Here is a 144,179-nt window from a genome sequence, read left to right on the forward strand (position 1 = left end):
TGGTAACACCCACACCGCGACTTAAATCCTAATGCTAAACAGGTTATACCAGAGGGCCTCTCTATCAGGATACAAATTGTATAGATAAAACACTATTACTTAGTATACAACTCGTTATATAGAACTATAGATTAGAACCTCATATAAATAGCCTATAAATTGCAGTTTTCTAAAACATATATTCATATTCTTAAAACATTGGCAGAGCTCAAAATCGAATAAAAACACAGATGTATCAAGGTCTCATATCCTATTAATAGTATTGGACTAAAAAAATATGTAAATATAACACACCCTAAATACATATAAAAAATATATATATATATATATATATACACAAAAATGTATTTATAAAAGTATAAATATAACCATACATGCATACATGTATATACACACATTATATACCCACTGAGCATAAATAAATCAATATACAAACGGCATTAGCAATGAAATACAATATACCTGTCATAATAGTAATATAATACATGTGTATTAATAACATGTGGTGTAATCGAAGTCCCAGAGGGCCATAGTGGTGGAAGTAACCACTAGAAGCCCTATGAGTACATTCTAAATGTGTAGATATGCAACAAAGTGTAAGCTAAAAAATGTATTTAAAAATAATAAGATAACAATTAAATTAAAACTTAATTAAAAGCTGCCATATCAATGTTGGCATTGAGCCCGCAGGGAGACAAACTTTGGAGTTTCCATATCCAAAAGGTTTCCCTTTGTCTCAAATATAGAAACCTATTTCTGCCCCACTTAGGTAGGATCTGTTCTAATGGAAATATGGAAAAGCAATCAGATGATGCAGAATGGCAATGACTAGCATGTTTGGGGACACTGTGGTTTTGTATATTGTTCTCTATATTTCTTTTATGTTCCCCCCACCTCTTTTTTAGGGGCCTGGAGGTCCTCCCCACGTATTGGACCCCACAAACACACTCCAACAGATAAATGACAAAGGGAGAATCACACGTAAAATGTGAATTTATATTGAATTTTTCTTTGTTGGTAAATGAAATAAATTCAGTTCTATTTGGATTTGTAAAAGCACACAGGCCACAATACGCCCGATTACATTTAAAAAAACCTGGTTTGCCTAGAATTGTAGAATCTCTTTTTCCAAAACTACATCCCTTAGCTTTGTTTTTCGACTGATGTACTTTCATAACTACTTTGCTGGGAGCCAGCTTGTTTTTTAGGGTAGGAGCTCTTCTGAAAGTACACACTGGTTGTTTACTCAACGTGCTTGTAAGAAATGGATCGTTCTCCAGGATGTACCAATATTTTTGCAAAATGCCTTTAATTTTGTTATGATTGTTGTTATATTGTGTAACAAATCTAACCCCAGTGTTATTTTGATTCATAGGAGTTTTTGACTTCTCTTCTTTATTGGTCTCCTTATTTACCCCTGTGTATTTAATAAAAAAATCCTCTCTGCATTTTTTTCTGGCTTCAAGAAAACTGGTCTCAATTAAACTACTAGGGAAATTCTTCTCTAAAAATCTTTCCTTTAAAAGGTTGGCCTGTATATCAAAAGTTTTCAAATCAGTGCAGTTTCTGCGCAACCTACAGAACTGGTTGTAAGGTATATTCTTTTTCCAGGGTAAATGGTGGTTGCTTTTAAAGTTTAGATAGCTATTAGCATCCACTGATTTGAAAAAAGTTTTGGTAGAAATATTACCTAGGTTATCCCATTCCAGTATTAAATCCAGAAAGTCAATACTCATTTCATCTATTTTGGATGTAAAATGCAAACCCATATCATTATCATTTAATCTTTTGACAAAATTCTGGGCCTCTAGATGGGTGCCTTCCCAGATGAACAAGAGGTCATCAATGAAACGGCCATAGAAGACCAGATTTGCCACCGAGCTAGAGGAATAGATGTATCTGTCCTCAAACAGGCCCATAAATAAATTGGCAAAGCTTGGGGCAAATCTGGTCCCCATGGCCGTTCCCTTGATCTGCAAGAAAAATTTCTCTTGATAGACGAAATAATTATTCTTCAAAACAAACAATATACACTCTAAAAGGAATTCCCTTTGTTTGTCTGGCATATAGATGTCTTGTTTCAAATAGTATTCAATGGCTTTGATGCCTAGATCATGAGCTATATTTGAATACAAAGCCGAGACATCACAAGTTAGCCATAAGAGTTTCCTATTTGCCCTCTTAATTTTAGAAATCTTATAAATCAGATCCGGGGTGTCTTGAATATATGAAGTTAAGGTGACTACTGATTTTATTAGGAATTGGTCCACATATTCAGATAGATTACATGTGAGATTGCCAATGCCCGAAATGATAGGCCTCCCAGGAGGATCCACCAAATTTTTGTGGATCTTTGGGAGGTGATAATAGTATGCCAAATTCGGAGTATTTGGGATTAAAAAATCCCTTTCTTTCTTAGCTAGAATACCTTCCAACCAACCACGGTCTACCATTTTAACCAGACTGGCCAGGAATTTATTGGTGGGATTAAAAGTAAGAATTTTGTAATACTGTTGATCAAACAAAATCCTATCTGCTTCCCTGATATAATCTACACGATTCTGTATAATTATTCCTCCGCCCTTATCGGCTTCTCTGATTACTATGTTATTGTTGGAAGCTAGTCTGGATAGAGCTTTGGTTTCATAGACATTCAAATTGGAATCTTTGATTTTTTCTCCTGGTAATTTTCCAAAGTCTTCCAATACTAATTTCTGAAATAATTCAATATTTAAACCTGCATTGGGTGGATTGAAGTTTGATTTGGGGATTAAATTTGAATGTATATAATCTTCAAAAAGATCAGCACAGAGAGTATCTGGATCAAAATATACAATATCCATAGAAGGACGTTCACTCATATCATTTGTCAGAATTGGTTTGTGGCCTGAATCTTTTAATTTCTTTTCACAGAAATAACGCTGTAAAGACAATTTGCGAACAAATTTGTTCAGGTCCACAAACAAATCAAACAAATTATGTTGATTTGATGGACAAAACGATAAACCCCTATTTAAAACGCAAATTTCTTCATTAGAGAGAACGTGGTCAGATAGATTGTATATATTTTTACTCATGCGTTTAAGTTTCTCTTTTTTGGAAGTCTTACCTCTCCCTCTGCTGCCACATTGGCGTATGATCTTTTTCTTGGTGTAGTAGTAACCAATTTTTCCCCCTCTTGAGCCCTCTCTAGTTGTTTTAATCTGATTGGTGCATGTCTGAGATGTGGCGGGGTGTACATTTGTTTTTTGATGTACTGAAAAACCTGAGATTTATTGATCAGTCTATTGTCATCTCTTTGGTAACTACTATTATAATCAATTTCATTTTGTTGGAATCTAGGATTACCCCCATGGTTCCTTTGTTGGAAACCAGGGCTTCTATAATCTCTCTCTTCCTCTCTGTTGTGTTGTTGGGTGTTGTGGTGATATTGATTATATCTGTGTGTGTGTGGACTGTTATTAAAGTTCTCTCTTTCCCAATTTGAGGTAGAAGATTGACTGTATTCCCTAAAGTTAGAATTAAAAGGGGTATTATTTGTGTTTCTGAAACTCAAATTTTTCTTTTTATCCTTAGGTTTCTTGTAATTGACTTTTACCCATGGTTTATCTTGTGGTGTATCTGTTACCGGTAAACCACTGTCAGGTTCACTTTCTAAAGTTTCCTTCTGGAGGTCATACACTTTGCCTTCTAGGTAATCTTTCTCATCCCTGGCTAGTTTTTTAATTTTAGTGTGTATAATTTTCTTTTGAAATGTATCTGATCTTTCTTGTACTTCTTTTATGTGTTTTACATAGTCAGTATTAGATTCATGTTTGATTAAGGTATTCTGAATTTCCTCGATTTCTAAACTCAATTAATAGATCTATAAGTTTCAGCGAACACTCTGTCAGAGTAGCTTGCCATTTTTCAGTCAAATCTGCATCTTGTTTAAAGGAACATAATTTGGAAATTCTAAGACCTCTAGGGATCTGGCCTCTCTCTTTATATTTTTTGAGTGTGTCAATGTCCCACCAATGTCTATGTTCGTTTTTTAAGGCATCCTCTAGTTTGTGGAATAATTGTACCATGGAAAGATCGTCTATGGTTTCATCTGATATATCTTGTATATTCTCATGGTTACTGAGGGCTTAGTATTCCACAAACTAGAGGATGCCTTAAAAAACGAACATAGACATTGGTGGGACATTGACACAGAGTGTTCGCTGAAACTTATAGATCTATTAATTGAGTTTAGAACAATTCTATTGAATAAAACGGAGTTAGAAATCGAGGAAATTCAGAATACCTTAATCAAACATGAATCTAATACTGACTATGTAAAACACATAAAAGAAGTACAAGAAAGATCAGATACATTTCAAAAGAAAATTATACACACTAAAATTAAAAAACTAGCCAGGGATGAGAAAGATTACCTAGAAGGCAAAGTGTATGACCTCCAGAAGGAAACTTTAGAAAGTGAACCTGACAGTGGTTTACCGGTAACAGATACACCACAAGATAAACCATGGGTAAACGTCAATTACAAGAAACCTAAGGATAAAAAGAAAAATTTGAGTTTCAGAAACACAAATAATACCCCTTTTAATTCTAACTTTAGGGAATACAGACAATCTTCTACCTCAAATTGGGAAAGAGAGAACTTTAATAACAGTCCACACACACACAGATATAATCAATATCACCACAACACCCAACAACACAACAGAGAGGAAGAGAGAGATTATAGAAGCCCTGGTTTCCAACAAAGGAACCATGGGGGTAATCCTAGATTCCAACAAAATGAAATTGATTATAATAGTAGTTACCAAAGAGATGACAATAGACTGATCAATAAATCTCAGGTTTTTCAGTACAACCAAAAACAAATGTACACCCCGCCACATCTCAGACATGCACCAATCAGATTAAAACAACTAGAGAGGGCTCAAGAGGGAGAAAAATTGGTTACTACTACACCAAGAAAAAGATCATATGCCAACGTGGCAGCAGAGGGAGAGGTAAGACTTCCAAAAAAGAGAAACTTAAACGCATGAGTAAAAATATATACAATCTATCTGACCACGTTCTCTCTAATGAAGAAATTTGCGTTTTAAATAGGGGTTTATCGTTTTGTCCATCAAATCAACATAATTTGTTTGATTTGTTTGTGGACCTGAACAAATTTGTTCGCAAATTGTCTTTACAGCGTTATTTCTGTGAAAAGAAATTAAAAGATTCAGGCCACAAACCAATTCTGACAAATGATATGAGTGAACGTCCTTCTATGGATATTGTATATTTTGATCCAGATACTCTCTGTGCTGATCTTTTTGAAGATTATATACATTCAAATTTAATCCCCAAATCAAACTTCAATCCACCCAATGCAGGTTTAAATATTGAATTATTTCAGAAATTAGTATTGGAAGACTTTGGAAAATTACCAGGAGATAAAATCAAAGATTCCAATTTGAATGTCTATGAAACCAAAGCTCTATCCAGACTAGCTTCCAACAATAACATAGTAATCAGAGAAGCCGATAAGGGCGGAGGAATAATTATACAGAATCGTGTAGATTATATCAGGGAAGCAGATAGGATTTTGTTTGATCAACAGTATTACAAAATTCTTACTTTTAATCCCACCAATAAATTCCTGGCCAGTCTGGTTAAAATGGTAGACCGTGGTTGGTTGGAAGGTATTCTAACTAAGAAAGAAAGGGATTTTTTAATCCCAAATACTCCGAATTTGGCATACTATTATCACCTCCCAAAGATCCACAAAAATTTGGTGGATCCTCCTGGGAGGCCTATCATTTCGGGCATTGGCAATCTCACATGTAATCTATCTGAATATGTGGACCAATTCCTAAAAAAATCAGTAGTCACCTTAACTTCATATATTCAAGACACCCCGGATCTGATTTATAAGATTTCTAAAATTAAGAGGGCAAATAGGAAACTCTTATGGCTAACTTGTGATGTCTCGGCTTTGTATTCAAATATAGCTCATGATCTAGGCATCAAAGCCATTGAATAATATTTGAAACAAGACATCTATATGCCAGACAAACAAAGGGAATTCCTTTTAGAGTGTATATTGTTTGTTTTGAAGAATAATTATTTCGTCTATCAAGAGAAATTTTTCTTGCAGATCAAGGGAACGGCCATGGGGACCAGATTCGCCCCGAGCTTTGCCAATTTATTTATGGGCCTGTTTGAGGACAGATACATCTATTCCTCTAGCTCGGTGGCGAATCTGGTCTTCTATGGCCGTTTCATTGATGACCTCTTGTTCATCTGGGAAGGCACCCATCTAGAGGCCCAGAATTTTGTCAAAAGATTAAATGATAATGATATGGGTTTGCATTTTACATCCAAAATAGATGAAATGAGTATTGACTTTCTGGATTTAATACTGGAATGGGATAACCTAGGTAATATTTCTACCAAAACTTTTTTCAAATCAGTGGATGCTAATAGCTATCTAAACTTTAAAAGCAACCACCATTTACCCTGGAAAAAGAATATACCTTACAACCAGTTCTGTAGGTTGCGCAGAAACTGCACTGATTTGAAAACTTTTGATATACAGGCCAACCTTTTAAAGGAAAGATTTTTAGAGAAGAATTTCCCTAGTAGTTTAATTGAGACCAGTTTTCTTGAAGCCAGAAAAAAATGCAGAGAGGATTTTTTTATTAAATACACAGGGGTAAATAAGGAGACCAATAAAGAAGAGAAGTCAAAAACTCCTATGAATCAAAATAACACTGGGGTTAGATTTGTTACACAATATAACAACAATCATAACAAAATTAAAGGCATTTTGCAAAAATATTGGTACATCCTGGAGAACGATCCATTTCTTACAAGCACGTTGAGTAAACAACCAGTGTGTACTTTCAGAAGAGCTCCTACCCTAAAAAACAAGCTGGCTCCCAGCAAAGTAGTTATGAAAGTACATCAGTCGAAAAACAAAGCTAAGGGATATAGTTTTGGAAATAGAGATTCTACAATTCTAGGCAAACCAGTTTTTTTTAAATGTAATCGGGCGCATTGTGGCCTGTGTGCTTTTACAAATCCAAATAGAACTGAATTTATTTCATTTACCACCAAAGAAAAATTCAATATAAATTCACATTTTACGTGTGATTCTCCCTTTGTCATTTATCTGTTGGAGTGTGTTTGTGGGGTCCAATACGTGGGGAGGACCTCCAGGCCCCTAAAAAAGAGGTGGGGGGAACATAAAAGAAATATAGAGAACAATATACAAAACCACAGTGTCCCCAAACATGCTAGTCATTGCCATTCTGCATCATCTGATTGCTTTTCCATATTTCCATTAGAACAGATCCTACCTAAGTGGGGCAGAAATAGGTTTCTATATTTGAGACAAAGGGAAACCTTTTGGATATGGAAACTCCAAAGTTTGTCTCCCTGCGGGCTCAATGCCAACATTGATATGGCAGCTTTTAATTAAGTTTTAATTTAATTGTTATCTTATTATTTTTAAATACATTTTTTAGCTTACACTTTGTTGCATATCTACACATTTAGAATGTACTCATAGGGCTTCTAGTGGTTACTTCCACCACTATGGCCCTCTGGGACTTCGATTACACCACATGTTATTAATACACATGTATTATATTACTATTATGACAGGTATATTGTATTTCATTGCTAATGCCGTTTGTATATTGATTTATTTATGCTCAGTGGGTATATAATGTGTGTATATACATGTATGCATGTATGGTTATATTTATACTTTTATAAATACCTTTTTGTGTATATATATATATATATATTTTTTATATGTATTTAGGGTGTGTTATATTTACATATTTTTTTAGTCCAATACTATTAATAGGATATGAGACCTTGATACATCTGTGTTTTTATTCGATTTTGAGCTCTGCCAATGTTTTAAGAATATGAATATATGTTTTAGAAAACTGCAATTTATAGGCTATTTATATGAGGTTCTAATCTATAGTTCTATATAACGAGTTGTATACTAAGTAATAGTGTTTTATCTATACAATTTGTATCCTGATAGAGAAGCCCTCTGGTTTAACCTGTTTAGCTTTAGGATTTAAGTCGCGGTGTGGGTGTTACCACTAAGAGTGACCGAACGGCTAAGAATTTATTTTTACCCTGTGTATACATATATATACGTATTCAATTTATTAATATATCTCTCAATACCCTTGTTATATTCCTTACATATTTCAAGATACATATATTTTTTGATATGCTCAGATAGTCGAGCGTTTTACTGCCTGATTATGGTTGGTTTCCCATCAATAGCAGCTTTTACTTGGCTACGCTATTGATTTGATTATACACAGAGGCTTGAACATTACTGCTTTTATCATTGGATATTCAGCTACCAATGGAAGCTCTATCAGTGGTCACACCTCCACGCATGCGCTGTTCACTTTAGAGGACGCCGAGAATGCGGCAATAAAAGTTTGTGGTTTAAATTATTATGTATATTGCACCTGAGGAAACGGTCAGGAGAGACCGAGAAACATTGTGCTATTGTACCCCAAATAAAGTCTGTTTGCTTTTACAAGACTTTTGCCACGAACTATCTTTTATTCATTCATTTACTCATTTAACCTATCCATCTGATACATTGTATCTACAACAATAGTGGATAATACAGGACGAGCCGGCTCTGTGAAACTGCTGCTGGATGCTGGTTTCTTTTGTCATCGCCGCTCTCACATCCCAGAGGACTTTTGAGATCCACCAGTGTGAGTTAGCTGGACGACTCCATAACAGTCCAGAAGGCGGTTGTGACACTTCTCAAGTGTCTTACAGCTTGTAAGTATGGTCTTACTTGTTTTATTGGCGTGTTTTATACATCTGATTGTGCACTATGGTGGCGCCTTCTTTTTTTATCATTCACCTCAGTATCAACAGGCGCTGGGTGATCTTTCTGTTAATTCTGAAAAAACAATGCACTGTTCCAAATTATTAGGCACAGTAAGTTTCAAAACACTTTATAGGTTGTAAAGAACTGAAAATTGTCATTTGTTGTGTTTGCAGCATATTTACTGAAATAAAAAGCTATTTCAATCAAACTTTGAACAACATTTTAACTTTTTAAACATTTTAACAGGTCACGTTACATTTTAACATAGGACCCCCTTATTTGATAGCAGCTTCACAAGTCTTGCGTCCATTGAACTTGTGAGTTTTTGGACAGTTTCTGCTTAAATTTGTTTGCAAGATGTCAGAATAGCCTCCCAGAGCTGCTGTTTAGATGTAAACTGCCTCCCACCCTCATAGATCTTTTGCTTGAGGATGCTCCAAAGGTTCTCAATAGGATTGAGGTCAGGGGAGAATGGAGGCCACACCATGACTTTCTCTCCTTTTATCCCCATAGCAGCCATTGATGCAGAGGTATTCTTTGCAGCATGAGATGGTGCATTGTCATGCATGAAGATGATTTTATTACAGAAAGCATGGTTCTTCCTTCTCTACCAGGGAAGGAAGTGGTCAGTCAGGAACTCCACATACTTTGCAGAGGTCATCTATACACCTTCCGGGACCCTAAAGGGGCCGACCAGCTCTCTTCCCATGATTCCGGCCCAAAACATGACTCCACCACCGCTTTGCTGACATTGCAGCCTTGTTGGAACAGGGTTGCCGTCCACCAACCATCCACTACTCCATTCATCTGGACCATCCAGGGTTGCACGGCACTCATCAGTGAACAGTACTGTTTGAAAATTACTCTTCATGTATTTTTCTGCCCAATGCAGCCGTTTCTGCTTGTGAGCATTGGTTAGTGGTGGCAGAATGAAAGGTTTATGCATAGTTGCAAGACTCTGGAGGACTCTACACCTTGATGTCCGTGGGACTCCAGAGGCACCAGCAGCTTCAAATATCTGTTTGCTGCTATGTAATGGTATTTTAGCAGCTACTCTCTTGATCCGATGCATGGATCTGACAGAAATCTTCCTCAATGTGCCTTTATCTGCACAAACCCATCTGTGTTCCGAATCAGCCACAAATCTCTTAATAGTGCGATGATCACGCTTAAGTTTTCGTGAAATATCAAATGTTTTCATACCTCGTCCAAGGCATTGAACTATTTCACTCTTTTCGGCTGCAGAGAGATCCTTTTTCTTCCCCATATTGCTTGAAAATGGTGCTCTGATTAGTACTTTTTACTTTAATTGGGCTCACCTGGCAATCTAATTATCACAGGTGTTCGAGATTGTTTTCAGTGATCAAAAGAGCCCTGAGACACAATGCCATCCATGAGTTAAACTGAATAAATATTTGATTATTTGATCTTTGTGACACTGAAATAGAATTTGCATAATAATTTGGAACATGGTGTAATTATATATATATATATATATATATATATATATATATATATATATATATATATATATATATATATATATATATACTATATCTATATGTATATATATATATATATATATACATAAATATATTACAAAAAAAAATCATATATATGTAGAAATATTTATTTATGAATAAATAGAACATATTATGTTATTTGAAGAACATTGGAATGTAAAATATTCAGATTTTCATGTTGGATTAGTGCAAATGAGAATGTCAGGGTGCCAGAAATCAGACTGAGACGAGAAGTGCAAAAATAATCACACCTTTATTAATAGCAAAAAATAATAAAAAGTCCACAAGTCAAATAACAAGTCAGGAGTCAAAACCAGAGCTGGTAGTCAGACGAGCCGAGTCAGGAGCCAAAGCGAAAAGTCAGATGAGCCGGAATCAGGAACAAGGAAAACAGCAGAGTCAGGAACAAGCCAGGGATCAGGAACCAGGAAGGACGTCAGGCAGCCAGGTAATACACAGGAACTCTCACAAACAGGTCTGAGACAATGCAAAGGCAAAGCATACTGAATAGAGGCCCTTTAAATAATAAGTGATGACATCACAATTCTGAGACTGCATCCTGTCTCACATGGATGATGCACATCAGTCTGGCCATAAAAGGAAGTGCAGGAAATGAGCAGCATCCCCCACAATGCACCATAGTCAGGAAGAGAGGTAAGTAAAATGGCTGAGCACATGGCAAACACAACAGGGAAAAAACCCTGACAGTACCCTCCCCTCAACGACCCCTCCCCCGCGGGAGGACAAAAGGCTTATTGGGGAAACGGGCATGGAAGGCACGGAGGAGGGTGGGAGCATGAACATCAGAGGAGGGAACCCAAGAACGCTCCTCCGGACCGTAGCCCCTCCAGTGAACCAAATACTGTACACGGCCCCAGGACATACGAGAGAAAATAATGCTGCTGACCTCATACTCCTCATGGTTGTCAACAAAGATAGGACGGGGACAAGGCAACACAGTGGTAAACTGATTACAAACCAATGGTTTCAAGAGGGAGACATGAAAAACATTGGAGATGCGCATTGCAGGAGGAAGGTCAAGAGAGTAGGCCACAGGATTAACCCGTGGGAGTATTCAAAAAGGACCAACATAACGGGGAGCCAATTTATTGGAAGGCACACGAAGGTTCAAGTTGCGGGAGGACAGCCAAACTCTCTCACCAACCTGGTAGGAAGGTGTGGGCAGACACCTACGATCAGCCTGGAACTTTTGGCGCTGCATAGAACGATGAAGGCAATCCTGAATCTGCACCCACGTGGAATGGAGTTGCCGGAGATGCTCCTCCAAAGCCGGAATACCCTGAGACATGAATGAATCGGGCAACAAGGATGGTTGAAACCCATAATTCGCCATGAACGGGGATAACTTGGAGGAAGCATTAATAGCACTATTATGAGCAAACTCTGCCCAAGTTAACAGTTCAGACCAATTATTGTGGTGATCTGAGACATAGCAACGGAGGAACTGTTCCAGAGCTTGATTAGACCGTTCTGCAGCCCCATTGGATTGAGGGTGATATGCCGAGGAGAAGGAACGCCAAAATCTGGAGACAAACTGGCTACCCCGGTCCGACACTATCTTCTTGGGTAACTCATGTAAACGGAAGACCTCCCGGGCAGAAATTGAAGCAAGCTCCTGAGTGGTAGGCAACTTCATCAAGGGAATGCAATGTGACATTTTAGAAAAATGGTCAACCACCATAAGGATAACAGTATTGCCATTGGAAACAGGGAGCTCGACAATGAAGTCCATGGAAAGATGTGTCCAAGGACGCTCACCATTAGCAATAGGTTGAAGTAGACCCACAGGAAGACGTCGAGGAGTCTTATTCTGTGCACAAACTGAGCAGGAGGCAACATACGCAGCAACATCAGAACGAAGACCTGGCCCCCAGAATTGTCGAGTGACAGACCAAATCATTTGGTTCTTGCCTGGGTGACCTGCGACTTTAGGATAGTGGTAAGTGTGCAAAAGTTTAGTTTGAAGATTCTCAGGAACAAAACACTTACCACTAGGTTTCTAAGGAGGTGCATTGGTTTGTGCAGCCAGGATCTCCTCCCCCAAGGGAGAAGTCAAATTAGTACGTATGGTAGCCAAAATATGGTCAGGAGGTATAACAGGAGTAGGTACAGACTCCTCCTTGGATAGAGCCGAAAATTGTAGAGAGAGGGCATCAGCCCTAACATTCTTACTACCAGGCAGGTAGGAGACCACATAATTAAACCGAGACAAAAATAGCGCCCATCTTGCCTGTCGGGGAGACAAACGTTTTGCTTCAGATAGATAAGTTAAATTCTTGTGGTCAGTAAGAATGAGCACTGGCACGCTAGTACCCTCGAGAAGATGCCTCCATTCCTTAAGTGCCAAAATTATGGCCAGTAATTTCATGTCGCCAATTTCATAATTGCACTCCGCTGGAGACAATTTCTTAGAGAAGAAACCACACGGATGCAAGGAACCGTCAGGCGTAGGACGTTGAGACAAGAAGGCACCTACTCCAGTCTCAGATGCATCGACCTCAAGAACGAAAGGCAGGACAGGGTTAGGATGAGTCAGAACTGGAGCGGCAGCAAAGGCAGTCTTAAGACTATCAAAGGCCTTAATGGCAGTAGGTGACCAATGGAGTGGATCATTCTCTTTACGGGTCATGTCTGTGATAGGTTTGACCAAGGAAGAAAAGTTTTTAATAAACTTTCTATAACATTGAATAGACAGAAGACCAACTGGGCGAGGCCACTGCAGAACTGCAGATAACTTGTCAGGTTCCATGGAGAACCCTGCAACGGAGATAACATAACCTAGGAAGGTTACTTGAGTCTGATGGAACTCACATTTCTTGAGTTTACAAAACAGGCCGTTCTCATGTAGTCTCTGAAGAACCCGTGTAACATCAGAACGATGAGCCTCAAGTGTGGGTGAGTGCATGAGGATGTTGTCTAAGTACACCACAACACACTGTTGCAACATATCTCGTAGGACATCATTAATAAATTCCTGAAAAACAGCAGGAGCATTACATAGGCCAAAGGGCATTACAAAATACTCATAATGCCCGCTCCTGGTGTTAAATGCTGTTTTCCATTTGTGGCCCTCCTTAATCCTAATGAGATTGTACGCTTCTCTCAAATCAAGTTTAGTAAAGACCGTAGCTCCCTTGAGGCGGTCAAAGAGTTCCGTAATAAGCAGAATAGGGTAAGCATTCTTAATGGTAAGACGATTAAGACCCCTATAATCGATACATGGTCTTAACTCGCCACCCTTTTTCTTCACAAAGAAGAAGCCAGCCCCTGCAGGAGAGCAGGATTTGCGGATGATCCCCTGCGACAGAGCATCGGCAACATACTCCTCCATAGCACAATTCTCTGCAACAGACAGAGGGTACACCCAGCCCCGAGGAGGAATGGCTCCAGGTTGCAGGTCTATGGCACAATCGTAAGACTGGTGAGGAGGCAACGTACCGGCACAAACCTTGTCAAACACGTCTAGGAACTCTCGGTACTCCTCTGACAATTGAGATATTGAATAAGTGCACAAGACTTTAACTGGTTTCCGAAGACAAGTGGAAATACATTGCGGGGACCACGCCGAGACTGGGATTGTGCTTTTGGAGCCAGGGATAACCCAGAACAACCGGAAAATGTGGAGAGTTTATCAGCTGGAACTGGGGGGTTTCAAAATGGAGAGCACCAACAGCATGGACAGCAGAGCAGTTTTGTGAGTAACGAGTGCGGGCTGAAGGGGCCTGCCATCAATGGCCTCAATAGCAAGCGGAACTGACAGAGGCAAAACAGGAATGGAGTGCTTTGATACGAAAGCACTGTCTATGAAATAGCCCGCAGCAACGGAGTCAACAAGAGCCTGAGTGACTATGGAGGAGTCCACCCAGGAAAGGACAACCATGACCAAAGGTTTCTACTTAAGTGGTTCTGGGGACGAGGATAAACCACCCAAGGTCTTCCCCTGACAGGACCTTAGGTGTGAGTGTTTCCTGGCCGTGTAGGACAAGACTTCAAAAGGTGGCCCTGTAACCCACAATAGAGGCAGAGCCCCTTCCTCCTCCTAAAGGCCCTCTCTGCCGCGGAGAGACGCGTGAATCCCAGCTGCATCGGCTCAGCAGTACCTGGTGACTTGGGACCAGGAGACATGGGAGGAGAGGGAGGCATGGTTGGGAACGAACACATAGGAGACAACGGAACAGGAGGCTTCCGCAAGCACTCCTTGAAAGAGGGCCTCTCTCTGAGTCTGATGTCAATTAGGATAAAAAAAAAACACCAATGCCTCGAGATCCTCTGGTAAATCTCTGGCAGCAACTTCGTCTTTAATCGCATCAGAGAGCCCATGAAAGAAGGCGGCAACAAGGGCTTCATTGTTCCAACCTACCTCTGCGGCAAGCGTACGGAACTCAATAGCATACTGAGCAACAGATCTTATACCTTGCTGAATGGACATGAGTCGTTTAGCAGCAGAGGAGGAGCAAGCCTGAACATCAAATACCCTTCGAAAGGAGGCCACAAATTCAGGGTCATTTGAAATAACAGGTTTATTAGTCTCCCACAAGGGATTAGCCCAGGCAAGAGCTGTATCAGAGAGTAACGAGATGAGAAATCCCACCTTAGCTCTGTCAGAGGGAAACGCCTGAGGTAACATCTCAAAGTAAATGCCCACCTGGTTCAAAAACCCTCTGCACTAAATAGGATCGCCTCCATATCGCTGAGGTAGAGGTGCAGAACCGGACATGCTCCTGGTAGGCATAGCTGCAGCAGCGGAAACAGGAGCAGCCATAACTTGCGGGACACTTTGGTCCAAATTTGCAGTGCGAGTCAGCAGGGTTTGCAGGGCTAGTGCAAATTGATCCAAGCGGTGATCCAGTTCATCCATCCTGGAAATTATGGCAGGTACAGGTGGATTATTAGCACCATCAAGATTCATGGCCTTTGCGTAATGTCAGGGTGCCAGGAATCAGACTGAGACGAGAAGTGCAAAAATAATCACACCTTTATTAATAGCAAAAAATAATAAAAAGTCCACAAGTCAAATAACAAGCCAGGAGTCAAAACCAGATCTGGTAGTCAGACGAGCCGAGTCAGGAGCCAAAGCGAATAGTCAGACGAGCCAGAATCAGGAACAAGGAAAACAGCAGAGTCAGGAGCAAGCCAGGGATCAGGAACCAGGAAGGACGTCAGGCAGCAAGGTAATACACAGGAACTCTCACAAACAGGTCTGAGACAATGCAAAGGCAAAGCATACTGAACAGAGGCCCTTTAAATAATAAGTGATGACATCACAATTCTGAGACTGCATCCTGTCTCACATGGATGATGCACATCAGTCTGGCCATAAAAGGAAGTGCAGGAAATGAGCAGCATCCCCCACAATGCACCATAGTCAGGAAGAGAGGTGAGTAAAATGGCTGCCAGCAGCACATGGCAAACACAACAGGGAAAAAACCCTGACAGAGAATATGCAATCGGGTTTGTGGGGTGTTAGGTTTTTTCCACTTTTTTTCTCCATTGACTTTTTCGGGGGAATACGTGAACGTGCGCGTGATATTCTAACGTTGTCTTTTTCTGCTTGTCGGGTTAGCGCGAGAGGGAAAACAGTTTACCTTCAACTGCAATTAATACTCGAGCTGAAGCTTTCATTTGCGCTCCATTCGTAATTTGGCCCTAAATCCTATAAAAGTATTAATACAAAATATTTTTAGACAGAATTTATTAGCAAGCAATAGGCAATATATGGACTTGTCTCATATTAAAAATATGTGCATAAAAATAAAACATTAAAAATATATCCATTTCTGCGTCCAAATTTTGAATGCAATATAGTTTATGTGTCCAGTGTGTACAAGTCCCCAAAAAATAAGGGAGAGAAAAAATTATGATATGTGATAGTACAATTAGTGAATCCAAGAAAGAATTTGAGTGAATCCGGAAAAAAATGTGAATAAATAGTAAAAATGGAAAAAAAAGAAGTGCTGGTGTTCAAAAAGATCTTAAATCGTAATAAGTAAAACACCAGTAAAATGTCTGTGTAAAAAACATCTGTGCAGAAGGATTAATTACTCCCGGATGTTACCTACAACATAGAAATATACATTTTACCACATAGTCAGTAAAGATACTAACAAAAGTATACACTTACTGTACAATCACCCCACCAAATATTAGCACAAGTTCAAGGCAAAGAACAAAATAAAACTAGAGGTAAAATTACCTCAAATTCACTGCGTGACACTAAGGAGTATAAGTTAAAACATAACTTTTATTAAGAAATTATATTTATAAAATTAAAAATGGGAAAATAAAATTAAAAATAGTTACACCTGCCAAGACACTGATTTAAGTGTCTGTGTATATTTGTTATATTGTTATTATATCATGAAAAATGTTAACTCTTATTTATGATGATAAAATTATATATATTATATTAATCACATTCTATAATCGATTATATATCTATACCGACAGCTGTAATAATAGTATTCTTGTATTTCTTACTGTTACAACCTGTTTTTACATTTAAAAAGTCGCTGGCATAAATCTAGCTAGTGATTATATTGTGAAATCAATAAAATATTGCAAATTGCTAATGGCTGTATTTTGTGTAATACATTCCCCAAATAAATGGTTATTGCTGAGCAAACTTGTTTAAATCTATCAATATGAATCGCAATTGCAAAAATTAAATGTACGCAAATGGTGTGCTCCTGAAATAAATATAAAAGAGGATTGGATATAATTACACACAAGCACTCTTCCCTCAGATAGAGAATACAATTTTAAACAACTTTCCAATTTACTTCTAATATCTGCTTCATTGTTTTGGTATCCTTTGTTGAAGAAGCAGGAATCCACTACTGGGAGCTAGCTGAGCACATCAAGTGAGCCAATAACATGAAGAATATATGTGCAACCACCAATTAGCTCCTAAACCTACCTAGGTATCGTTTTCAACAAAAGGATACCAAGAGAGCAAAATTAGATATCAGAAGTAAATTGGAAAGTTGTTAAAAATCACATGCTTTGGGGCCGAATTATCAAGCTCCAAATGGAGCTTGATGCCCCTGTTTCCATGCGAGCCTTCAGGCTCACCGGAAACAGCAGTTATTAAGCACCGGTCTAAAGACCGCTGCTCCATAACTGATCTGCTGCCTCTGAGACTGCAGTCTGCAATCCACCTGATCCTATACGATCAGGTTGATTGACACCCCCTGCTAGTGACCGATTGGCCGTGAATCTGCAGGGGGCGGCATTGCACAAGCAGTTCTGGTGAACTGATTGTGCAATGTTAAATGCCGACAGCGTATGAAAGACAGCGTATGAAAGGAAAAAAATGGGGTTCACATCTCTTTAAGTGATTTAAAGAGATAGTAAACACCAACAATGCTATTGTTTAAAACGATAGATAATTCCATAAATTTACCATTCTCGAGTTTTGCATAACACTGTTATAGAAATATACTTGTTACCTCTGTAATTACCTTGTATCTAAGCTTCTACAGACTGCCTCATTATCTCAGATCTTTTGACAGACTTGCATTTCAGGCAATTAGTGCTGACTCTTAAATAACTTCATGTGCATGAGCACAACGTTATCTATATGAAACACATAACCTAAAACCCTCTAGCTGTGAAACACTGTCAAATGCATTCAAATCAGAGACAGTCTTCAAGGGCTTAGAAATTAGCATATGAGACTACCTAGTATTAGCCTTCAACTAAGAATAACAAGAGAACAAAGCTAATTTGATGATAAAAATAATTTAGAGAGCTGTTTAAAATGACATGCCCTATCTGAATCATGAAAGTTTAATTTGGACTTTACTATTCCTTTAATAAAAGTACAGAAAGAAAGCATGTTGTAAAGAAAAAGGCTCATAGACTGATAATTATAGAGTTATAAGAATCCTCATCTGACTCTCCGTTTTTCAGTCTTGTATATTGAGTTAGACCTCTCTGGTCTGGGAAGTCTCATAAGTACTGCAAGGTCTCTAAACAAAATTTTAGAATACAAACTTTAGCTTGAGAGCTGTTTTCTGTCCAGGGTTCTACACATGCAGAAGCAATAAATGTAGTGAATTACAATATAATGCTTAAAACAACAAAAAATAAAGTGTTTGATTAATGTCTCTGCATGCCTGTGAATTTTTGATAATCAGGCCCAAAGTTTCAGTTTGTATCTTGAGTGCTGAGGACTCTACTGTGTGCAACTTAATTTTGGTGTGTTAGGTGGTTTAAATATTTAACTTTTTAAAATTACCGAGATAATATTTATGTGATCATATAACAACATGTTTGAAAGAGGAGACTCTTTTCTTCTAATGAGAGGCCTTGCATGCGTTAATAATTATTTTGCTATTCTCTCTTTTTGTACTCTATAAACAGCATCTGTAAGAAAGTGCCCTCTTTCCATTGAGTGTAATCATGGCAGAGATTATAGTAGTCTTCAGTTTTATGTCATCTGTCACTTATATCATTACTCTAAGTCCTGTGACTATGGGTGAGCGATGAAGCGGCAGGTGTGGGTACACTGGCAGCCGTAGCCGCAAACCTGCACATAGGGTGCTCAGGCCATAGGGTAGCTCCTCACTGACACAACGCAGCATTGAAGTTCGGCAGTCCCCTGAGCAACTGAGCAGCCCTTTTTATGAATGAAATGCTCACCCTCAGGGTCTGAGGAAGGGACTAGAAAAGGTGCCCTAAACATTGCCTGTTCTAGTTTTTCCCTAGCCAGCTTACCGTTGCTGGTGGGGACCCTCCTGTAGCGGTCGAAACTCAAAGACTAAATTGAGGATTGTTCCTCTCATATTAGGCTCATGGAATGTGCGCACACTTTTGGACAAAGATGACACGGACAGACCTCAGAGGAGAACTGCTCTTATTGGGAAGGAAATTGCCAGGTATAATATCGATATTGCAGCCCTGAGTGAGACCCGGCTAGCTGTGGAAGGTAAACTTTGTGAAGAGTTTCTGGTTACACGTTCTTTTGGAATGACCAAGAAAGCAGTGATAACAGTTCTTGTTAGCAAGCTGGCTGGACTTCCTAAGGGGGTGAACAACAGGCTCATGACCATGAAATCCCCCCTTCTATCTGGAAAGAAGCACCTTACCATAATTAGTGCCTATGCCCCTACCATGACCAACCCAGATGAAATAAAGGTCAAGTTCTATGAGGAACTGTACTCCGTCATTGCCAATGTTCCAAAGGCAGATAAGCTTATCATTCTTGGAGACTTTAACAATTGCCTGGGATAGAGTCCTTGGAAAGCATGGAGTGGGCTACTGCAACAGCAATGGTCTCCTTTTGCTTCAGACCTGTGCAGAGCATGAGCTACTTATCACAAACACAATCTTCCACCTTCCTACCCATAAGAGGACATCATGGATGCACCCACACTCAAAACATTGGCATCTGATTGACTATGTCATTATCAAAAAGAGGGACAGGCAGGATGTCTGGGTGACCAAGGCTATGTGAGGCACAGACTGCTGAACAGATCACTGCCTCATTTTTACTAAGCTAAATATTCATATTCAACCCAAAGGAAGCCTACAAGGAAAGAAGGCTCCTAGGTGACTAAACACTAGTAAGCTGAAGATTGTTAACATTAAACTTCTTTTGTGGATACCCTGTATGAACGTCTGGAATTCACCCCTCATGGCAATCAAAATGTGGAAGCCGACTTGACTACACTCAGTGAACTGGTCTATAACACAGCCATAGAGATTCTAGGGCCTTTAACCAGAAAGCATAAAGACGTTTGATGAGAACTGCGATAAGATCAAGCAGTTATTGGAAGAGAAGCATCGCCTCCACCAAGCTTATCTTAGGAACCCAAAGTCCATATCAAAGAAAGATGCATTCATCAACATTTGGAGGTTAATACAGCAGAAACTCCATCAGATGCAAGACACTTGGCTCAGCAGAAAAGCTGATGAGATTCAAGAGTACTGTATGCTGATAAGCATGATATGAAGAATTTCTATGCTACCCTAAAAGAAGTGTACTGACCTATATCATCTGGATCACCCCCCTCCTCACATTGATCACTGAAAAGGATAAGGTTCATGAAAGGTGAGCTGAACATTTTGACAGTGTTTTGAATTGTCCTTTGTCCATTAATGATGAAGCCATTAATCGTATTCCATAAGTACTTACTAAAGAAGCACTGGATGATCCGCCTACTTTGTTATGAAAAAGATGAATGTGATCCATTGCCTCTCCAGTAGAAAAGCTCCTGGCTCTGATCTAATTCCAGATGAGGTCTACAAGGAAGGTGGCACTATTCTAACTGAAAGGCTCCATTAACTGTTCCTACTTATTCCCCAGGGGTTCAAAGATGCCTCCATCATTCACCTGTACAAGAGGAAAGGGAACCGGCAGGCCTGTGATAACTATAGAGGTATATCCCTACTCTCTATATTGCATGTAAGACATTTGCCAGGATCCTGTTAAACCACCTAACAGTGCACCTTGACCAGGGACTTTTGCCAGAAAGCCAGTGTTGATTCTGGAAAGAGTGTGGGGCCATTTATCTAGTGTTTGCTGCAAGACAATTACAAGAGAAGTGTCAGGAGTAAAACTCTGACCTGTTCTCCACCTATGTAGACCTGACTATGGCTTTCAATACAATTTGTAGGGAGAGTCTGTGGAAGATCATGGCCAAGTATGGCTGCCCAAAGAAGTTAATCTTCATGGTCAAACAACTCCATGAAAGCATGCAGGCACGGGTCCAAGATAACAAGGAGTTATCTGAGCTGTTCTCTGTTGGTGTGAAGCAGGGATGTGTCCTGGCACCTACACTCTTCAGCATCATGTTTTTTTCTATGCTAACTGACGCATTTAGAGACAGAGATGTTGGAATTGGCATCAGGTACAGCATTGACGGTCAACTGTTTAACTTAAGGAGGCTTTATGCAAAAACCAAGGTAATGACAGATATCATCAGAGACTTCCTGTTTGCTGACGACTGTGCCCTAAACGCTGGCTCAAAAATAGACATGCAATGCAGCGTAGACAAATTTTAAAATGCCTGCACAAACTTTGGTCTAACCATTAATACAAAGAAGACTGAAGTTCTGTATCAGCCACCCATTAAGAAGGCCCTTTGTTGAGCCTAACATCACCGTTGATGCCCAGAGACTATATGTTGTGAACAGATTCACATACCTTGGTACACCACCATAGATGATAAGGTAAATATCAGGATCTCTAGAGCCAGTCCAGCCTTTGGCAGATTACAAGCCAATGTCTTGAACAGAAGAGGCATCACCACCCAGACAAAGCTAAAAGTATACAGCACTGTTGTCCTCCCTACACAACTTTATGCTAGCAAAACCTAGACTGTGTATCAGCGCGATGCCAAGAAGCTGAACCATTTCCATACAACAAGCCTCAGAAAGATCCTGAACATACAGTGACAGGACAAGATTCCTGACACTGAGATACTTACCCAAGCAAACCTACCAAGCATATTTACCATCTTGATGCAGTCACAGTTACGCTGGACAGGGCATGTAGTCCGTATATCAGACTATCGACTTCCAAAGAGAATCTTTTATGGTGAGCTGCAGCAAGGTCAGCGATCCCAGAGGGGTAAAAAAAAGTGCTTTAAAGACACTCTTAAAGCCGCCCTTAAAGCATTTGACATCAATGTTGTTTCCTGGGAACAGAGCACAATGAACCGGACAGCATGTCGCTCCCTTGTGTCTAAAGGTGCTGAATCATTTGAGGGCAAAATGATGGCTGCAGCAGAACAAAAGAAGCAAGTCAGGAAACCTTGTGCTAGTAACCCAGTTGGAGATGTCCTCCTCACCTGCTGACCTATCTGTCATTGGACCTTCCGTTCAAGGATCGGCCTCATAAGTTATATGAGCACACATAGACAGAACCTTACCTAGCATTTCATGGATGACAAAGTGGCCCTCATTGAATAATCGGATGAACAACAACACATGTAGGTTACAAACGGTGTTAGTTATGCAGTTGTTTATTATCCACCTCAAGGGTTGTGAATCCAGACATATATCCAAACCAGGAAGGGACTCTGCCTTCTCTATTCTCTTCTGTAATCACTTCTAGAATTAAGTTACTTAACAATTTTTGTCATGTGTTTCTGCAACATCTATACAAGTGCACTCATGTGTTCTAATCAGTAACATTAAACTAGTAATGCACTATGACTCCCAGATCTGGAAATCAGAGCGAGTACGGGCAACATAGGATTATGGAGCCTACTTTGGGCTCCATTTAAGAAACTGCAAGAGCAGCTTCAAAGTATCTTCGGCTGGAGGCTCGCATGAGTGAGCCTGCAGTCGAGAGTTAAGAAGTCCGCAGCGAGCAGGGGGTGGCATTGCATACTTCACCTCATGTGCAATGATAAATGTGGGCAGCGTGTTGCAGCCCGTTAACCACAATGACGGGCAGACAGGGGTGGAGATGTTCGCCCCTGTCTGTCATGCCCATGTTAAATAGAGGCCATATGTAAACAATTACTCTGTTCATCAATCCTTTGATTTTGTCTAGTTTAAACACTAGTTTTAAATCTAATTGTGTTTATTATTCACTAATAATTCATGAGACAAATCTCACAAATCGTGTGCTCTCCTATTGAGCTGCTTGTCTGATTCAAGATGCATATTTATTTTAGTGAATAAGCTAGAAAAAATATGAATGGAAAAAGGTTTGCCTCCTTGGAGAGATTTTTTGAATACTTAGGGAATACGGATCACACTCTATTTATTATTTCAGAGGAACTGATCCTTATCTTCAAGGAAACATTGTAACATTTATTACTTAGCAAGTAAAATGCAATTGTGTGGAAAATCATAAAGCAGTTATTGGTAAATCTATTAAATAAAGTTACAATATGCACCAAGATAAATTACTTCACATGCTTGATTGCTTATTGGAATACAAGCTGTTGACATTTAGTTTAAAGGAAAACAAAACACTTTGTTTAGGTAAGAAATAAAAATCCCCTAGGGGTAAATTCTGATTAAGTAATAATGATGTAATGTATTTATTAAACAGTATATAAAATACATTTGAAAACTGCTAATGGTATAGACAATATATGACAATATATAAACTTACATATTAAGAAAAACTTAATAATTATGGTCTTTAGATAATTATGCAAAATGTAAGCATTCAAACATATTTCAACAATTTTGTGAACTAACAATAGCTGGACAAAGATTATCATTCATTTTAAACATCTTTCCAGTTTATTTTTGTTACCAAATTAGTTTCATTCTCTTGGTATCCTTTGTTAAAGAGTAGGCTCAGGAAGCAGCGATGCTCTAGAGGATACCTACCAATCACCAGCTAGCTCTCAGCAGTGCCCTGCTGCTCCTGAGCCTTCAATCATGAATGCTAAAGTGTGACTTTACTGTGCAATAGCATGTGAAAAATATGTTTTTTGCCTAAAAATGTTAAGTAAACTAGTAGTACCGCAGTATTGTAAGTAGAACTAACCCCTGCTGGCTGTTAAGGGCACTTCCTCTGCTTTGCTGGTTCACAGGGACATGCCTATACAAGTATAGCAAGCAAACAGTGGTTTATTCAGGACAAGATAGAAAACCCAAAGCTGCAATACATATTGATATACATGCCACCATTACTGCTGCCTCTTTTATTCTTATTCTGGTTGTTTTCTAGCTATCCAAAATGTAATATCTCTAAAACTGAGCCCCTGCTCTTAACCCTTTTATTCATTATCCTTACTCAAATCTCCATTTCTGATAAAAAAAAATGTCATCATCCCTTTAAGCCATTCAGTCCACTGCAATTTTATTTACACTTCATGTTCAATTCTTGGCTAAATGTTGCTATTTTTACCTCAAAACTACTTCCAAAATTCACAATTTTCCATATATCAACAATATTTGAATGAACTCACTTCTAATATACTGAGTTGACTACAACAAATCTGCCCTTGTTCAGCTTACAAGCTTTCATATGCTTATGTTTTAGTGCACTATTAATGGCTTAGCCACACTTATCTTCCTTACTCACCAGTGGCAGTTCCACAAAATAAATACTTCGCTCCTTGCAGGCTGCTGGCAACTAAGTGAAGGAGGTCTGTAAGCAGAGGAGTAGGTGTTCTTGGTCTGGGCTCAGAGATGGTAAAGGTCTACTTTATTTGTGGGTTGAAGTGGGTAGTCTGGAGTGGTGGCTAGACATGAACGGACAGAAGGAGCATGGAGGGGAAAATGTCACTCTCTTCCTCAAACCAACAGGGGTGCAAAGAAAAGACAGGGTGTTTCTGCGCCCCTATAGAATCGTTATTGCGCCCCTATAGAATTGTTGTCTCATTGGCAGTCCCTGCAAAATCTCCCCTTATTCTCCAGGATAAACATCAAATGTTGATATTAAAATTCAAAATCCTTACTTATACTGTTCCCTCCTAGATATATAACAGTGCAAAAGTATATGTATGTGTCCTCTGTGCATTAAAAAAACATAAAAAAAACTGTAAATAAAACATAACAGTAACATACAATTAGCATGGGCACATGAGCTTTAACCAGTGTCCACATTCAAACATCCCTCACCTCAGCTCACTTGGCTGTTACTCTGACATACTTTGGGTCCTACAATCCTGCTTAAATTGGAAAGTAAAAGTGGTTTGACTGATAAAATGTATTTTCCTTCAAAAACTTTGCCAAGTAGGACAGGCAACTTGTTATTGGGTTGGTCACAATCCTTAAGGAAAACTTATCAAAACAATTTATCTACAAAAACTCTCATAGACTTAATGGTGTCTATCTGTTGATAATAATTAGATATGTTTTTGTAAAGGATTGTAATCATCCCCTGTTATGTCCTGACCTGGCGCTGGGGAAAGTACAAACTAGGGGACCAATTTATCAATGTCTGTCCAACATCATGTCCGACAGACATTGCTGAAGGCTGACAGCATACGCCAGAACTGCTTGTGCAATGCCACCCCCTACAGATCCGTGGGTGTCAATCAGCCCGATCGTATAGGATCTGGCAGATTGAAGACCGCAGCCTCAGAGGCAGCAGATCAGTTATGGAGTAGCGGCCTTTAGACTGCATAACTGCTTCATAAAGCAGGAAACAGGGGCATCAAGCTCTATTCGGCACTTGATAATTCGGCCCCTAGGTCTCACTATAGTACTTGAAAAGATAATGCAGTAGAATAATAACAGTGTTTAACAGTGCACAATAACATATACTAAGCAGTGAATACAGGACAGTAAAACAAAGCAGTAATTAAACTTATAAATGCATTACTTATCTTCGGGTTTCGGATAAGGTATTAATATCATGCAACAGCACATATAGTCACCATTCAGTGGATACTGTATCTTCTCTCAGATATGTTACCTAGCAAACTCCTCAGTCAACTCTTAGCAATTCTATTAATTAAGCCTACAGGCTTTGCAGGCATGTCTAGCATTATGTCAATCTTTTTTTTTAAAATAGCAGGCATTTTAATTAGCTAAGAGTGTTTTTCACACCAAAGCCTAACACTATTTGTCTCGGAATGTTACATCCCCCTCTTTCTAGATAATCTCTGCTATGAGAATAGAAAGGCAGAATGAGTGTAAGGCAACAATCTTAAAGGCATACATGTGTTAAAGGCATATGATTTTATATATATATATATATATATATATATATATATATATATATATATATATATATATATTCCATTTTTACTTTTAACTTTTTTAAGGTGGTCTTATTTTTATATTGTATTTTTAAAATTATATCTTTTGGAGATGTCCAAAAATATCTTAACTGTACGACTTCCTTAGAGTAATATATATCTTATATGGGAGCCTTTTTTTTTTTAAATTTCTTTTTTATTGTTATATTTCAGCAGATTTATACATTTTCAAACAAATATGGGAGCCTTTTATTAGCCTTTTCCTTATGCATTATTTTATGTGGTCTTAATAAACGTGTTGAATATTTCTATAATATGCTTCTTACGTTTGTGCTATAAAAGCACCCTTTATGTAAATATTCTATTACAACTTTATTTCTGCAAGATACCCATCATAGGATTACATCAGTCAGTCAACGTTTAGGTCCTCACAGGGACCTTTGTCAAGACTGTATCCATAATATGGAGAGTACCCAGGCGGATTAACTATACAAGGAGTGCTTGGAACCCCAAAAATTATATATATATATATATATATATATATATATATATATATATATATATATATATATATATATACAGTATATATATATACAGGGAGTGCAGAATTATTAGGCAAATGAGTATTTTGACCACATCATCCTCTTTATGCATGTTGTCTTACTCCAAGCTGTATAGGCTCGAAAGCCTACTACCAATTAAGCATATTAGGTGATGTGCATCTCTGTAATGAAAAGGGGTGTGGTCTAATGACATCAACACCCTATATCAGGTGTGCATAATTATTAGGCAACTTCCTTTCCTTTGGCAAAATGGGTCAAAAGAAGGACTTGACAGGCTCAGAAAAGTCAAAAATAGTGAGATATCTTGCAGAGGGATACAGCACTCTTAAAATTGCAAAGCTTCTGAAGCGTGATCATCGAACAATCAAGCGTTTCATTCAAAATAGTCAACAGGGTCGCAAGAAGCGCGTGGAAAAACCAAGGCGCAAAATAACTGCCCATGAACTGAGAAAAGTCAAGCGTGCAGCTGCCAAGATGCCACTTGCCACCAGTTTGGCCATATTTCAGAGCTGCAACATCACTGGAGTGCCCAAAAGCACAAGGTGTGCAATACTCAGAGACATGGCCAAGGTAAGAAAGGCTGAAAGACGACCACCACTGAACAAGACACACAAGCTTAAATGTCAAGACTGGGCCAAGAAATATCTCAAGACTGATTTTTCTAAGGTTTTATGGACTGATGAAATGAGAGTGAGTCTTGATGGGCCAGATGGATGGGCCCGTGGCTGGATTGGTAAAGGGCAGAGAGCTCCAGTCTGACTCAGACGCCAGCAAGGTGGAGGTGGAGTACTGGTTTGGGCTGGTATCATCAAAGATGAGCTTGTGGGGCCTTTTCGGGTTGAGGATGGAGTCAAGCTCAACTCCCAGTCCTACTGCCAGTTTCTGGAAGACACCTTCTTCAAGCAGTGGTACAGGAAGAAGTCTGCATCCTTCAAGAAAAACATGATTTTCATGCAGGACAATGCTCCATCACACGCGTCCAAGTACTCCACAGCGTTGCTGGCAAGAAAGGGTATAAAAGAAGAAAATCTAATGACATGGCTTCCTTGTTCACCTGATCTGAACCCCATTGAGAACCTGTGGTCCATCATCAAATGTGAGATTTACAAGGAGGGAAAACAGTACACCTCTCTGAACAGTGTCTGGGAGGCTGTGGTTGCTGCTGCACGCAATGTTGATGGTGAACAGATCAAAACACTGACAGAATCCATGGATGGCAGGCTTTTGAGTGTCCTTGCAAAGAAAGGTGGCTATATTGGTCACTAATTTGTTTTTGTTTTGTTTTTGAATGTCAGAAATGTATATTTGTGAATGTTGAGATGTTATATTGGTTTCACTGGTAAAAATAAATAATTGAAATGGGTATATATTTGTTTTTTGTTAAGTTGCCTAATAATTATGCACAGTATTAGTCACCTGCACACACAGATATCCCCCTAAAATAGCTAAAACTAAAAACAAACTAAAAACTACTTCCAAAAATATTCAGCTTTGATATTAATGAGTTTTTTGGGTTCATTGAGAACATGGTTGTTGTTCAATAATAAAATTAATCCTCAAAAATACAACTTGCCTAATAATTCTGCACTCCCTATATATATATATATATATATATATATATATATATATATATATATATATATATATATATATATATATATATATGCACATTTTGAATATAAACTACTAAGACCATAACAGATTGATTAATTATATGTGAATGAAATCATTAAAAGGCTCCAATCCTTTACACCCCCTATATCCCATGATGGTGGGTGTTGTGTTATCTGGAGCCATCTACTCTATGTAGCCTGAGTAAAGTCTGGACAGGAAGCATGGGAAAGAAAAGTAGCAGTGAGAGTTGTTGAGGTACTTTTAATCATCACAATATAAAGCCTTATCTCCAAGATGCCACCACAGTGGTTAGTAGCACAGAATACTCAAAAGTAGAGAAGGAATACCAGACACCTGGATATAGCATCTCCTTTAAAAAGCTTGAATTGTTCTTGGGAATGGGGGTATAACATCTGAAATGCATTAAGCTATTTTAATTATGTTTTAATCAACATATTCAAGACTTTTTATTTTTGGTATGTTGTATGCTGAATATATGTTGACTTTTATATTCAGCACCCTGTGAGTACATTCCATTAGGTACTTTTGTTAAGGTAAAAAGGCTGCTCAATATGTTGGCTCTTTTCTTCTGAGGCTGTTCCTTGTGTTGGAGAAGTTGAAGCACAGGAGGTAGAAGACGATCTGCCATAACGGCACTGGATTTATGTTAACAAATGGCCAGATTACGAGTTTTGCGTTAGGAGCTATGCTGTGCTAACGAGCAGTTTTTTCTAACCGCTCACATACCTGCAGCGCTGGTATTACGGGTTTTTACAAACCTGGCGTTAACAGGCAAGAAGTGAGCGTTGAGCAAAATTAAGCTCCATACCGCACTCCAATACCAACGCTGCTTAAGTCAGCGGTGAGCTGGTCGTACGTGCTCGTGCACGATTTCCCCATAAGAATCAACAGGGAGAGCCGGCTGAGAAAAAGTCTAACACCTGCCAAAAAGCATTGTAAAGCTCAGTAATGCAGCCCCATTTATTTCTATGGGGAAATAAAAGTTATGTTTCAACCTAAAACCCTAACATAAACCCTGAGTCTAAACACCCCTAATCTTACACTTATTAACCCCTAATCTGCCGCCCCTGACCTCGTTGCCAAATACATTATATTTATTAGCCCCTAATCTACCGCTCCGGACATCGCCGCTACCTACATTATACTTATTAACCCTTAATCTGCTGCCCCCAACATTGCTGACACCTACATTATATTTATTAACCCCTAATCTCCCTCCCCCAATGTCGCCGCAACCTACCTACACTTATGAACGCCTAATCTGCCACCCCCAACGTCGCAGCCACTATAATAAACATATTAACCCCTAAACCGCCGCACTCCCGCCTCGCAAACATTAATCTGCCGTCCCTAACATTGGCGTCACCTACCTACATTTACTAACCCCTAATTTGCCGTCCCCAATGTCGCCGCCACTAAATTAAATTTATTAACCCCTAAACCTAAGTCTAACCCTAACACCCCCTAACTTAAATATAATTACAATAAATCTAAATAAATATTAATATTATTACCTAAATAATTCCTATTTCAAACTAAATACTTACCTGTAAAATAAACCCTAAGCTAGCTACAATATAACTAATAGTTACATTGTAGCTATCTTAGGGTTTATTTTTATTTTACAGGCAAGTTTGTATTAAATTTAATTAGGTAGAATAGTTACTAAATAGTTATTAACTATTTAATAACTACCTAGCTAAAATAAATACAAAACTACCTGTAAAATTAAACCTAACCTAAGTTACACTATCACCTAACACTACACTACAATTAAATAAATTACCTAAATTAAATACAATTAAATAAATTAAATACAATTAGCTAAAGTACAAAAAACCACTAAATTACAGAAAATAATAAACAAATTACAAGATATTTAAACTAATTACACCTAATCTAATAGCCCTATCAAAATAAACCCCCCTAAACTAAAATATCAATAGCCCTTAAAAGGGCCTTTTGTGGGGCATTGCACCAAAGTAATCAACTCTTTTACCTGTAAAAAAAATACAAACAACCCCACCAACAGTTAAACCCACTACCCACACAACCAACCCCCCAAATAAAACCCTAACTAAAAAAACCTAAGCTCCCCATTGCCCTGAAAATGGCATTTGGATGGGCATTGACCTTAAATGGGCAGTTAGCTCTTTTGCGGCCCAAAGCCCTAACCTAAAAATAAAACCCACCTAATACACCCTTAAAAAACCTAACACTAACCCCCTGAAGATCGACTTACTGTTCTGAAGACCAGACATCCATCCTCAAGGAAGCAGCAGAAGTCTTCATCCAACCGGGCCAAAGTCCTCAACGAAGCTGGGAGAAGTCTTCATCCAAGCCGGGCGAAGTGGTCCTCCAGACGGGCAGAAGTCTTCATCCAGACGGCATCTTCTATCTTCATCAATCCGACGCGGAGCGGGTCCATCTTCAAGACATCTGACGCGGAGCATCCTCTACATGCGGAGTCTTCTTACTGAATGATAGCTCCTTTAAATTATGTCATCCAATAGCATGCGAGTTCAATCCTATTGGCTGATTGGATCAGCCAATAGGATTTTTTATACCTTAATTCCGAATAGAATTCTATCAGCCAATCAGAATCTAAGGGATGCCATCTTGGATTATGTCATTTAAATGAACCGTCATTCAGTAAGAAGACTCCGGATGAAGAGGATGCTCTGCGTCGGATGTCTTGAAGATGGACCCGCTCCGCGTCGGATGAAGATGGAAGATGCCGTCTAGATGAAGACTTCTGCCCATCTGGAGGACCACTTCGCCCGGCTTGGATGAAGACTTTTCCCGGATTTGTTGAGGACTTCAGTCCAGTTGAAGACTTCTGCCGCTTCCTTGAGGATGGATGTCCGGTCTTCAGAACAGTAAGTCGATCTTCAGGGGGTTAGTGTTAGTTTTTTTTAAGGGTGTATTGGATGGGTTTATTTTTTTAGGTTAGGGCTTTGGGCTGCAATAGAGCTAAATGCCCTTTTAAGAGCAATGCCCATCCAAATGCCCTTTTCAGGGCAATGGGGAGCTTAGGTTTTTTTAGTTAGTATTTTATTTGGGGGTTGGTTGTGTGGGTGGTGGATTTTACTGTTGGGGGGGTTGCTTGTATTTTTTTTTACAGGTAAAAGAGCTTATTACTTTGGGGCAATGCCCCACTTTTAAGGGCTATTGATAGTTTAGTTTAGGCTAGGTTTTTTTTTTTTGATAGGGCTATTAGATAAGGTGTAATTAGTTTAAAGATCTATAATTTGTTTTTTATTTTCTGTAATTTAGTGTTTGTTTGTTTTTGTAATTTAGCTAATTTAATTTATTTTATTTTTTTTATAAATATTTTTTTATTGAAGTCATAAACCAATACAGAGTATAGGGTATGTCTCAAAACATTCACAAAACAATGTATACAGAGCATAATTAGGAGACAATGTATTCTAGTATCTCAAACATTTCCATAAAATGTGGGCTATCACATAAAGAGACTTCAGGTTTGTTTTAGAGTATAACAAATGTAATATAAGCAAAAGTGGTCCTCTCCTAGCTATATACAAAGAGAAATAAGGTATCTATTCAAATAAGGGTAAGACTAGGGAGGAGGTAACTCTATAGTTATATGGGGAAGGGGGATGCAGCGGGCAAGAGCCGCTCAGAATATAATAGGGGTGGGGTGGGGGGGGGAAGTGGAGGGCGGAGCCAGTTAGTATGTCTTCACCAGGAGCAAAATTTAGGTGGGTCTAGAGTATTATTACTTAATATAAACAAAATCACACGCATCGAAACCCTTGTACTCCTATAGAGGGAGCCTGAAAACATATAATATGTTATCAAGTGGAGGAGGGACGTTAGTGTAGTTGGAATCTGGGGGACCTGGGGAACCTCTGGGTGAGCCCCTCTCCTAGGGGAGTGCCACCTATAGGCGATGCGGGGAAAAGGAGAAGGGATATGACCCGCAGGCATTAAGTACCAGCGGGAAAGGGAGGAGAGAGGCTCAACTAAGACAACTATTATGTGCTAGTAATGTAAGCAGGAGCATAGATAAATTAGGGGTAACAGTCATATAGTCACAGATAATGATAGCCAGTAACAAATAATATAAATATAACACAACCTTAACCCCTTAACGACCGAGGACGTGCAGGGTACGTCCTCAAAAAAAAGGCAGTTAATGCCTGAGAACGTACCCTGCACGTCCTCGGTGTGGAAAGCAGCTGGAAGCGATCCTGCTCGCTTCCAGCTGCTTTCCGGTTATTGCAGTGATGCCTCGATATGGAGGCATCCTGCAATAACCTTTTTAAGCCATCCGGTGCAGAGAGAGCCACTCTGTGGCCCTCTCTGCACCGGAGATCGGTGGCTCCCTGCGTTGGTGGGTGGGAGCCGGACCGGGAGGCGGGTGGCGGCCATCGATGGCCCTGGTTATGTGCAGGGGGGGCGGGATCGTGGGCGGGGAGGGCGGGGGCGGGCGCGTGCACGGGGAGGGAGCGGGTGGGAACCGCTACACTACAGAAAATGTATTAATAAAAAATGTATAAATGTCTAAATATTTAAAAAAAAAAAAAGATCAGCAAGGTGGTGGGGGTTTGTCTGCGTGGGGGGGGAAGCTACACTACAGAAAAAAGCCAAACAAAAATAAAAAAAGCACTTTTTTTGCAAACTGGGTACTGGCAGACAGCTGCCAGTACCCAAGATGGCCCCCAATGAGGCAGAGGGGAGGGTTAGAGAGCGGTTTTGGGGGGGATCAGGGAGGTTTTTTTTTTTTTTTTAAAAAAACCCTTTTATTTTAGTACTGGCAGACTTTCTGCCAGTACTTAAGATGGCGGGGACAATTGTGGGGTGGGGGAGGGAAGGGAGCTGTTTGGGAGGGATCAGGGGGTGGGATGTGTCAGGTGGGAGGCTGATCTCTACACTAAAGCTAAAATTAACCCTGCAAGCTCCCTACAAACTCCCTAATTAACCCCTTCACTGCTAGCCATAATACACGTGTGAGGCGCAGCAGGATTTAGCGGCCTTCTAATTACCAGAAAGCAACGCCAAAGTCATATATGTCTGATATTTCTGAACAAAGGGGATCCCAGACAAGTATTTACAACCATTTGTGCCATAATTGCACAAGCTGTTTGTAAATTATTTCAGTGAGAAACCTACAATTGTGAAAAATTTAACTTTTTTTTCAATTTGATCGCATTTGGCGGTGAAATGGTGGCATGAAATATACCAAAATGTGCCTAGATCAATACATGGGGTTGTCTACTATACTACACTAAAGCTAAAATTAACCCTACAAGCTCCCTAAAAGCTCCCTAATTAACCCCTTAACTGCTGGGCATAATACACTTGTGGTGCGCAGTGGCATTTAGCGGCCTTCTAATTACCAAAAAGCAACGCCAAAGCCATATATGTCTGCTATTTCTGAACAAAGGGGATCCCAGAGACGAATTTACAACCATTTATGCCATAATTGCACAAGTTGTTTGTAAATAATTTCAGTGAGAAACCAAAAGTTTGTGAAAAAATTTGTGAAAAAGTGAACGATTTTTTGTATTTGATCGCATTTGGCGGTAAAATGGTGGTATGAAATATACCAAAATTGTCCTAGATCAATACTTTGGGATGTCTACTAAAAAAAAATATATACATGTCAAGGGATATTCAGGGATTCCTGAAAGATATTAGTGTTCTAATGTAACTAGCGCTAATTTTGGAAAAAAGTGGTTTGGAAATAGCAAAGTGCTACTTGTATTTATGGCCCTATAACTTGCAAAAAAAGCAAAGAACATGTAAACATTGGGTATTTCTAAACTCAGGACAAAATTTTGAAACTATTTAGCATGGGTGTTTTTTGGTGGTTGTAGATATGTAACAGATTTTGGGGGTCAAAGTTAGAAAAAGTGTGTTTTTTTCAATTTTTCCTCATATTTTATATTTTTTTTTTATAGTAAATGATAAGATATGATGAAAATAATGGTATCTTTAGAAAGTCCATTTAGTGGCGAGAAAAACGGTATATAATATGTGTGGGTACAGTAAATGAGTAAGAAGAAAATTACAGCTAAACACAAACACCGCAAAAATGTAAAAATAGCCTTGGTCCCAAACGGACAGAAAATGGAAAAGTGCTGTGGTCATTAAGGGGTTAAGGTAAAAAAAAAAAAAAAAAAGTCACATACACCAATATAAACAGCAATAACTATTGGACACAATATAGAACAGGTTTTGAACTTGTTACCCAGTTGCTGTTATTAATTTATGAACTAGTATGTTGCTGGCAGTAGAAATAACTCCCCTTAAGATGTCCCAGCTTATTGAACTGTATGTTAATAGTTTTAATATATGTACCAAGTTTACTAGGCAGTAAGAAAAATTACTGAGAGAGGGAACTAAATCTCTCCTAGTGCAACAGACTCTCCAGATGATATCTATGTGACACTAGAGATAAGTTAGTGAGGGCAAAGCAGCTATGTTCATGAATGGGCAAGAACATCTTTAACTACTCCTTTGAATTTGGATATAAAAGGCCTCAAAAAACATACACGAATATGCTAAGATAACAAGTAGTGATAGGCTAATGCAGAGTATAACACACAGAATATGATATAGTAAAACTTGTTAATAACATTATTATAGAATCGTGCTGAATCAGCTATCATCAGCACGAATATAAGATCACAACTACTTGGCTATATGTGTAACTTTAGAGACAAGCAGCCTTTATCAGTGTGACATTAATTCAACAAGCAGAGGCATATCAAAGCAAGAGAAAATTAGCTATAGCTGGCAGCATTGGCAGAAGCAGTCAACACAACATGTAACTTAAAGCTTCCATAACCTGGTGGGAGAGAGAAAGTGCTTGTCAGTTACAGATGTCTGCTAAGAGGTAATATGTATAATCTCTCGGTTAGAGTAAGTAAGTCGCACCTACCTGAAGCTAAATATGACAGTGAATATTACTAGATATTCGGCAAACAGCTGTATATTGGAATTCCTGATAAGTTGCGGTGCTATGTGCATATAACCCCTCTAGGTTAGTACTAGTAAGTTGGTCTTACATTAATCTAAATGCAGAGAAGAACATTGCTGGAACTACAGAATTATAAATACATTGGCTCTCAACCTACATATCACTCAAATGACAGTACAGCTGATATAACAATAGCTCTTGTGTGACCCCCTAAGGCCCACTAATATAAGGCTAACACCTGCAAACTATACGTATTAAGCCAAGCAAAGTCAGGGCTTTGTACATAACTACAGCAAAACAATGTATAAACACCAACTAACTTCACTTAATAAACCTACTGCACTTACTATAAAATGGGGCATCACATATATCAGGGTAGTTGGGATCAATACAGTTATAAGGGGATGTTCTCTATTTCTAAATTAGAAGCGTCGATTATTTAGTACATTTAGCATATTGACAACTGAAGGAGGAATGCCGCTAAGGGCTTAACATATAACAAACATAGCATATGAGTATTAGCTAGGCTGAATAACCCAAGAAAAGTTCCCCAGCTTCTTAGTGCGATAACTCGTCACTTAGAGAGTTAGCTGATGTAGAGTGAAAATCTGGTATTATCTGAAAGTGGGGGAAACTGTCTGAATGATGATAATAAACCTAACACCTTATTGGTCTGTCACTGTCTGGTGGACAGGGGAGCACTACCAGGTTCCTGATTTGTATTAGAGCATAGGTTACACTGATAAAAATGTGACAGATTTTACAGGATTCTGTCAGCAGTGAGCTATTCATTATAATAACTCAAGATTAGTGGTAAGAGAATCTCCCAGGGTCCCAAGATGACCTCCTCAGGATAAACAAATGTAAAGAGCACAGCTTAGTAGTCAAGTCCCTGTATTTCACTAAGGCACTAGAGTCTCCATAACACACAATAGCAGGAAGAAAGACAGTTATGGTTTTATGGGAAAACAGCAGGCTTGATAGTTTGGTAGAGTAGTGGCTTACAAAGACCTTCTGTGCCATCTTGGGCTTATTATCACATAAAAGTAAATTGCCTTTTAGATGTACGTGTAAGGGAGCATTGAGTACTTCAACATGGGCAATGAACCGGGGCTCCTCTTGATTCCCAATCTCACATGAGTAGCTTACCGGTTCATTCCCAGAGGGGATTTCCTTTGGCACATTCCATTGCTTGACTTCAAGCACTAGGGGATGAACTACTTCCCCCCTAGTAAGGCTGTCACAGCATGGGGCAGGATCTACCATAGGACGAAGCTCAACCCTGGCAAGGCCCTCTGTAGCCGCTGCAGTCAGTTCCCTCGGCGAGTCGGATCGTTCCTTATAAGTCGGCAGAAGAGCGCTTTCTATCTCGCCGCATGTTGGGGTCTTAGAATGTGTCATGCCGAACTTTATGGCACCTGACATGCTGGCAAATCCGACAGCCATTCTAGCTTCCATCTCTTTTAGGGCTGTTTGTATGGCGTTATAGAATTCCTCCTCTCCCGGTGCCATAGCGAAAGCGTGAGGGTGATGAGCGAATTAGGTTCCTTAGAAATATATACCGCTCACGCTAGGGGATCCTTTCCTCTGACAGGCTCAAATTGTAAAGCTTTTTCAGGATATTAGTATACGCTGTAAAGCATAAGAATGAGCCGCCATTTTATGCGCACTGAGTCACAACTCTCCGGGGAAGTAGACGCAATTTTCATGTAGCAAATGTCCCATCAGGTTCAACAACAATATCAGTATTAATGTGTTTACAATGTGGGCTCTTTCTCTCCAAGTTTGCTGAAATCAGTCTCTGTAAAAGCTATTAAATGTATATTAGCTGCAGGAGCTCCCTAATACACGTCTTGTCGTGTCGGTAGCTGGCTCCGCCCCCCGCTAATTTAATTTATTTAATTGTTTTTTATTTAGTTAATTTATTTAATTGTAGTGTAGTGTTAGGTGTTAATGTAACTTAGCTTAGGTTTTATTTTACAGGTCAATTTGAATTTATTTTAGCTAGGTAGTTATTAAATAGTTAATAACTATTTAATAACTATTCTACCTAGTTAAAATAAATACAAACTTGCCTGTAAAATAAAAATAAACCCTAAGCTAGTTACAATGTAACTATTAGTTATATTGTAGCTAGCTTAGGGTTTATTTTATAGGTAAGTATTTAGTTTTAAATAGGAATAATGTAGTTAATGATAGTAATTTTATTTAGATTTATTTAAATTATATTTAAGTTAGGGGTGTTAGGGTTAGACTTAGGTTTAGGGGTTAATAAATTTAATATAGTGGCGGCGATATTAGGGGTGGAAGATTAGGGGTTAATACGTATAATGTAGGTGGCGGCGATGTTAGGGGCAGCAGATTAGGGGGTTAATAATATTTAACTAGAGTTTGCGAGGCGGGAGTGCAGGGGTTAATATATTTATTCTATTGGCGGCGATGTCCGGAATGGCAGATTAGGGGTTAAAAAATGTATTATAGTGTTTGCGATGCGGGAGGGCCTTGGTTTAGGGGTTAATAGTTAGTTTATGGGTGTTAGTGTACTTTTTAGCACTTTTGTTATGAGTTTTATGCTATGGCGTTGTAGTGTAAAACTCATAACTACTGACTTTAGAATGCGTTACGGATCTTGGAGGTAGAGGGTGTACCGCTCACTTTTTGGCCTCCCAGGACAGACTCGTAATACCAGCGCTATGGAAGTCCCATAGAAAAAAGGGTTTATGAAGTTTACGTAAGTCGTTTTGTGGTAAGGCCAAAGAAGTGTGCAGTGCCCCTAAACCTGCAGGACTTGTTAACGCTGCTTTTTCAGCTTAACGCAAGACTCGTAATCTATCTGTTAGAATTTTAAACTTATGTTATACTTTAATTTATTTTTGTTGTGGTTATATTGTAACATTGTACAGTCTTGTGGTGCCAATATTTTCAGTCCATATCCAACACTTTTGTGTGTCACATTCTTACATGTCTTATCTGGATAAGGACCTGCCACTTACACTCAAGTAAAATGAATAGCAATATTTTCAACAATACTTTACAATTCTTAAAAAAAAACTCTCTAATTTATATGTATATTTTATGTATTTTAACATATAAGATCTTCATCTAACAAAAGGCTTTTTTATAAATCTTATAAAGGCATATCTTTATTCGTTCAAAGCTAATTATTTTATAGCTCAATGTGCTGCAAATATAATATGCTGATTTAAAATATGCATAAAACAATGATTTGGAAAAAAATGCTTTATTTACAAGATTCTTCCTTGCTGTTCTATTTAACTGCTAAGAGACATGCTCACATACTGGGTCTACACTAAACCGACCACTAGAGAATGGTTTAATTGCTTAATCATATAAATTACAGTCACTTAATCATTTTAATCACCATCAGCTAATTAGCTTAGAGTTATGGCCTCTAAGCTAACAGTTATGCAAATGTTTGCTCCATTGTAAGCCATTATCAGGCATATTTTCCAGATCTGGCTGACAATGAGTGATGATTGAATGAGGTAAAGAAGTACTGTTTTCATTATCATACTTAAGTTTTAGTAAATAAATCATTTTCACCTTCAGAAAAACACAAACAATTTTTAGAAGTTAAAATACATTTCTTAAAATTATATATTTCTAGTTTAAATTTCTTTCTATAAGAATTTGAACTCAAATTCTAAAAATTAATAGTTATAGAGATAAATGAAAACATCTCATTACATTTCTATATGGATCATCGACATTTTAGCTGGCTAAGCCATACATCTGAAATCTTTTATTAAGTAATTTATTTATTTATTATTTATTTTATTATTATTTTATTATTATTTATTATTATAATTATGTGCTGATACATGGTACATGCAGACGGTGTCAAAATATAATACTAACATATAAATAAATGAAATACACAACTAAACTGCTGTAATGTAGACAATAAATACACAATATCTATACAAATACATCCATAATGGGGATAGAGAATTTACACTTATACTGGATACATTTGTTAAAGAAATGTGAACCTGGATGTTTGTGTCTGAGAATTGGAACATTAATTAAATCTCACCAAGTCTAATCCGCCCAACAAATACATTTGGTCTTTCTGATAATCATGCACCTTTTTTCATAACTTCTTTACTTGGTTTAATTTCACTATATTAATTTTTCTGTTGGCAACCACTGTTTCCCACTGTATACTGAAATAGTATATATTTCTACCACTGTATACTGAAATAGTATAGATTTCTCCCACTGTATACTGAAATAGTATAGATTTCTCCCACTGTATACTGAAATAGTATATATTTCTACCACTGTATACTGAAATAGTATAGATTTCTCCCACTGTATACTGAAATAGTATAGATTTCTCCCACTGTATACTGAAATAGTATATATTTCTACCACTGTATACTGAAATAGTATATATTTCTCCCACTGTATTTTGAAATAGTATATATATTTTGTATACTGAAATAGTATATATTTCTCCCACTGTATACTGAAATAGTATAGATTTCTACCACTGTATATTGAAATAGTATATATTTCTACCACTGTATACTGAAATAGTATATATTTCTACCACTGTATACTGAAATAGTATATATTTCTACCACTGTATACTGAAATAGTATATATTTCTACCACTGTATACTGATATAGTATATATTTCTCCCACTGTATACTGAAATAGTATATATTTCTACCACTGTATACTGAAATAGTATATATTTCTACCACTGTATACTGAAATAGTATATATTTCTCCCACTGTATACTGAAATAGTATAGATTTCTACCACTGTATATTGAAATAGTATATATTTCTACCACTGTATACTGAAATAGTATATATTTCTCCCACTGTATACTGAAATAGTATATATTTTGTATACTGAAATAGTATATATTTCTCCCACTGTATACTGAAATAGTATATATTTCTACCACTGTATACTGAAATAGTATAGATTTCTCCCACTGTATACTGAAATAGTATAGATTTCTACCACTGTATACTGAAATAGTATAGATTTCTACCACTGTAAACTGAAATAGTATAGATTTCTACCACTGTATGCTGAAATAGTATTAATTTCTCCCACTGTATACTGAAATAGTATATATTTCTCCCACTGCATACTGATATAGTATATATTTCTCCCACTGTATACTGAAATAGTATATATTTCTCCCACTGCATACTGAAATAGTATATATTTCTCACACTGTATACTGAAATAGTATATATTTCTCCCACTGTATACTGATATAGTATATATTTCTCCCACTGTATACTGAAATAGTATATATTTCTCCCACTGCATACTGATATAGTATATATTTCTCCCACTGTATAGTGAAATAGTATATATTTCTCCCACTGTATAGTGAAATATTATATATTTCTCCCACTGTATATTAAAATAGTATATATTTCTACCAATGTATGCTGAAATAGTATATATTTCTACCTCTGTATACTGAAATAGTATATATTTTTCACACTGTATTCTGAAATAGTATATATTTTTCACACTGTATTCTGAAATAGTATATATTTCTCACACTGCATACTGAAATAGTATATATTTTGTATACTGAAATAGTATATATTTCTACCACTGTATACTGAAATAGTATAGATTTCTCACACTGTATATTGAAATAGTATAGATTTGTTTACACTGTATACTGAAATAGTATAGATTTGTTTACACTGTATACTGAAATAGTATAGATTTGTTTACACTGTATACTGAAATAGTATAGATTTCTCCCACTGTATACTGAAATAGTATAGATTTCTCCCACTGTATGCTGAAATAGTATAGATTTCTCCCACTGTATACTGAAATAGTATAGATTTCTCCCACTGTATACTGAAATAGTATAGATTTCTCCCACTGTATACTGAAATAGTATAGATTTCTCACACTGTATATTGAAATAGTATAGATTTGTTTACACTGTATACTGAAATAGTATAGATTTGTTTACACTGTATACTGAAATAGTATAGATTTGTTTACACTGTATACTGAAATAGTATAGATTTGTTTACACTGTATACTGAAATAGTATAGATTTCTCCCACTGTATACTGAAATAGTATAGATTTCTCCCACTGTATACTGAAATAGTATAGATTTCTCCCACTGTATACTGAAATAGTATAGATTTCTCCCACTGTATACTGAAATAGTATAGATTTCTCCCACTGTATACTGAAATAGTATAGATTTCTCCCACTGTATACTGAAACAGTATAGATTTCTCCCACTGTATACTGAAATAGTATAGATTTCTCCCACTGTATACTGAAATAGTATAGATTTCTCCCACTGTATACTGAAATAGTATAGATTTCTCCCACTGTATACTGAAATAGTATAGATTTCTCCCACTGTATACTGAAATAGTATATATTTCTCCCACTGTATACTGAAATAGTATAGATTTCTCCCACTGTATACTGAAATAGTATAGATTTCTCCCACTGTATACTGAGAGTGTATATATTTCCACCTTAAACAGACATATGGGCATATGTATCAAGCTCCAAATGGACTTTGATGCCCCGTGTTTCTGTCGAGCCTGCAGGCTTGCCAGAAACAGCAGTTATGAAGCAGCGGTCACAAAGACCGCTGCTCCATAACCTGTCTGCCTGCTCTGAGCAGGCGGACAGACATCGCCACAATATAACCCAATCGAGTATGATCGGGTTGATTGACACCCCCTGCTGGCGGCCTATTGGCCGCAAGTCTGCAGGAGGCGGCGTTGCTCGCCGTATTCAGCGAGGTCTGGCAGACCTGATCCGCAGTGTTGCATCAGGTCCACCAGACCTTGATACATATGCTCCATAAAGTGCAAAAAGAAAACCTCCAGTGAAAGAGCATTTTATAACTTCCCTATTGCTAAAATATAAATATGTGCCAATAAGTCAGCTCCAGAGCACAATGCGTTACTAGAACCCACTGAGCACATCTGGTGAGCCAATGACTAGAGGCATATGTGTGCAAACACAAATCCCCAGCTAGCTCCCAGCAACGCATTGCTCCTCCTGACCCAATCTATGTATGCTTTTCTCCAAAGGGTATTAAGAGAATAAATAAAATTTTATTATAAAAGTAAAGTCTATCTGAACCAAGAAAGATTAATTTTGACTTTAATTTCCCTTTAAATATTAAATTAATGCATGTTGTTAATGAAACTTTTAGGGGTTGATCACAATCTATCGTTTGATCATTATCATCGTGTTAACAGCTGCAGATTATAATTATCATCATTCATTTGTAGAATACTAACCGATTCTGCAGAGCTATAAACATAGGTATAATATGCAAAAGTAACATTTATAAGAATCAAACTGGTAGAGGCCAAGAGTTGCCAATTGTTACTTTACATCAGGGGTTTTCAAACCTGTCCCCAGGCCTCCCTAAGAGGCTAGATTGTCAGGATTATCTTGGGTGATAGCAGTTTAATAGCCATGTGCGGAATCTGTTGTCGCTCTACAAATAACTGATAATAATAATCAGCTGATTATTTCAATTGTGCTCCAGCTCAGATAACCTGACAATCTGGCCTATTAGGAAGAGGTCTTACATGAAGGTGATCTATAGAACAGCTGGGCTCATAGGCTTATGTGAAAAAGGGGGTTCAAGGGGATGACGATAAAAAATAACTAAGGTAATAAAAGGTTAACGTACTTTAAGAAGCACTTGAAATATTGAAAACTAGGGAAAAGTCTTGTGGAGGGAGGTAGAGAGTTCCATAAGTTTGGGGCCATTCTAAAGAAGTCCTGTAGATGGGAATGTGGGAGGTAATAATAGAGGCGGAGAGAAGATGGCCAAGAGCTATACAAAGGCAATGCGAGGGAGAGTATCTGGAGACAAGATCAGAGATATAGGGGAGCAGTGTTATTAAGGCCCATGAATGTTAGGGTCAGGATTTTGTGTTTTATTGTAGAGGCTATAGAAAGCCAGGGGGAGGGATTAGCAGAGAGGTTCAGCAGATGAAGAGCGACGTGACACAAATGACAAAGGATTTGAGGGTTTAAAGCAAGAGAGGGTAGTCAACAGTATTAAATGCTGCAGTCCGATAGAGAAGGATTAAAGGGACAGTAAACACCTTGAAATTCCATGACATTTCTGTTGTGTTACTATACAACAAATCAGCCAAGTATTGAGGGAGGAGAGTGCGTGAGATCACGTGAGAGAATGCAGGATCACGTGGACACATGCACACATACATCTCATCAAGTGGACAAGCTCCACAAACGCTGCAGCCAACTGGCCTGTTTGATGCCATCCAGAGGGTATTTGCTTGGAGCCTGCTGGGCAGGCAACAGCTGGAAAGGGTCTTGCAGTGCCCGCTTGCCCCCCTGATAGCACCAGTCATCTGTGCTAATAGCGGTGTAAAGGTTTGCAGTGTTTGCTGATTTCTAAGGACAAAAAATAACTAAAACCCAAAGGAACAACTCCAGCCCTGGCGATAAGGCGCGGGTAAGCTTGCTAAAGAGGGTATAATTCCTTGAAGTACCATTTTGATGCCTAGCATATATTTGCAAAGAAAGGAGGTAAGTCCTAAGTTTTGGTAACATAGTCTGGGAGTGTAGAGTACTGTGTCTGCTTATTGTTATCTGGAAGACTGCAATGTTTGGGCACTAATATGCCACTTCACATATGTTGAAATACTCTTTAGCTCAGTGAAGACACCAACTTAGGTGAAACAACTGAAAACCTATAAAGCCATTAAGTGGAACAAAAAGTTTGGAAAATATCACTAACCCTGACTACCAGGAGACTACAGGCCTGTAAAGGCTGAAAGTTTGTTTGGGAGGTTTTTTTTTCTTTTTTCAAAAGCTTTATTGATCATTCAAAAAGAATTACATTCAACTTATAACACGGGGGCCATAAGACCAGTAGGAAAATGGTGTCAAAACATTTCAGTCACAAAGGTAAAACTAAACATTTCATATCTAACCAATTTCTTTCTAAACTGCATAGATAAAAATATAAAATCAATACATAGATGAGGAACAGGCGTCCCCAATATTTCTGGTTTGTTAAGAAGGGGGAGAAGAAGGGGGGAAAGAGGGTAGGGGAATTAGATGATTACAATCTTACGTAGGGGGTAGCACAGTAGGTCTTACTCATCCTTCCTAGTCACTAAATTAGTCGGGTGTCAATAGGTTGGGTGTCCACTCTGTGTCATATTTGTGTTTCCAGTCTGCACATGTTAGTTCGAATAGATCTGAATTGTCTAATTTATAATATATGTCTTTCTCAATGGTGTATATATATGCCATAGTATTACAGACTTTAGTCCAACTATGCAGGAGCTCTCTTTTCCATGCGCAGGCGATAGCATTCTTAACAGTCGTGAAGAGGTAAATACATATATACGAATGGTGCTTTGGGAGGGTATATACACCTACAGTATATGTAATAAGGCTATAGCTGGGGACCTAGGACGGGATATACCAAATTTGGACAGAACTAAAAAGCATGTATTCCATAGGGGACGTATCTTTCCCACCAGATATGCATTGTGTTGCCCTTCTGACCACAACCCCTCTCTTTTCCATGCGCAGGCAATAGCATTCTTAACGGTCGTGAAGAGGTAAATACATACAGTATATACGAACAGTGCTTTGGGAGGGTATGTACACCTATATGTAATAAGGCTATAGCTGGGGACCTAGGAGGGGATATACCCAATTTGGACAGAACTAAAAAGCATGTATTCCATAGGGGAGGTATCTTTCCCACCAGATATGCATTGTGTTGCCCTTCTGACCACAACCCCTCCAACAAGCAGGAGATGCACTCGGAAACATCTTAGTTAACCTAGTAGGGACATAGTACCAGTGCGCTAGGAATTTGTAAAAGGTTTTGTACAATGTTGTGCAATGAATAGCTTTCCGGGTAAGTTCCAGAGTGTGCCCCCAAGCGAATGAGGATATTTGGGATACCTAAGAGAGATTCCCATCACTGAAGATGTTCAGGTATGTCAGGGGATGAAGAACCCACTATTAGTGTATAATGTAGTGACAGGGGTCTGCGAAGTCTGTCTCCTTGCTTCCACACGGCCTCCCAAAGGGTCAGTGGTCTATCCAGTGTAGGTTTGAAACCCCAACTGATTAGGAAACTTTTAATTCTGAGAAATTTGAAATGTAAGTATGGCGGAATTAGGGGACCAGTAGCAATCTGGGTAATATGTTTAAAGCTATCCCGTGAAGGGGTAGACCACAGGTCAGAAACTGTAAAGACACCTATCTGTGCCAATTTATGGGGGTGAGGTTCCTGCAGACCCATAAGAGGGCCAACCATAGAGGTTATAGGAGAGGTGTGTGGGGCAATGTGGGGATAATGACGGAGCTTGTCCCACATACCTAAACATTCACGAACGATGGGGTTGGACAGGTTTAACTCTCTACGACAATGCGGGGGGTCCATATTAGATCTCGCATATGGATATTATAAGGCAGTGAGGCCTGTTTGATCACCCTCCACCTGCACTGGGAATGTTTAACTCCCCATTGTGCAACATGGGTGAGCATTGCACCCTCGTAGTACCGCACCACAGAAGGCGATTCTATGCCTCCAAAACTCTTAGGGAGTTGGAGTATTCTGTGTGCCACTCTAGGGGGCTTGCCCTGCCAAATAAATCTTGTCAACTCGCCTTGATATTGTAGCAGGATGTGTTTAGGGACCCTAACTGGGAGATATCTAAATAAATACGTAAGCCTGGGCAAAAAGAAAATTTTAAATGCAGCTATTCTGCCTAGCCATGAGACTTGGGATGGATTCCAGTTGTTCTTAAGAGTTCAGAGCTCCGAAAGCAGGGGAAGATAATTATCCTTAACAACCCGAGCAAAGTCACCAGAAAGCTTAACACCCTGGTGCTGAACAAAGTTCTCTGTCCAGTTAAAGTCAAATCTGGCTTTCAGAGATGCTAATTGAGTGCACGTGATACCCTGTGTGTATAGCTCCGTTTTTGACAAATTTAATTTGTAGAAGGAATATGCTCTAAATGAGTCTAGAATCTTCAATAACCTGGGTATAGTTTGTGCAGGATCTGATGAAAAAAGAGTAACGTCATCCGCAAACACAGCTACCTTGTGTACAGTGCCGAAAAAAGTGACTCCTTTAATTTGGGTATCAGTCCTAATCTGCTCCGCCAGTGGTTTTATGGCCAGCGCAAACAACAGGGGCGACAGAGGGCAACCTTGCCTGGTGCCATTCGTTATGATTAAAGGAGTGGACTAAAAACCCAGACCTCTCACAAAGCAGTGGGGGTAGAATAGAGGGCCTTAACCGCCGTAATAACATTGCTGGGGAACTGGAAACTCTCCAGAACCTCCCACAGAAACTGCCATCGCACCCGGCCAAAAGCCTTCTCGGCATCTAAAGAGATGACCGATAAAGGCTTATTAAGGCTAGAAGATAAACTCAGGATATTTAATAGTCTCCTAGTATTATCTGGGCCTTCCTGTTGTGGGGCAAACTCCACCTGATCCGGACTGATGAGGTGTGGTAATAGACTCGCTACCCGGTTAGCTAATAACTTGGAGTAAAACTTGATGTCAGTGTTGATGAGGGATATTGGCCTATAACTGGAGCACAACGAGGAATCCTTATTTGGCTTAAGGATCGTTATAATAGTGGCCTCTAAAAATTCTTTCTTGAAGCAGCCCTCCTCCCTAGCAAGGTTGTAGTTTCTAAATAGCAATGGGGAAAGTGGTTGAATGAATATTTTGTATAAATGGACTGGGAAGCCATCTGGACCAGGCGATTTAAAGGATTTTGAATTCTTAATGACCTGCTGAATTTCCAAGAGAGTGAAGTGGGAGCTCAAAAGTTTGCGCTGCTTGGGTGTAAGTGTGGGGAGCTTTAGGGACTTCAAATAAGTGTGTATATTGTCTAAGGGAGTTTCCTGGGGCATTTTGGAAATATTTATGTTATACAGGTTTGAATAATACTTGGCAAACTCCTCCCAGATTTGGGATGGGATTTTGAAGAGGGAGTGTGAAGAGCAAATACTGTGGATACACGAGGCACCTATCCTGTTTCTGATTTTGTTAGCCAAAAGGGTATTCACTTTATTACTTTTGTAATAGAACAACTGTTTCAATTTGGTTAAATTAATTTGGGTTCTGCGTAGCTTGATTTGAGAAATATGATTTTTGGTATTAGTAAAGTGTTAAGGCTGCAGACGGGGTATCCCTATTCTGTGTTTCTAGATTCCTAAGCTGAATGTGGGCTTGTGATAGGGTGAGTCTGGCTTGTCTTCTAGGGGAGTTTGTTTACTAATCATGAGTCCTCTTATGGTAGCTTTCGCGGCTCTCCACAGGGTGACATCTCGGACTAGATTATTATTATTAGTCTGTATGTAATGTGAGATTTCCTTATGGAGCTCTTCTCTGAACGGAACATCTCCCAGGAGAGGGTGAGGCATACACCAAGACGCGGGGTGTTTGCAGAGTGCATATCAGCCAGGACATGATCGTGATCCCACCAGGCACACAGGGAAATGTCAGCTTACGCTATGAGGTCTAACGAGTCAGCCGTAGAAAATATGTAGTCGAGTCTAGCATATTGCTTGTGTGGGTGTAAAAAAGGTGTGTAGTCCTTATCTGTAGGCTGGAACACTCTCCAAACATCATAGTACCCTGAAGTGGACATTAAGTTGCGGAACCTGGCGGCTAAGAGTTCAGCAGGCGAGTGTTTTCTGTCTTTGTCAGTAGTTTAACTATCAGCTCTAGTGTCCCAGACTATATTGAAGTCTCCGACAAGGATAACTCTACCCTGTTTGACCTGATCAATAACATGAAGGATGTGTTTAAGACATTTGGGCTGGTGTGTGTTGGTTAGATAGAAAAAGGCCAGGGTATAAACTACATGGTTCAATTTACAGATCAGAATGACATATCTAGATTGGGGGTCTTTGATCACCTGGATTGATTCAAATGCAAGTCGCTTATGTAATAAGATAGCAGTGCCTCTGGATTTCTTGGTAAAGGGGGCATATTTGACATGAGTGTGGAACTTGGAGGGAAGTCTAATAGGTTCATTCACTAAACAGTGTGTTTCCTGGAGGAAAACTATGTCAGGATTATGGTGATAATAAACTGCACTTGTAAGGAGGGTTAAGGCCTCTAACATTATGAGTGAGTATTCCCAAGGTAGATTTATCCATATATTAACAGAAAGAGATAGCTGAAATGATGTGTGAAAACCTTTGAATCAGGGGCGGGAGGAAGGGAGGGGGCAGAGAGGGGACAGGTAAGGTAGTTTAGACACTAGTAAAGCGTCTGAAAGTGTGGTGGAAATAGTCCACTTTGGAGGAACCCTAGAGTGGGGGCTTCTAATTGGGGGGGAGAACACTATGTTCGAGAGCAGTTGAGATAGTGTGATACACCTTTAAGGTGCATCCCGCCCTGAATGAGAACTTCCCTTTAAAAGGGGTTGGGTGCTGATCATCAGTGCCTGAACATTTTGTTGCTTATTTGTGAAGCTCATTCTAAAGCTAAGTTCGTTCTGTTACTGAATTCTACTATTTCTATGTTGTTACCTTTTTGAATTATCCTCCTAGGACTTCCACCTTGTTCTATCTCCTAAAACAGTGATTAGGAGTTCTGTATTACTCTCCGTTGAGAGTCTATACGGATTGCTCCACTTCCCGGCTTAGGACCGGCCGGAACTACTTTCCTTACTGTGACCGGAAGTCGCACTCGCACCGAAGCCTCTGCAAACATCAGGTACGCTACATCATAGCTCAGCTCCACTTCTAGTAATTCGCTTATCTTGCCTCATATGTGAAGAGTTTCTCTACGCTTCTGTGACCTCTTGTGCTACCTGTCACCACACTGACTTATAACACTGTTCGTGTGTTTTCTGACTGCAACATATGGATGAATGACTTGTATATATTTTAGAGCTGTTTGTGTGTGAGTGCGTGAAGACTAAAGAGGACTTCATCCTGTGATATTGCAACAAATGTCTAAAGAGCTGTTTCATTATACTATTTAAAGTTTCTATATAATTCCTTTTGGCAATTCAGTGTAAACCCAGTCTGCTTACATTGATATGCACATTTATATTCATCATAAATAAACTGACTCACTATTGGAATTAAACAGGCTTTTACAAGAATTAATCTCCTGTTTAGTTTCCTAAAGAGTTACAATTCCAATAATTAACACACTTCTACACCAAACCATCACAGATAGGGACCAGAATGCCAGCCCCGCTCCCAAAAAAACAATCGATGTTATATCAAACATCAGTAAACCTTAATTTGAAAAGTACAAAACAACATAAATAACAATATCGGAAGTGCATATCTAAACATGTAGAGGTGCAAACCAAAAGTATAAGTAAGAAATTACTAGGTAGTCCAGACTTGCAAGATTGGTAGTAGAATGTTCACAAGAGGCCCAAGCACTGGCCAGTAAATCAGGAGGTGTCCCCTAGAGGTCTGATGGTGTCCTGAGGTTGATGCAACGTAGGACACTTCAATCTTTGATCCTTTGCGGACCATTCTGACGCAGAAGCATGTAGTTAAGGGTGTGAGGTTACTTGCGAGGGCGGAGGCTCATGTAGAAGACCCCAATATGTAAGAAGAGAAAGTCCATGAGAAACAGTAGTGGCCACAGACATTTGATTATCTTTGGTAATGATGAGTATGGTGGGGTAGCCCCATCTGTACTTGATGTTGATTTTGCGTAGGATAGCAGTGACAGGCTGGAAATGCCAGCTTTGCTGGAGAGTATGGGCCAACAGGTCAGGAAGGAGCTGGGCATCACTGAACCTCTCACCGAGAGTTGGCTTCTTGAAGGTGACTTGCTTCAACTTATTTTTGTATAGGAAGCTGTGAAAGCAAGCTATGACATCTCTTGGTTTGTCTGGAGCCACCATTCTAGACCGGAGGGCCCTGTGAGCTCGTTCCATGGTGCCTGTTAAAGCCTCAGGAGAGCCCACCAGCTCCTGGGACAAAGCTTGTAGATAGTTAAGCAGCTCAGCCGGCGCAACAGATTACGGAATGCCCCTATATCTTATATTGTTGCGCCTGGACCTGTCTTCTACATCCGCCAGCTTGAATTCCAATTGCGAGATTTGTTCAGCTAAGTTTTCTGAATACGAGAGGAGACTAGATTGGTCGCCAATTTCAGAGATTTCCTTCTTGAGTTCAGCAGAACTGCCCTGGATCGAGTCTGCATGGCCAGCATTTTTTTGAGTGTAGATTACGTGATAAAGTGCTGAGAGGTAACATTGGAAAGCATGCTAGACTGGGACTCCTCGTCCTGAGAGTCAGGGTCACTTAGCTTTCTGTGGGCCTCCATGGAAAGATCTTTAGCTGACAGCACAAAGTGATCATACACCGTTTTCTTGGACTTTGAGTTGGACTTGGGGTGCTTCCTTGCAGAATGAGGCATTTTGGTGAACTCTCAACACCCAGTATAGCAACCCCACAATGGACAACTAAGTAAATAATAGATATGCACACCGCTGTTGACAAAGAGGGTTAGTTTAACCAATACATTGACATTCCAGGAATTACACATATACCTTTAGAACGGGGCTGGCAACCATATTCCTAGTAGGGCTACATCATTTTCTCTCTTGCCTGCTTTTCTCTATCTGTCGGTGGATATACAAAAGTAGCTTAGTGAGTGGGCTAATTAAGTGCTGGCCAGATTCTACTACCAAGGACTCAGTCCGCCAACCACCTATTAGCGAGTAAAAATTACCACTTAGTAAGGTTCGACAGACCCCCTCTTAACCTGGGGAATAGGGGATACGACCCAAAAGAAGGGGAAAGGGGAAGGGGAAGTGACCAGCCCCAACAAGCAGAGCCGGAAAGGGAGTCCCACAGTTCTCAGTGTACGAAAAAGAATTTATAATAGATGACACAATGCAAACAAATCATATAATATATGATTTAGTGGCACACAGTTCAAATTAGGCAACCTGTAGAAGTAAGATTTTAGATTAGGCAGTGAAAGGACACTACACTTTGGGTTAATGACCCAAAGACCTGTAAGCTATTAGCATACATAGATAGCTTATGAGGGCAATACCTAGTCCAGGGCAGCCTGTGAAGGAGTCACTAATAAATGTTATCCTACTAGGTGGGGAGAACAATGCTCCCAGTGAGGCCCAGAGGATTGCGGTTAGAATTTTAAGGGGCTTTCCTGCACCTGAAAATGCGTAATTCCTTCTGCTAAAAAAGTCTCTGATATAGAACTGGCATAGAATTAAGTAAACAGGGTAAATCCAGAGCACCAAATTATAGCAATGGGGTCAAGCTTTGATCATAAATAATCCCCAGACAGCCTCTCTACTATATTTATCTAAAAGCAGTTGTATGCCAAGTGTGGAGAGACCTGGGCACTTAAATGAGGGCAATCACTGAAGGGAGGCTGTGTGATAGTAAAATGGGGTAGTATACACAATAATAAAGGCAACAATATCACCCAGGACTTCCAGGAAGTAGTCGCCTCAGAGTCCACGGTTGTTGCAGGCCCAAAAGGACCCCACTGGACCTACACAAAAGTTGAGGTGCTTCTATACTGCTGGGCTATTGATAGTTGCTCCCAGCTGTGCCGGGATCCCCTCTGATATTGTGGGGTAATCAATCTCCTGATAGCAGGAGAGGTTGCAGAGCTGTCTTCTCTAGTGGGGTTCACGTGGGCACCATCAGCAGCATCACTCTCTCAGGAGGCCGCAAGATGGCCGCTTTGGCACCAAAGAGATTACAGGGGAATACTGGGGCCTCAGTCGGCTCTGTGTTCTTGGGGCGCCTCAATCCACCCCCGTTCACTGCCGACCCTCTTCCGAAATCCCACTCCTCACTATGGAGCCTCACTGGCCCCAGGCTTCATCCGATGTATGGCAGGGCCTTTCAGGTAGGTCGCAGCTCTTCACTTGACTTAGAATCATTTATATATCTTTGGGATAAGATCATAAATCCTAAGAAGTGGTCATAATAGTCTGGGATTAAGGGATTTATTGTTTTGTTCATTTGTCATTGTGCACATTAAAACAATTTCTTAAGCCCAGTGAAGAAAGTTGCATTATTTTACCCTCCATAGCGTTGCCATTACAAGTTTCTGAAAAGCCGCCTTGTGCGATAAGCTCCAAACCGCACAAAATCCAAGGGTTGAGAATAGGTGCTCGTGCACGCTTTCCCCATAGACGTCAATGGGGAGAGCGTGTTAGAAAAAACTAACACCTGAAGCGCGAAATGAAAAGCTCTGTAACTCAACCCCATTGATGTCTATGGGGAAAAAAAGTTAGGTTTAACCGTAACACCCTGACATAAACTCCAAGTCTAAACACCCCTACATTGCCCGCCACTATTATAAAGTTATTACCCCTATTCCCCCGCACTCAACATCGCCAACACTATAATAAAGCTATTAACCCGTATTCCGCCGCTCCCCTACATCACTGCCACTAAGTAAAGTTATTAACCCCTAAACCTCTGGCCTCCCACATCACCACCACTAAATAAACCTATAAATCCCTTAACCGCCAGCCCCCCACATTGCAAAAAAATAAATTAAACTATTAGCCACTAAACTTAGATCAAAACTTACCTGTGAAATTAAAAAATCCTAAATTTAAACTAACTATTAACCTAACATAACTATTATACTAAAATTAAAATAACTAGCAATTAAATAAACTAAATTACACATTAAAAAAAAACTAACACTACTAAAAAAAATTTGTCTAAAATTACAAAAAATAAAAAATAATAAATTACAAAAAATAACAAACACTAAATTACGAAAAATAACAAACAAAATTATCCAAAATAAAAGCAATTACACCTAATCTAATAGCCCTATAAAAAGCACCCCCCCCCCCCAAAAAAAAACTAGCCTACAATAAACTACCAATAGCCCTTAAAAGGGCCTTTTGCAGGGCATTGCCCTAAAGAAATCAGCTCTTTTACCTGTAAAAAAGACAAAGACCCCCCAACAGTAAAACCCACCACCCAACCAACCCCCCAAAATAAAAAACCTACAGTAACTCTAACAAAAACCCAAGCTACCCATTGCCCTTAAAAGGGCATTTGTATGGGCATTACCCTTAAAAGGGCATTCAGCTCTTTTGCATTGCCCTTAAAAGGGCATTCAGCTCTTTTAAAAAAGACCAAACCCTAATCTAAAAAAAAACACCCCAAAAAAAGTTTTAAAAAAAACTAACACTAACCCCCTGATGGGCCTTTTGTAGGGCATTGCCCTAAAGAAATCAGCTATTTTACCTGTAAAAAAATACAAAGACCACCCCGACAGTAAAACCCACCACCCAACCAACCCCCTAAAATAAAAAAACTAACAAAAAAATAAGCTACCCATTGCCCTGAAAAGAGCATTTGTATGGGCATTGCCCTTAAAAGGGCATTCAGCTCTTTTACATTGTCCAGAAAAAGGCACAGAGCGTCCTCTTCATACGGTCACCGCTGTACACTGGATCTTCAATGCAAGGGAGCCTTTTCAAAAAGGCTACTGAAATCCTATTGGCTGTTCAAATCAGCCAATAGGATGAGAGCTACTGAAATTCTATTGGCTGATTTAAATAGCCAATAGGATTTTAGTAGCTCTCATCCTATTGGCTGATTTGAATTTCAAAAATCAGTCAATAGGAATGCAAGGGACGCCATTTTGAAAAGGCTCCCTTGCATTGAAGATTTAGTGTACGGCAGTGACCATATGAAGAGGACGCTCCGCGCCAGATGTCTTAGAGGAAGGACCAGCTTCACGCCGCCTGGATGAAGATTGAAGACGCCACCTGGATGGATGAAGACCTTGCCGTCTGAAGGAAGACTTCTTGCCAGCTAGATGTCTGGACTTCAGAAACTGTAAGTGGATCGTCGGGGGTTAGTGTTAGGTTTTTTTTAACTTTTTTGGGTGGGTTATTTTTTAGTTTAGGGTTTGGGCTTTTTTAAAAGAGCTGAATGCCCTTTTAAGGGCAATGTAAAAGAGCTGAATGCCCTTTTCAGGGCAATGGGTAGCTTGGGTTTTTGTTAGAGTTACTGTAGTTTTTTTATTTTGGGGAGTTGGTTGGGTGGTGGGTTTTACTGTTGGGGGGGTTTTGTATTTTTTACATGTAAAAGTGCTGATTTCTTTAGGGCAATGCCCTACAAAAGGCCCTTTTAAGGGCTATTGGTAGTTTATTGTAGGCTAGGGTTTTTGGGTTTATTTTTTGGGGGGCTTTTTTATGGGGCTTTTAGATTAGGTGTAATTGTTTTTATTTTGGATAATTTCGTTTGTTATTTTTCGTAATTTAGTGTTTGTTATTTTTTGTAATTTAGTAAATTTTATTTTTTTGTAATTTTAGACTTACATTTTTTTAGTAGTGTTTTTTTTTATGTGTAATTTAGTTTAATTGGTAGTTATTTTAATTTTTGTATAATAGTTATGTTAGGTTAATTGTTAGTTTAAACTTAGTTTTTTTAATTTAACAGGTAACTTTATTATAGTGGTGGCGATGTTGGGGAGCGGCACAATAGGGGTTAATAACTTTTATTAGTGGCAGCAATGTTGGGGCGGCAGATTAGGGGTTAATAAGTTTTAAATAGTGTTTGCTATGCGGGAGGGTGGCAGAATAGGAGTTAATAAGTTTATGGGTGTTAAAGTACTTTGTAACACTTTAGGTGAGTTTTGTGAAACATTTTTGTGCTGCAAAACTTATTATAACTACTGCTCTCAGATGGCAGTATGGATCGTGTCGGTATAGGCTGGAACGCAAGCATTTTAGCCTCACTGCACAACTTGCAATACCGGAGCTATGGAAATCCCACGCAAAAACATCAATGCGGGATTGACGTTGCTTTACATGCTAAAATGCTTGCGGAATAGCTATACCGACAAGACTCGTAATGGCTGCGTTACTGTTTTTATGCTGAAATGGACATTTTTTCAGCATTAAAACCGTAATGCAAAACACCTGATGAAGCGGTCAGTGTGACCAGGAAACGCGTTGTGTATGCTGTATTTGAATTGTTTTTAATAAAACCTAAAATACTTTTATCATTGGATTTCACGGCTTTTACAAACTTTCTGTTGAACACTCTGTTCTATCTCATTGGAGGATATCTTGTAGAGCTGCCTTTACCCCTGTGTGCATTCATACAGTTGATAACCAAAACACAGAAACCGCTGACTCCTTTGAGGGGTTAAAAGACGAGCGAACACGGGAATCCGTGCTGCACATACCAGTGGGAGCTTTGCTGCTTGGCGTGAGGGCAGCTATCTGGTCAGCTGTTAAAGGTCCAGAAGGCTTTTGTGGCACTTATCAAGTGCTGTTCATCTTGTAAGTACAATTTATATTTTGCGTGTGCAGCATCCTTGTCACACTGATGTGCACTATTGTGGCGCCTTCTTCTGTTTTATCCTATTTTTAAAATATACACAGAGCTGTATCTCTCCAGCTTTAAACTGGGTTGATTTACTTGAGATAAAAAAAATTGGATTTGATATAAAACTAGGTTTTCAGTCCAGACAAGCAACCCCACATATAACACACTACAAGAGGTAGTACTTAGTTTAAATATTAGGGTGTATCATTTTTTTTGTTCTGGTTAAAAAGTATGCTCTTTGACCCATTTCTACTTATTATAAAAAGGTTAGAAGGTTTTTATCTCTATGTTTAATCTGAATGGACTAACTAAGTATTGATTGTATAACACAAAACAAAAAAAACCAGGTTTAAGAGATCTAACCATAGAACTGCCTTAATTAAAGACACACACTACTTTCACTGCATTAGTTGCACCCACTGCACCCACTCCCACCCCTTTCTTTCTTTTTTTTGTAACACACCCCTATGATTGGAAAGATTTAAGTTCACACTAAACTGAACATTATAGGTTGACCACCTCTCTCTCCCTTTTCCCTTCACTTTATAATTCACTTTATAAACAAACAAACAAACAAAGAGAAAGAAAAACAAAAAATTCTATGTAAAACCTTAGTTGAGGTTCACGCAGATAACAACTAGACATGTGCGATTCGGTTCGGCCCGAATCGAAATTCGGACGAATTTGTTCGAATTCGGAGATTCGGATCGATTAGAATTTCCGAATTGCGGTAGTTCCGAATCTACCGAATAAATCCGAATTGATTTGAATTTATTCGGTAGATTTGGATGGATTCGGATGGCTGTGTATTACACTAGTATACTAGTGTAATACACAGCACATCCCACTTTACAGTGATCGAATTTCCAAAAATCCTAATCAATTTGAACCAAATCGAACCGAACCGAAACGAATGCAAACCACATTTTTTCGAATCTGAAAGAATCCGAATGAATCCAAAACGAATTCATTCGATTTCTTCTGAATTCGAATCGATCTGAACCAAAATTCAAATCGGTCCGAATCGATCCGAACCAAACCGAACCGAATTTTTCGTGGCTGCACATGTTTAATAACAACCTTCTTTTAATGAATGAACCGTTGGATAGACAATTGTTGGTCAAAAACATTATTGAATCCTTATCCCCTCAATTCGACTCTCTCAAAATAGAAATTAAATCATAGATAACTTCTTTAAGGCAGGAAGTCAGAGAGTTTGCCAATAGAGTACAAGAGGTAGAACAGTGTGTGTCTGATCTACAGGATACCTCTGACATACACAGAACTTAGATAGAGGAAAATCAAAAAATGATTTTTAAAATGCAGTCAAAATTAGAAGATCTTGAAAACCGAAGTAGAAGAAACAACATTAGGATAATAGGAGTCCCTGAGTCTAACACATATGAAGATTTACTTAAATTTGTATCCACCACACTCCCCTCTATTTTAGAGATTCCTAACACACGTATCCCAATAACAGTGGTAAGGGCGCATAGAATGTGTAAATATCTATTTAAGAAAGATGGAAGTATAAGACCTAGACTGATTATTGCCAAAATCTTAAATTTCCAAGAAAAGATTCTTATTTTGCAACATTTTAGAAAGAAACAGATTGCTCAAATAGGGGATGCTCGTATATAGATCTTCCAAAATTTTTCATACGAAACATTAACCAAGAGAAAAGAGTTAACCACCGATATGTGGTAGAGTGATAAACGAAGGGATCAGGGCTACAGTTATTTATCCAGCCACACTGAAAGTGTTTGATGATAAAACAGTTAATTTATTTGATAATATTAAAGAAGCAGAGCAATTTTTAAGTTTTTTTTAAAAAATGTCCTTGAAAAGTACATTAAAGGTGTCCTTAGATTCAGCAACGTGGTGGAATCTGGTTTGGGAATGTATTTGTGTATTGTGTATGATAGAGTCAAGTGACAGTATCCCCCTTCTCCCCCCACTTTTTCCCCCCTCTCCTTCCCTTCACTCCTGGCCATCCCTCTCTTTTAATTTTTTTTTTTACCTCCTGGTTAAGATAACCTATGAATAAAGAGCTTAATTTAGTGATTACATCTTGGAAAATGGGGGTATCACCTATAAAGAGGAAAGCCAATCTTAGACACCTTAAATAATTACATTCTGAAATCGCCTTTTTGCAAAAAACATATTTAACAATGAAGGAAGTCCTAAAACTCAATACTCACTGAGTGGGGGAGGTGATAGCATCCCCATCGATTGCAAGGAAAAATGGGGTGGATAATCTGGTGGGTAAAAATTTGGAATATAAAAATATATTTTCTTATGCCGACAGAGGGGAAATATGTTATATTAAAAACTAAAATTAAAAATAATATTTATACATTATGCAATCTGTATGCACCTAATCAGCTTAATATGGCAGCTCAATTCCACAAGATAAAAATCAATTTAAAACTAATAGGGCTAAAACTGAAAACAGACAATTCAGGAAACTTTATAATAATTTGGGAGTCAAAGACATATGGAGAGAACAAAATACGGACATGAACAGTTATTCCTGTATGGCCAAAAAATATAACTCACTCTCAAGAATACATTTATTTCTAGTCAGCAATAGCTTAATTAAAGGGACAGTCAAGTCCAAAAAAAACTTTCATGTTTCAAATAGGGCATGTTATTTTAAACAGCTTTCCAGTTTACTTTTATCACCAATTTTGCTTTGTTCTCTTGGTATTCTTAGTTGAAAGCTAAACCTAGGAGGTTCATATGCTAATTTCTTAGACCTTGAAGGCCGCCTCTAATCTAAATGCATTTTGATAGTTTTTCACCACTAGAGGGCATTAGTTCACGTGTTTCATATAGATAACATTGAGCTCATGCACGTGAATTTACCATGGAGACAGCTCTGATTGGCTAAAATGCAAGTCTGTCAAAAGAACTGAAATAAGGGGGCAGTCTGCTGAGGCTTAGATACAAGGTAATTACAGAGGTAAAACGTGTATAATAATAACTGCGTTGGTTATGCAAAACTGGGGAATTGGTAATTAAGGGATTATCTATCTTTTAAAACAGCAACAATTCTGGTGTTGACTGTCCCTTTAACATTGGAATTAATGCATTAATTCATCACTTCTGTTTGTCAGATCATGCTCCAATTGGATTGGCTATTTCTCATTTTTCTTTTAAATCCTTTTTTTTTTTTTGCCATTTCCACTTTCCAATATTTTTACTTAAGGATTTTAAATTTAAAGAATTACTCAATAAAAAATGGGAAGAATTTCGTTTTTTTAACAAATGGCATATGAATAGACCTGAGCTTTTTTGGCAAACAGCCGAAGTAGTATTAACAGGAGACACTATGGCCTATGTGAATGTTTTGAATAAGAGATTTAGGAAGAGAGAGAATGAAACAACTAATCATTTAGTCAATTCATATACCTATCTTCTAACGCCTATTAGAGAAAACTGGTTGAAATATATTAAGGCCAAAACAGAATGAGATACTTTTTTAATATATTCCAATACACAAAAAGAATTAAAATTACAAGCAAAATATTATAGACATATCTGATACTATAGATCAAATCTCTCTTAATAAATCCCCTGGACCTGATCTACTTCCCAATGAATTTTACAAAATCTTAAAACCTAATATTATTCTACAGCTAAAAAATCTTTATAATAGTTATTATGTAGATGGAGAGCCATGTTCAAGCGCCTACTCTGCATCCTGGACATTACAAAATTTAAACATCAATTCTAGCCAAAAGAATGCAAAGTTATTTGAATCAGATTATTCATCCAGATCAGGTAGGCTTTTTGAAAGGAAGAAATGCTTCTGTAAAGATAAGAAAATTATTACTTATAATAGACTACCTTCAAACAAAAGAAACTACAGATCAGGACACACTGAAGGATATGGCTGCTGTTTCACTGGATGCAGAGAAGGCGTCCGACTCGGTAATTCATGACCATATATTTTTTCTATACAATATGTGGAAAATATTTATAAAAATTATAAAGCTTCATTAATAATAAAAGGTCAATTATCTCAGAGCATCACATTAGATAAAGGTACACGACAAAACTGCCCACTCTCCCCTCTGTTATTCATTGTAGCTATAAAATCTCTTGCAACTGCACTACGAAAACAAATTGATGGTATCAAGATAGGTTTTAGTATGTATTTCCAATCTTTCTAAAAACATACCACAGCTCTTACAAAGTATTGAACAATTTACCTAATTTTCAGGATACAAGGTTTATACAACAAAATCAGATTTTTTTTTGTTAAAAAACCCTTGTAATTCTAAAGTAATGATACCATTAAAAATTGCAGTCTTTTAAATACCTTGGAATTCACATACCATTAGAACCGGGCAATTGGTATAGATTAAATATTACAAGTACATTAAACAAAATTAGAGAGGACATGAAGAATTGGCACAATCTCCCTCTATCTTTGTCAGGGTGAATATCACTCTTCAAAATGATCTCTCTTCCCAAAATTCTTTATATAATGCAGAACATACCCATGTGTCTCAAGAAAAAGGACATACAAACTTTTAATTCAGATCTATCATACTTCATTTTGCAAGGTAAGAAGCCTAGGATAGCGTTGAAAAAACTTTTTCTCCCTAAAACATATGGGGGGGGGGGGGGGGGTTGGCTTTACCAGACCTAGAGAAATATAATCTGATTCTAATGGGGAAAATTATAATTGGATGGATGGGAAATTCCAATTATTTCTCACATTTTGAATTAGAAGAAAATGTAATGTATCCCTATTAACTTATTTCAATTGCTCATTGTAATCCCAAATCCCTCCCCAAAACAATTAAAAATTTATATAATATATTGACAGGTTGGCGTAAGATATGCACATTATTAGGCATTAACTATAACATCTCTAATCATCAATTAATTAGGGGGACCCCGGAATTTCCAGCAGGATTTCACTGTATAATATTTTAAAGATGCGTCGACTAAGGTTGTCAAAACATTCTCTGATGTGAAAGAGGATTATTTCCTGGAAAACAAAGATTTTTTTGCCCACCTACAGGTTAGACATTATATCTGTGAAATTGTATATTTATACGGGTGGGATTGGAGTTGGGATACATTGGATTCATGGATTTTAATGGTTGAGAAAAGATTTTTTTTCTATATCCCCATGGTACAAATTGATCTCGGCAGTAAAAGGAGACAGCAACCTAGATAGCATTTCTTATAAATGGAAAAGCACAGTTGAAGATGTAGATCCTAAGCTTATTGGGAGCTCTACTATGAAAATGTATGATGTCACGCTTTCAGCATTCTGGAGAGAGTCACATTTGAAGCTTCTACTTATGACATACTATACAGCTAAGATGGGCTATAAATAGCATAATGTAAATTTTAATAAATGCCCAAAATGTCAGTTACAGGGGGCAGATTTATTACATATGCTCTGGGAATGCCCTAAGATAAGACAGTTTTGGTTTAAACTTGAATACTAGGCTAAAAATGCAGACAGATTATATTCTTACTTTCCTATAGTTTCTTGGGTTTCCCTATAGTAAAAAGCCAGGAGAAAATAAATTTATACACGCTATACTATTATCTCCAAGAAGTTTAATTTTTTATAAGTGGAAAAAAAGCAAGAGCCAAAAATTTCAGAAGTAATAGAATTTACTAAAAAACAATGTATTATTGAACAGAAAGATACAGAGATAAATACAGAATATCAAATTCATTTATTTTTTGGGAAATGGTCTATTTTCATTAGAACCCTGACAAAAGAGGAACAAGATATTATTATACTTCCATTCAAAAATTCAGATTTAGTGCTCCTCGGGACCTGGTAGACCCTGAAGAGATGGAGAGGCCAGGATTGAAGGGAGAGAATAGGAGTCTGTCCTTACTTTCCACCCCCTCCTTTTCAGGGCAATGGGGAGCTTAGTTTTTTTAGTTAGGTTCTTATTTGGGGGGGTTGGTTGTGTGGGTGGTGGGTTTTACTGTTGGGGGGTATATTTGTATTTTTTATTTACAGGTAAAAGAGCTGATTTCTTTGCGGCAATGCCCTGCAAAAGGTCCTTTTAAGGGCTATTTGTAGTTTATTGTAGGTTAGGGGAGGGTTATTTTTTTGGGGGGGGGCTTTTTTATTTTCATAGGGCTATTAGATTAGGTGCAATTAGTTTAAATCTTTGATAATTTCTTTTTTATTTTGTGTAACTTAGTGTTTATTTTTTTGTAACTTAGTTGTTAGTTTTTTGTAACTTTGTAATTTTTAATTGTAGAATTAAATTATTTGAGTAGGGTTAGGTTTTTAAATATATTATATAGTTAATTTAATTTGTAGCTTATTGTAATTTTAGTATAACAGTTAGGGTAGGTTAATTATTAGTTTTATATAGTTTAATATAATTTTAGTATAACAGTTAGGGTAGGTTAATTATTAGTTTAATTTAGTTTAATGTAATTTTAGTATAATAGTTAGGGTAGGTTAATTATTAGTTTAATATAGTTTAATTTCATTTTAGTATAATAGGGTAGGTTAATTAATAGTTTAATATAGTTTAATTTCATTTTAGTATAATAGTTAGGGTAGAATAATTATTAGTTTAATATAGTTTAATTTAATTCTAAAGGTAAGTTTTAATTTATTATAAGATAGGGATGAGTTAATATTTAATATAAAGTTAGCGTGTTGTTAGGTTTAGGTGTTAATAGGTTAATTTAGTTTATGGCGATGTGGGGGGCTGGTGGTTTAGGAGTTAATAACTTTATTTAGTTGCGGTGGGCTCCAGGAGCGGCGGGATAGGGGTTAATAACATAATGTAGGTGGCGGCGGTGTAGGGGGCAGCAGATTAGGGGTTAATAACATAATGTAGGTGGCGGCGGTGTAGGAGGCGTAAGATTACGGGTTAATAGCATAATGTAGGTGGCGGTGGGCTCTGGGAGCGGTGGAATAGGGGTTAATAACTTTATTAGAGTGGCGGTGGGCTCCAAGAGCAGCGGGATAGGGGTTAATAACTTTATTTAGTTGCGGCAGGATCATGGAGCGGCGGGATAGGGGTTAATAACTTTATTTAGTTGCGTCAGGGTCCGGGACAGGTGGGATAGGGGTTAAACAGTTTAGTATAGTGGCGGTGTTTAGTGACAGTATACAAATGAAGCTGTGAAAAAAACGAATAGCAGCGAGATTGATGACTGTTAGTTAACAACAGTACGCTGCTCATTGCCCCGTACTTGGTGCACAACTTTTTGACAGCTTTTTTGTTAAATATGGAGAGCGTATTGAGGTCCACGGCCACGATGTTAGGCGATGTCAGGCGAGCGTATTGGTGCCGTTGAATGCAGCACAGTTGACGGCTTGATAAGTAGGCCTCTCTATCTGAATCATGAAAGTTTATTTTTGACTATACTATCTCTTTAACTGCAAAGTGCTCCAATGCACTTGTGTATATGTCTATATATTTTTACATACGTATTTATGTTTATGTTTATTTGTGTATATATGTCTGCAAATACATATATACACATATAAATACATATGTACACATATATAGACATATCTTTATACATACATATATATATCATTAGCAATGTATATGTGTATCTAAGTGTTAAATTTAATCTATACTTTGTAATGTATTTTTAATGTGTTTTGTGCAACGTTTATGTTTTGCGAAACAGTTAACAAGAGCTCTGAAGTCACGGTTATCGTTCTAGCGGATATAGTGATTGCACTCAAACAATCGTATTTACTTTCAAATTGTAATACCTGCGGTAACCCCGACAAGCATAAACCCCTTATGGTTTTGGCGCAAACGTTTGCGCTACACTTGTAATCGGGCCCGATGTGTAAAAAAAAAAACACTCACTTAAAAATTGTGCACTTCAAAAAGCTTGGATGTTTTTCTTTGTCAAGTCTTAAACTTATATAGGATAAAATAATGTTTTATTTTTGATGATTATCTAATTTGTCATTGACTACTACTATGAAGAAGTCAGTGAAAATGCCATTCACAATAACATATTTAACTGATCAGAATGAAGGAAATGCAGATGTTCAGCAGTATTACCTGGATAAATAAATCTAATTTACTTTCTTCTATTGGATTGGAATGGCATAAATTGAGCTTGTGTTTTTCACTGGAAGTTCTAAAAGATGGGAATCTAAACTATAGTTAGATGTGCTGACTTTTCAGTCTAATGTTAAAAAGTAAATACGAAAAACCATACAATATACTCTCAAGTGTATATATAATTGTATTCACCTGATACATCACTTTGCATGGTAAAAAATCATTGAATATTAATGAATAATACTGCACCAAACTGCATAGAACAATATAAAACAATGAGGAGGTCTAGGCACAACGAGATTATAGTCCGACTGTGAAACTAAAAAAATGACATGTTAAGAGATGGCAGAGGTGGTGGTACTCAGTACTGGTAAGTGCCCCACAAAAAAGCCCTATATATATATATATATATATATATATATATATATATATATATATATATATATATATATATATATATATATATATATATATATATATATATACATACATACATTTCTTATTAAAGACATTGATTTAGAAATGAGAGAATATGGGTGTAGTGACTCACATGAAGGTGACAGAACAATACATTTTTCCCAGCTGGATGTGTTCTGACTATGACTTGTATTCATCCCATTTTCCAGATGAGACTTGAGTATGTGATATAATATTTAAATGTGCCCTTGTGTCTTCTTGTAACTCATTATTTGACAGAGGCAGTTTGAAGTCACAGATAATTCTGAAGCCTGAAACAGGCATTCTGCCTTGGTCCTAAGAGGACCTCTTGATCCTCTCAACATTCCTACCAACATACATCATTAAAATATTCATGAGCTAAGCTACTGCTGAGGGATTGCCAGCGTTAACATACAACCGTGCTTGATGAATGCTCCACTGCACACAAGGACCCAGCATTTTTTTTTTTTGCTGTCCAAGAATATAAGGGGAGAGGATATGAGCAGTGGAGCTTAACAAGGAGCAGGGTTGGAACTATAATGGTCCTATGTTCATTAGACTTAGCAGATAACAGTACACAGAATTAAAAAAAAAATGTGGCAAACACAATATTGAAAATACTGATCAAATAAAGAAATGAATCATTTTAAATACTTTTTATCTTTTCTACTGTTGTTTGATGAAATGTTTTTATTATTAATAATAATATGATATAATATTTGACGCGTTTTCAAACACTGGAAGTGCATTAACGCAAAAATGTGAGACCAAATCTACAGAACAAAAAAAGTTTATGAAGAACATATTTAAAGGGACAGTAAAGTCAAAATTAAACTTTAATGATTAGGATAGAGCATGCAATTTTAAACAACTTTCCAATTTACTTCTGTTATGAAATTTGCTTTGTTCTTTTGGTATCTTTTATTGAAGAGTAAAACTAGGTAGGCTCATAAGACCTCAGGAGTGTGCATGTTATACAATGTTGAAAGACACTGCTGCCATAGAGTACTAAAGACAAGTGCACACTCCTAAGCTCTAATGAGCCTACCTAGTTTTACTCTTCAATAAAAGATACCAAGAGGCCGATTTATCAAGCTGCTAAAGACCACTGCTCCATAACCTGTCCGTCTGCTCTGAGGCCGCAGACAGAAATTAACCCGATCGAATACGATCGGGTTGATTAACACCCCCTGCTAGCTGCCGATTGGCAGCGAATCTGCAGGGGGCGGTATTGCACCAGCAGTTCACAAGAACTGCGGGTGCAATGATAAATGCTGTCGGCATTTATCGATGTGCGGTGGACATGATACGCTACATCGTATCATGTCCGCTTGCACATTAATAAATATACCCCCAAGAGAACAAAGCAAATTTCATAACAGAAGTAAATTGGAAAGTTGTTTAAAATTGCATGCTCTATCCTAATCATTTAAGTTTCATTTTGAATGTACTGTCCCTTTAAGTATAAACAAAGCATTAAGAGCTCTGTACAATGTCACTAAGTCAAGGAGACTCCATGTAATTATCTATGTATTAGGGTTGCACCGATACCGATACTAGTATCGGTATCGGTACCGATACCAAGTATTTGCATGAGTACTATTAGGTTCAATAGCTATTAAATAGTTATTAACTATTTAATAGCTTACCTAGCAAAAATAAAGAGAAATTTACCTGTAAAATAAAAACTAACCTAAGTTACAATTACACCTAGCACTACACTATACTTTAATAAATTATTCCTATTTAAAACTAAATACTTACCTGTAAAATAAACCCTAAGATAGCTACAATGTAATTAATAATTACATTGTAGCTATTTTAGGAATTATATTTATTTTACAGGTAACTTTGTATTTATTTTAGCTAGTTAGAATAGTTGTTAAATAATTATTAACTATTTAATAACTACCTAGCTAAAAGAAATACAAAATCACCTGTAAAATAAATACTAACCTAAGTTACAATTAAACCTAACACTACACTATCATTAAATAAATTAAATAAATTACCTACAAATAACTACAATTAAATACAATTACATAAACTAACTAAAGTACAAAAAATAAAAAAAGCTAAGTTACAAAAAATAAAAAAAATAGGTTACAAACATTTAAAAAATATTACAACAATTTTAAGCTACTTACACCTAATCTAAGCCCCCTAATAAAATAACAAACCCCCAAAATAAAAAAATGCCCTACCCTATTCTAAATTAAAAAAGTTCAAAGCTCTTTTACCTTACCAGCCCTTAAAAGGGCCATTTGTGGGGCATGCCCCAAAGAATTCAGCTCTTTTGCCTGTAAAAGAAAAATACAACCCCCCCAACATTAAAACCCACCACCCACATACCCCTAATCTAACCCAAACCCCCATAAAATAACCTAACACTAATCCCCTGAAGATCATCCTACCTTTAGTCGTCTTCACTCAGCCGAGCCACCAATGGAACTGAAGAGGAGACCCGGACCGGCAGATTCAAGTTCATTCCGATTGGCTGATCCAATCAGCCAATCAGATTGAGCTTGCATTCTATTGGCTGATCGAAACAGCCAATAGAATGCGAGCTCAATCTGATTGGCTGATTGGATCAGCCAATCGGATTGAACTTGAATCTGATTGGCTGATTCAATCAGCCAATCAGATTTTTCCTACCTGAATTCCGATTGGCTGATAGAATCCTATCAGCCAATCGGAATTAAAGGGACGCCATCTTGGATGACGTCCCTTAAAGGAGCCTTCATTCGTCGGTAGTCCGTCGGTAAAGAAGAATGTTCCGCGTCGGCGGGATGAAGATTCAAGACCCGGCTTGGAAGATGACATCGCCCGGATAGAAGACTTCTTCAGCGCCTCTTGGAAGATGACATCGCCCGGATGGAAGACTTTTTCAGTGCCGCTTGGAGGATCACTTCATCGGATGGAAGATTTCTTCAGCGCCGCTTGGAGGATCACTTCTGCCGGTCCGGGTCTCCTCTTCAGTTCCATCGGTGGCTCGGCTGAGTGAAGACGACTAAAGGTAGGATGATCTTCAGGGGATTAGTGTTAGGTTATTTTAAGGGGGGTTTGGGTTAGATTAGGGGTATGTGGGTGGTGGGTTTTAATGTTGGGGGGGTTGTATTTTTCTTTTACAGGCAAAAGAGCTGAATTCTTTGGGGCATGCCCCACAAATGGCCCTTTTAAGGGCTGGTAAGGTAAAAGAGCTTTGAACTTTTTTAATTTAGAATAGGGTAGGGCATTTTTTTATTTTGGGGGGTTTGTTATTTTATTAGGGGGCTTAGATTAGGTGTAAGTAGCTTAAAATTGTTGTAATATTTTTAAAATGTTTGTAACCTATTTTTTTTAATTTTTTTTTGTAACTTAGCTTTTTTTATTTTTTGCACTTTAGTTAATTTATGTAATTGTATTTAATTGTAGTTATTTGTAGGTAATTTATTTAATTTATTTAATGATAGTGTAGTGTTAGGTTTAATTGTAACTTAGGTTAGGATTTATTTTACAGGTGATTTTGTATTTCTTTTAGCTAGGTAGTTATTAAATAGTTAATAACTATTTAATAACTATTCTAACTAGCTAAAATAAATACAAAGTTACCTGTAAAATAAATATAATTCCTAAAATAGCTACAATGTAATTATTAATTACATTGTAGCTATCTTAGGGTTTATTTTAAAGGTAAGTATTTAGTTTTAAATAGGAATAATTTATTAAAGTATAGTGTAGTGTTAGGTGTAATTGTAACTTAGGTTAGTTTTTATTTTACAGGTTAATTTCTCTTTATTTTAGCTAGGTAGCTATTAAATAGTTAATAACTATTTAATAGCTATTGTACCTAGTTAAAATAAATTGAAAGATGCCTGTAAAATAAAAATAAATCTTAAGATAGCTACAATATAATTATTATTTATATTGTAGCTATATTAGGGTTTATTTTACAGGTAAGTATTTAGTTTTAAATAGGAATAATATATTAAAGTATAGTGTAATGTTAGGTGTAATTGTAACTTAGGTTAGTTTTTATTTTACGTGTAAATTTCTCTTTATTTTAGCTAGGTAGCTATTAAATAGTTAACTATTTAATAGCTATTGTACCTAGTTAAAATAAATTAAAAGATGCCTGTAAAATGAAAATAAATCCTAAGATAGCTACAATATAATTATTATTTATATTGTAGCTATATTAGGGTTTATTTTAAAGGTAAGTATTTAGTTTTAAATAGGATTAATTTAGTTAATAAGAGAAATATTATTTTGATTTATTTAATTAATATTTAAGTTAGGGGGGTGTTAGGGTTAGTGATAGACTTAGGTTTCGGGGTTAATACATTTATTACAGTGGCGGCGGTGTAGTGGGGGGCAGGATAGGGGTTAATAAATTTATTATAGGTGGTGACGGTGTAGGGGGGGCAGGATAGGGGTTAATAAGGTATAATGTAGGTGGCAGTGGTGTCCAGTTGCGGCGGTTTAGGGGTTAATACATTTATCAGAGTTGTGGCAGGGTCTAAGAGCAGCGGTTTAGGGGTTAATACATTTATCAGAGTTGCGGCAGGGTCTAGGAGCGGCGGTTTAGGGGTTAATACATTTATCAGAGTTGCGGCAGGGTCTAGGAGCGGCGGTTTAGGGGTTAATAACTTTATTTAGTTGCAGGGGGCTCCGGGGGCGCCGGTATAGGGGGTAGAACAGTGTAGTTAGTGTGAGTGCTTAGTGACAGGCTAGCAATAAAGCTGGGAAAAAGCCGAAGAGCAGCGAGATCGGATGAGTGATAACTCTCACAGTCCACTGCTCATCGCCCCGCGGCTTTTTGACAGCTATATTTGATAACTTAGGTGAATTTTTGCAGGTCCACGGCGGCGATGTGAGGCGAGCTTAGGCGGGCGTATTGGGCCGGCGAAGACAGGAAAGTTGACACATTGATAACTACCCCCCATCGTCTCTCAGCTCATATAATATTGCATCTTGGAAACACAAGTCCCACGATGCAAGGTAGCACATCCGGGCGTACCAGAAGAGAAACTGAAACAAACCTAAAAACTCTGTCCAAGTCCGGAGTGCTGTAGCAGCGGTAGATCAAACCGTCAATATTAGCCAGCAATAGAAAAAAGTGCAAGCACTACCAGGTGTGTGGAAAAATATAAAAACAGCTATTATTAGCAAAGATTAAAAGTAAACGGCCAGATTATGAGTTTTGCATTATGAGCAGCTCGGTAATAATTTGCAAGTTATTTCCACCGCTCACCTCCCTATAGCGCTGCTATTACAGTTTTGCAAAAACCCGGCGTTAGCAGGCAATATGTCAGCGTTAAGCTCCATACCGCACACAAATACCAGCGCTGCTTTGAGCTGGTTTTACGTGCTCGTGCACAATTTACCCATAGACATCAATGGGGAGAGCTGGCTAAAAAAAGCCTAACACCTGCAATAAAGGAGCATAAAGCTCCGTAACGTAGCCCCATTGATTCCTATGGAGAAAGAAAATTTATGTTTACACCTAACACAAACCCAGAGTCTAAACACCCCTAATCTGCTGCCCCGACATCGCCGACACCTTCATTACACTTATTAACCCCTAATCTGCCGCCCCCGACATCGCCGGCACCTAAATACACTTATTAACCCCTAATCTGCTGTACCCAATGTAGTCGCCACCTACCTACACTTATTAACCCCTAATCTGCCACCCCCAACGTCGCCGCCACTATACTAAAGTTACTAACCCCTAAACCTAACCCTAAGTCTAACCCTAACACCCACTAACTTTAACATAATTACAATAAATCTAAATAAAAATTAAAATTAATACCTAAATAATTCCTATTTAAAACTAAATACTTACCTATAAAATAAAACCTAAGCTAGCTACAATATAACTAATAGTTACATTGTAGCTCTCTTAGGTTTTATTTTTATTTTACACATAAGTTTGTATTTATTTTACCTAGGTAGACTAATTAGTAAATAGTTATTAACTATTTACTAGCTACCTAGTCAAAATAAATACAAATTTACCTGTAAAATAAAACCTAACCTGTCTTACACTAACACCTAACATTACACTACAATTAAATTACATTAAGTAAATACAATTAACAAAATTACAAAAAAAATAAACACTAAATTACACAAAATAAAAAAAGAAATTATCAAATATTTAAATTAATTACACCTAATCTAATAGCCCAATCAAAATAAAAAGCCCCCCCCCCCCAAAATAAAAAAACCCTAGCCTAAACTAAACTGCCAATAGCCCTTAAAGGGCCTTTTGCTGGGCATTGCCCCAAAGAAATCAGCTCTTTTACCTGTAAAAAAAAAATACAAACAACCCCCCAACAGTAAAACCCACCACCCACACAACCAAACCCCCTCCAAATAAAATCCTATCTAAAAAAACCTAAGCTCCCCATTTCTCTGAAAAGGGCATTTGGATGGGCATTGCCCTTAAGGGCATTTAGCTCTTTTTTTGTGCCCAAACCCCTAATCTAAAAATAAAACCCACCCAATAAACCCTTAATAAAACCTAACACTAACCCCCAAAGATCCACTTACAGTTTTTGAAGACCGGACATCCATCCTCATCAAGCCGGGAGAAGTCTTCATCCAAGCGGGCAGATGTCCTCAATGAAGCCGGGAGAAGTCTTCATCCAAGCGGCAAGAAGTGATCCTTCAGGCGGGCAGAAGTCTTCATCCAGACGGCATCTTCTATCTTCATCCTTCCGATGCAGAGTGGCTCCATCTTCAAGACATCCGGTGTGGAGCATCCTCTTCTGTCGACAGCTACTGAAGAATGAAGGTTCCTTTAAGGGACGTCATCCAAGATGGCGTCCCTTGAATTCCGATTGGCTGATAGAATTCTATCAGCCAATCGGAATTAAAGTTGAAAAAAATCCTATTGGCTGATGCAATCAGCCAATAGGATTGAGCTTTAATCGTATTGGCTTATCCAATCAGCCAATAGGATTGAGCTCACATTCTATTGGCTGATTGGAACAGCCAATAGAATGCAAGCTCAATCATATTGGCTGATTGGATCTGGTTAGGGGTTAATAACTTTAATATAGTGGCGGCGGTGACGTTGGGGGTGGCAGATTAGGGGTTAATAATATTTAACTAGTGTTTGCGATGTGGGAGTGCAGCGGTTTAGGGCTTAATATGTTTATTATAGTGACGGCGATGTCCGTAGCAGCAGATTAGGGGTTAATAAAAATTTTAAGTGCCGGCGATGTCCAAAGCGGCAGATTAGGGGTTAATAAATTTATTTCAGTGTTTGCAATGCGGGAGGGCCTCAGTTTTAGGGGTTAATAGGTAGTTTATGGGTGCTAGTGTACTTTGTAACACTTTGGTTATGAGTTTTATGCTACAGATTTGTTACATAAAACTCATAACTACTGACTTTAGATGGCGGTACGAATCTTGGCGGTATAGGCTGTACCGCTCACTTTTTGGCCTCCCAGGCAAAACTCGCAATACCGGTGCTATGGAAGTCATAAGGACTTTTTAAAAGGTGCAATAGTTATGTTGCGTTACGGACAAAAAAGTGGGCGGTACAGCTATACCTGCAAGACTTGTAATACCAGCGGTAGTGAAAAAGCAGCGTTAGGAGGCTTTTTCACTCATAACGCAAAACTCGTAAATATTTATGTATATGCATATATATATATATATATATGTGTGTATATAGCTGAACACAAAACTGGCACTCGCTGGTCTTTTCAAAAAAATCTTTTACTGTGAAAGTAGTGACGTTTCGGGAACAAAGTATCCCCTTCCTCAGACCCTTCCTCAGATACTTTGTTCCCGAAACGTCACTACTTTTACAGTAAAAGATTTTTTTTGGAAAGACCAGCGAGTGCCAGTTTTGTGTTCAGCTATATTTAATTACACTCAGTGGCGTAGCGTGGGGGGGGCCACAGGGGCAATGGCCCCGGGCGCATAATTATGGGGGGCGCAAAAGGTCTTGAGTCACTGTCACTCTTAGTCTACTCTCAATCAATGCAAGTGTTAACTTTAGTCTGTCTGAGCAGTCTGACTTGTCATGGTCTGTGAGTCTGTGCCGCTGGCGCCTCCTGTAAGTGTAGCACTGTACTACTATGTAATCTTATTAGTCCTATCCGTCTCTGTCTGTCAAGTCCAAACGTTACCTGGCTCCTGCTGTGCTGCCTGCACTGTCTACAGTTTATGGATACTAGCACTGCGGGTCCTGACTCCTCCCACTCCCAGCGCGCAAGTCAAGAGGGACAGAGAGAGCAAGAAGTGGAGGAAGAGCCTGCCTGAGGACTGTCTCTAGCGCGTTGTGCCTGGTGCCTGCCCTGCTGCCCGTGAAGCCTGCTGGTAAGGTAAGTAATTTGGGGAGGAGAGGAAAGGGATGTCGGTGGCAGTGACTTAGACTGGGGTTTGATTGGTGATGGGGTGGGGGATCACCTGGCTGCAGAGCAGACCATAGCCTGGGTACGAAGACCCCTCAGCACTGTGACTTGTGGGGCACAAACAGCTGCTTACACAAGCCTGGAAATGGGACTTGCCATTTATATATCGTCCCCTTAGTTAGTAATAGTCACAGAGGAAGCAGCCATCATATAAACGCATTGCTGCTCAATCAAGGAAGGACAAGGGGATACTATATTTATCTATCTGTGCACCAGCATGGATTTAGAATTTTACACAAAAAATAACATAATAAAAAAATCTTCTAACCAAATGACCCTTTAGCTACAAATCAATATATGATATTAATATCATCATTCCAGCAATTATGTAATTTTATGCCAATACAGGTGGGAAAAAAAATCATACATGTATAAGAAAACATTTTTTTAGAATTGGTTTTAAATAAATATTTTATTTAATAAACTAATATTTAGAAGGCGAAAGCTTTCATCTTCTAAATATTTGTTTGTAATTAAATAAAATATTTATTTAAAACCAATTCTAAAAAAATGTTTTCTAATACATGTATGATTTTACAGTGTTTGTATTGTGTTATAGATCATGACTCAGTAAGAGACAATGAGACATAACAACTATTAATATATAATATGGACTCATTTTGTCCCCACAATATTCCTATTCTGATAACATAGAAATCAAACTGCTGTTTGCAAGTCAAACCCCATGCTGTTGGCTCATTACTTGTGGATCAGCTTCATTTTCTTATTTTTAAAGTTTCTTTTATTATAATAGTTACTTCTATAGTCACATTGGCTTAGTTCCTATGGTATTTTTGGTTGAAGAGATAGCTAGGTAAGTGTCTGGAGCGCTACATGACCGAAAATAGTGCTGCCGTATAGTGCCCTTGCAAATGGATAACATTATTGCAAACAGGCTGCCATATAGTGCTCCAGACATGTGCAGGCTCCTGAGCTTATATCCTTTCAATTCAACTAAAGATACCAAGAGAATGAAGACAATTTGAAAATAAAAGTAAATTAGAAAGTTGCTTAAGATTGCATGCTCTATCTGAATTATGAAAGAAAATGTTTAAAGGAACAGTAAAGTTAAAATTAAAGGGACATTATACACTCATTTTTTCTTTGCATAAATGTTTTATAGATGATCTATTTATATAGCCCATAAAGTTTTTTTTTTAAATTAATGTATAGCTTTGCTTATTTTTAAATAACATTGCTCTGATTTTCAGACTCCTAACCAAGCTCCAAAGTTTTATGTGAATACTGTCAGCTACCTTCTCCAGCTTGCTCCTGTTTGTGTAAAGGGGGAGGGGGGGGAGTGTCTTATTTGCCACTTGCAGTGGGCTTTCCAACTGCCTTTTCAACAGAGCTAAACTGAGAGCTTATAAGTAAGTTTTTAAACAGTTTTATACTGGATTTTTCTATCAGTATCTGTGCATCTTATTCTTTATAGTAGTGTCTGTTACATGCAGTTATATGGAAATGAGTGTATACTGTCCCTTTAAACTTCATGACTTTGGTAGAACGTGATTTTAACAACTTTCCTATTTCTTCTGTTATCTAGTTTGCTTCATTCTCTTATTATCCTTTGAAGAGTATACCTAGGTAAGCTTAGCAGAAGTTCACTACTGTGAGCTAGCTGCTGATTGCTGGCTGCACTGCACATGTATGCCTCTTGTCATTGGCTTACTAAAATGCTCAGCTAGCTCACAGTAGTGCATTGCTTCATATTCAACAAAGGATACTAAGATAATGAGGCAAATTTAATAATATAAGTCAATTGTAAAGTTGTTTAAAATTGTATTCTCTATCTGAATCATGAAAGAAAATGTTAGGGCTTTATGACACATTAGTTGGCGCTGCTATCACTCAGTGGAGTGCAGATAGACAGACAGAGACAATTGGTAAAAAGTTACACTGCATAAATACCTTACGTTCATAATGCTGGAAGAGACTCAGTCAGTGCTAATGGGTTAGGGGGGCGCAATTCTTACCTTGCCCTGGGCGCTGATAACCCACGCTACGCCACTGATTACACTAGCACCCTGGCAGCTGATATACTGAGTGAGAGTGCTCTCCCTTGTTACTATATATATATATATATATATATATATATATATATATATATATATATATATATATATATATATATATATATATATATATATATATATATATATACAAAAATTAACACATAAATATATCTATATATATATATACATATATATTTAATTGCTGCCATCACTGCGCTACTTACCCCCTTTACTGGCGCTGAAGTTCTGATGTCATCTCTGACGGCATCAGAACAAGGCTCCCAAATGCTTCCTAGCAGCTAACTTGTAATACCAGTGCATTATCGTGCGCTGGTATTACTAAGTAGAGTTCTAAAATCGCTTTCATGAAAGCGTTATTTAGCGTTCCACTTGTAATCTAGACCAAAGTGTATATCACTGTAAAAAAGTGTCACAGAGAAATGTACCAGATATTAGGCACAGAAATCACAAGGGCCTAGATTTAGAGTTGGGCGGTAGCCGTGAAAACCAGCGTTAGAGGCTCCTAACGCTGGTTTTGGGCTACCGCCGGTATTTGGAGACAGTCAGGAAAGGGTCTAACGCTCACTTTCCAGCCGCGACTTTTCCATACCGCAGATCCCCTTACGTCAATTGCGTATCCTATCTTTTCAATGGGATCTTTCTAACTCCGGTATTTAGAGTCGTGTCTGAAGTGAGCGTTACAATTCTAACGACAAAACTCCAGCCACAGAAAAAAGTCAGTAGTTAAGAGCTTTCTGGGCTAACGCCGGTTTATAAAGCTCTTAACTACTGTGCTCTAAAGTACACTAACACCCATAAACTACCTATGTACCCCTAAACCGAGGCCCCCCCACATCGCCGCCACGCTATAAAAAAAATGTTACCCCTAATCTGCCGTCCGCACGCCGCCGCCAGCTACATTATAGCTATGTACCCCTAATCTGCTGCCCCTAACACCGCCGACCCCTATATTATATTTATTAACCCCTAATCTGCCCCCCACAACGTCGCCTCCACCTGCCTACACTTATTAACCTCTAATCTGCCGAGCGGACCGCACCGCTATTATAATAAAGTTATTAACCCCTAATCCACCTCACTCCCGCCTCAATAACCCTATAATAAATAGTATTAACCCCTAATCTGCCCTCCCTAACATCGCCGACACCTAACTTCAAGTATTAACCCCAAATCTGCCGATCGGAGCTCACCGCTACTCTAATAAATTTTTTAACCCCTAAAGCTAATTTTAACCCTAACCCTAACACCCCCCTAAGTTAAATATAATTTTATTCTAACGAAATAAATTAACTCTTATTAAATAAATTATTCCTATTTAAAGCTAAATACTTACCTGTAAAATAAACCCTAATATAGCTACAATATAAATTATAATTATATTATAGCTATTTTAGGATTAATATTTATTTTACAGGCAACTTTGTATTTATTTTAACCAGGTACAATAGCTATTAAATAGTTAAGAACTATTTAATAGCTAAAATAGTTAAAATAATTACAAAATTACCTGTAAAATAAATCCTAACCTAAGTTACAATTAAACCTAACACTACACTATCAATAAATTAATTAAATACAATATCTACAATTATCTACAATTAAACCTAACACTACACTATCAATAAATTATTTAAATAAAATATCTACAAATAAATACAATGAAATAAACTAACTAAAGTACGAAAAATAAAAAAGAACTAAGTTACAAAAAATAAAAAAATATTTACAAACATTAGAAAAATATTACAACAATTTTAAACTAATTACACCTACTCTAAGCCCCCTAATAAAATAACAAAGCCCCCCAAAATAAAAAATGCCCTACCCTATTCTAAATGAAAAAAGTTCAAAGCTCTTTTACCTTACCAGCCCTGAACAGGGCCCTTTGCGGGGCATGCCCCAAAGAATTCAGCTCTTTTGTCTGTAAAAAAAACACATACAATACCCCCCCAACACATACAACCCACCACCCTCATACCCCTAATCTAACCCAAACCCCCCTTAAATAAACCTAACACTAAGCCCCTGTGGTATACCTTTAACTCTAACCCCTCCTATTTGGTCTCCACCCTATTTAAGGACTACCTGTAACACTCATTTACTGCCTGATTATTGAAGTCATAGCTACTCTGTTGTAGCTTTCCTTATTTCAGGTCTCCTATTGCTTGTATCCTGTGCAAGGTGGTTTACTTTGTTTACTCTTGCTGCGTCTTGAATCTCTTACGATCTAATCGTTACTTTGTCATTACCGACTCTGGATCATTCAACGGCCGGATCTACTTTTTCACCGCTACCCGGAAGTAAGCCGCATTCACACACGCTGCCTGTCCCAGACACGGATCTTCCAATGCGGTAACAGAATAATCACGGTCCTCAAGGTGGTAACGTACACGAACAAAGCTAAAGCCTTTAAACTTCTTATCTGCTTGTTTTTTGTTACCATACTGAATTATTGGGCATATCCTATTACCTGCAACATCCAATATGAACAAACATTGTATGTCTGTGGAATGTCTGAACTTGTAAATATTTTAGGCTGTGTGTGATTGCGTGAAGTAAAAAGGATCAATTGTTTCTACCATTTCAGATTCTGAGCTTGTCTGTATTTCTTTTTCATATGTGGCCTCCGGTTATATATATATATATCTCGAACATAAGATATATATTATATTAATAAATCCATATGTTTATTAACACCTAAGTCAGTAGTTAATATATAAATTCATCATATATTAAATGTCTCATATTGTTTAATCAGGCTACATAGAAGTTGTTTTCTGATTACTACAAAAAAGAGCAACAAGCTCTAATTTTAGGGCTAATCTTTATAACAAATGTGCAAATACTTGTTTACTGAAATACAAAGCTCAGAATACCACATAATAATCAGGCCCAAAACCGAATTTTGAAATAATTAACATTATGGATCCTAATGAAATAAAAAAGGAGTTTAATAATGTATATCTTAAACTTGATTATTTAGCAAGAGCTGTGACTGAAGTGCAGACTGAAAATGCTGCACTTAAAACTATAGTTAAAGATTTTGTTACACAAAAGCCTCATGACCCACCTGAACCTCATATTAATTATCCACAACCTTTTTCAGGGAAACGTTCTGAGTTCAGGGAATTTAAGAATGCCTGTAATCTATTATTTTCTCTTAGACCTAAGACTTATCATACTGAGCGGATTAAAGTTTGTACCACAATATCTTTCCTACAAGGTGAACCCAGGACTTGGGCTAATAGGTTTTTTGAAAACAATAACAATATCCTGGATTCATTACAAGATTTTTTTTCTGCTTTAACTAGTCTATATCAAGACTCAAATTCTCAAATAAATGCTGAAATGAGATTGAGGTCTTTAAAACAAGGTAAGAGAAATGTGGAAGATTATACCACTGAGTTTCAGATGTGGGCAGAGGACTCTCAGTGGAATGAAATCAGTTTGAAGAATCAATATCGTTTAGGTTTATCTGAAACACTCAAAGATGAACTTTCCCGTCTTGAGATCCCAGATACCCTTGAGGGTCTTATTAAATTAAGTACATCTTTAGATCGTCGTTTGAGAGAAAGGAGGGCAGAGAAGGCCTCTAATGATACCTCATACAGAAAACCTTACCAAGTCACAACAAGTCATGACAGAGCTCATGGCAGTGCTACCCCTATGGAGATTGGTGTTCTTAGAGGACCTCTGCCACCAGAGGAAAAAATTAGAAGGAGGTTGGAAAATCTCTGTTTATATTGTGCTCAAAAAGAACATGTAGTATCTACTTGTCCTTTGTTGAAAAAACAAAAGAATGGTAAGACAATAACCAGTGACTTTATTTACAGCATAGCTAATGATACACACATGACTTTGTCCATTTCTTTACAGTGGGACCAGAAAAATATCCAAACCAAGGCATTAATTGATTCAGGAGCATCCGGAAATTACATTGATTCCACTTATGTAAATAAAAATCGAATACCTATTATTTGTAAACAAAATCCTGTATCTATTAAGCTGATAGATGGTTCATTAATAGAACAAGGACCTATTACACATCATACTATTCCCCTGCTTGTAACATCATTGCAGGGACACACTGAATATTTATCTTTTGATCTCATATCCATACATCAGCATACTCTCATTCTAGGCTATCCTTGGTTGAAGAAACACAACCCACACATAAATTGGGTTTCAAATAAGGTAACATTAGATTCTGCTTTTTGTTTAAACACTTGTTACCCACATCAAACCATAGCGTCACTTGATATTGGTTTACCCTCGTGTTATCAGGATTTGGCAGATGTATTTAATTTAAAAGAGGCAGAAAACCTTCCACCTCATAGGGATTTTGACTGTCCTATCGATATAATACCTGGTTCCAAAATCCCTCATGGTAAGATCTATCCCCTCTCTCAAGAGGAACTCCAGTATATAAGAAACTACCTAGACGAAAATTTACGTAAGGGATTTATTTCACACTCCACATCCCCTGCAGCTGCAGGAATGTTTCTAGTAAGAAACAAGGATGGTACCATAAGACCAATTATTGATTATAGAGCATTAAATAACATCACAATAAAAAACAGATACCCTTTACCTTTAATACCTGAACTTTTGGAACGTCTAACTGGTGCAACTATTTACACCAAATTAGATTTAAAGGGAGCTTATAATTTGATTAGAATTAAAGAAGGTCACGAATGGAAAACGGCATTCAGGACCAGATATGGCCTTTTCCAATATAATGTAATGCCTTTTGGTCTGAGTAATGCTCCGGCAACTTTTCAGTTTTTTATAAATGAGATCTTTCGTGACCTGATAGACGTTTGTGTCATAATATACCTTGACGACATATTAATTTATTCTAGAACACCTCAAGAACATGAAAAACATGTACGCTGGGTATTAACTCGTTTAAAAGAACACAAACTATATGCTAAACTGGAAAAATGTTCCTTTCATGTCACAGAAATAAAATTCTTGGGTTACATCATCAGTCCCAACAAAATTCAAATGGATCCGGAGAAGGTATCAGCAATTCTAAATTGGCCTACTCCTACTTCCACAAAATCTGTACAACGATTCATTGGTTTTGCGAATTTTTATAGGAAGTTTATAAAAAATTTCTCTTCAATCGTTAAACCATTAACAACACTCACTAGTGAAAAACAAAGATTTAAGTGGACAGATTCCGCTAGTCTTGCCTTTAATAAATTGAAAGAATATTTTACTACAGCACCCATTCTAGCTATGCCAGATTTTGATTTAGAATTTATCCTTGAAGTAGATGCATCCGACTCAGGTATCGGTGCAGTTTTATCACAACAAGATAAGAACAAGACTGAGATTCATCCTATTGCTTTCTATTCAAAAATGTTAACTAGCGCTGAGAAAAACTATAGCATAGGAGATAAAGAACTTCTAGCTATAAAACGTGCTCTAGATCACTGGAGACATTTATTAGAAGATTCTAAGCTACCTTTTAAGATTTATACTGACCATAAAAATCTTGAATTTCTAAAAACAAGTAAGACCTTGTCTGCAAGACAAGCAAGATGGTCTATATTCTTTGATCGTTTCAATTTTCTTTTAACCTACAGACCAGGACACTTAAATACCAAAGCCGATGCTCTCTCTAGATTACATGAACAAGACACTCATAATCAAATTAACCAAATCATTCCAAAAGAAAAAATTATAGGTTTACTAACACCTTTAGAAGAGGAGATATTAAAAGAATTAAAACATGAACCACCACATGGAATAGACTGTCAAAAAGATTCCAATACTGGTCTTTTTTATCATAATTCTAAACTATATATCCCCAAACAAATTAGATCTTCTATTCTTAAACAAACCCATGACGGGACACTAGCAGGTCATCCAGGTATTTCTAAAACTATAGACCTAACCAGGAGAAATTATTGGTGGCCACTCATGGATACCTATATTACAAATTATGTAAAACATTGTGATACCTGTGCCAGAAACAAGTTAACACACAAAAGACCATCAGGTCTTTTATCTCCTCTGCCTATTCCTGACAAACCCTGGAGTACCATATCAATGGACTTTATTGTCGAGTTACCTGAATCCCACCATTACAATACTATTTTAGTTGTCATTGATCATTTAACAAGACTGGCTCATTACATTCCCCTAAAAGGTCTCCCTACAGCTTTCACTACAGCTCACGTTTTCCTAGACAACATAGTTCGCTTACATGGACTGCCCAAGGTTATTATAACTGATCGTGGTACACAGTTTACCTCTAATTTTTGGAGATCCTTATGTAAGTTAATCAAAATTGATTCTAGATACTCAACTGCTTTTCACCCTCAGACAAATGGCCTTACAGAACGACTCAACCAAACCCTTGAGCAATATCTTCGTTGTTATATATCTCATCTGCAGGATGACTGGTCATCCTATTTACCTTTGGCTGAATTCTGTTATAACAATACTACTTCTACATCAACTAAACTATCCCCATTCTTCGTTACTTATGGATATCATCCTACTACCATTTCATTGTCCTCTCAACAAGTGAACTCTCCCTCAGCATTGGATTTCGCAACTACCCTACAAGAAAGACTTAACATCCTGAAAAAACATCTTTCGGAAGCTAAAGATTATCAAAAAAGGTTATATGATACCCATCACACTGCTAGCCCGGCTTATCAGATTGGAGATTTAGTACTACTCTCGACAAAGAATCTCAAACTGTCAGTTCCTAGCAAAAAGTTAGCAAATCAATACTTGGGTCCTTTTAAGATTTCTAAAATAATCAACCTCAATGCTGTGAGGTTAGAGCTTCCCCAGGATTTTAAGATTCACCCCTCTTTTCATGTCTCTTTGTTAAAGCCATATCTTCCTTCACCTCAGTCTCTCTCCTTGACTCGACCACCTCCAATACTCATTGATGATCGAGAGGAGTATGAAGTTGAAGCTGTGTTGGATTCTAGGATCCATAGGAGGAGGTTAGAGTACCTTGTGAAATGGAAAGGTTATGGTTCGGAGGATAACTCTTGGCAGCTTCATTCTGATCTTCGCACACCCCGTCTTCTACGAAATTTTCATCGCCGCTATCCTGAGAAACCTAGTTTGGAAACCCCTGGGGTGCTTCCTTGAAGGGGGGGAGATGTGGTATACCTTTAACTCTAACCCCTCCTATTTGGTCTCCACCCTATTTAAGGACTACCTGTAACACTCATTTACTGCCTGATTATTGAAGTCATAGCTACTCTGTTGTAGCTTTCCTTATTTCAGGTCTCCTATTGCTTGTATCCTGTGCAAGGTGGTTTACTTTGTTTACTCTTGCTGCGTCTTGAATCTCTTACGATCTAATCGTTACTTTGTCATTACCGACTCTGGATCATTCAACGGCCGGATCTACTTTTTCACCGCTACCCGGAAGTAAGCCGCATTCACACACGCTGCCTGTCCCAGACACGGATCTTCCAATGCGGTAACAGAATAATCACGGTCCTCAAGGTGGTAACGTACACGAACAAAGCTAAAGCCTTTAAACTTCTTATCTGCTTGTTTTTTGTTACCATACTGAATTATTGGGCATATCCTATTACCTGCAACATCCAATATGAACAAACATTGTATGTCTGTGGAATGTCTGAACTTGTAAATATTTTAGGCTGTGTGTGATTGCGTGAAGTAAAAAGGATCAATTGTTTCTACCATTTCAGATTCTGAGCTTGTCTGTATTTCTTTTTCATATGTGGCCTCCGGTTATATATATATATATATCTCGAACATAAGATATATATTATATTAATAAATCCATATGTTTATTAACACCTAAGTCAGTAGTTAATATATAAATTCATCATATATTAAATGTCTCATATTGTTTAATCAGGCTACATAGAAGTTGTTTTCTGATTACTACAAAAAAGAGCAACAAGCTCTAATTTTAGGGCTAATCTTTATAACAAATGTGCAAATACTTGTTTACTGAAATACAAAGCTCAGAATACCACAGCCCCTGAAGATCTTCCTACCTTATCTTCACTTTGCCGGGTTCACCGATCGATCCAGAAGAGCCTCCGATGTCTTGATCCAAGCCCAAGCGGGGGGTTGAAGATGTCCATGATCCGGCTGAAGTCTTCATCCAAGCGGGAGCTGAAGAGGTCCATGATCCGGCTGAAGTCTTCTATCAACTGCATCTTCAATCTTCTTTCTTCCGGATCCATGTTCATCCCACCGACGCGGAACATCCATCTTCACCAACGACTTCCCGACGAATGACGGTTCCTATAAGGGACGTCATCCAAGATGGCGTCCCTCGAATTCCGATTGGCTGATAGGATTCTATCAGCCAATTGGAATTAAGGTAGGAAAATTCTGATTGGCTGATGGAATCAGCCAATCAGAATCAAGTTCAATCAGATTGGCTGATCCGATCAGCCAATCAGATTGAGCTCGCTTTCTATTGGCTGATCGGAACAGCCAATAGAATGCGAGCTCAATCTGATTGGCTGATTGAATCAGCCAATCGGATTGAACTTGATTCTGATTGGCTGATTCCATCAGCCAATCAGAATTTTCCTACCTTAATTCCGATTGGCTGATAGAATACTATCAGCCAATCGGAATTCGAGGGACGCCATCTTGGATGACGTCCCTTAAAGGAACCGTCATTCGTCGGGAAGTCGTCGGTGAAGATGGATGTTCCGCGTCGGCGGGATGAACATGGATCCGGAAGAAAGAAGATTGAAGATGCCGTTGATAGAAGACTTCAGCCAGATCATGGACCTCTTCAGCTCCCGCTTGGATGGAGACTTCAGCCGGATCATGGACATCTTCAGCCCCCCGCTTGGGCTTGGATCAAGACATTGGAGGCTCTTCTGGATCGATCGGTGAACCCGGCGAGGTGAAGATAAGGTAGGAAGATCTTCAGGGGCTTAGTGTTAGGTTTATTTAAGGGGGTTTGGGTTAGGTTAGGGGTATGTGGGTGGTGGGTTGTAATGTTGGGGGAGGGTATTTTATGTTTTTTTTACAGGCAAAAGAGCTTTTTAAGGGCTGGTAAGGTAAAAGAGCTTTGAACTTTTGTAATTTAGAATAGGGTAGGGCATTTTTTTATTTTGGGGGTCTTTGTTATTTTATTAGGGGGCTTAGAGTAGGTGTAATTAGTTTAAAATTGTTGTAATATTTTTCTAATGTTTGTAAATATTTTTTTATTTTTTGTAACTTAGTTCTTTTTTATTTTTTGTACTTTAGTTATTTTATTTAATTGTATTTATTTGTAGGAATTGTATTTAATTTATTTATTGATAGTGTAGTGTTAGGTTTAATTGTAGATAATTGTAGGTAGTTTATTTAATTTATTTATTGATAGTGTAGTGTTAGGTTTAATTGTAACTTAGGTTAGGATTTATTTTACAGGTAATTTTGTAATTATTTTAACTATTTTAGCTATTAAATAGTTCTTAACTATTTAATAGCTATTGTACCTGGTTAAAATAAATACAAAGTTACCTGTAAAATAAATATTAATCCTAAAATAGCTATAATATAATTATAATTTATATTGTAGCTATATTAGGGTTTATTTTACAGGTAAGTATTTAGCTTTAAATAGGAATAATTTATTTAATAAGAGTTAATTTATTTCGTTAGATTTAAATTATATTTAATTTAGGGGGGTGTTAGTGTTAGGGTTAGACTTAGATTTAGGGGTTAATCCATTTATTACAGTAGCGGCGAGATTAGGTCGGCAGATTAGGGGTTAATAATTGAAGTTAGGTGTCGGTGATGTTAGGGAGGGCAGATTAGGGGTTAATACTATTTATTATAGGGTTATTGAGGCGGGAGTGAGGCGGATTAGGGGTTAATACCTTTATTATAATAGCGGTGCGGTCCGCTCGGCAGATTAGGGGTTAATAAGTGTAGGTAGCTGGCGGCGACGTTGTGGGGGGCAGATTAGGGGTTAATAAATATAATATAGAGGTCGGCGGTGTTAGGGGCAGCAGATTAGGGGTACATAGCTATAATGTAGGTGGCGGTGGTGTACGGAGCGGCAGATTAGGGGTTAAAAAAATAGGGGTTAATAAGTGTAAGGTTAGGGGTGTTTAGACTCGGGGTACATGTTAGAGTGTTAGGTGCAGACGTAGGAAGTGTTTCCCCATAGAAAACAATGGGGCTTCGTTAGGAGCTGAACGCGGCTTTTTTTGCAGGGGTTTTTTTTCAGCTCAAACAGCCCCATTGTTTTCTATGGGGGAATCGTGCACGAGCACGTTTTTTAAGCTGGCCGCTTCCGTAAGCACCGCTGGTATCGAGAGTTGCAGTGGCGTTAAATTATGCTCTACGCTCCCTTTTTGGAGCCTAACGCACTGAAAACCCAGCCATTCTGTGAACTCTAAATACCAGCGGTATTTAAAAGGTGCGTGGGAAAAAAGCACGCGTAGCTAACGCACCCCTTTGGCCGCAGAACTCTAAATCTAGGCGAAGGAAAATATGCCATGATAAATAGTGCAAGGTAAACTGTTTTATACTCATGTATTCCGCAATAAAATGCCTGATAAACTAAATTTTGGAGTAAGTTTGAAGCAGAAATTAGAAAAAAAAATTCTAATGTGACATATAACAATTTGTGTCTTGTGTGCTCTACAAATAAATTATAATAATAATATTTTTCTATAACTGTTTTATTATCTGTTGCTTTTGCATTCAGGAAAACTGGATTTTAAATTAAAATAGTCCATGAAAACATAAATATATATCTGATGTGTCACATTCTGTGTTATGCAAGAAAGCCTCAATTTTTTAATTTGAATATTTACTTCTTGCACTTAGGGGTACTTAGGGCAAAACTTTATAACTTGCAGTACTTGTTGCAAAAAGGTTGAGAAATACTGATCTAGAGGAAATTCAGACAGGGAAACTTAAATTAAATTTGCTTTAAAGAGCATTTACATTCTAGTTTGCTCACTATTTATATTGTAGCTTCATCTGTCTGGCTCCTTAAAACAACGCCTATAAAATGAAGGATTTATATTAACTGTGACACCATTCTTTTTTATTATACTCTGTGCATTTTACCTCTGCGAAATTAAAAAAAATGACCCTATCAAATATTTTTTGTGGGTGTAAAACATATTACAAGAAAGTTGAGCAGTATGTTTTCACTTTTCAACTTTCATTTAATATACTAGATGAGAGTATTCTGCAGTCTAATATACTGAGCTAGGCCAGATGTAGAGGTGGCATATGTTTCTTACAAGTGGAAAACTGAAAGTGACTCTGGATATGGTTTTAAATTTAAGAAATTACATCTTAAAAAAATGCTAACAGAATCCTTCTCATGACACATTATTAAAATCGCAGATAGAACGGAAGAGAAATTAATTTTGCTTGCTTTTATTAGATGTTGTAAAAAACAGTAAATATATATATATATATATATATATATATATATATATATATATATATATATATATATATAAATTCTAACTTAAACTGCCCCAACTCCCCCTTTGGAGCTTTGCAAGACATCATCAATTACATCACTGATGACATCACACTGACATAGTTAATTACATCATCAATTACATCACTAGTGACACTAGTGACATCATCTATGATATATAAAATTATCTGCACAAGCTCACTCTTCCTTACATAAACCCCTGGTCACCTTTTCATTACCCATCTCCCTCACGTGCAACCACCTCCTCATCCTCCCACCTCACACACAATCTCCTTCTCACACTATCACCTCCATTTCCTCCACACATATACTCGTATTACGAGTTGAAAGTAAACTGTTTATGCTCTAGCGGTAACCTGGCTAGCACAAAAATCTGAAGTTAGAATATCGTGTGCGCGTTCTAGTATTCCCCTATTGAAAACCCAACTCTCGCGCAAACGATCATATATTCTCAGTTGCCCTAAACCAACATGAAAATATGAATATTTCATATTCAATTTTCCTTTACATAACTGAATATGTACAGTTTATTCATAAATGAATATTTCTACATATATCTGATAGTATTTTGCACAAATATATATCTATACCTATATAAAATTATATATAGATATATACAGATATATATAGAAATACCTATTTATAAATACAAGAAATATATTCCGCTATGTGCAGAACATTGGACTTTGAAATATTTACAGTAAATACATAGTTAAAACCATAAATATCAATAATGCATAAATATGTTTTTTCATGTTTTCATCAAGTGACAGTCAAGTCCCAAAAAAATGTCATGTTTCAAATAGGGCATGTAATTTTAAACAACTTTCCAATTTACTTTTATCACCAATTTTGCTTTGTTCTCTTGGTATTCTTAGTTAAATGCTAAATGGTATTCTGAGCCATATAGATAACATTGTGATCACTCCCGTGGCTTGTGGCAGACACTGCACTAATTGGCTAAAATGAAAGTCAATAGATAATAAATAAGGTGTGTGTCCAGATTAGGCCAATCAGAATATATTCAAACACTTTGCCGTTCTTTCATTGGTTAAGAAATTGGAGGTGTGTACCAACCAACACTGCTCGTGTTAAACGTAACACGCTGTAGATTCCACTCTGTCAGTGAAACTTATGCTGTTATAAAGTGTGCGTATGGTAACTGGGTACAAACTCCTGAGGCGGGTTCTTACTAAAAAAATCGATCCTCAGCCCACGTTGTGCTTGTCAATTACTAGCACTGCCGTAGCCTCACTGGATCCAACTGGTAGTATTTCACTCGTCGTACGTTACGTTCCTAAGATGGAACATTTTCAAGAGTGATTTGAAAGCACTTCCTTCCTGTCTTTTATAGGCAGAGGGGGAAGTGTTCATTAACATTAACCCTTAAGGTAAAACCGGGCTGTACATAAAAAAAGCAATAAATGATGCAATAAAAAATCCTACAAATTTTTTTTTTAAGATAAACAATGTGAAGATATTTAAATATAAATACAATCTAAAACTGCCTAAATAATGGCATATATTAAAAATTCATTAATAAAAACAAATAATAACGATATATACTAATGATCATATATGCCACTATTTAGCCACAATTTCCTTCAAGTGGGGATACTCCAATAATGTAAAAACATAATATAATAAATTAGTATATATGTTATTAAATAAGTAACAATACGTATATGTAAACATTTAGGAAATAGTTGAATTACCAGATGATATTCAAATACCCTAAAAATACATATCCTACACCCCTATATATTACCCTCTTTATAGTTATAAGAAAGTTTACAATCAATTAAAGAGCTCCAACAGCAGTGAATCATGTAAAAAAAGCCTGTATGTCAAGATCAACATTCATCCCTTTAGGGTGAAGACAATCCAGTTTTTTGATCCAATATGTTTCACGCTGTCTGAGCTTTAGTAATCTATTGGTGTCCCAAACATTAGGAGGGATCCACTCTATGATTTTAATTTCTAGATCTTTGGGGTCTTTATTGTGAACTAAATTAAAGTGTTGGGAGACACTATGGGTTTCCAGACCGTTTTCTATGTTCTTAAGATGTTCCCTAAATCAATACTTTATTTTTCTTTTCGTTCTTCCTATGTAAAGCAAGTTAGACTTGCATTTCAGGTGGTATACAACAAATGTACTCATAAAGGTACATCTACTAGTATTGGTAAAACTCCTAGAACCGTCATGATTGTCTACACAAATGACAATTGGATACTCACAAAGGGGACGCACCCTTTGGTGCTATTGGGACAGACTGGAGCCTCTCAGTGGTCCAGCTCACTGATGCACATCTGGAGTCAATCAGAGCCCTTGGTGATAGTTGTTATCAGATTCCTAAGTGGACACAAAATGTGCATACCATAGCCCAGTAACGTTTAAACAGAACAATGGTGAAATGAGCAATCTTACTTACAAGATCAAGAGCACCTGCAGGTGCATTCACAGCATACTGGAACCAAACAGTCACCCAGTAGACTGATACCTCCAGGTGAAAACAGGATATCTCTTAGGTGCCAGCATGTAAATTAACAGCATTCAAATGGTGAATAAACCTCCATTTAGAAAAGCAAGTGTATAACTTAAAAATCTTTATTTAAAATGTGACGCGTTTCTCAGCTGTAACAAGCTGTTTCATCAGGCTAAAAATATATATAAAACACATTCAGAATATACTTGCTTTATAACAAATCTGTACCTACTCTGCAACCAATCGGATTGCTCTAACCTTGATAACCATCAAGTGTTCACACCTGTCTGCAAGAGAGTTGGCATGGCAACAGTCAACCTAAACAAAGTTCAGTATAATGACCAAACCTCAGCAGACCTCAATCTCGATTTTCTTATAAAATGATCATCTATATACATGTCAATACAAAAAATATGATGTGAAATAAGCCAAACAATCATTATGTATCATTGATAAACATAATATCTCTGTTATAGAAAGTTATTAACCTATAAAATTAAATAAAATAAAGACACACAGAATGAAATGAAAATGAATATAAAAGAACAAGAAAAGAAAATGGCAATCACACCCTATACATGTTCAGTCTGTATTCATCATACTCTGTATGCATCTTAAAAGGGGCTTTTACCTCATAAGGGCTGCAGCCTTACCGTGCTCTCTAAAAATGATAAACTAGATGTTAAACTTTGTAACATTGTGGGAGCGGAGTATATGAAATGTCAAACTAATGTTGCAATCCCCAATCATTCAATGGTTTCAGTGCTGGAGACCCATAATAAGAGCCCCATGTTTATTATATCCTTTATCTTCAAATTTTCTAGTGAGGATTTCTGACTCTTGGTTATAATCTTGAATATTCGTACAATTACGTTTGATACGTTGGTACTGGCCAAATGGAATGTTATTCTTCCATTGTTTAAGGTGACCACTTCATGCATCTAGTAATCCATTCCTGTCAGTATCCTTTCTAAAGTATTTAACTACCACTTCATTTGAATTGATAAATAAAGTGAGGTCCAAAAAATTGATGTGTGTTTGAGAATAGGAAAAAGTAAAATTATTTTTATTCATATGTTCAACCAATTCCTGTATACTGTTAGGTTCCCCTTGCCAAATCATAATAATATCATCTATATATCTAAAGTACATGTAGATGTTAGAAAAAAAGGGGTTATTGTTCCATATATATCTATCTTCATAATTAGACATATACAGGTTCGCATACGATGGAGCAAACATTGTCCCCATCACTGTTCCCTGTATTTGTTTGTAAAACCTATTCTCAAACAAAAAATAATTGTGTGACAAAATAAACCTTATAGACTCAGTTAAGAATTTAGTGTGTACCGGTGATATATTTCTTTTCAAACATTCCTCCCCAATTATTGATACCCCTTTATCATGGGGGATACTTGTATAAAGGGCAGAAACATCACATGTGACCCCAAAAAAATTGGGTTCCCACTTCTGCCCTTCAAATTTATTAATAACATCTACTGTATCCATAAGGTATGTTGTAGTTGTCTTAACCATAGGTTGTAGATAGTAATCAATATATTTGGACATGTTATCACATAGGGACCCAATACCTGATAGAACAAAAAGACCAGGCCGCTGCAGAATCTCGCCTGGACAAAGGGAAGCCGGATGCCACCGGAGCCGGGGGAGGAGCAACACACATACCCGAGAGGTGCAAGCCAAACGCGGCCAAGCGGGGACCGCAAAAATATGACAAAAAACAAAGTGGAGCAGCACTCGGGAGGCACAGAAGAAAATAAAAACAATATTTATTGAAAAGTAGTTAAAACATAGGCACAGAACAGGAAATAAATCCTTATGTGTTTCGTGCCGCAAATGGACACTTAATCATAGGAATAGGTAATGCGATTTGACACCCCCTTCATAAAGGTAGGAGCGACCAATTGAAAACCTGGAAAATAATTTAAAACAACATACACACTATAAAAGACATGCCCAATAGGACATGATATTGTGATACAAACGGTATCAGAAAGGAAACTCGCAATTTGAGTGATATGTAAATTCGTTACTATATTAAACCTTTGTAACCCAATATATAAGCATTAGTATCACAATAGACAATTTGAACAAATTATAACCAACATAAATGTGTTACTTTCTAATGCTTATCATACGTAGCAAGTCTGGATTATTATTGTATTAGGGTATATTGTCAAAAGGATATGTATATATGCACATATATATATCGATGTGTACATACTCAATAATATGAATGAAAAACAAGTTCATTACAGCTCTAAATTCCCAAATCATTTGTTAAAAATCAATATTGAAAAATATAATACAAAACATGATAGTAATGATAATGAATGTGAAATTAGATAGTTAGATGTTTTAAAGACTAACCGCTAGATTTAGAGTTTTGTTGGTAAAAACCCGCATAGCTAACGCTGCTTTTTTTTGCCAACGCACCCTTCCAACAACTCTGGTATTTAGAGTTGTCTGAGGGGCTGCGTTAGGCTCAAAAAAGGGTGCGTTGAGCCTAACTTAGCTCCACTTCAACCCTCAATAACAGCGTTGCTTACGGTAACGGTAAGCTGGCAAAACGTGCTCGTGCACGATATCCCCATAGAAAACAATGGGGCATTTTGGGCTGAAAAAAACCTAACACCTGCAAAAAAGCAGCGTTCAGCTCCTAACGCAGCCCCATTGTTTCCTATGGGGAAACACTCTCTAAGTCTGCACCTAACACCCTAACATGAACCCCGAGTCTAAACATCCCTAACCTTACACTTATTAACCTCTAATCTGCCGCCCCCGCTATCGCTGACACCAGCATTATATTATTAACCCCTAATCTGCCGCTCCGTACACCGCCGCAACCTACATTACCCCTATGAACCCTTAATCTGCTGCCCCTAACACCGCCTACCCCTATATTATATTTATTAACCCCTAATCTGCCTCCCCCAATGTCGCTGCTACCTTACCTATACTTATTAACCCCTAATCTGCCGACCGGACCTCTCTGCCACTATAATAAATGTATTAACCCCTAAACTGCTGCACTCCTGCCTCGCAAACACTATAATAAATAGTATTAACCCCTAATCTGCCATCCCTAACATCGCCGCCACCTACCTACAATTATTAACCCCTAATCTCCCGCCCATACCGTCGCCACTACTATAATAAATTTATTAACCCCTAAACCTAAGTCTAACCCTAACACCCCCCCTAAGTTAAATATAATTTAAATGAAACGAAATAATATTCCTAAAATTAACTAAATTATTACTATTTAAAACTAAATACTTACCTATAAAATAAACCCTAATATAGCTACAATATAACTAATAGTTACGTTGTAGCTATTTTAGGATTTATATATATTTTGCAGGCAACTTTGTATTTATTTTAACTAGGTACAATAGCTATTAAATAGTTAATAACTATTTAATAGCTACCTAGTTAAAATAAATACAAAATTACCTGTAAAATAAATCCTAACCTAAGTTACAAATACACCTAACACTACACTATCATTAAATTAATTAAATAAATTACATACAATTACCTAAAATAAAATACAATAAAATAAACTATACTATAATACAAAAAACAAACAAACACTAAATTACAAAAAATAAAAAAGAATTACAAGCAGTTTAAACTAATTACACCTAATCTAAGCCCCCTAATAAAATAAAAAAAGCCCCTACCCTATTCTAAAATAAAAAAGTAATCAGCTCTTTTACCAGCCCTTCTTTGCCGCTTGGATGAAGACTTCTACCGGATCAAGGACCTCCTCTGCGCACCTTGGATGAAGAATTCGGCTCGGGTGGGTGAAGACGACTCAAGGTAGGGAGAGCTTCAGGGGGTTAGTGTTTATTTAAGGGGGGTTTGGGTGGGTTAGAGTAGGGGTATGTGGGTGGTGGGTTGTAATGTTGGGGGGGTATTGTATTTTTATTTTCAGGTAAAAGAGCTGATTACTTTGGGGCAATGCCCCGCAAAAAGCCCTTTTAAGGGCTGGTAAAAGAGCTGATTACTTTTGTATTTTAGAATAGGGTAGGGAATTTTTTATTTTGGGGGGCTTTTTTATTTTGTATGGGGCCTTAGATTAGGTGTAATTAGTTTAAACTGCTTGTAATTCTTTTATATTTTTTGTAATTTAATGTTTGTTTGTTTTGTATTATAGTATAGTTTATTTTATTGTATTTTATTTTAGGTAATTGTATGTAATTTATTTAATTAATTTAATGATAGTGTAGTGTTAGGTGTATTTGTAACTTAGGTTAGGATTTATTTTACAGGTAATTTTGTATTTATTTTAACTAGGTAGCTATTAAATAGTTATTAACTATTTAATAGCTATTGTACCTAGTTAAAATAAATACAAAGTTGCCTGTAAAATAAATATAAATCCTAAAATAGCTACAATGTAATTATTAATTATATTGTAGCTATATTAGGGTTTATTTTATAGGTATTTAGTTTTAAATAGGAATAATTTAGTTAATTTTAGGAATATTATTTCATTTAATATAAATTATATTTATGTTAGGGGGGTGTTAGGGTTAAAGTTAGGTTTAGGGATTAATAACTTTATTATAGTAGCGGCGACGGTGCGGGCGGGAGATTAGGGGTTAATAATTGTAGGTAGGTGGCGGCGATGTTATGGAGGGCAGATTAGGGGTTAATACTATTTATTATAGTGTTTGCGAGGCGGGAGTGTGGTGGTTTAGGGGTTAATACATTTATTATAGTGGCGGCAAGGTCCGGTTGGCAGATTAGGGGTTAATAAGTATAGTTAGGTAGCGGCGACGTTGGGGGGGCAGATTAGGGGTTAATAAAAATAATATAGGGGTCGGCGGTGTTAGGGGCAGCAGATTAGGGGTTCATAGGGGTAATGTAGGTGGCGGCGGTGTCCGGGCGGCAGATTAGGGGTTAATTTTTTTTTTTATAGTGGCGGCGATGTGGGGGGGCCTTGGTTTAGGGGCACATAGGTAGTTTATGGGTGTTAGTGTACTTTGTAGCACAGTAGTTAAGAGCTTTATATTCACGCGTTAGCCCATAAAGCTCTTAACTACTGACTTTTTTTGTTGTTAGGAGTCTTGTCGGTAGAGGCTCTACCGCTCACTTCTCCCAAGACTGAGTGAGCGGTAGACCCTTTCCTGCTTGACTCTAAATACCAGCGGGCGGTAAAAAGCAGCGTTAGGACCCCTTAACGCTGCTTTTGACGGCTTACGCAGAACTCTAAATCTCGGTGTAAATGTGGTATAATTGGGTTAGGAACCTAGTTCGACTGCATATAGGTCATGTGAAACAATAAGCTTATAAATATATTTCATCTTTCAAACATGACAAAAATGCAAAACATAGTTCCAAACAAATTAATATATGACCACATACGTGAACACGTTAGGGAAGTGAGCGGTAGACCCTTTCCTGCCTGACTCTAAATACCAGCGGGCGGTAAAAAGCAGCGTTAGGACCCCTTAACGCTGCTTTTGACGGCTAACGCAGAACTCTAAATCTAGGTGTAAATGTGGTATAATTGGGTTAGGAACCTAGTTCGACTGCATATAGGTCATGTGAAACAATAAGCTTATAAATATATTTCATCTTTCAAACATGACAAAAATGCTAAACATAGTTCCAAACAAATTAATATATGACCACATACGTGAACACGTTAAGAGATATAACAGAACAACATTTATGGTATACTCTATTGACACTAGATCATTATAATTTGATTATAATTTAACCTATATACAATGCCGCTTTTTCTTGTTTAATTCATAAAACCTAGTTTGACCTATGCAAGAGACAAACATTATTTGAATGTTAGGTTTGAGTGTTGTCAGACTTTACAGGCACGGCAATTAATGCTGTTCATGAACCTAAACCTCTGTGCCTATTTTTCATAAAAAAATAATAATGAAATTACATTGAACACAGAACAAACTTTGTATCTGTTGACCCTATTCTACAAAAAGACTCATATCCCATTCCTTGTTAATTCCACCTGGGGTAATGGTTCATAATTTATAAATCCAAAACATTTCTTGTTTTAATAATAATTTATTTCTGTCCCCTCCTCTTATTGGCCTTCTTACTATATCAATGTTCTTCACTCCCATATTAAATGTGCTAGTCATATGCATCGAAAAATGATGCCTAGCAATTGCTGAATCTTTATTGAAATTTTTAATATCATTGATATGCTCTCTTATTCGGGATCTTAACTGCCTTGATGTTTGTCCGGTATACTGCGTTTTACATAAATTACACTCCAAGAGATACACCACATACTCACTTCTACAGTTTGCATAGAATTTAATCTCAAACTGTTCTTGTGTAATGAAAGTAGTGAATGTGTTCCCCGAGCTGATAGTGTCACAAGTGAGACACGGATCTGTCCCACATCTAAATGTGCCCTTCCTTTGTAACCAGTTACTTCTTTTATGTTTTTTAGAGCAAAACAGACTGGGGGAAAGTCTATTTGACAGTGTAGGTGCCTTTCTGGGAACAAATTTACACTTTTCAGCTACTTCACAGAGTACTTCATCTTGTCTCAAGATATGCATGTTCCTTTTTAGAATGCCACAAACCTTATGGAATTGATCAGAGTTTTCTGTTGAAAAAACTACGCCTGAATCATTAAATTTATTATCCTTTTTCATGGTCCTACATACTAAACTCTGCTGTGTGTGGCTACTTGCTTCTTTAAGGCTATTGTTTAGTAGTTTTTCTCCATAACCCCTTTCTTCCAACCTATCTCTTAACGCTGATGCCTGTTTGTGAAAATGTTCATCTGAGTTAGTATTTCTCCTGAGACGTAAAAATTGTCCCCTAGGAATTGACCTTTTTAAATGTGGGGGGTGACAGGAACCCGCATGCAATATCGTATCGCCGGCAGTTGGCTTGCGAAAAGTGTCTGTTATTATGTTGCCTAAATACCCAATACCTGATACTATGGGTCTCCCCCCGGAGGTACCTTGGCAATAGTATGGATTTTTGGGAGATGATAGAAGCATGCCACTTTAGGATATACTTCACACAGAAAGTTAAACTCATTTTGATTCAAAATACCCCCCTCTTTCGCTACAGATGGTTAAATAGTTCCTTCTTGTAGTTTAATGTAGGATTAAAAGTTAAAGGCAAATCTGTATCTTTGTCATTTAATAAGTTATAAGCTTCTTTTAAATAATCTTGTCTGTTTTGCACAACTATGCCCCCTCCCTTGTCTGCACACCGGTATACCACATCCATATCATTTGTTAGGGCTTAATATATTGATTACTATCTACAACCTATGGTTAAGACAACTACAGCATACCTTATGGATACAGTAGATGTTATTAATAAATTTGAAGGGCAGAAGTGGGAACCCAATTTTTTTGGGGTCACATGTGATGTTTCTGCCCTTTATACAAGTATCCCCCATGATAAAGGGGTATCAGTAATTAGGGATGAATGTTTGAAAAGAAATATATCACTGATACACACTAAATTCTTAACTGAGTCTATAAGGATTATTTTGTCACACAATTATTTTTTGTTTGAGAATAGGTTTTACAAACAAATACAGGGAACAGCAATGGGGACAATGTTTGCCCCATTGTATGCAAACCTGTATATGTCTAATTAGGAAGATAGATATATATGGAACAATAACCCCTTTTTTTCTAACATCTATATGTACTTTAGATATATAGAATATATTATTATGATTTGGCAACCTTAAATTTACTTTTTCCTATTCTCAAACACACATCAATTTTTTGGACCTCACTTTATTTATTTATCAATTCAAATGAAGTAGTAGTTAAAAACTTTAGAAAGGATACTGACAGGAAATGATTACTAGATGCATGAAGTGGCCACCTTAAACAATGGAAGAATAACATTCCATTTGGCCAGTACCAACGTATCAAAGGTAATCGTACAAATATTCAAGATTATAACCAAGAGTCAGAAATCCTCACTAGAAAATTTGAAGATAAAGGATATAATAAACATCACCTAGTTAAAATGAAGGAGAAAGTAGATTTGATAGATAGGAAATCGCTGTTAGAAAAATCTATAAGTAAGAAAAGATCTCAACAGAAAAGTCAAACCCTAAATTTATTACTAAATACAAAAACCAGCACTATAAAATTAAGGGTATAATTAACAGACATTGGAAAGTATTACAACTTGATCCGATCCTCAAAAAGTCTATAGGTGACAGGCCTGAAATTCTCTTTAGGAAAAATAGAGATTTGAAGAACATTCTTGCACCAAGTAAATTGAGGAAGCAACCCCCTATGAAGATATCAGATTGGGGGAATTCATCTGGAACATATAGATGTAAAATCAAGGATTGCGTAATGTGCCCTCACATAGCACATAATCACACCCTTATAGAAAATCATGACGGTTCTAGGAGTTTTACCAATACTAGTAGATGTACGTGTATTAGTACATGTTTTATACCATCTGAAATGCAAGTGTAACTTGATTTACGTAGGAAGAACGAAAAAAAAAAATAAAGTATCGATTTAGGGAACATCTTAAGAACATAGAAAACGGTCTGGAAACCCATAGTGTCTCCCAACAATTTAAATTAGTCCACAATAAAGACCCCAAAGATCTAGAAATTAAAATCATAGGGCGCCATGTACTAAGGCTTCAATTTTTTTGCACAGACCGTATCGAATTAACCCGCCGGCATTCGCACCTTGCGGATAGAACTTTGTTACATGAATGTACTAAAAACCAAGCCTTAAAAATTTTGCGTCTATTGTGTCTCGAAGACAATCGGATTATTGATAGCTTTGAAGCTTCGTTCGGCGCGAAAGAGCAAAGTTACGAAGCAGTCTGTGACCTGATTGGTTTAGTTCTTTACCCACGTGACGATCTAGGTGTCATAATCGTCAGACAAGCGGCAACGTCTGGCTGCTGACATGTATAAGAATGTGCATGTTCCCAGAAATCTTAGAATATTGTTTATTTACTTTTCGGTATTCACTTTGACAAGATGGCTTGCTCCGGAGATTCAGCTACTTCTAAGATGACTCGCAACCATAATTTCTCTCATCAACAGAATGTTGTACTTGTTGATCTAGTACTCGAATATTATGACAATATTTATGGTAGTCGAGTCAAGCAAACCCCCGGCACTCATAAGAAGATTATTTGGGAAAAAATTAGTGATGCAGTGAGTGCTCAAGGACCAACTAAAAAAGATATCGACTCCTGCAAAAAAAGGTTCAACGATATAAAGCGTCAAACTAAATCCAAAATTGCCAAAGAAAAGCAATATGCTCGAGGTACTGGAGGTGGACAACCTTATGTCGCAGATTTGACTGACTTTGAAAGAAAAGTTTTACAGAGGCTTGGCACGGAGGTCATTGAGGGCATAACCGATGACTGTGATATCGATATTCGAGGTAATTATAAATAAAACTCAATCTTGATTGTACAATTTTTGGTTTACTGTTCCTTTAAAATTGATTTATTAATTTGATTACTTCTCTCTGTATGTATTTTTTAAAGTTCCAGTGAACCAAAAATAATGCATTCATGATGGAGCATGAAAAACATTTTCAAGTTTCTATTGCTTAATGTATTTTAAAATATAAGGCCTACATGGAACATGGAAATCACTTTTTTTGAAGTTAAATGAAACCCAAATGTTTGATTTTGAAAGGGCATGCAATTCTAATCAACTGTATTTTTTATTTTTATTATCTAATTTGCTTTATTTTCTATATATTCTTTGTTGAATAACATATATTGATATGCTCAGTAGCTGCTGATTGTTGGCTTCACATAGATGTCTCTTGTCATTGGCTCACCCATGTCTATTGCTATTTCGTCAACAAAGGATAACTAACGAATGAAGCAAATTAGATAATAGTAGTAAATTGTAATTTTTTTAAAATTGTATTTTCTATAGGAATCATTAAAGAAAGATGTGTTTAGTGACCTTTTTACTTAGTGCATTTTAAATCAAGATACAAATCCAAGGTATAAAATTTTATACTAGGAGTACATTTAACTTTTAATTAGCATTGCAAAAATTGCACCCAAAGTTTTAATTTTATTGAATGTATTAAATGAAATCTGTATTTACTAATTCATAGGTGGTTCTGTTCGAGCATCAACCTCTGCATCTGTCCATACCCCATCTACCTCTTTATCACAGCTACCACGTTCTTCAACATCTCAGCATTTGAACGTAAGACAACCACAACATGGGCAATATATACGTTCAACTACCAATACCAGCCACAGCCTATCATCTGCAGATACTATTCCAGATGTAAGGAGCAGTACACCAGATACAGCTGTTGGAAGAAGCTCTGGTACGTATCTTTAAACCACTTATATATACACCTTCAAAATATTTTATTATAAATTAGATATTAACCTTTATTTTTAATTTTTACAGCAGATGTTGGACGTCTCTTCAGAGCCATGGTGACCGATTCTGCACCACTTTTCGATGGTAAGTTACTTTTGTAAAGTAAATATAGGATTATAAGACAAATAATTTTGGTACAAACTAACTTTAAAATTTAAAACTTTGATTGTTATTCAAACTGTAATACTATGAGATTGATGGATTTTATATGCAAACAGTTTTACCATGTAAAATCACAATTATTGATTAGGAAGGCATTTCATCTTATTGTTTAAATCCAACATGACAGTATACATTTCTCTTGTATAGTAACCCCTCTAACCATTAATGTAGGAATAAATTTTGATCTGCCCCATTTTTTTAGAAATTAATGCTAAATTTCTTCTTTATTTTTTTTTTATAGATATCGCTGAGGAGGAGGATTCTTCAAGAGAGGTCATTCTGAATCTTGTTCCAGTTCCAGCACCAGAGGTTAGATCTCCAGAAAGTGGAAGCCTAATTCCTGACCTAACACAGATGGCACAAGATCAGGATTTGGATATTCATGAGCCTGTAATAAACCCCCGTAGTGATGATGAAAATTCAAATTCACCACCTGATCATGTAGTACAAGCACAGGCAATTGAACCTTTGGAACAACAACAAGCTGAACCTATTGTCCAAGAGCAGGCACCTTTGGAAGATGCTGCTCTAAATGAGATGTGAAATCTTGCCAGAGGATATAGAGCAGACATTAGACAGGTTCAGGATATTTTGTCTGGACATTTAGAAAGGTTTGACACTTACAACCAGCAACGGTTGGAACTGGACCGTGAAATCTTTAACTGGCAAAGAGAAATGGATAGGGAAAGGAACCAACATATAAACAGGGCCTTGACAATAGCTGAAAACAACATGCGAGTGGCTCAAAATACTATGCAAACTTTGTTAGAATTTATTAGAGATAGACATCAGAGCCAAGAGTCGCCAGATCCAAAAAGACCAGGGTTAAATTAGTGCATTTTTATGGACAATTTTAAAGCTATTATTATTGTTTTTTTGTTGATCAAGAATATATTTTAATTGTTATTTGTACATAGTTTTATTAAAGTTTATCCTGATTTGATTTCATTTTCTTATTCTGTTTGAAATTTAGTTTAAATCATTTAAAGGTTTAAAATTAATTGTACACACAGACAAATCTAAGTGAAACAACTGTAAAATTTATTACATCCAAAATATTAACAAATATGAAACAAAAAGGCATTATAAAAAAGATACGAGAGTCCTCCCGGCCACTACAGTATTTTTTCGGTTTTGAAATTCAACATTTTAACATACCAAAATATGATAATTTTAGTGGCATTAAAGTTCAAACAAAAATAAAAATAAAAAAAATAGAAATAAAATGCAATCATTGCTTATCTGTTTTCCACTACATAACTGTTGTAGAGATTTTGAACCTGTGTATTTAAATTCTTTATAGTATCCATTATCTGTTTAATATCCTCACAAACAGAGGATTGAACTTGTGATACAACTGGTACCCTGGAATCTAGAGAAGGAACAAAAATATTGAAAAAAATTAAGGATTGTTAGACCTTTTTTATAATAAAAAATAGATTGTTAGTAAGCAGGTAACAAAATTGTATTACCATTTATGTTAGAGGCGATATTTTCCATAGATGTACTTGTCTGTGTAGATTTAGAAACCATAGATATGTCAAAGTCATGATCAATATCAGAAATATTGGTTGAGTTTTTCTCACTACTTGCATCTGAAAAATATATTTATAAATCGAGGTATATATTTTTGTATTAATTTGACTATAAGCTATAATAATATAGTAAATCTAAAAATAAATAAACAATTACCTAGTTGAATTGAGGGTGAAGTTAATGACATCCTTTCAGGAGCATTATTTTCTTCATTGTCACTATCTATGAAAGATTATTAAGGAATTCAATATAAAAAATTTGAAGTAGAAAAATTCTAATGGTACAAAATATAAGAAAAATACCTTCTGTAGAAGATATTTGTAATATTCTTGTGAACCTTGTTTTCTTCTTTTTCAACACTCTTTAATTGGTTTCTGTAAATAACACAAAAAGCTAATCATGATTAAATTTATCAGTTGTATAACTATAGATATTTAAACCATGGTTCTATTGTACCTTGAGGTGTATGAACGACAGTTAGGCGCCTGACACCTCCTTTCTGTGGGGACAATTGTCTGTCAAGCAAAGACAGTGGCAAGGGTGGGGATCTAGCCTCACTTCTAGGTGTCAAATTTAGAATAGGCCTTACATAACGTGGAGGAGGAGCACCACAAATATTTTCTTTCTTCTTATCTGAAATAGAAAAGTTGTACATATGTTTGTTTACAGTTTCTAAGTTTTATAAAGTGTTATAAAATAAAGTTTTCAATTTTGGTGTGTTAGAATGTTTATAGTGTTTAGATTGGTTATAATTTTGAAATGTAATGTTATTTGTACTTTATTTTTTAAAAATATCTCTATTTTTGTAGATTTTGTAAAATCTAGTTTAGAGTTTTTAGTTTTTAACATTATATGAGAGTGTATAGATTTTTAAGAAATTTGTACATAACAATAATTTCCAATTACAATTTAGAAAAACAAAAATCATAATGTTAAAAGATATCAGTAAGAAACAGTATGGACATGAAAGTGATCAATATGGTACACTGAAACCTAATTATTCTTTCATGTCTCATATTGATGATGAACTGAGCATAGAATTTATAATTTAAAACAATAACAATTTTATAAACTTACATGTCCTTAAAAGGCTCCTAATGGATTGGTAATATAGTGGTTCTCGACGTTTAACATCACTGTAGCGTCTCAAACATTGACGCCTAGTCCTTTTAATTTTTGATACACGATACATTCTGTGTATCATTTCATAAATAGTTTTGTCCCTTTCATCTTGAATGACCCCCCGGACACCCCCTAAGCATTTTGGAAAATATCTGTCCATTACATATACTAGAATTATCATTTCCCCAGATGTGAAAAGTGCAATTCTCTTCATCCTCCCTGGTCGCATAGCAACTTTCTAGATGGGTGTGTCAAATCTCAAAATTTTCTAAATATCGCGTTATTAACTGTTTCTATGCAACATTATTGTATATTTGCTAAATTGTTTGAATTATTTGGATACAATAATTCCAAAGTTGTATTATTTATTGGCATTCTAAAGTAATGTTAAATGTAAATGAAGTTTTATGTATATATTTTTTTGTGTAAGTTCAATATAGTTATCAATAGTGTAGTTTAGGTTATTTTGTAATGTAGGAGAGTCATATAATTATAGATTGTTATGATTATTTAGTTTATATAGTTATTGTGCAATATGTTGGTTTTAAATAAAAAGTAAAGTTTTATTAAAAATCATTCTCCAATGTGACCGTTTATTACAATTCATAAAATTATATAAATGAAAACAAATAAAAAAAAATGTTCAATCACACAAGTATATGATGAAAAAACAAACTTTTTATTCAGAAATTGACACTTTAGATTTTTATTCAAACGACCAAAAAATAGAAGTCCTGTGAATACAATCTTTTGATGAAATCAATCTTTAAAATAGTTTTCAGCAACATAATTTTTTGGCATTAATGGCCTGTCTTGTTGGTGCATCATTACAGATGACCTCAGGGAAGTTCTCAAATGATATTTCTTCTTCATTATCAATTTCAATTCCTCTTCTTATTGCAATGTTATGGAGAATGCAGCATACAAGAATAATTTTTGCAACCTTCTCGGGAGCATACTGCATCACACCTCCTGAATGGTCAAGACAACGAAAGCGCATTTTTAACAATCCAAATGCTCTCTCAATGATTCCTCTGGTGGATCTGTGTGCCTCGTTGAATTTCACCTCACATCTTCTTCGAGGATTGTTATAGGGTGTGAATAACCATTCTCTACTGAAATAACCAGCGTCCTCTATGAAAAGAAAAAAAAAAAAGGATTAACATTTCTAATATGATAAAGATGATAATTTAACTGAGAATTAACTATGTTTTTGAGTTACATCGATCATCACAATCCATAACATAAACAAAATTTGACAATTAGAATAATACTCTATTTTACATAACATCAAAAAAATATAATTACCTAACAGCCATCCTTCAGGCATCTCTCCCTCCTCAAACTTCCGATATAACCCAGACTGACTAAAGATATACAAAGCATGGCAGGATCCAGGGAAGTTGGAATGAGCACTGATTATTTTCATGTTATGTTCACACACCATCTGAACATTGAGTGAATGGTACTGTTTTCGGTTCCTGAAAACTTCCTCACGTTCTCGTGATGGTTTGACTGCAACATGGGTGCAATCGATGGCTCCAAGGACATTGGGCATTCCGGACATTCTATAAAAATTGGACTTCACAGATTGCCACTCTTCTGGAGTCGATGGAAGGCACACGTACCTTGGAAAAACGACCATCAATGCATCAATAACTTTGGTTAAGTGCCTAGAAAAAGCAGACTGGCTGATGCCAATTATAATGCTAGACACAGCTTGGAATGAACCGGTGGCAAAAAAATGTAAGGCTGCCAACAGTTTTAATAGTCCGGGTATGGCTTGTGAACGCACTGTCATAGGCTCCAGGTATTCTGCTATTTCATTGTAAAGTTCCATAATAGCTTCTCTGTCCAAACGGAATCTCTGGATAATCTCCTGATCAGAAATTACTTCCAAACCCATACGTGGAAGGAAAACTCTAGGGACTCGGATTCTTCTACCTCTCCTTCTTTGCAATCCATTGTTGTCAACCTGTGCCTGTATAGCCCTTCTTCCTCGTAATTGAATCAATCGGAAAAGAAACGTGTAAAAGTGTCTCCATCTTCATTCAGTGATCCAAAAACCAATAATGACACAATAGTAGTCTAGTCCTTTCACTTAAGTACTTCTACCTGGCATCAGGTTATTACCCACTATAGTTTTCTATTGTATTCGCTACCTAAATGGTCGCAAAGCAAATCACGCGAAGTTACAGTGAAAGTTGGAGCGGATGGATTAGTTGTAACATTCATAATTTCCGATTACAGCGAATTTACGTGCGATCAAACATGTAGTTAGTGGAAAAAGGCTTCGGAACGATCAGTTGCGTAAAATTACGATAGCTGATGAAAAATAGCGGTTTTTTGATTCGATCGCAGATTGGTAAATATGAGAAGCAGATTGTGAGCGAATTTTGACGCGGAAATACAGTTGGACGGTCACTTCGAAGCTTAGTACATGGCGCCCATAGAGTGGATCCCTCCTAATGTTTGGGACACCAAAAGATTACTAAAGCTCTGACAGCGTGAAATATATTGGATAAAAAAACTGGATTGTTTTCACCCTAAAGGGATGAATGTTAATCTTGACACCCAGGCTTTTTTGACATGATTCACTGCTGTTGGAGCTCTTTAATTGATTGTAAACTTTCTTATAACTATAAGCAGGGTAATATATAGGGGTGTAGGATATGTATTTTAAGGGTATTCGAATATCATCTGGTAATTCAACTATTTCCTAAATGTTTATATACACGTATTGTTACTTATTTAATAACCATATATACTAATTTATTATATTATGTTTTTACATTATTGGAGTATCCCCACTTGAAGGAAATTGTGGCTAAATAGTGGCATTTATGATCATTAGTATACATCGTTATTATTTGTTTTTATTAATGAATTTTTAATATATGCCATTATGTAGGCAGTTTTAGATTGTATTTATATTTAAATATCTTTACATTGTTTATCTTAAAATTTATTTGTGTAGGATTTTTTATTGCATCATTTATTGCTTTTTTTTATGTACAGCCCGGTTTTACCTTAAGGGTTAATGTTAATGAGCACTTACCACTCTGCCTATAAAAGACAGGAAGGAAGTGCTTTCAAATCACTCTTGAAAAAGTTCCATCTTAGGAACGAAACGTACGTCGAGTGAAATACTACCAGTTGGATCCAGTGAGGCTACGGCAGTGCTAGTAATTGACAAGCACAACGTGGGCTGAGGATCGATTTTTTAGTAAGAACCCGCCTCAGGAGTTTGTACCCAGTTGCCATACTGACACTTTATAACAGCATAAGTTTCACTGACAGAGTGGAATCTACAGCGTGTTACGTTTAACACGAGCAGTGTTGGTTGGTACACACCTCCAATTTCTTAACCAATGAAAGAACGGAAAAATGTTTGAAGATATTCTGATTGCCCTAATCTGAACACACACCCTGTTCAACTGGTGCTGGATACGCTCATCTGAACCTTTATCCATCTGGGAGAAGACGCCGAAGCGGGTTTGCTGTAATTTTAAACTGCTGTATGATCGCGCTTTTATATATTACATAGTGTGATTCTATATCAAGAGCAACATTAAAGGTGTTACATTGATCTGCACTTAGATGCGTTTGTGCGCTCCTGTTCTTTCTCTTGTTTCAGTTTTCAATGCAGAGTTCGTTATGGGACTCTTTTAAAGGAGCAGCAGTATATATTTTCCAGAATTGGACTTCCTTCATCTTTGCATGAACCAAATAGACTGAAAGTGCTATACATAGTATTCTTGTATTTTTGTATCTTTTAATAGAGTGTATTATCCAAGTAAGCATTATTAGTACTTTGTTAATCTTATAATTACAGTGGTATTTAGGAAGGAAGTGACATTGTATAGAGAGTATTTATGTATGCTGTATTGTTAAACCATTGAACAAACTCTCATACAAGCATGTTTGGAATGTTTTAGGGCAGTGCCTAGTACTCCCCCTGTTTTATTCTTGTGTAGATAATAAATAAAATGTCATGTGAAGATGCCCCAATGGCTAAAAGAAATAAAAAACACACATTCCCTAGAAAAAATATATGACAGTTTCTACAATAAATCCAAAAAATTCCTTAATGTGCTCCTTTACTGGAAGGATACACAACTTAGACACAGAACAAACTAGCATTTCCATTGGACACCAATAACAATATGCACCAGAATTTAGAGTTCCTCCAAAGCAAGGCTACCCACATCTTACTGAACCACAACCTCACCTTCCTATCCCTACCCCCCTCCAATTATTTGTTCCCTACCATCCCATTCCATATTCACATAACCTACTTCTCAGGGATAAACCCTGGAGATAGTAAGGTTTAATCCTCCTTCATATATTTGTTTTTCTTTATCTTTCTGGTAAGACATACTGTAAGTTTTTTTTATCAATTGACTTGTTATGTTCTAAATGCATATTCAATTGTTTATTTGTTTGTAAAGTTTCTCTTATGATTAAAATAATAAAAATATTTCATTAAAAAAAGAGACTGTGGAAACTTGCTCAGTAATTCCCTCTTCTGCTTAACACAACAGGATCATCTACTACTCTTGTAGCTTTTGTCCTGCTACTGCTGAGAAACAACCTTTCAGATTTTGATAAACCCACCTGGGTGCTGCTATAAAATATGGAGAGAATCAATACAGTGGTGGAACTGGCAGGAGAAGAACTGATGGAGGCATTGGGACAAACACTGGTGCAGAGACTCTGTGTCCCTCTCTGCATCGGGCAGTATTGGTGCTGATCATAGGTGGCGTGGGAGGGTTAGGAGGGAGGTGGGTGGGTGGCCCATCGCTAGAGGGGGGCGGAAGCGGGTTGAACCACTACTCTGCAGAAAAAAAAATGTTGAGAGGGGCAGGGAGGGGGAAGGAGGGGGGAGGAGGGAGGGGGAAGGAGGGAGGGGGGATGAGGGAGGGGGAAGGAGGGAGGGGGATGAGGGAGAGGGGAGCCGAGTCGATGGGGGGATCAGAAGGTAGGGAAAGTTTTTAGGAGGGAGAGGTGGTGAAATGAGGGTGGGAGTTGGGCATATTTTGACACGTGTACACGGTCTTTAAGACTAGTATATATACTGTATATATACATGCTAACTATTTGCCAGCTACTAAAAAAAATATTTTGGGATTACAAGTGAGGCGCAAACGATTTAATGAGGGTTTTCCCAATCATTTGCACTCAGTTTATATTTCAAGTTGAGTGAAATCGCAATTGCACTAGTGAAATCGCGATTTACGCTAGAATCCTTACAGCGATCTCAGAGCTGTAGTTAACTGTTTTCCAAAAATAAAAAGTGTCACAAAACAGATCAAAAATGCATTACAAAGTACAGTTACACTTATTGTAATACTGTCTAATAAAAAATATTTAAAAAAAATATTGCATTAAAAAGATATGAGATCTCGGGTGTTAGAAAAAAAAGCAGGCAAAGAGCTTTAACATTGAGATACATACATATACATGTCTAATGATGTTTATTTATGTGTATATATATATATATATATATATGTGTGTGTGTGTGTTTATATATATATATATACATATATATATATATATATATATATATATATATATATATATATATATATATGTGTGTGTGTGTGTGTATATATATATATATGTGTGTGTATATATATATATATATATGTGTGTGTGTGTGTGTATATATATATATATGTGTGTGTGTATATATATATATGTGTGTGTGTGTGTATATATATATATATATATATATATGTGTGTGTGTGTATATATATATATATATATATATATGTGTGTGTGTGTGTATATATATATATATATATGTGTGTGTGTATATATATATATATATATATGTGTGTGTGTGTATATATATATATATATATATATATATGTGTGTGTGTGTGTGTCCATATGTATTAATTGCAGCAGAAAAGAAAGAGAAAGCGCACATCCGATTCAAGGTAGGAGTACTTTATTCAGGAGCAACACACGCTAGTAATACACTTACTAGAGAAAAGTTAAAAAACAGCAGTGTACAAAAAATACAGCTTCACCAGAACACAAGGCAGCGGGAGATCCAGGGCGTCCAATTGAAAATCTTCAAACGATACCTGGCAAAGAGAATGTTCTTTACACCAATCGGATACGTCCTTGGGCCACCTGACGTCTGTATCTACGGATCCTTTGAACAGCCACAATACCTCTACGCGTTTCGCCGGCGACACCCCGGCTTTTTCAAGAGTAATAGGCTGTAGTGATGTCAGTCCTTTTATACATTTCCATAGAGCACCCTTATGTGGTAGTAGACGCAGGCTGGCAGTATAAAGATGTGTCAGCTCACCTCCTCCTGACAGCTGCACGTAGTCCAGGGACAGCTCAAACACACTCACAGTGATGAACCAAACAGTAGGCCCAATACATATGTGCACCTGGCAATTAGGGCTTGTAAACACTGTTGTAGTATAAAACTGATTGATTAAAACCATATAAAATTCAAACAATACAGTGTTAAAAACTGGTGGGTATACACAGTCTGTACCCCCAGATATGCAACACGTTTCTCAGCAGTTACTCTGTTTCCTCAGGCATGATGTATGTATTAATGTATTTCTATGTGTATATATGTATTTACAGACATATATACACATATAAAAACATCAATATATATGTACACATATATAGACATATATATATATAAGTGCATTGGAGCCTTTTCCTGTTAAGTAGATGAAAACATGTAAAAGTATATTTATGCAGTATTCATATTTAAGAAAGGTTTTAACTCTGTATTTACTGCAAATAATAAATAATAATGCACTGACACAGTATTGTGCAGTTGCACTGTGATGCAGTGCACTGCAAGAAAAAAAATACTTCTGAATCTGATTCTGCACACACAGAATTCAGAAGACTCCTTTAAAAAAATATTTTTTTTTAAAGAAAGAACAGCAACACGCTGCAAATACTAGCATAAGCTCAAGAACAACTACAACAAATACAATAGCTGTCACTGATTTATAGGTATGATTTTTTAGGCAATGCAAAATAGCTGACAGAAGCACACACAACTGTACTTTTCAAAAGCTAAATTCAAAGTGATTAAAGATAGCTGAGCTTTCCCATGTCTCCCACCTCCCTATGCTAGGTGAAAAGTGGATTTGACAAGCCTGTATGGCATTTAATGCCTGACTTGCTGTCTCTAACATCAAACATTTTCAGAAATGGACAGAGGACATTGGACCTATGAATGTCAGACCCTCTATACATCCCTGCAAAGAATGAGCTGATTAGCCAAACAATCTCAGCTCTTTCTACCTTTCCTCAGTTTTCTGCCCTTTGTTTGGGCACTGAATGAACAAAACGGATATCATTAACAAACAATGCATTATTTTGTTCCTTGTACTTTTCATAGTACGGTTCATTCAGATAGTCGTAATTCTGAGAAATGCCTGAATCATTATAAATTTGTATGAATCTGTATTCGCCAAAGGCCAAATGCACATATGTAGTAATAACCCACTGCTCAGCAATCCTGCAACACAGTAGCTAGTTTCTTCTCCACGGGTGAACGTTCTACTCAGGGTCGGCTCCAAGGGGGGGGGGCATTGCCGGGCAATGCCTGCCCAAATGGAATGCTGTGCCCCCTCAAAAAATATTGATATAATGATGTTGGCTGATTTGTAAAGTGCCACAAAAACCAGCACCACACACATCATGTGACTGTGTCGTGTCTACTTGGAGGTGTGTTCCAGGACTGGATGGAGCGGCAACAAGAACAGAAGAGCCAAGTCACGTGTGATGGCGTGACTCATGAAGAGCTGCTGCTTCAGTGCATGGAGTGGAGGTGAGCAGAGTCTGTAAGTGAAGTCAAGCCCCAACTTGAGCGCGCTGCACCAACGAGGCCAGGACCTGCCCTGGACGTTTTTAAGGACGACCATTACTGTAAGTAATATGATTGAATATGCAGGAGCGCTACTAGTCTATCTATACCGATTTAATTTGTGACAGAGCCAGTGACACTGTCTACTCTAGTGTGTGTTCTGTTGTTGTTGTTGTACCAACAGTAATAGCGCTAGAGTGCTACTCAGTACAGCACCATGCACACCTTGTGCTTGTAAGGCCTGTGGAATGTGTAAAAAAAATTAAATGTATCAAAATCATATATATATTTTATGTTGGGGGGCCTTCATGGATTAGCTAATGCTGTGTCTCCGCACCAGCTAGCATCTCCTATATCTGCGTGCTATGAGAGAGAGAGAGAGTGGGGAGGGGGAAGCAGAAGTGTGATATATGTTTTATTGGAACTAACTGCACAAATCTAAAAGGTGAGATAAATGTGCGAGGGAGAGTGAGAGAAAGAAAGAGAGAGAGAAGTGAAAGAGAGAGAGAAAGAGAGAGAGAGAGAAAGAGAGAGAGAAAGAAAGAAAGTGAGAGATAATATTTCCTGCAGAATATGCAGGTCTGCTCTTATTTTGACTCCCATACATGCTTTGTAAATGCATTTCCCCTCGTGAAAAAAAATGCCCCCCCACTTCATTTGTTCTGGAGCCCACCCTGGTTCTACTAAGTACCAAAGTGAACATTGTACCATGTGACCATGACCAGCAAACAGCCTATGCAAGTCTCACCCACCACACAGACATAGCAAATGGGGTTTCCTCTGGGCACTTTCTATTACAGTCAATTATATATGGTAAGAACAAAGGCTGTAACGAAATTCAAGAACACCTAAAACTAATTACACTTCAGAAAGAAATACATGCCAATTTTATAGACCTTTTGATTCAGAAAATAGAATTGATAGAGATAGACAGGCAGATAGAGAGATAGATAGATAGATAGATAGATAGATAGATAGAGAGAGAGAGAGAGAGAGAGATAGTTAAAGAGAGAGAGATAGACAGAGATAGATAGATAGATAGATAGATAGATAGATAGATAGATAGATAGATAGATAGATAGATAGATAGATAGTTAGATAGATAGATCTCATATGATCAGTATCTATTGTAACATACAGAGTTAAACTTATTTATTTGCTTCACTTTATCTTAAAATAGTTCCAGGAGCATCATTTTCATGCTACAAAACACAATAGCTTGTAATTATTATTTTCATAAAAACAGTTTTGGTTTTATAGAGCACAAATCAACCCTTTAGCCTTATTGATTGTTCATTAAAAAGGGATTACAGTTTGTAAAAAAGAATAATCCACAATGGTCTGTCAGCTAAAAAAAAAAAAAAAAGATTTTTCTCCATATCAGCACATAAGTGCCATTAAATAGGATAATGTAATTTTCTATAAAAAGCTAGCATCAGTACATAATTAGGCCTCATTCTTACATGTAAAGAGAAGAACATATATATATATATATATATATGCATTGTGTATGAAAATGTGCAGCATTCTGTATTCATTTAATATGCATCTGACTAATCCGTAAGAATTAATATTAGAACAAATGGGATGTTATTTTAACTGAAGTAGGTAATAAAAGAATGCAAATGAGTCATAAAACGAAAGAATCTCTCACTGAATCACTTGTTAGAATACAATGATAAAGGTCTCACCGAAGCATTTGAAAAATGCTACATTGGCTAATTGGTGCTCACAACTGCAATGAGTAGTCAAAATGTGCTATGGCCGGAACATCATTTTGAGCAGAATGGACAAGCAAATTAAGTTCAAATTAATGATGCACTCTTGCATTGTACAAATTGCCCTTTTCCATTTTTGTGCCCTTATAACCTAGGTGGGGTAATCAGTGATTTTGTCTGCATGCAGTTAGTTCTACTCTGTGAAAGGGATATTGAATTAATGTTCCATAAAAACAACCAATTGATAAAAAAATACATCTTAAAGTTTTAGGTGTTTTGATTTGATATATTTAAAGGGACAGTTAACTGTAAAATTGTTATTGTTTAAAAAAATAGACAATCCCTTTATTACCCATTCCCCAGCCTCTGTGATTTCCTTGTATCTAATCCTCTCCTGACAGCCTCCTGATCACATGATGTTTTATTTATCTATTGACTTGCATGTTAGCGAACTAGTGCTGTGTTGTGCACAACCCACAGGTGTGAGCACAATTTTATCTATATAGCTCACATGAACTAGCAGTCTCCTGTTGTGAAAAGCTAATAAAAAAGCATGTTATAAGAGGCTGTCTGTAGTGGCTTAGAAACAGGCAGAAATTTAGTGGTTTAAAGGGACACTGAACCCAAAATTTTTATTTCATGATTCAGATAGAGCATGCAATTTTAAGCAACTTTCTAATTTACTCCTATTATCAATTTGTATTCGTTCTCTTGCTATTTTTATTTGAAAAATAAGGCATCTAAGCTTTTTCTTGGTTCAGACCTCTGGACAGCACTTTTTTATTGGTGGATGAATGTATCCACCAATCAGCAACGACAACCCAGGTTGTTCACCAAAAATTGGCCGGCATCTAAACTTACATTCTTGCATTTTCAAATAAAGATACAAAGAGAATAAAGAAAATTTGAAAATAGGAGTAAATTAGAAAGTTGTTGAAAATTTCATGCTCTATCTGAATCACGAAAGAAAAATTTTGGGTTCAGTGTCCCTTTAAATGTTATAAGTATAGTAATATAACAATGTTGATGGTGCAAAGCTGGGGAATGGGTAGTAAAGGCATTATCCATCTTTTTTAAAATAATAATTTTGGTGTTGACTGTCCCTTTAACCTTTAGAATCACAATTTTCAACCTGCCTCTGTTCAGGAAAAGGACTTGGTTATGGTGTTATCCTTCAAGTTGCCCTTGCATCCCTGTTTAAAGTGACAGTTTAAAGTCAAAAACGTTCATGATTAAGATAGAGAATGCAGATTTAAGAGACTTTCCAATTTTTTATATGCACAGTTTCTGAGGCACCAGAACCTACTGAGCATGTGCACAAGTTCACAGTGTATACATATAGTAGTCTGTGATTGGATGATAGCTATCACATGATACAGGGGGCAGTCAATGGGGGGGGGATTCAATTTGTCATAAAAAAATCTACTTCTTATTTGAGATTCAGTTAGTGATATTGCATTGCCTTTATGTTATGCACTTGTTAATTATACAATTCTATACTACTGTATTTAATGGTCTTTTCACCCCATGAAAGAGATTATCTGGGATGTGCTCCCAAAGGAGCACAGAGTTTACCATTGGAATTTTGTGCATAAACTTAGACGTCTCCCAGCCTTTATTTATCACAGTACATGAAAATAATAATATGTCTCATTCCAATGTTCTTCACCTAGCAGAATATGTTCTATTTATTTATAAATACATATTTCTACATAAATCAAATGGTATTTTGGTACAATATATATCTATACCTACATATTATATATAGATATAGATTATATATAGAAATATATATATATATATATATATATATATATATATATATATATATATATATATATATATATGAATATCTATTTATAAATGCATAGAACTTATTCTGCTATGTACAGAACATTGGAATGTGAAATATTTACTGTAAGTACACACTATAACACTTTATTAAATATGAATATTGCATACATGTTTTTACATGTTTTTAGCTACTTAAAGTAATGGTAAATCCAAGCATTTAAAAAATGCTACAATTTCACATCACTAAAAATAAGCTGTAGTTTTAGTTATCACTAATTTGAAAAAGGGAGCTAAATTCATCCTGTCTGTGCCGTGGCACCTTGCTAAAGTCAGAACCTCTGGCACAGTGCTCTTCTCTTAATGAGGTGACGTTTATACCTTTAATGCAATAGCCTTGTGTGTCATCTGACAGTGTTCTGTATACTAGCATGACTATTGGTTTAGAGGTGGAAACGTCACCTCATTGGTAAAGAGCACTGAGGAATGGAGGATCCGACTTTAGCAAGCTGCTGTCGCACTGACAGCATGAGTTTAGCACCCTTTTATTAATAAGTAATAACTGAAACTACAGCTTATTTTTAGTGATGGTAAATCCTAGCATTTTTTAAATGCTCGGATTCATCACCACTTTAACTGCAAAAGACTCCAATGCACTTATATATATGTTTATTTGTGTATACATATGTATTTATATGTTCATATGTGAAGATATGTCTGCAAATACATATATACACATATAAATACATAGATACATATGTACACACACACACATATATATATATATACATACTGTACATACAGTATATACACATACATATATACATACATATACGGTTAGGCCCGTACATAATTGTACACCACCACCATGGATTTGAAATGAAACAACTGAGATGCATTGAGAGCTTTTTTTCAGTTATTTTGAAAGACTTGCATCAGTGCTAACTCATAAATAACTCCACTGGAGTGAGCACAATGTTATCTATATGGCACATATGAACTAGCGCTGTCTAGCTGTGAAAAACTGTCAAAATGCACTGAGATAAGAGGCGGCCTTCAATTGATTAGAAATTAGCATATGTGCCTACCTAGGTTGAGCTTTCAACAAAGAATACCAACAGAACAAAGCAAATGTGATGATAAAAGTAAATTGGAACTTTTTTAAAAATTGCATGCCATATCTGAATTATGAAAGTTTAATTTTGACTAGACTGTCCCTTTAACATGTTTTTGTGCATGTGCAAGGATAGTGTAATACATATGGCATCTTCATAAAACTTATTAAACAAATTTCCAACATTACCCTGCATCCGAGCATTATTTTATAACAATAAAAAGTAAATTTTATAGCTTACTGCAATGTTTGTTTATTTCCTTTGTAGCAGTCTGTAGTTTCATTGTATTCCTAACTGTACATTAAACACAAAACTGTATATTTAATTACTTTTTATATCAGTTACTGACATATATTTTCACAAAGCACAGATCAAGTGCAAATGAAAGAGATTTTCTGGACCTCAATTCATACATTATACAATCTTTGTATTAAAAGGGCAATGAAAGTGAAAATTCACCTTTCATGACAGACAGAGCATGTTATTTTCAAAAAACTAGCGCCTAGATTTAGAGTTCTGCGGCCAAAGGGGTGCGTTAGCTAAGCGTGCTTTTTTCTGGCCGCACCTTTTAAATACCGCTGGTATTGAGAGTTCACAGAATGGCTGCGTTAGGCTCCAAAAAAGGAGCGTATAGCATATTTAACGCAACTTCAACTCTCGATACCAGCAGTGCTTACGGACGCGGCCAGCTTCAAAAACGTGCTCGTGCACGATTCCCCCATAGAAAACAATGGGGCTGTTTGAGCTGAAAAAAAACCTAACATCTGCAAAAAAGCCGCGTTCAGCTCCTAACGCAGCCCCATTGTTTGCTATGGGGAAACACTTCCTACGTGTGCACCTAACACTCTAACATGTACCCCGAGTCTAAACACCCCTAACCTTACACTTATTAACCCCTATTCTGCCGCCCCCGCTATCGCTGACCCCTGCATATTATTATTAACCCCTAATCTGCCGCTCCGTAAACCGCCGCTACTTACATTATCCCTATGTACCCCTAATCTGCTGCCCCTAACACCGCCGACCCCTATATTATATTTATTAACCCCTAACCTGCCCCCCACAATGTCGCCGCCAGCTACCTACAATAATTAACCCCTAATCTGCCAACCGCCACCTACGTTATCCTTATGTACCCCTAATCTGCTGCCCCTAACACCGCCGACCCTTATATTATATTTATTAGCCCCTAATCTGCCCCCCACAATGTCGCCTCCACCTGCCTACACTTATTAACCCCTAATCTGCTGAGCTGACCGCACTGCTATTATAATAAAGTTATTAACCCCTAATCTGCCTCACTAACCCTATAATAAATAGTATTAACCCCTAATCTGCCCTCCCTAACATCGCCGACACCTAACTTCAAACATTAACCCCTAATCTGCCGACTGGAGCTCACCGCTATTCTAATAAATGTATTAACCCCTAAAGCTAAGTCTAACCCTAACACTAACACCCCCCTAAGTTAAATATAATTTAAATCTAACGAAATTAATTAACTCTTATTAAATAAATGATTCCTATTTAAAGCTAAATACTTACCTGTAAAATAAACCCTAATATAGCTACAATATAAATTATAATTATATTATAGCTATTTTAGGATTTATATTTATTTTACAGGCAACTTTGTATTTATTTTAACCAGGTACAATAGCTATTAAATAGTTAAGAACTATTTAATAGCTAAAATAGTTAAAATAATTACAAAATTACCTGTAAAATAAATCCTAACCTAAGTTACAATTAAACCTAACATTACACTATCAATAAATTAATTAAATAAAATACCTACAATTACCTACAATTAAACCTAACACTACACTATCAATAAATTAATTAAATACAATATCTACAAATAAATACAATGAAATAAACTAACTAAAGTACAAAAAATAAAAAAGAACTATGTTACAAAAAATAAAAAAATATTTACAAACATTAGAAAAATATTACAACAATTTTAAACTAATTACACCTACTCTAAGCCCCCTAATAAAATAACAAAGCCCCCCAAAATAAAAAAATGCCCTACCCTATTCTAAATTAAAAAAGTTCAAAGCTCTTTTACCTTACCAGCCCTGAACAGGGCCCTTTGCGGGGCATGCCCCAAAGAATTCAGCTCTTTTGCCTGTAAAAAACCCCACATACAATACCCCCCCCAACATTACAACCCACCACCCACATACCCCTAATCTAACCAAAACCCCCCTTAAATAAACCTAACACTAAGCCCCTGAAGATCTTCCTACCTTATCTTTACCATACCAGGTTCACCGATCGGTCCTCGGAAGTGTTGATCCAAGCCCAAGCGGGGGGCTGAAGAGTGACGTCCATCCTCGGGCTGAAGTCTGGATCCAAGCGGCGGCTGAAGAAATCCATCATCGGGCTGAAGTCGGAAGTCCATCATCGGGATGAAGTCTTCTATCAAGCCGCATCTTCAATCTTCTTTCTTCTGGAGCGGAGCGGAGCCATCTTCTTCAAAGCCGACGCGGAACATCCTCTTCAACCGACGCCTAATCGCCGAATGACGGTTCCTTTAAATGACGTTATCCAAGATGGCATCCCTCGAATTCCGATTGGCTGATAGGATTCTATCAGCCAATCGGAATTAAGGTAGAAATATTCTGATTGGCTGATGGAATCAGCCAATCAGAATCAAGCTCAATCCGATTGGCTCAATCAGATTGAGCTCGCATTCTATTGGCTGTTCCGATATTTTATTAGGGGGCTTAGAGTAGGTGTAATTAGTTTAAAATTGTTGTAATATTTTTCTAATGTTTGTAAATATTTTATTATTTTTTGTAACTTAGTTCTTTTTTATTTTTTGTACTTTAGTTAGTTTATTTCATTGTATTTATTTGTAGATATTGTATTTAATTAATTTATTGATAGTGTAGTGTTAGGTTTAATTGTAACTTAGGTTAGGATTTATTTTCCAGGTAATTTTGTAATTATTTTAATTATTTTAGCTATTAAATAGTTCTTAACTATTTAATAGCTATTGTACCTGGTTAAAATAAATACAAAGTTGCCTGTAAAATAAATATTAATCCTAAAATAGCTATAATATAATTATAATTTATATTGTAGCTATATTAGGGTTTATTTTACAGGTAAGTATTTAGATTTAAATAGGAATAATTTATTTAATAAGAGTTAATTTATTTCGTTAGAATAAAATTATATTTAACTTAGGGGGGTGTTAGGGTTAGGGTTAAAATTAGCTTTAGGGGTTAAAAAATGTATTAGAGTAGCGGTAAGCTCCGATCGGCAGATTAGGGGTTAATACTTGAAGTTAGGTGTCGGCGATGTTAGGGAGGGCAGATTAGGGGTTAATACTATTTATTATAGGGTTATTGAGGCGGGAGTGAGGCGGATTAGGGGTTAATAACTTTATTATAGTAGCGGTGCGGTCCGCTCGGCAGATTAGGGGTTAATAAGTGTAGGCAGGTGGAGGCGACGTTGTGGGGTGCAGATTAGGGGTTAATAAATATAATATAGGGGTCGGCGGTGTTAGGGGCAGCAGATTAGGGGTACATAGCTATAATGTAGCTGGCGGCGGCGTGCGGACGGCAGATTAGGGGTTAATAAGTGTAGGTAGCTGGCGGCGACGTTGTGGGGGGCAGGTTAGGGGTTAATAAATATAATATAGGGGTCGGCGGTGTTAGGGGCAGCAGATTAGGGGTACATAAGGATAACGTAGGTGGCGGTCGGCAGATTAGGGGTTAAAAAAAATTAATCGAGTGGCGGCGATGTGGGGGGACCTCGGTTTAGGGGTACATAGGTAGTTTATGGGTGTTAGTGTACTTTAGAACACAGTAGTTAAGAGCTTTATAAACCGGCGTTAGCCCAGAAAGCTCTTAACTACTGACTTTTTTCTGCGGCTGGAGTTTTGTCGTTAGATTTCTAACGCTCACTTCAGCCACGACTCTAAATACCGGAGTTAGAAAGATCCCATTGAAAAGATAGGATACGCAATTGACGTAAGGGGATCTGCGGTATGGAAAAGTCGCGGCTCAAAAGTGAGCGTTAGACCCTTTAATGACTGACTCCAAATACCAGAGGGCGGTAAAAACCAGCGTTAGGAGCCTCTAACGCTGGTTTTGACGGCTACCGCCCAACTCTAAATCTAGGCCTAAATTTACTTCTGCCACACAGTGCTCAAGACACATGCATGCTCCTGGGCATATTAAGATATGCTCTCCAACATGAGAATGGTGTCCAGCTTATAAACACACTATATTAACTAATCATTAATTAATTATTAATTAAATGATTTATAAATATAAGGGAACCCATAAGAAGCAGCACAGACCTCAGTGTGGAAACAACCTGTATTTTGGTTGTTTCATATAGCTAGGTGTGAGGGGATGGTTATGTCTTGGGTGATGTGATGGTGGGGATAGAGTAAAAGAGCATTAGTAGTGCAGGGGTGTCATGTAGGGGGATTAGAATTAGAAAGGGTTATGGCTGATGATGATATTGTATGGGGGCCATATACGATCTTCCTACCTTATCTTCACCATACCAGGTTCACCGATCGGTCCTCGGAAGTGTTGATCCAAGCCCAAGCGGGGGGCTGAAGAGTGACGTCCATCCTCGGGCTGAAGTCTGGATCCAAGCGGCGGCTGAAGAAATCCATCATCGGGCTGAAGTCGGAAGTCCATCATCGGGATGAAGTCTTCTATCAAGCCGCATCTTCAATCTTCTTTCTTCTGGAGCGGAGCCATCTTCTTCAAAGCGGACGCGGAACATTCTCTTCAACCGACGCCTAATCGCCGAATGACGGTTCCTTTAAATGACGTCATCCAAGATGGCGTCCCTCGAATTCCGATTGGCTGATAGGATTCTATCAGCCAATCGGAATTAAGGTAGGAATATTCTGATTGGCTGATGGAATCAGCCAATCAGAATCAAGCTCAATCCGATTGGCTGATCCAATCAGCCAATCAGATTGAGCTCGCATTCTATTGGCTGTTCCGATCAGCCAATAGAATGCGAGCTCAATCTGATTGGCTGATTGGATCAGCCAATCGGATTGAACTTGATTCTGATTGGCTGATTCCATCAGCCAATCAGAATATTCCTACCTTAATTCTGATTGGCTGATAGAATCCTATCAGCCAATCGGAATTCGAGGGACGCCATCTTGGATGACGTCATTTAAAGGAACCGTCATTCGGCGATTAGGCATCGGTTGAAGAGGATGTTCCGCGTCGGCTTGGAAGAAGATGGCTCCGCTCCGCTCCAGAAGAAAGAAGATTTAAGATGCGGCTTGATAGAAGACTTCATCCCGATGATGGACTTCCGACTTCAGCCCGATGATGGATTTCTTCAGCCGCCGCTTGGATCCAGACTTCAGCCCGAGGTTGGACGTCACTCTTCAGCCCCCCGCTTGGGCTTGGATCAACACTTCCGAGGACCGATCGGTGAACCTGGTATGGTGAAGATAAGGTAGGAAGATCTTCAGGGGCTTAGTGTTAGGTTTATTTAAGGGGGGTTTGGGTTAGATTAGGGGTATGTGGGTGGTAGGTTGTAATGTTGGGGGGGGTATTGTATGTGTTTTTTTTACAGGCAAAAGAGCTGAATTCTTTGGGGCATGCCCCGCAAAGGGCCCTGTTCAGGGCTGGTAAGGTAAAAGAGCTTTGAACTTTTTTAATTTAGAATAGGGTAGGGCATTTTTTTATTTTGGGGGGCTTTGTTATTTTATTAGGGGGCTTAGAGTAGGTGTAATTAGTTTAAAATTGTTGTAATATTTTTCTAATGTTTGTAAATATTTTATTATTTTTTGTAACTTAGTTCTTTTTTTATTTTTTGAACTTTAGTTAGTTTATTTCATTGTATTTATTTGTAGATATTGTATTTAATTAATTTATTGATAGTTTAGTGTTAGGTTTAATTGTAGATAATTGTAGATATTGTATTTAATTAATTTATTGATAGTGTAGTGTTAGGTTTAATTGTAACTTAGGTTAGGATTTATTTTACAGGTAATTTTGTAATTATTTTAACTATTTTAGCTATTAAATAGTTCTTAACTATTTAATAGCTATTGTACCTGGTTAAAATAAATACAAAGTTGCCTGTAAAATAAATATTAATCCTAAAATAGCTATAATATAATTATAATTTATATTGTAGCTATATTAGGGTTTATTTTACAGGTAAGTATTTAGATTTAAATAGGAATAATTTATTTAATAAGAGTTAATTTATTTCGTTAGAATAAAATTATATTTAACTTAGGGGGGTGTTAGGGTTAGGGTTAAAATTAGCTTTAGGGGTTAAAAAATTTATTAGAGTAGCGGTGAGCTCCGATCGGCAGATTAGGGGTTAATACTTGAAGTTAGGTGTCGGCGATGTTAGGGAGGGCAGATTAGGGGTTAATACTATTTATTATAGGGTTATTGAGGCGGGAGTGAGGCGGATTAGGGGTTAATAACTTTATTATAGTAGCGGTGCGGTCCGCTCGGCAGATTAGGGGTTAATAAGTGTAGGCAGGTGGAGGCGACGTTGTGGGGGGCAGATTAGGGGTTAATAAATATAATATAGGGGTCGGCGGTGTTAGGGGCAGCAGATTAGGGGTACATAGCTATAATGTAGCTGGCGGCGGCGTGCGGACGGCAGATTAGGGGTTAATAAGCGTAGGTAGCTGGCGGCGACGTTGTTGGGGGCAGGTTAGGGGTTAATAAATATAATATAGGGGTCGGCGGTGTTAGGGGCAGCAGATTAGGGGTACATAAGGATAACGTAGGTGGCGGTCGGCAGATTAGGGGTTAAAAAAAATGAATCGAGTGGCGGCGATGTGGGGGGACCTCGGTTTAGGGGTACATAGGTAGTTTATGGGTGTTAGTGTACTTTAGAACACAGTAGTTAAGAGCTTTATAAACCGGCGTTAGCCCAGAAAGCTCTTAACTACTGACTTTTTTCTGCGGCTGGAGTTTTGTCGTTAGATTTCTAACGCTCACTTCAGCCACGACTCTAAATACCGGAGTTAGAAAGATCCCATTGAAAAGATAGGATACGCAATTGACGTAAGGGGATCTGCGGTATGGAAAAGTCGCGGCTGAAAAGTGAGCGTTAGACCCTTTAATGACTGACTCCAAATACCAGAGGGCGGTAAAAACCAGCGTTAGGAGCCTCTAACGCTGGTTTTGACGGCTACCGCCCAACTCTAAATCTAGGCCTAAATTTACTTCTGCCACACAGTGCTCAAGACACATGCATGCTCCTGGGCATATTAAGATATGCTCTCCAACATGAGAATGGTGTCCAGCTTATAAACACACTATATTAACTAATCATTAATTAATTATTAATTAAATGATTTATAAATATAAGGGAACCCATAAGAAGCAGCACAGACCTCAGTGTGGAAACAACCTGTATTTTGGTTGTTTCATATAGCTAGGTGTAAGGGGATGGTTATGTCTTGGGTGATGTGATGGTGGGGATAGAGTAAAAGAGCATTAGTAGTGCAGGGGTGTCATGTAGGGGGATTAGAATTAGAAAGGGTTATGGCTGATGATGATATTGTATGGGGGCCATATACCTGTTGGGGGTACTTTGCAGTGGTTAAGGTTAATGGCCACTAAGCACTCACTTTTAAGGTTAAATGAGTTGGGGAATCACTGTTAGGATTAATGGTGGTAGAAGTCCTGAGTGGGATCATTTCTGCAAGTAGGAGTCAATGGAAGAATTAATAACATTGGGGAGGTTGCAGTTCCAGTATCACCTTACACCACGTTACGGAAGGAATAAAAAGGAGTTACAACAGCTCACTAAAAATTATAACTATAAAACAAGAGAAAAAGTGCAATAGCACTAAACCAGTACTGCTGGTTGGGAATGCCCTATATTATGGTAATAGATATGAATAAATGTACTGGCTAGAGTGCTGTGCATATGTCATCTTTATTGGGAAAGTGTCAGAGTACTAGGACCTTAAAGGGACAGTACACTGTAAAATTGTTTTTCCATTAATGTATTTTAAATGACTTGTCATACCAACTGCAGAGTATAAAATATTTGAGACATTCCATTTTCATGCTTATTTATGTATATGAAGTAGCTGATTTTGTGCTTTGAAACCACAGCCTATTACAATGGGTTGAACTTAAAGGTGATATCAGATCTCATTATGTTCTACGTTTGTGTAAACAGACTTGCTTCCTTATCTTTTATTTGGCTTGAACACCAAAGCTCAATACATAGAGAGAACAATGGAAAATGATCATTTTATTACTTAACTATCATGGCCCCCACTGAGAGTGTAATCTCTTCTGCTGGCTGTGTATACTTAGGCTATTCAATAGCCTATACTCCAGTATTAATTTGTTCAGTGTAGGTGGCGATACCACAGGCTAAATCAGCTATTTCAAATGCTGAAATAGGAGTAAAGGAGCTACTTGTAACCAATTTAATACACTTGAGCAGGTTCAAAGGATCATTGGGAATAATTTAAAGGGGAGAAAATTTTTGGGTGAACTGTCCCTTTAAAGTATGCACTTATAATAGCACTTCTGTTTCTCACAGAGACTATCACCTTGTCTGGGGGTGCGGAGCAGTGCTACAAATAAAACATAACTTTTATTAGGAAAACTCTAAAAAAAGATTTATGTAGTTAAAAACACAAATGTGATTCTCTGAGACTTTATTTTGATTTCACAGTGGTTCAATATATGTATTTAGTCACAAATTTGGGCACATTATATTTTCATGATATATCAATATGGATATGCTAAAATTGACTATATCCCTCCTGACCCATCAGGGGAAATAAGCAGATACTTTATTACTTTATGATTTATTTATTTTTTAACATTTTTTTTGAGGTACATAAAATGGCAAAATACAGCTGTCTTCCACTTTGTACAGCAACATAAAGCACTTATTGTTACAGAAGTCGTATTAAAGATACTACTATATGTGTCTCGTTGCCAGGTCTTATCACATCAGATATTATAAAGTAATCCTTCAATCAGGTTTTCATATTAAAAGGGGAATTATAATCAAATACTCTTAAGTTGTTTGGTAGTTTCATGGCCAGGGAATTTAAGAAAATATATGTTCAAGGGGTAAAAGGATACCCCTCTAATCTGTTATGCCGGCCTCATGCAATCAAATTTAGTTTGTATTAGGTCATATTGTGGAAAAGGTGTCAGTGGGCAAATAATTTGGGTATGATGTCATCGGTCTCATAAGTAGTCTATTATCAGAGGGGATAGCTGGTTTAATGGGATGTCAGATTCAATGTTTCCCAATATAGGTGATGGTTATTCAGGTGGTATTCTCCCTATCAGTCAGGTTGTCTTAAGGGTGTATCTGTAGCTATTGGGTGTGTCCGTGTGACTAGAATGTGGATCTCAAAGTGTTCATCCCGGGTCTAAATATCTCTGGGGGGGTTCTCAATAGTCCCTACCTAGCTTTGTCTTTTGGTCCCTGACCCAGTGTAAATAGGGAAAGGTGAAGTATGTCAACTAGAAGAAAAACAATATAAAAATATCAAACAACATCTCAACATTAGTTAAACATGAACAATATCAATATAGCAGTCAGCCTCTCAACATTGGTTAAACATGAACAATATCAATATAGCAATCAACATCTCAACATTGGTTAAACATGATCACATAGCTAACATCCTTGGGAGCCACTGGTGAAAAGCTCTCCTTTAAATCAATATTAAACACCAGTTGCATGAAGTCTCTATTCCACACCCTCTCTCTCAACTTGAGACTCCTACCCAACAAGGGGTACTTAAGCCAATAGCATTATCTTAATTGAGAGGGGGACTGCCGCAGAGTGGGAACAAATCCATATTTATTATGATGCGGGGTATCTGAGCATATTAAGGTGTTGTTAACAGACCAAAATATTAAACTATAGGATAAGAAGACATGTATAGATACCTCTAGGGACAGTAAAACTAAAACTAAAATCTCAACTGTATATATACTTAGGGACAAAGATTGGCAATCGTCGAAGTCTCTGTGAGGGACTTTTCTCTTGGCACAACCCAAGAACCCACTGTGTAGACCCTATACAAGTGAAATTTCAAGTCCAGTTCCTCCACCCACTCAATAGCGCAATGAATCAATGGTGTATGGGTACACAACCCATAATTTGTGGGTAGGAGGACTGCCCCGGAGAGGTAAAATGACAGCTTATATTTAACGATAGAACAAAACAACTCAAACATCAACATTGGTGTGGCTATGTAATATATCACTGTAGTTAGTCAAGGATGCTTTCTCAGAGTAGACTCTACTACTTGTTAGGGGTGCAACCATTTTTTCCATAAAAAAACCTAAAAAAAAACCCTATGCCAGGTTTATACAAGGCAGACCCACTTGGTAAATGCCCAGATTCTCTAACTATTTAACTAATCAATATCCATTATAGTATTACAGTAACATTTTCCCAATTTAATGATCTAGCCCTGCTGTTAGGCTCTTCATGAGACCCCAGAACATGTCTTAAGGGGAATGTTGGGAGGGAATTGTCATCCGCTGTCACGATATAGTAATTTGTGCCCAAAGTCACTTCCATTAGATAAGAACTAAATTAGGTGTTTATCAAAAGCAATGATTAGAAAGTCAAAAACAGATTTCAAAGGTATAGAGCGTCTCTGTGGTAGGGGTCTCCATTCTGATGCCATAGGCCACAGAGTTGAGGAAGGAGTACTGTGGTGTTCTTCCGCCCTGGATGTTGATTGAGCTTTTCCCAGTGTATCCTCTTTACTTGAGTTCCAATCTTTCAGTAGCTGCTGACCTTTAGCTGGAGTCTATGCCATGTAGGCAGAAGGGTGGTCCCCTTTATTGATCAAGAGCTTAGTTGGGTAGCCCCACCTGTATTTAATTCCTTGTTGCCTCAGAATCTTATTGACTTCTCAGAAGGTTGCCCTCTTCTGAATAGTAAACTGAGACAGGTCTGGAAAAATTTGTATATTATGGACATTTTCAGGTAAAGTGGGGTTTAGAAAAATGGCTCTCAGAATCTACTCTTTGTATGTAAAAAGATGGAACCTGGCAATTACATCTCTTGGTTTCTCCACTGAAACATTCCTCCCCTTGGGGAGTCTGTGAACTCTATCAATCATGGTCTCATTGTGGAATTTAGGAGATCTGAGAAGTTCACACAATTCTGTGAGGAATTTTTTCAGGTTTGAGGGTGAAACTTCCTCAGGAATACCTCTAAATCTCAGGTTATTCCGGCGTGACAGGTCAGTCAAGACCTGAGAGTGGTTGCTGCGATTGACTTGTTCTATAGTCAGATCCTCTTGCTTTCTCTCCAAAGTATAAATTATTTTGCTGATAGCTCCAATATCTTTATGCAGATCTGCGACAGATCCTTTAATTGCTTTGGTGAGCGACTCTTGCAAGGTGTTCAGTCTCTGTGTCAGTGTGGTCACTATATCTGATGCCATGGATTCTGCTATTTCTCCAGTAGTTTGGGAACACTGTTCAAGAAGAACCACTTTGTCTGCTAGTGATGAAATATTTTCTCCATGTTCTGTTGGCTTGTCAGCAGATATTTTTGCCTTGAAATGATCCGCCACCGATTTCTTATACTCTGATGAACGTGAAGCCTTTTACTTTGTTCCTTGTAGCATGTTAGGATGAGCTTGTGATTCTGAAGTGCTAATTCTTCCGAAGTGCTAATCCTGAATGTATGTTGTACTGAGGGCTTAGACAGAGTCAGAGTGCATTTAATAAGCAATAGCTATAATAATATCTCTTGTTTTAGCTGAGACTTAATTAAGTAACGCTGGACATGTGGGACCCAGTAAAATTACTTGCTTATTTTGAGCCTACAGTTGTTTAGTGCGGAATTGGGTGCCAGTAATCTGTTCTTAGTTGTTATGCAGATTTTCAGACCTTTTATAGTTAACAAATCCTGGCCTCCACAGTTAATACCTTATGAGGCTCTTTTGTCAGCAGGTACCAAGGCGGAGCGCACCTCAAATAGGTTGTGGTGGTCTGCCTTCCACTTGAGGAAAATCACTGCATTACAGTCTATGCCGTCTGCACCAACGCGGTCTCAGAAGTTTATGCTGTCTGTGTAAATGGGTTAACAGTTTTTCGCTATTTTTCCTCCTCTCTACTATAGGGAAACACCAAGTGTTGAGGTAGCTCTTGTACTATATGTAAATCGCAATGTGGCTATGCGGCCGCTATAACTGGCTACCAGGGGCTGGTGTGGATCCCTAGTTGCGAGACTCACATGAAACTCTTTACAGGTCTAGCCGGGCCTTTGTTCCATATAGTATCTGTCAGCAGCAGTTAGTCTCGTAGTCATCACAGGGTGTGAGCAGTCCGATGTTTAGTGTGGTAGTATGGTATGCTTTTTGCTGCACTTACATGTACGCCACACAGGTGATAAGATGGCTGCTCCTTATAGGCCTCAGCAGTGGGTCATCAAATCGGAACCATTAGATATTGTGCTCCTCTATGTTGGAGTCAAGTTAGGTAGAGCACATCTTGTTAGAGACCACTGGCACCCAAATAGGCAAATCTGAGCCGAGACTTTTTTTATCTTAAGACCAAGATTCGAAAGTTAGGAAAATATGCCATTTGGCCTCAACTTTGAAAATATTATGATAGCCGTAGTGCATATGCTACAAATGGCTGTATGCCTGTTAACTTGTAGGTGTAAGTAGGCTATGTTCAGATATCTGAATATTTATATCCCCACACCCCAGACAAGGTGATGTCTCTTTGGGAAACAGAAGTGCTATTATAAGTGCAAAAATTGTAAGTAAACTGTGATACCACTACAGAAAGCATATTGTTCCCATTGAAATTAATGGAAGACCAAATACTTATGAGTTGTCTTCAAGAGGGTTTAGATAATTATTTTTGGATCAGAATTTTGATTCAAATGGTTTTCAACAAGATGTATGTTCCCATCACAGGACTGAGATTTAGCCAGAAATAGAATAATATCCAAAATCTCCAAAAAAAATTTACGAATGTCTATCCAACTGCCTCCTTGGTTTGCTAAAGATATAACTGTATTGCTTTTTTACATGGTATTATTTCCTCTCACCCATCTCACCATTTCACCTACTACCCCATTATCTTCTTTAATATATAAGCTCAAAGGAAACTCATATTTAGACCAGATTCCCTTATTTGGAAGAGCCAGTCTAGACTTGAGTCTGCAGACAACTGGGTTTGACATTGTCATTGTTTTAACAAAATCTACTTTGTCTGGCTTCAGCAGAAAAGACAGATAACAAATTAGGAACAAGGTTAGGCTTGTGAATCCTGATGTGTTCACTTAATTTAGGGGACAATTTTCAGACTTAAATTACAGGAAAAGGGAACACCATGAATAATGAAAGTATATTGCAATGTTTTAACTATGAGTAATTAAACATTTTAGATGACAGTTTCATAGTGTTTACTGTCCCTTTAAATATTTCTAGCTATCTGTTTTTATTTTTCCCATGTGTTTGCTTCTGTCCAAATATCTGTCATGTATGCAATTTATTTTGTATCCCCCTCCAAATTTTTTCCTCCCCATTGAAAATTTGAATAATGACCACTAAACCTCCCCACACAAAACCCATCATATATTTTCCCAGCACCATATAATTATATGTGAACAGCTCATTGCCGCCCTCTCTGACAGCCAATGGGTTAACACAAGCTTGCCATGTGACTTAATTATAAATGTTACCCCTCAGAGGCAAAAGAGAGCTGCAGGACATCCAATCGGTTAAGATTTTATAGACATTGCCACATTATTGAGCGCATTTTACCTGTGCTATTATTAAAGGAATTAGTGTTTGATGATTGTAACAGAAAAATAATGTACATTTATACCTTTGCTGTATATATTAATGCACATTTTTGTATTGCTGTGTATATTAACAGTTCAAAATTAATATGCTAATAATAGAACTTCACTTTAGATTTACTCATTGCTGTAGCATCCCTAAATCATGTAATTCAGTGGTTAGTAAACGCTCATTACAATTACCGTATACCATGACTTCTTTTACCATATCTTTACCCTAATTACACATTGCTTTCCTTTGTTTTCTTTATTATTCAGAAGTGATCATGCACTTTGCTTGATCTCTTTCTTTTGCTATTCAAAGGTGATTTTCCCACTGAGGAAGTCTTTAAGGAGATTTGTTGCTGTGTATTTTCATAACTAAGGATAATTATCCCTTTTCTTGTAGGTGTGATTTCTGCTACTCCACTCACTGCCTCAGGCATTAGCATTGCCTAGTTAACGCCTTGGAGACCAGATATGTGTCTCTTATACCTTCACAGAGGTCTGCTTGACTCCATATCAAACAGGGGGAGTCTTCTGCCTGCGAGCCAAAACATTAGGATCAAACTACACATGAGCCTTTAATATTAGCACAGGAAATGTATATTTCCTATTCTATTGCTGTTTGTCTCTTACTCTCTTCTTCATGCTTCAACGAGTAGTTTTTTTCCCCAGCAGGGTGACTGACTGTTAGAAGGTGTGCTGGTCTCTTTGCTAAATATATAATTAGGCCCCTATCTGATTTAATCAGAAGCAAACCCTCTCCCTAGTCATTCTGAAATCTTTACAAATATTTTCTGAACAATATCCCACTGGGACGATGAAGAAGAGATGCACTTATTTTCCAAGCGCTGTCAATTTACTTTATAGTTTATTTTTTTCTTATGTTTAAGGGAAGAAAGAATGATGGAAATATATATATTTGTATTTAGAAATGTAGTAGTTTTGTATTTATGATTTTGTTTGAAACAATCCAATTAGGTTTTTTTATTGTTTCCATAAAAGTTTTTAATTTATTGATTTTTAAGTGGATATCTTGTGCTTCATTCTTTAATAAAGGTAATTGAGTGAAGTCATTACTGCCTAATTTCCATTTTGATAGCATATTAATGACATTCTTTGGACAGTCTTTTTTTCCTGAGAAATGATAAGACTCATTTCCTGGTCTTCTAAATTATCACACATTTTTTAAAGCTAGTTTTCTATGTGTTTTGGTTCAGCTACTAATTTTATATTTTTAATGAGCCAGAATTAGACATGGGTATAATTTGTAAAAAAAATACTTTTTCTTTCTTATTTTTTTTTAATATTTTTTTTTTAAATTCATTACTTCTCTTCAACAGATTAACAATTAAAAACACAATTTTATCATTTCCTCAAATATACATTTTAATTACATATATTATAATGTTCCCTAGATGGTGAAATTAAGAGAAGAGAATCAAAGTTCTATTGATATGTTACCCTGCCGTATATGTCCATAGATGGATAAATAGATATAAAGATAGACAACTTGCCATGTAGCGTGTATTCCAAATATTCAAAATTATAATTACCTTGATCTATTCTTTATACCCTAACAATAATTTGATTGTCACTAACACATTAATGTAAGCAATGTTATTTAGAATTGATTCTAACATATCTTTGCTTTAGTCAATTTCTTTTGATATTATTGGGAATCATTTTCTATATTCCGTACTAGAAAACAATATCTGTTTTCTATAACATAAGTCAAATAACTATTTACATAAGGGGATTTTTATTTTATTTGTCAGTTCAAATAAAGAGCACGTCCATTTGTGAATTCCTTGAAGGTAAACTTTGCAGGATTCGATTAGTGGCAATGTAAATACATTTAAAATTAGAGGTAATTTAATTAATCAATTTAATTAGTTTGATATATTTACCGATTTAAAAGCCTTTATTTTGCATTTTCTTATCGTTTCAAAATCAGCCCATTTTTTTAGTTTTTTTTTTGGGGGGTCCGGTCACGTTCTTGAATCACCCAATAGTAAGCCTGGCCTTTAGGCGGCCGTCATTTGACGTCACAACATATTTGGACGTTCTGCGCATGCGTTTGCATTATTACCTTTAACTTCCTACCCGGGCTCGCTCCAGTTTAGCGCATGCGCAATTACGATAGAGACCACAAAATATTGAATTTCACTCACGCAGGCGCAAATAGAAGATAAGCCGAGGTGTGCGCATGCGCACTTTGTCCGGCAAGCGAGAACGCGCTTTTGAAGTATGTATAGAGCGGGTGGGACCGCTCTGTACGTAATAGACTGTAAAATCCGGAAATTCATGGAGGGAGGAGCGAAGACCAGCAAAGTAGGTAAAAAACATTAGTTATAAATACAATAATACATATTAAAATAATTTAAAAAAAATAGCGATCACACTATATATAGCATGTCAGTAATATAGTAAAGGTGAGAAAACCGGCAAACTTTACCTTCATTAACTCTGTTTTTTTTAATTTTATTTTTCCTTCTTCAGTTTGTGTTTGTTCTCTCTTGCTCAGAAAAAAAAGATACAATTAAATATTCTTTAGAATGGGAGCAGAGAGGCTAAAGACATTTAGAAATGTGACTTGCAGTTTTTATTTCTGTTTGTGCCTTTTTCTTTCTGCTTCATCAGGTAGGATACAAGAGTGAAATGCGGTTTTATTGGTCACTACTTCCATTTGTTTGCCTGTAAAGACTCTTTGTAGCAGACATCAAAGTGTTGTATTTAATTAGCCTGGTAGACAAGGCAGAACTGTATTTTATACAACGGGAACTGTCTCTAATACCACAGAATGCATTTATTTGACAATGTCTTTAAATATTTAAAGTCTAGGAAGATAATGCTAACAAAATTGCAATATAACTAATTGTTTATTTCTAGCAGTTAACATATGTCTTGGTAACATTTATCTTGTATTTTTTAACTATTTGCAGATTTACCTGCCCACAAAACACCTCACATTGTAGAAAATTTGCCAAGCGGCCTATTTACAAAGGTACAACTTTATAATCAAAAGTTGGTTTAAAAAAGATGGATGAAGTTAGTTTAAGATGGATGCTCCAAGTTGTCCAAAAGTCACTGCACTTTTTTTTAAATAGTTACCTGTAAAAATAAATAAGTAAATAAATAAATAAAAGTTAACCTGGTTCAGTAAATGGACTTATCTGCCGATTTTAGATTTTGAATGACTGTAATTTCAGTTTCAATCAACTAAACTTAACACTGACCAAACTAATCACCAACATTTTTATAGGCCTTCTTCCTTAAAAAGAAGGTTTAAAACTGATATTTAAATCACTATACTAGCCATGTGAATTTGGTAACTGTATAAACTAGATGCCTGAACTTAAAGCTTGTTGTAGATAGGGACTTGATGCTTAAAGGGACAGTCTACCATAGAATTGTTATTGTTTTAAAAGATAGATAATCCCTTTATTACCCATTCCCCAGTTTTGCATAACCAACACAGTTATATTAATGTACTTTTTACCTTTGTGATTACGTTGTATCTAGGAACCTTCTTCCAGCCCCCTGATCACATGACTGTGACTGTTTAATATCTATTGTCTTAAATTTAGCATTGTTTTGTGTTAAATCTTAAATAACCCCCTGTGCCTGAACACAGTGTTATCTATATGGCCCATGTGTACTTTCTGTCTCTTTGTGTTGAAAAGAGATTTAAAAAGCATGTGATAAGAGGCATCCCTCAAATGCTTAGAAATTAGCATATGAGCCTACCTATGTTTAGTTTAAACTAAGAATAACAAGAGAAAAAAGCAAATTTGATGATAAAAGTAAATTGGAAAGTTGATTAAAATTAAAAGTCCTATCTGAATAATGAATGTTTAATTTATACTAGACTGTCCCTTTAAGTTTGCAATTCTTTATGTTAAAGGGACACTGTATCCAACATTTTTCTTTTGTAATTCAGAAAGAACATGCAATTTTAAGCAACTTTCTAATTTACTGCTATTATCAATTTTTCTTTGTTCTCTCGCTATCTTTATTCGAAAAAGAAGGCATCTAAGCTTGTTATGGGTTCAGTACTCTGGACAGCACTTTTTTTATTGGTGAATGAATTTATCCACCAATCAGCAAGGACAACCCAGGTTGCTCACCAAAAATGGGCCGGCATCTAAACTTCCAATTTTTGCATTTCAAATAAAGATACCAAGAGAATGAAGAAAATTTGATAAAAGGAGTAAATTAGAAAGTTGCTTAAAATGTCATGCTCAATCTGAATTACGAAAGAAAAAAATTGAGTACAGTGTCCCTTTAAGAACATGTAATGGGAAATCATTGACCTGAGGCAAGAAGTCATCTGGATTTCACAGTCTAAAGCTGGATCTTTGTGGATTGTAAACTGTCTCTACGTGTACTTAGTTACAAGTTATTAATTTCACCAAACTAAAAAAGTTGTATCCAGTTGGTTCCAAGACCCCCTAAGTTTTGTATTTTAACCAACTATCCACCTATTAGTATTTTTAACTTATACTACACCATGGCAGTTGCCTAGTACTTGTAGTAAGGGTACTAAGGAAAAAGGACTTCTATACACAGGCCTTTACTTTCCATCAGGCACCGTTTGAGATAAGACAGCACCAAGGCCAAAGGGTGAAGCATCACTGCCAAATGTGAGTGTAAGTCAGGGGTGTCCAAACTTTGCTCTCCAGAGGTTTTGGAATTACATTTCCGATGATGCTCAGCCAGCATTTTATCTAGCTGAGCATCATGGGAAATGTAGTTCCAAAACCTCTGGAGAGCAAAGTTTGGACACCCCTGGTGTAAGTCATAATGAATTAAGACGTTTACATTTTGAATTAAATTTTTGAATATTGAAATGCAGACATATCATTCCTAGGTCTCTTTCTACCCATGATTTGCATCCAATAACTTATGGAGGAAACGAACAAACAAGATCAATTTGGTAAAAATCTGTTGTAATCGTTCAACATTCCAGGCAAAATGTAAATGTAGATAGATGAATTACATCTTTGAATAGAAACATCTATGTATTGGCTAAAATGCTTCAAGTAAAAGTTATCGCTGTTTTAATGTTAACGGGACATAAAACACAACATTTTTTTCATGATTCAGATAGAACATAACATTTTAAACAAATTTCCAATTTACTTCTATTATCAAATTTTATTTTGTTTTCTTGTTATCCTTTGTTGATAAGTAAGAAGGTAGGTTCAGGAGTGTGCACGTGTCTGCAGCACTATATGGCAGCAGTTTTGCAACAATGTTATATATTAGAAAGAGCACTAGATGGCAGCACTATTTCCTGTCATGTAGTGCTCTAGATATGTGCACACTACCTATCTAGATATCAGTTCAGCAAAGAATAACAAGAGAACAAAGCTCTCAATGTGAATGACACAGCCCTGGCTTTGAGGAATTTTGGTATTGCATTTTTGCTCCAGTGTCACTTGTCTACCTTTGATATTCCCCACTTCTGTTTTTTTTTTTTTTAAATTGGGCATATTTATTTTTCAGCTTTCTTAATCATTCTGAATCCGATGCTTTTGTGTGAATTATATTACAAGCTTTGTACATTATAGGCTAAATTATGAGTGGAGAGAAAAATTGCGCTCCTTTCAGTAATACTGGCGCACGCAAATGTGCGCTGGTATTACAAGTTGAGCGCAATGCGAATGCTACCTTGCAACACCACTCAAGCTGAATGAATAGCACTCCTATTCTTGCACTTGAAAGAAAAAGATCTGCTTGCGCTAACATCTGAAGGTCCGATAGCACGGCTGTTATAACTCCCTTTTCCCCATAGAATTATATGGGCGCACTATAAAACCCTTTTCTGTCTTTCACTTGTACACTAACCCAAAGGTGCGCTTGGCCAACTGCACTAAAGCCAAAAGTGCATTAAAAATAGTTTAAATAGCATTGTTCTTCACTCAGAAGAAAATGTTATTTTTATTTTTAAATGTATGTTTATATATATATATAAATATACTTATTTAAAATATATATCTATAGCTATACATGGATACAAAGAAGAGGGTGCGCTAAAGGGATGTCGGCCATACTAACCATTCTCTGGTAATTTTGTTTTACCATGGACTGGCAATAGTGCTTTGCCTTTAATTGTCCTACAAGCTCTTTGAATTTGTCCAGGACTTTGACAGTTTGCATCTTTAAAATGGCAATTTCTTTCTTCATGTGAAGCATTACCACATCAGTAACAGGTATTATCTTTTCTCTTACACATTTTAACATTGTTATGCAACTGCTGCAACTGATTCTTCTGGTTAGGTCTGTCTCTCTTTCTTCCTATATGTAAAACCTCTATTTCTCTTTCTATGCTTTTCCTTCTATGAAACATAATTGCATCCTTGCCTGCTCCATAATAGGGCGCGATCCGATATAGATTGTAGTTTGCGGCGCAAGCGAGGGAACCCGCATCGCCCGCAGATTCAGCTCGCAATTCGAGCTATCCCATATACGGCGCCGTCAGATGCTAAAGTGCCGTAAGTCTGACAAACCAGCGATGTCCAGAAATCGACGCAAGTACAAATTTCTGGCGTCGCCAGTGACTTATGGCACGTTAGAATCTGCCGGCGCCTACAAAACCTAACTAAAGTCTAAATCACCCGCACTGTCTAACACGCCTCCCTAACATAGCCCGACACGTCTAACCCTCTATCCGCTATCCCCCCTCACTATCCTAACAATAAAATATGTATTAACCCCTAAACCGCAGCTCCCAAACCCCGCCGCAACCGAATAAAGTTATTAACCCCTAAACCGCCGCCAGCTATATTAAATCTATAACCCCCTAAAGTGAGCCCCTACCCCGCCGCTATCTATTTTAAAATTATTAACCCCTAATCTAATCCCCCTACACCGCTGGCAGCTATATTAACTATATTAACCCTAATTATATTAGGGTTAATATAGTTAATATAATTATTATATTATATATATTAACTATATTAACCCTAATTATATTAGGGTTAATATAGTTAATATCGTTATTATAATATATATATATATATATATATATATATATATATATATATATATATATATATATATATATATATTAAGTATAACAACCCTATCTAACTCTAACGTCCCTAACTAAACTCTTATTAAAATAAATCTAATATTAATATTATTATTTAAAATATTCCTATTTAAATCTAAATACTTACCTATAAAATAAACCCTAAGATAGCTACAATATAATTAATAATTACATTATAGCTATGTTAGGGTTTATATTTATTTTACAGGTACATTGTTAATTATTTTAACTAGGTATAATAGCTATTAAATAATTATTAACTATTTAATAGCTACCTAGTTAAAATAATTACCCAATTACCTGTAAAATAAATCCTAACCTAACTTACAAATACACCGACACTATCAATAAATTAAATAAACTACAAATATCTATCTAAAAATACAATTAAATAAACTAAACTAAATTACAAAAAAAAAACACTAAATTACAAAAAATAAAAAAAGATTACAAGATTTTTAAGCTAATTACACCTATTCTAAGCCCCCTAATAAAATAATAAAGCCCCCCAAAATAAAAAAATTCCCTACCCTATTCTAAATTAACCCCTTAGTGACCAGAGCACTTTTCCATTTTCTGTCCGTTTGGGACCAAGGCTATTTTTACATTTTTGCGGTGTTTGTGTTTAGCTGTAATTTTCTTCTTACTCATTTACTGTACCCACACATATTATATACCGTTTTTCTCGCCATTAAATGGACTTTCTAAAGATACCATTATTTTCATCATATCTTATAATTTACTATAAAAAAAATGATAAAATATGAGGAAAAATGGAAAAAAACACACTTTTTCTAACTTTGACCCCCAAAATCTGTTACATATCTAAAACCACCAAAAAACACCCATGCTAAATAGTTTCTAAATTTTGTCCTGAGTTTAGAAATACCCAATGTTTACATGTTCTTTGCTTTTTTTGCAAGTTATAGGGCCATAAATACAAGTAGCACTTTGCTATTTCCAAACCATGTTTTTCCAAAATTAGCGCTAGTCACATTTAGAACACTGATATCTTTCAGGAATATCTGAATATCCCTTGACATTTATATATTTTTTTTTAGTAGACATCCCAAAGTATTGATCTAGGCCAATTTTGGTATATTTCATGCCACCATTTCACCGCCAAATGCGATCAAATACAAAAAATTGTTCACTTTTTCACAAATTTTTTCACAAACTTTAGGTTTCTCACTGAAATTATTTACAAACAACTTGTGCAATTATGGCATAAATGGTTGTAAATTCTTCTCTGGGATCCCCTTTGTTCATAAATAGCACACATATATGGCTTTGGCGTTGCTTTTTGGTAATTAGAAGGCCGCTAAATGCCACTGCGCACCACAAGTGTATCATGCCCAGCAGTTAAGGGGTTAATTAGGGAGCTTTTAGGGAACTTGTAGGGTTAATTTTAGCTTTAGTGTAGTGTAGTAGACAACCCCAAGTATTGATCTAGGCACATTTTGGTATATTTCATGCCACCATTTCACCGCCAAATGCGATCAAATTAAAAAAAACGTAAAATTTTTCACAATTTTAGGCTTCTCACTGAAATCATTTACAAACAGCTTGTGCAATTATGGCACAAATGGTTGTAAATGCTTGTCTGGGATCCCCTTTGTTCAGAAATAGCAGACATATATGACTTTGGCGTTGCTTTCTGGTAATTAGAAGGCCACTAAATCCTGTTGCGCCTCACACGTGTATTATGGCTAGCAGTGAAAGGGTTAATTAGGGAGTTTGTAGTGAGCTTGCAGGGTTAATTTTAGCTTTAGTGTAGAGATCAGCCTCCCATCTGACACATCCCACCCCCTGATCCCTCCCAAACAGCTCCCTTCCCTCCCCCACCCCACAATTGTCCCCGCCATCTTAAGTACTGGCAGAAAGTCTGCCAGTACTAAAATAAAAGGGTTTTAAAAAAAAAATTAAAATTTTTTTTAGCATATTTACATATGCTACTGTGTAGGATCCCCCCCTTAGCCCCCAACCTCCCTGATCCCCCCCAAAACCGCTCTCTAACCCTCCCCTCTGCCTTATTGGGGGCCATCTTGGGTACTGGCAGCTGTCTGCCAGTACCCAGTTTACAATAAAAAGTGTTTTTTTTTCTCTTTGTTTTTTTTTTTTCTGTAGTGTAGCTTCCCCCCCCCCCACCCAGACACCCCCCCCCCACCCAGACAAACCCCCACCACTTTGATGATTATTTTATTTTTCGATTTTTTTAATCTTTTTTATTTGCACATTTTCTGCAGTGTAGCGGTTCCCACCCGCTCCCTCCCCGTGCACGCGCCCGCCCCCCACCCTCCCGTGCACGCGCGCGCGCCCCGTGCGCGCCCCCAGCCACCCCCGCCCACGATCCCGCCCCCCTTCACTTCCACAGGGCCATCGATGGCCGCCACCCCGCCTCCCGGTCCGGCTCCCACCCACCAACGCAGGTAGCCACCGATCTCCGGTGCAGAGAGGGCCACAGAGTGGCTCTCTCTGCACCGGATTACTTAAAAAGGTTATTGCAGGATGCCTCCATATCGAGGCATCACTGCAATAACCGGAAAGCAGCTGGAAGCGAGCAGGATCGCTTCCAGCTGCTTTCCACACTGAGGACGTGCAGGGTACGTTCTCAGGCATTAACTGCCTTTTTTCTGAGGACGTACCCTGCACGTCCTCAGTCGTTAAGGGGTTAAAAAAAGTTCAAACCTCTTTTACCTTACCAGCCCTTAAAAGGGCCTTTTGTGGGGGCATGCCCCAAAGAAAACTGCTCTTTTGCCTGAAAAAAAAAAACACAATACCACCCCCAACATTACAACCCACCACCCACATACCCCTAATCTAACCCAAACCCCCCTTAAATAAACCTAACACTACCCCCCTGAAGATCTCCCTACCTTGTATTCACCCAGCCGGGCCGAACTCCTCATCCGATCCGGGCGATGTTTTCCAGCAAGCTGCAGTGGAGTCTTCTTCCATCCGAGCGATGTCTTGAAGCAAGCGGCAGAGACTCTTCTTCCATCGGCGATGTCTTCAAGCAAATCGGCATCTTCAATCTTCTTTCTTCGCTCCTCCGCCGCGGAGCATCCATCCGGCACGACGACTTCCCGACGAATGAGGTTCCTTTAAATGAAGTAATCCAAGATGGCGTCCGTCGAATTCCGATTGGCTGATAGGATTCTATCAGCCAATCGGAATTAAGGTAGAAAAATATGATTGGCTGATTGAATCAGCCAATCAGATTCAAGTTCAATCCGATTGGCTGATTGGTTCAGCCAATCGGATTGAACTTGAATCTGATTGGCTGATTCAATCAGCCAATCAGATTTTTCTACCTTAATTCCGATTGGCTGATAGAATCCTATCAGCCAATCGGAATTCGACAGACGCCATCTTGGATGACGTCATTTAAAGGAACCTCCTTCGTCGGGAAGTCGTCGTACCGGATGGATGCTCCGCGGCGGAGGAGCGAAGAAAGAAGATTGAAGATGCCGATTTGCTTGAAGACATCACCGATGGAAGAAGACTCTGCCGCTTGCTTCAAGACATCACCGGATGGAAGAAGACTTCACTGCCGCTTGCTGGAAGACATCGCCCGGATAGGATGAGGAGTTCGGCCCGGCTGGGTGAATACAAGGTAGGGAGATCTTCAGGGGGGTAGTGTTAGGTTTATTTAAGGGGGGTTTGGGTTAGATTAGGGGTATGTGGGTGGTGGGTTGTAATGTTGGGGGGTGGTATTGTGTGTTTTTTTTCAGGCAAAAGAGCAGTTTTCTTTGGGGCATGCCCCCACAAAAGGCCCTTTTAAGGGCTGGTAAGGTAAAAGAGCTTTGAACTTTTTTTAATTTAGAATAGGGTAGGGAATTTTTTTATTTTGGGGGGCTTTATTATTTTATTAGGGGGCTTAGAATAGGTGTAATTAGCTTAAAAATCTTGTAATCTTTTTTTATTTTTTGTAATTTAGTGTTTGTTTATTTAATTGTATTTTTAGATAGATATTTGTAGTTTATTTAATTTATTGATAGTGTAGCTGTATTTGTAACTTAGGTTAGGATTTATTTTACAGGTAATTGGGTAATTATTTTAACTAGGTAGCTATTAAATAGTTAATAAATATTTAATAGCTATTATACCTAGTTAAAATAATTAACAATTTACCTGTAAAATAAATATAAACCCTAACATAGCTACAATGTAATTATTAATTACATTGTAGCTATCTTAGAGTTTATTTTATAGGTAAGTATTTAGATTTAAATAGGAATATTTTAGTTTATAATATGAATTAGATTTATTTAATTAGAATTTAGTTAGGGGTGTTAGGGTTAGATAGAGTTAATATAGTTTATATAAATACTATAGTAACTATATTAACTATATTGACCCTAATATAATTAGGGTTAATATAGTTAATATATATAATATAATAACTATATTAACTATAATATACTTAGGGTTAATATAGATAATATAGCTGGCAGCGGGGTAGGTAGATTAAATTAGGGGTTAATCATTTTAATATAGATGGCGGCGGTGTAAGGGGTTCACATTAGGGGATAGATTAGTTAGATGGTGGCGGTTTTAGGGGCTCACAGTAGGGGGTTAGTTTATGTAGATGGCAGCGGTTTAGGGGTTAAATACTTTATTAGGGATTGCGGCGGGGGATCGCGGTTGACAGGGAGATAGACATTGCGCATGCGTTAGGTGTTAGGTTTTATTTAGCAGATTGCGGTTGACGGGAGATAGACATTGCGCATGCGTTAGGTGTTAGGTTTTATTTAGCAGATCGCGGTTGACAGGGAGATAGACATTGCGCATGCGTTAGGTGTTAGGTTTATTTTAGCAGCCAGTTTAGGGAGTTACGGGGCTCCAATAGTCAGCGTAAGGCTTCTTACGGCTGCTTTTGTGGTGAGGTGAAAATGGAGTAAGATTTCTCCATTTTCGCCACGTAAGTCCTTACGCTGTATATTGGATACCAAACTGCGCGGGTTTGGTATACCTGCCTATGGCCCAAAAAACTACGGGCGACGGCAGAAATATACGCGCGTAACTTCTAGGTTACGCCGTATATAGGATACCAAACCCGCGCAAATATTGGCGTCGCCAGCTTTTGCGGGCGACGATTTTTATCGGATCGACCCCATAGTGTCAGATTTTCTACTGTTAATAAATGTTTACTATAGCTTCACTTGCCAGACCCATCACAAATTGATTTCTCAGAGCTGTAAGTAGGTAGTCCCCAAACCTGCTAATTTTCTCAGAGATGTCACATACAATCTCTACCTGTACTTAGTGTCTTTTATAAAAATGTGAAGCTTTCAGTAATCTCCATGGTTTGAAGCTGATAGTGTTCACTTAATAAAGCTATTAATGTACTCACATTCTTTGAAGCTGCCTTGTCAGAATGTATGAGATCATGCACGTTTCATATGCTATGGAAACTATAACAGTCAGGAACACTGCAACCTTTTTACTTTTAGGTATCTCATTTGCTGCTATTTACTGTTCCATACGTTCAGTCCATAACAAACAATTATCTGTTTTTGGATCAAATTCCCTAAATGTCCCAAAAGATCTATAGAATATAGTTCAGTAGCCTTGTCACCGCTGTAGTAATAACTAGCTTAGAATACCTTAGATAAAAATTGCTTTATATAATAACTCAGACTAAACAGAATATTATACCAATACAGCAAACAAGGAGAATTTAATTGTATATTACTGGGGAACCATAAACTGCTGTACATATTTTGAGTAGCTGGGCAGTTTGTTATTTTAATTCCTTTCTTCCAGCTGCCGAAAGTAGTTATGCCAATTTTACCAGCAGCTACTGCATGTGACACAGAACCTAAGATGGCAAACAGCTCACATAAAACAGAAGGAAATGGTTAGCCATCCGTGATCTTATATAGTCTGAGGTCTTACCCACATAAAAATTCCCACAGCTGCAATTGAGAAGGTAGATCAAGAATTTCATGGAACAGGCCAGAAAGTATTTGATCCAGAACTTTTGATTTGTGTGTGGGTACAGCACAAGAGCAACAAAGCACTACTGGGAACATATCTGGTGACAAGAGACACACAGGCAGCGGCATTCAGCTCTTTTTGGAGCTGGATTTATTTGTGTAACAGTGCAACACACAAAGACACACAAAGATCTGGATTTTCAAATAAACAAATGGCAAATATTAGAAGCTGCACATGAATGAACCACTAATCATCAAAACTACGTCCCAAAACTAAGTCTAAATCTAACATACAGCTAGATTATGAGTTTTCAGCGCTATAGAAAATTAACGATCACCACAAAAGCAGCATTATTTCACCTCCCTATAGCGCTGCTATTACAAATTTACAAAAAGCAGGCTTGTACGGGCGATATGGTTGTGTTGAGCTCCATACCGCACCCAAATAAAAGTGCGGCTTTGACAAATAAAAACCTATCTAAATAAACCTAAGCTAACCATTGCCCTGAAAAGGGCATTTGGATGGGCATTGCTCTTTAACATTGCCCAAACCCTAAGCTAAAAAAAAAAACATACCCAAAAAAACATTAAAAAAACCTAAACACTAACCCCCGACGATCCACTTACAGTTATCGAAGTCTGGACATCCATCCTCATCCAGTCGGCAAAGTCCTCATCCAAGCGGAAAGAAGTCTTCATCCACATGTCATCTTCTATCTTCATCCATCCGGTGCGGAGCGGGTCCATCTTCAAGACATCCGGCGAGGAGCATCCTCTTCTTACGGTCATTGCTGGAAAATGAAGGTTCCCTTTAAGTGACGTAATCCAAGATGGCGTCCCTTACATTCCTATTGGCTGAACAATTTCTATCAGCCAATAGGAATTAAAGGGTAAAAAATCCTATTGGCTGTTGCAATCAGCCAATAGGATTGAGCTTTCATCCTATTGGCTGATCCAAACAGCCAATAGGATTGAGCTCTCATTCTATTGGCTGTTCCAATCAGCCAATAGGATGAAAGCTCAATCATATTGGCTTAATAAATAACATAGTACCAAAAATACCTAAGTGCCAAAACTAACAAAAGGCAAATCAGGCTGTCACTCCCACAGCCCCACTTATTACACTGCCGGAAACCACCACTCAAATGTGCGAACACACCAACATCACTGAGGGGGCGAAGCGTCTCATTATACATGCCCATGTAAACCATACAGGTAAGCAAAGACAGTATCAAAGTTATACAGTTATAATAAAAATATAATAAAGTTGTCATCCATGACATCCCCAGAGGATATACAAATAAAGCATTTGTTCCATGGATCATCTTACGACTAGCTAACAGATAACTAATATTCATAATCGTGTTACCTAAATCCAAGGGGACTGGTATGCCTAAGCATGTGAAAACAATGTAACAATTCTCAAAGCTACCTTTATATATCATGCAAGGGCTTAGATCCCAATTCACTGTAACACAACCTACTAGGTCTATCTATCCTCCCTACAAGAATACAAGGGTTATATAATATACAAGGGAAAAACTGCATCTATAGTGATAAGGCTCTATAGCTAACCCTATATAACCATTGCAACTGCGCTTGCAATAATAATTATAAAACTAAGATAGGGTGCTATTACAAAAATAAACTGATCCAACTGGAAAAAAATGTTCCTAAAAGACAAGTATAGAAAAGACCTAAACTGGCTCACTTAACATTACTACTAATAGGTGATACCTACATATGCAGGTCCAATTCTCTGAACTATTATCTTAATCATGATACTCACCCATCACCAGAAAAGCAGCCCCATAGAAGAGAAAAACATTACAACAACCAGTAACACTATAGAGATAGTTTAGCATCAGTACCATAAGAAACAGTGCCAGTCTATACTTGCATTCAGTCCATTAGGCTGCAAAGTTCCCAAATAATGCACCTAACCAGCTTCGACTTGAAGTAATTCATGGTTTATATTACCCCCTCGCCTCAAGGGGAGGGACATGATCAACTGAGTATAAATCTCAAATCTTTACATACATATATATATATATATATATATATATATATATACACACACACGCATAGTCAAGGCCAAAAATATTGGCACCCCTGCATTTCTGTCAGAAAATGCATCACTTCGCCTAGAAAATTGTTGCAATTACAAATATTTAGGCATTCTCATGTTTATTTCTTTTGTTTGTATTGTATGACACAAAAAAGTGGAGAAACAAAAGCCAAATCTGACACATTCCACACAAAACTCCAAAAATGGACTGGAAAAAATGATTGGCACCCTCAAATTAATATTTGGTAGCACACCCTTTAGAAAAAATAACTGATATCAATTGCTTTTTGTAATGAGTTTCTTACACCTCTCTACTGGAATTTTGGACCACTCTTCTTTTGCCAACTGCTCCAAGTCTCTCAGATTGGAAGGGTTCCTTTTCCCAACTGCTGTTTTGAGATCTCTCCACAGGTGCTCTATGGGATTGAGATCTTGACTCATTGCTGGCCAGTTCAGTACTCTCCTGTGCTTTGTCTTAATCTATTTCTGGATGCTTTTTGACATGTGCTTTGGGTTATTGTCATGCTGTAAGACCCATGACCTCTGACGGACACCCAACTTCCTGACATTGGGCCCTACATTGCACCACAGAATTATTTGGTAGTCTTCAGATTTCATAATGCCATTCACACAGCCAAGACATCCAGTGCCTTAAGCAGCAAAGCAACCCCAAAACATCAGTGAACCTCCACCATGTTTGACTGTAGGCATGGGCATCCAGAGGGGGCATTTGCCCCCTCCCCTGAATTTTCCTCCCCACTTGGAGTAAAACTGCAGTAAAAAAAAAAAAAGCCAATAGAATGTACGTTTTTATGTCTTTTAATCTTCTTATTGTAATTTCGTTTTACAGGAAGAAGCACAGTATTCTGGGAGTTACAAAGCAGTTCACTATTTGCTTCTCAGTATTGTGTGAATGCAGTTTTGGACTCCAATTCCCGGGAATGCATTATTTTCCTTCCTTTCCAAAGCAGCTTCCTCCTCTCACACACAGCAAGAAACTGTGTGAACTTTAGAATCACTGCACAGCCTCTTAATAAAGTGTGGGAAATTCTGGGCAGTAGTGTCAATAACAGTAAGCTAGAGTCTTTCTTGTAAGTAAATGTACAGCAATTGCTCTAGCAGTTGTGTGTGGAGGAGGGTGATATGATCAATTGCATTTATTTAAGAAGGTATCTATCTGC

This window comes from Bombina bombina, chromosome 5, assembly GCF_027579735.1.
Source record: "Bombina bombina isolate aBomBom1 chromosome 5, aBomBom1.pri, whole genome shotgun sequence".
NCBI lineage: Eukaryota > Metazoa > Chordata > Amphibia > Anura > Bombinatoridae > Bombina > Bombina bombina.